This window comes from Sorex fumeus, unplaced genomic scaffold (genome assembly GCF_029834395.1).
Source record: "Sorex fumeus unplaced genomic scaffold, SorFum_2.1 ptg000098l, whole genome shotgun sequence".
NCBI classification, from domain to species: domain Eukaryota; kingdom Metazoa; phylum Chordata; class Mammalia; order Eulipotyphla; family Soricidae; genus Sorex; species Sorex fumeus.
This window is the reverse complement of record NW_026606155.1, coordinates 58,654,475-58,798,653: the sequence shown is the minus strand read 5'-3', so window position 1 is coordinate 58,798,653 and position 144,179 is coordinate 58,654,475.

The following is a 144,179-nucleotide window of genomic DNA, read 5'->3' as shown; positions in this document are numbered from 1 at the left end:
GGTCTTAGATATGCCTGATACTCCATAAGCGACAGAGCTGGTTGTTCTTTGTATGATCATACCCAGAGTGTTCCTGGCGCACAGTAGATTCTCAGTAAACACTGAAATTAATGTATGTTTTGATGAAAAGGTCAGTCTAGTCTCTAGAGACTGGGAAGATACTATAAGTAGAAGAGGGGGAGAGTAAGAAAGCATGCAATAGACATTGTGACCCTAGATATTTATTTTTAGTGGATAAAAATTATCTTTTCTCCAAAGTCAGAAAGTTTTATTTTTATTTTCAAGACTAAATTTCTCGTACCATACCTTTATGCTACTTCTGTGAGGTTGATGCGACTTGCTCAGAGAACAGATTCGCTATAGCCCAGCATACTTTCCCCTCTAAGACCATCATCGACAACACCTAAAATTTTATTGGATTCTGCTGATTATAAACATCCTATTTTTATAATTCCCTTTTATAAGTAGTTTGCAACTACTAGAAAATATTTGGGTAGGAGGAGGAGTTGGGCAATGCTTTGGGGCAACTATTAACTTAATGCCCAGGGATTCTTCCTTGGTACGTGGGGGACTCTATGTTGTCTTAGGTATGAAACTAGGGTTGGCCATATGCAAAGTAGGAGCCTTGACCCTTGTCTCTAGCTCCATTTTTACTTTGTAAAGACATTTCCATACCATTTTCCATAGAATTGAACCAAGTTATATTCTCACCAACAGTGCGCCAGGATTCCTTTTTTTCTTTAACATCATCAACACTTGTTTCCAATCTTTTTAAATATAGGTCATTCTCAGCAGTGTGAGGTGATGATGCATTATGGTTTTGTCCTCCATTTCCCCACAAAAAGGTGATTTTGAGCATCCTTTTCAAATGTCTGTGTGCCATCTGTGTATCTTCTTTGGAGAAGAATCAGTTTGGACCTTTTGTCCCTTGTAAAAGATTGAGTTGTTTTTACGCTGTGAAGTTGTGTGTGTGCCTCACACCTGTTGGTTATCAGCCCCTTGTCAGACATATTATGTGCAAATGTCTTCTTTCAATTGCTGGAGTGACTTTTTGTTTTTTTGTATCAGTTTCTTTTGCTATATGGAAGTGTTTTAATTTGATGTAATCCCATTTGTATATTTTTGCTTTTGTTTCCTTTACCAAAGAAGTTGAGTCTCCAAGTACATCTCTAATATTGAAGTACTAAAGTATATTCCTATACTTTCTTCTATGCTTTCTATAACCTTTTATTTCCATACCATGCCATGGGTTTAATTTTCCTAATATACAGAGACTTAAATAAATATGCGTGGAATGAGCAGTGATAAAATGAATATTTTTAAATTGGATTGCAAGAGAATAGTGGTCTTTGTTTTGTTTTGTTTGGGGACCACACCTAGTGGTGTTTAGTGGTTATTCCTGGCTCTGTAGTCAGGAATTACTCCTTGTGGCGCTTGGAGGACCTATATGGGATGCCGGGGATAGGACCTGACCACATGCAAGGCAAGTGCCTTACCCTGTGTACTATCACCCCAGCCCAAGAACAATGCTTTTTTTAAATTTTTCTTTACAAAATATACCAACAATTACTTTAATAAACCTAACTGTATTTTCCATTCATGCCTTGCCACTTGAATGAAGTTTTTATATGAAACAGTTGGGGCCATACCCAGTTATACTCAGGGGTCCACATGTAAAGCGTACATCGTAACCCTTTTGCTATCTCTGGGTCCAGTGAAATCTTTGGCTATTTCACCAGTTTCAGTATTTAGCTAGTAGTATATCAGCAGGGCAGTTATATACTCTGCTTCTTCCATCTGATATAGAATTCTTAATATCATAAACTAGAGTCTTTATTTTACTGGTAAAGTTTCCAGGGAATTGCAAGTCCCCTCTGAAAGAATATTTCAGAACCAATGCTGATGGATTAAGACTACAGAAGAGGATTTCTGGTTTGCTTTCAAATAGTTCTAATAGTATTTATTTTTTCATAATGTTCTTTTGGTGCGAGTTATCACCTTATCAACAAATAGTATCCCCTTTTCAACTGAGTATGAAGAGTTCCAGGATAAAAATCAGGTACAGTAATGAAGTCATGGTTATTTCTTAGAATTTGTTAAAATGAAATGCTACATCAACATAAGTGCAGCATCTTAGCCATATAAGATCATTATCATAAAGTAATCATCATGATTTTAAAAACTCTAATTGAATCATTATTCTTTCCAAAAGATCAGAATTCTGAGAATACTTCTCAGAAGCTCTCAAACTTAATATGGTGCAGAAAATATTGCAATGAGTTCTCAAGAGTGAGAAATAAAAAACAGTTGTGCCATTCTTTCATTATGCTTTTTAATCACTTCATTATTCATCATCATATAGTACTTGTGGGTGGTGTAGAATATAGTCATAGGGGAATGTATCTGTTAGCATAATGGCAGATTAAAAAAAATAAAAGGAAAAACAAAGAAGCATACTCAGACAATTCTCATATTTTGTATTTGAAACTTTATATTTTTTCCTTTCTTGAAACAAATACAATAAAATAAGAAATTAAATTTTAAATGTATATTTACGCCACAACTAGATAAAAACAACTCATAAGTAGATTAATAAAGTCAGATCTATAATTTCTTAGTTTTTTAATTTTTTTTAAATTTGGATTTGGGCAACAGTCCACAATGCTCATGGCTTGCTTCTGGCTCTATGTTCAGGGAACTATATGTTGTGTAGAAGATTGAAATAGGGTCATGGCTAAAGCAGCTGCATGCAAAGCAAATGACTTACTGACTATACTATCTCTCTAGCCCCTGTAATTTCTTCTTTTGACTTCCTGGACAATACCAAAATAATGCCCCAAATGCATATCACTTTGTAGATGCATGTACAGGGATACACATATTATTTTGAGATTTAATCAGGAAAAAGTGCATTTTGGAAATCTACTACTAAACTTTGTGATGATTACAAAGTGGTGTCTATAATCGTTACAAATTTCAAAGTTTCAAAATAATGTGCTGAGTTTGAAGATATGATGGATAGCAAAGAGAAATAAAATGTAAACAACTCAACAGGAAGATGTTTGAAGATCTATTGAGCTTGATTCACAAGTTTAAGAAGTAAAATGCCTAATGCTATATATTTTGAATTATATTTGAAAATTCTTTAATTTAGTTTTTTTTTTTGGTTTCTGTCTTCTTATATCTTGACATTCTGAGTCCCATCCTGACCACAGTAAGCTATTATAGCAGGCAGCGTAGAGCAGCTTACCTGCAATAATCAATCTTAGTGGCTTAAATCAAAGTAGTTTTGTTTTCTTGCTTCTATTGCATATGTCCATCATGAGTTGGTTGGGCTTCTGCTGTAAGGTATTCTCAGTTATCCTGGCTGGGAAAGAGGTTCCTCCTCCAATATCCACATTATTGCAGCAAGGAAAAAAAAACAACAACAAACAGTACAAAACTCCCTAGGAGTCTTATTTGTCACTTCTTATCAAATTAGTTTATTTTTATTTTCAGCAAGAAAGCTCTGCACTTATTGCAAAGCAAAAGTACATGAGAAACACTCTTTGGAGGGGGAGGGACAATGTGAGGTGGGCAAGGGCGGCAACCACCGACCACAGTAATTGACTAAAACAAACCACATGGACATATTAGTTTCAAATGGGGACAAGAATTACTTTGCCCAGGAGGCAAGTCAGAAATTAGTGCGCTCATGATATTTATAGTCACTTGGAAAAGGTTAGGGATGGCACCTCTTCTAACTCAGATCTGAGTTGAATGTAGATTTCATTCTTTTCTAATTGTAGAACCAGAAAAATACCAATGGGTGATAACTATCCTCAAGGACTAAATGTGAAATAACATTATATGAAACTTTAAGATAAACTTCTTTCTTTTTATTTATTTGACTATAGATTTTTAGGAGGCTATAATTTAGTGTAAAACTTAAGTCTACTCTCCATGAAATAACTGGAAGGTGAGGTGTACTACTATACCATTCCAACATAGGTACAGGCTCCATAATAAAATAATTAGAGTAGAATAAACTAACAGAAAGATCAGAGCTGAGTTAAGAAAATTTTCTTGTAGATGGTATCCCATTAGATGAACTTTAAGCTTAGCTTAATGGGGAAAAGTAAGAAGCAGAGCAATTGAAGAGGCCAGAAATGGGAATGAACAAGAGAGAAGCAATGATGAGATTTGCTCAGCTGGAGTTAAAGATAAAATTAGAACCTCAAGTGGTACATTAGGATCAGTCTTCCATGAACTTGAATATAACTAAAGAAGAAAATCCTAAGAGGTTAATATCTTGTCATTTTTTTTAGAAACCTTATAAAAGCTGAAGGCAGGTTTTCTCTTAGGCTTTATTCATTTCAATTTGGTTGGGGAGGAAGGAATGGTATTTGAGTTATAAAGTTTTAAGTGTCAATTTGGCCATGGATGGAAATCATAACCTGAAGCAGTTACAAAAAATAGAATTATAATTCAGCTATCCAAAAAAGTTTTGGTTATCTTGTTGGAGACAAAAAGTTGATTAATTTACATATATTATAGTGGAAATAAACCGACTCCATACATCACAAAATATACATATGCTAAGTGTATGTATAGAATATTATGTAATACACTATCAACAGAAAGCAGACTGTGTTTTCAAATAATAAATAAAAATTAACTTTGTTCTATAATTAACACAATATTTACAGAAAGGCAGTGTCTTTAGCAGGGACATATCTAGGTTCAGATCCAAGTTCTGAAGTGTGATATAGAAGAGAAGGTTAAGAAAAGATTACTTTCTCTGGCCTTGTTTCCTCACCTATAAAACAGATGACAACAGTAGTATCTATAACAGAGGCTTGTTATGAAGATTAAGTGATAAGACGTTTATAAGGGACGAAGCACATAGTCGACATGGGAACAATAACACTGATAATAAAAGCAATTGTAAATATAATTAAACTTGATTGAATTTAAGAAAAGTTTCCTCCTTTACATTTGTCAGAATTACAAAATTAATAAATTCTATATTAATTAAAATCAAGCTCATCATTATACTTTTATTATAGAAATAAAGAAAATAAATTGAAGGTCAGAGAATGTATTGTTGTTTCTAAAGTGCTTATGATCCTTCATTGGTTTTGCACTATCTAGCACACTTTCTTTCCATCTCAAGGGCAGAAAGTTTCAACAGGGACTGCCCCAAAATGTATGGTGAACACAGCTCTCTTGACAGATGAGGAAGCCATACAAAATAAGCAGAACCTACAAAGTTAGTTGAAAATGCAATTCTTTAGCTCATGGCATTTAAGTGTGTTGATTTCATTGTTCCCTAGTAATTTTATTGTGCCTTTTAGAGGAAAAGTTGTGAATATTAATATTCTATTGGCCATGTTCATACCCTCTAAGCTCCCTAAGGATGTAATAACTTCCTCAAATTGTGTTTCTCATACTTGCTGCTTTCCTCATATATGCTTCATACTTTGAATATAGGAGACCTGAGATTATAGTCATCAGTAAAAAAGAAAATGAAGAAATAAAATAGAATTTCACATTTAACACCCTAAGGTAATAATCATAGCATTTTAACTTAAAAATGTCCTATATATATGCTAATTGGGGCTATCAGTTTAATGGAGTATTGACGTATGACGCATCCCTTCACTCTGTAGGTCAGTGCTTGTTGGAATGAATATTCTTAGTCTTGAGCAGTTATAAAGAAATGAACAGCGGTGATCAGTCTGTCTCTTCAGTTACTTATTTTGTAACTACATCTTAAGGCATGATTCTATTTCTGCTTTATTGGAGAGTTTTTCACCCTATATTACATTGGCATTCTTGATGACAAATTTGAAATGGAGTGGGGTGTGTGTGTGTGTGTGTGTGTGTGTGTGTGTGTGTGTGTGTACAAAAGATCTCTTAGGGTAGCAAAGTAAATTATTTGTACTTAGTTACATCAGGTAAGTATTTCAACCTTAACATGTAAATTTCATAAATTTCATTGGACAAGCCACTGGGGGGAAAGAACCTTTGTTATTTAGACAGTGATGCAAGGCACACAACATACAAACAAAAATCTGTTCCTCTGAGGGAAAAAAAAGAAAGAAAAGGATGGAAAAACTTCATTGTGGTATGTGATATGTCACAGTTTTGTGGGTGCTCTGCTGCTTTATAATTTTTTGGCTGAAACCACCGTTTCCTTTTTCCTCTTTCTACTTTTATACACACGGCCCAGAAGATGGACATTTCATAAGCCATAATAGACTGCTCCTTTCCCAGGTATCTCCTGCTCATTTCCTTTATCCGTGAATAGGAAATGGCTTAAAGGCACCTGTGTGATGAAGGTCCCAGGGGCAGCTGCCTGACTAGTGAATGCCTGATTATGTGTTAACATGCTTTGTCAGATATTGGCAGAATCTGTTCTCTTCTTTTGCCTTTTCAGCAAGGGTACCATTGACAGCCTGGCTACCCATTTATAGAAATGTTGTCCATCAAACTGTGAGGAAGGACAATAGTGTTTTTCTGTGGCCAGTGACTGTGGGAAACTTTCCTTTAGCTATTCAGGCAATTTTTGTAGCTTGCTCTGAAGAGGAGAGACTGATGAGTGCAAAAAGTACAATTAAGCAAAGCCAGACTTCAATTGAAGGCTCTAGTGTAGTCTGCTGTTCTCATTTTTTTTTAGGGGGGGAAACCCTATGGGTTTTCACGTTGCTGTGTGGCATTCAGCAGGGGGCTATTACAATCCTAAATTTTTTTTCGAGACCACCTAATTCTAAGTTAAAATTAAATGTAATGAGAGCCACTTGGAGTTCTGAATATTTTAAAGCATAATTCCCACAGAAGGGATTCGACCTAAACTGCAGTGAGCATCAGTTGGCTAATTATAGCTGCATTTTATATTACAGCAGGTGTCAGATGCAGTCATCTCAATAAAGTCCACATAATACTGTGGGAAATAACAAAGACTTTTCTTTGAATGTGGGTACTAATTTCTGCTAGGTGTCATATGAGCCTTGATACTTCTTATTGGCATTAACAAGAGCACTGCAGCACTCAGAAATGCTTTTTGCTTGGGATGAATTGATACTGTAAAGCACTTACCAGTCAGACATGGCAGATGTCAGTAGTTAATACTAATGTTGCAGGGGTCGGAATATAATGCAGAGTCTTATGTAAATACTCTTAGATGATGGGCTGGTTTTGAGAAGGCGCCTGAGCACTGCACCAACTCACTTAAAGAAGTTAAATAGATAGCAGTGGGGTATCTGCTTTTACTCTGGTTCCTGCTTTATTGCAAGTCCTCCAGAAGTGAAGGGCAGATGGTAAGGCAGAAAACGAGGTGAACACCATACACTAAATTTAGATAATTCATTATACTCATGGTACTTGCCTTGAACATGGGTAGTGGGTCATTTGAATTTTTTAAGTGATAGAGAATGTGAAAGCATGCCTGAAGTAAGGAATTCTGTGCATTTTTCAACAGATAAAAAAATTAATTTAGAAAATGTGATGGTGGTCCAAGTACAACAGGACAATGGGCTAGACAAAGGTATTTCACTTTAAAATCCTGAAAATTGTTCTGCACTGCTCCATTCTTCTAGAAGGGCTGCAGTCTCTTCAACTTATTGTAGGCGTGCCAGATCCTAATAAACGAGTTCAAAATGGAGGGCTTATTAGACAGTGTTTTTTATAAAATACCAACTGAGATTATGATACATATGAACTCTGCACACTTTCTACTTGGAATTAGCACTATTTAAAATCAATTCAGAGCTAACAAAGCAAAGGCACCTTGTCTTTAGTTATAATCCCTAAATCAGCTTTGGGTTCTTGTTTTGGCAGGTACATTTTATTAACATCTTATTATACACCCTAAAGAGTGCTGTTAGCAATTTGGCGCACTTCAATGAGTCATTCATTCATTCATTCACTCATTCATTCCATTTTGATTGAACCCAGTTAAGTCCAGTGATGGAAATCTGAGCTAAGAATAAGGATACAGTACCTGTCTCCAACGCTGACCATCCACAGGAAAAAAAAATGTTCGTTGCAGCTCTTTTAAAGATTTCTGTTAATTTTCAGCTAGATCAGATATTTCCACGAATCTTCATGAAAAACAGGCCAAAATTGTGAAATAACACGAAAAGTCACTGAGAAATCACTGAGAAGGAGCATATATTAAATCTGCTAATGGCAACTGTTTCTTTACAACTTTTGCTTGGGGCGAATTGGCTATGTAAAAGCACTTACCACCCAGAGTTGGAAGATGTCAGTAGTTAATATTAAAGCTGCCGAGGTCAATAATGTTGACTAGTTTTTATGCCTAAAACTCAACTTATGGATAATTCTAAAAATTTTTCTACTTATCTTACATACATATAATATTTCTTGATCATAAAAATGTAGTAAACACATATAAGTTACAAAAGAAAAATGGTTCAAAACACTACTATTTAGACCCAAACATTGCTGGAAGAGGACGTGCCTAACAGTGGTGCTGGGATCATTTTTGGTGGCGCTTGGAAGACCATGCAGGCCAGGCATCATAACTGGGACTCTCACTTGCAAAGTATCCATTTTAACTCTTTAAGCTATCTCCCAGGCTCTCTTATTTGCTCCTTCCCCATTATTTCCTCATTTATACAACTATAAAATATTTTCAATAATTAGATTATTTTATTTTGTAACCACACCACATTTGATGGGGTTCAGACAGTAGGCAACAAATCATAGAGGGAAATATATATATATATATATACACATATATATATATATATATATATGAGCCCGGCAAGCTACCAAATATCCCGCCAGCGTGGCAGAGCCTGGCAAGCTACCCTTGGCGTATTTGATATGCTAAAAACAGTAGCAATAACGGATCTCATTCCCCTGACCCTGAAAGAGCCTCTAATATGGCAGCATTGGGAAAGACGAGTAAGGAAAGTCTGCTAAATCTCAGGGCTGGGATGAATGAAGATGTTACTGGCACTCGCTCAAGTAAAATCAATGAACGATGGGATGACAGTGACGGTGACAGTGAACCATCTTTTTATTTTATTTTGTCTTTATTTTGCTTTTTTGGGGTCACATCCAGCGATGCACAGGGCTTACTCCTGGCTCATACACTCAGGAATTACTTCTGGCGGTGCTTGGGGGACCTTATGGGATTCTGGGAATCGAACTCGAGTTGGCCGCATGCAAGGTAAATGATGTTTACCCTATCACTCCAGCCCCTGTAACCATCTTTTAAAATAAACCTCATATTATAACATGCTTAGAATATTTTTGTATTATTGTGTGTTTCCTCACAATATAACCTTTGGTGATTACACAATATTCTTATGTGTGAATAGGCCATTTTTTACATTAACTATAATTGTATATTTAGCTATTTCAATTTTTTGCTTCTATTAAAAATACTGGAATGTTTCTTTTTTTTTTTTTCAAAAAACAATAGCAATACAATTTCTGGGAGTATAACCCTGCGTTGCAAAAACACATGGCAGAAATGACTGCCTGCACTTGAATGATCATTGCAGCTCTGTTCACATTAGCCAGAATCTGGAAACAGCCTGAGTGCCTGAGAACAGATGTCTGGTTAAAGAAACCATGGTACAGGTACATCTACACAATGGAATACTATATAGCTGTTAGAAAAAATGAAGTCATGAAATTTGCTTATAAATGGATGAACATGGAAAGTATCATGCTGAGTGAAATGAGAGGGAAGTTGTATAAATAAGGGACCATTATTACAATGGTGGTTGGAAAGAATCACTCTGGATAGGATATGTGTGCTGAAAGTGGGTAAAGGACCAAAGATGATGGCTTCTCAGTATCTGTATTGCAAACCATAATGTCCAAAAGAGGAGAGAGAGAGAGAGAGAGAGAGAGAGAGAGAGAGAGAGAGAGAGAGAGAAAAGAAAAGTGCCTGTCATAGATGGAAGCAGGGTGGTGGTGGTGCCAGGAGGGATACTGGAGATATTGGTGATGGAAATGTACATTTGGTGGATGGATGGGTGGGTGTTGCAACATTGTATGACTGAAACTTGATCATGAAAGCTTTGTAACTGTGTCTTAAAGTGATTTAATTAAAACAAGAAAAAAGAAAAGAAAAAAAAATACTGGAATGAACACTCTCAAAGCTAGATGTGTATTTTAAATTATATATTCATGATAACATTCTAAATGGTATTAATTCATGATAACTTACTAATTATTGGTCATAGAAATGCTAGGTCAAATAATGGGCAATTTTAATTCAAGCTCCAGGAATTTTTTGTTTGTTTCTTGTACCACTCCTGGTCTCTGCACTCAGCGATCACTCCTGATGGGATCAGGGGACCATATGTGATGCTGAGGATTGAACTCCGGTCAGTCACAGGCAAGGCAAGATTCCTACGCATTCTAATATCACTCTGGCCCACAAACTGTTACTTTTTCTCTTTTTTGGTAAAGCTACAGGTATCGCTGGAGCAACAGCACAGCTGTAGGGCGTTTGCCTTGCACACAGCTGGCTGGCCAACCCGGGTTTGATTCCTCCACCCCTCTCGGAGCCCAGCCAGTTACGAAGAGTATCTCGCCCGCAGGGCAAAGCCTGGCAAGCTACTCGTGATGTATTCCATATGCCAAACACAGTAACAAGTCTCACAATGGAGACATTACAGGGACAGCTGAAGCAAATGATGAACAACAGGAGGACAGTGCTACAGTGCTACAATTTTAAGACACTTGTTCTCCATCCAGTGTAAGTTTTTTATTGAGAAACTTTGAAGTAAAATTTAAACTTAATTACAAATACTAAATTGTGAATCATTTCCTTCCATATAACTGGGAAATTAATTTGCTATCACTTGATAAATAAAATGATAGCACAGCGGGTAGGGCGTTCGCCTTACAGGCGGCCAACATGGCCGACCCGAGTTCGATTCCTCCGCCCCTCTCGGAGAGCCCGGCAAGCTACCGAGAGTATTGGATATGCCAGACACAGTAACAACAAAGTCTCCAATGGAGACGTTACTGGGCCCGCTCGAGCAAATCGACGATCAACGGGAGGGCCTTTACCTTTACCTATGTAAATCTGAAACGAGATTTTCAGTATAAACAGTTTCTACATGCTGAAATTTAGATACACAGGGTCTAGTAGCATTGTGTAAAAATTTAAGGTACTATGACCATTATTTGACCTTTATGAGGTAAAAATTCTGATATATAGCTGAATATCATATGTTTAAAGAATTCTAATACATATTGAGATATCATGTATATATGCTTTAAATAGTACTGTGTCTTGAATATCATATAAGAATGAAAAGAACGTTTATTGAGAGGGGGGATGGCTTAGAATCCAGGACCTCACACATGAGGGCATGTGTTACACCACTGAGTCATATCTCTAACCCTGTGAAAAGTCCATTTAAAGTCATCTGATTTCAATTGGACTTCTCTGCTTAGAAATTTGGGGGCATATAACTTTTTTTTTACTTTTTGGGTCACACCCAACATTGCACAGGGGTTACTTCTGGCTCATGCACTCAGGAATCACTCCTAGCGGTTCTCAGGGGACCCTATGGGATGCTGGGAATCAAACCCAGGTCAACCACGTGGAAGGCAAATGCCCTACCCACTGTGCTATCGCTCCAGCCCCTATAACTTCCTGTTATGCTTCATCTAATAATTAATTCAAGCTTTCTTTCTCCTATAGGCTAATTCAAGATTAATAAGAATAGGAGAGTGACACTAAAGTTACCAATTTCTATTTTTTGTGTTAATAAGAAAATACTATTTATTTTGCTTTAATAGAAAATTAGAATTGTAAATGATTTTGGAAACATTGTTGGGATTTATCTTTTCATTGAACTTAAAAAAGTAAACTTAAGAAACAGTGTTGGCAATAGCCAAAATCTGGAAAAAACCTGAGTGCCTGAGAATAGATGACTGGTTAAAGAAACTTTGGTACATCTACACAATGGAGTACTATGCAGCTGTTAGAAAAGATGAAGTCATGAAATTTACATACAAGTGGTACTACGTGGAAAATATCATGTTAAGTGAAATGAGTCAGAAAGAGAGGGACAGACATAGAAAGATTGCATTCATCTGGGGAATATAAAGTAACAAAATAGGAGACTAACACCCAAGAATAGCCAAGATAAGTACCAGGAGGTTAACTCCATGGCTTGAAGGCCAGCTGCACATGCTAGGAGAAAAGGCAGCTCAGATAGAGAAGGGAACACCAAGTAAAGGGTGTTGGGAGGATCCTCCCAGGATGGGAGATGCATGCTGAACGTAGACTCTAGACCAAACATGATTGCCACTCAATGCCTCTTTTGCAAACCACAGCACTCAAAAGGAGAGAGAGAAAGAACAAAAGGGGATACCCTGCCACAGAGGTGGGATGGGATGGGGGAGATGGGTTGCTGAGAGGCCATACTGGAATCATTGGTGGTGAAGAATGGGCACTGGTGGAGGGATGGGTACTCCATCATTGTATAACTGAAACCCAAGCACAAAAATTTGTAAGTCTACAACTGTATCGCATGGTGTTTCATTAATTAAAAAAAAACATTGTTGGTATTTACTTTTTCATTGAACTTAAGAAAGTACTGCCATATTCATAGCCATTGGTAATTTGTATTTTTCAGTTCATGATCTAATCTTATCTTTTTCAATTGTTTTTGGTTTGAGGCCATATCCAGTGATTCTTGGGAGTTATTCTTGTCTCTGCACTCAAGGATCACTCTGGGAAGCTCAAGCAAACATATGGGGTGCCAGATATTGAGCGCAAGTTGATCACTTGCAAAGCAAGTGACTTATCTTCTGTACTATATTTCTCCAGTCCCTAATCTTATCATTGTAATTTTTATTAAAGAGAACAGTACTAACAGAAGGTCCTGTTTCTCTATTTTACAATATAAAAATGTTGATTTTAATATAGCTTACAAAGTTTATGTTTCAATTTCTATATTAACGGATGCATTTTAGTATTAGTTTTTTTTTCATGATTTACATTGATAGTAATACCCACTGTATTAACATAACTTCTAGAAACTAAGTGTATGCTAGTTAGACATTTCATAGCTATTGTGCCTATACAAAGACATAACCATATCTTTCAAAAAGGGGAAGAAAATAGAAGACTACCAATACAAGTAAAAACAGAGAATTTATTGTTAGCAGACCACCCTTGGGAAACAACTTACTAAAAATAAGTGACTCTGGACAATGATTTGGATTCATGTAAATGAAGAACACCAGAAAAGCATTCTTTGATAGTCAGGGCTAATTTCAGCATTGTATCAAAAAAAGTGTATGAGTCTGAATATCTTTGTGTGCCAGAAAGTAAAAAGGTACTTCAAGAGTGATATATATATATATATATATTATAAGAATTATTAAGAAAAACTTATTAAAATAAGACAGAAGTCAACTTGTAGAAACTCCTTCCACTGGATAAATCTGGGACAAATTGAACATTAATTATTTTTTAAAAATTTTTATTAGCGAAATAGCTAAGAGGACGAAGAACCTCCGTCTCCGGGTACATCTCTTTGATTCCACAGTTCTTCCTGCATTAACATATGCCTCAGAGACCTGGGTCCTACAAAAACAGGATGAGAATGCTAATCAGGTCTCCCAAAGAGGAATCAAAAGAGCTATGCTTGGAGTATCACATTTCACTCAAATGAGAGAAAGAATCCAGAGTTCCGACCTCATCAACAGTCAAGAATTGAGGACACTGTGTCATTTGCCAAGGCATCAAAAATCAGATAGGCTGGACACTTAATGAGATTTGGAGATGACCACTAGACTAGAGCCGTTACCTACTGGATTCCACGGGATGTCAAAAGACCGTTGGCTGCCCACCTACAAGATGGTCAAACTTCTTCGTCAAGACCCTGAACGATCAGTTTGAGGCTCTTCATGTTCCTAGAACGAACAGATGCCATTGGGCTACACTAGCATGCGACAGGGACGAATGAAGATGTTACTGGCGCCCGCTTGACCAAATCCATGAGTAATGGGAAGTCAAGTGATCAAGTGATTAGTGAAACACCATGAGGTACAGTTGTAGACTTACAAATTTTTGTGCGTGAGTTTCAGTTATACAATGATCGAGTACCCATCCCTCCACCAGTGCCCATTCTCCACCACCAATGATCCCAGTATCCTTCTCACCCCACCATTTCATCCTGCCTCTGTGGCATGGCATTCCCTTTTGTTCTCTCTCTCCTTTTGGGTGCTGTAGTTTGCAAAAAGGTATTGAGTGGCAATCATGTCCGGTCTAGAGTCTACGTTCAGCATGCATCTCCCATCCTGGGAGGATCCTCCCAACACCCTTTACTGGTGTTCCCTTCTCTATCTGAGCTGCCTTTTCTCCTAGCATGTGTAGCTGGCCTTTAAGCCATGGAGTAAACCTCCTGGTACTTATTTCGGCTATTCTTGGGTGTTAGTCTTCTATTTTGTTACTTTATATTCCCCAGATGAATGCAATCTTTCTATGTCTGTCCCTCTCTTTCTGACTCATTTCACTTAACATGATATTTTCCACGTAGTACCACTTGTATGTAAATTTCATGACTTCATCTTTTCTAACAGCTGCATAGTACTCCATTGTGTAGATGTACCAAAGTTTCTTTAACCAGTCATCTGTTCTCGGGCACTCAGTTTTTTTCCAGATTTTGGCTATTGTGAACAGTGTAGCAATGAACATAGAAGTGAAGATGTCATTTTGACTATACTTTTTTGCCTCTCTGGGATATATTCCCAGTACTGGTATTGCTGGGTTAAATGGGAGCTCAATTTCTAACTTTTTGGGAATCATCCATACTGTTTTCCGAAAGGGCTGAACCAGTCAGCAATCCCACCAGCAGTGAAGGATATTCCCTTTCTCTCAACATCACGCCAACACCGGTTGCTTTTCTTCTTTTGGAAGTAGGCCAGTCTGTGGTGTGAGATGATATCTCATTGTTGTTTTGATCTGAATCTCCCTGATGATTAGTGATGTGGAGCATTTTCTCATGTGCCTTTTAGCCATTCGAATTTCTTCTTTAAGAAAGTTTCTGTTCATTTCATCATCCCATTTTTTGATGGGATGCATCTAACATTTTTAGATGTTTTCTTCTTGTGGAGTTCAACCAGTGCTTTGTATCCTTGATATCAACCCATTATCAGCTGGGTATTGGGTGAATATCCTTTACCATTCTGTAGATTGTCTTTGTATTCTGGTCACCATGTCTTTTGAGGTGCAGAAGCTTCTTAATTTAAGACCATCCCATTTGTTTTATCTCTGTTTCCACCTGGGTGGTCAGTGGAGTGTTGTCTTTGAAGATACTGTTAGCCTCAATATTGTGGAGGGTTTTGCCGACCTTGTCTTCAATGTCACTTATGGATTTGGCCTGATGTTGAGATCTTTAATCCATTTTTATCTGACTTTTGTGCATGGTGTTAGGTCGAGGTCTAAGCCCATTTTTTTGCATGTGGTTGTCCAGTTATGCCAGCACCATTTGTTGAAGAGGTTTTCTTGCTCCAATTCACATTTCTTGCTCCTTTATGAAAGATTAGATGTTTATACATTTGGGGTTGTGTATACGGATATTCCACCCTGTTCCATTGGTCTGTGTACCTGCCTTTGTTCCAGTACCATGCTGTTTTAATTATTACCACTTTGTAGTAGAGTTTGAGGGTAGGGAGGGTAATGCCTCCCCATGTCTTTTTCCCAAGAATTGCTTTAGCTATTTGTGGGGCATTTGTTGTTCCATATGAATTTCAGGAGTGCTTGATCTATTTCTTGGAAGAATTTCATGGGTATCCTTATAGGGATCTCATTGAATCTGTATAATGCTTTGGGGAGTACTGCCATTTTGACAATGTTATTCTTCCTATCCATGAGCAGGGGATATGTTTCCATTTCCTCCTGTCCTCTTTTATTTCATGGAGTAGCGTTTTGTATTTTTTATTGTAGAGGTCTTCTTTAGTTAGGCTGATTCCGAGATATTTGATTTTCTGGGGCACGATTATGAACAGGATTGTTTTTTTATGTCACTTTCCTCTGTCTCATTATTTGTGTATTCCTAGGCAATGGATTTTTGGGCATTAATTTTAGAGCCTGCGCCTTTACTGTACAAGTCTATTGTTTCTAGACTTGCACAATAATTTGTACAGTAGGAGTGTCTTGGTAGAGGATTTAGGATTCTCAAGATATAGTATCATATCATCTGCTAATAGTGAGAGCTTGATTTCTTCCTTTCCTATTTGGATGCCTTTAATGTCTTTTTCTTGCCTAATTGCTATTGCAAGGACTTCCAGTTCTATAATGTACAGAAGTGGTGATAGTGGGCATCCTTGTCTTGTCCCTGATCTTAGAGGAAAGGCCCTTAGTTTTTCCCCATTAAGGATAATGCTTACCATGGGTTTGTCATAGATGGCTTTGACTTAAGGAAAGTTCCTTCAAAACCCATTTTGGTGACAGTTTTCATCATAAACGAGTGCTGGATCTTGTCAAAAGCTTTCTCTGTGTCTATTGATATGATCATATGGTTTATGTCTTTACTTTTGTTGATATGATGGATTATGTTGATTGATTTTGAATGTTAAAACATCCTTGCATCCCCGGGATGAATCCCACTTGGCCGTGGTGTATGATCTTTTTGATGAGTTGTTGGATTCTATTTGCTAATATTTTGTTGAGGAGCTCTGCATCTGTGTTCATCAGGGATATTGGCCTATATTTTTCTTTTTTGGTGGTGTCTTTGTTTGTTTTTAGTATTAGGGAGCTATGTGCCTCATAGAAGCTGTTTGGGAGAGTTCCTGTTTTTTCAATTTCCTGGAAAAACTTGAGGAGAACTTACAACAGTTCTTCTTTAAATGTTTGGAAGAGTTCACTAGTGAATCCATTTAAGCCTGGACTTTTGTTTTTGGGAAGACTTTTGATTACAGTTTCAATTTCCTTGATATCAATGGGTCTATTCAGATATCCTAAGTCTTCTTGGTTCAATCTTGGGAGAATTTAGGAATCCAGGAATTTATCCATTTCTTCTAAATTCTCTTTTTTCGTGGCATACAGACTCTTAAAGTAGTCTTTGATGATCTTTTGAATTTCATTAGTTTCTGTTGTGATGTTCCCTTTTTCATTTTTGATTCAGTTTATTAGGGTTCTCTCTGTCTCTTTCTTTGTGAGTTTTGCAAGTGGTTTATCAATCTTGTTTATTTTCTCAAACAACCAGCTCTTGGTTTCATTGATTGTTTTTTGGGTTTCCATGTCATTAATTTCTGCTCTAAGTTTTATTATTTTTTTCCTTTGCCTGGGTTTGGGTTCCTTATGTAGGTCTTTTTCTAAGATGTTGAGGTGTGAAGTCAGGTTTTCTATGTAGACCTTTCTTCATTCCTTAGGAATGCGTGCAAAGCTATAAATTTTCTTCTTAATATGGCTTTAGCTGTGTCCCAGAGGTTCTGGTAGTTCATGTCTTCATTCTCATTTGTTTACAGGTATCTTTTGATTTTGTTCTTGACTTCCTGACTCACTCATTGTTCAACATTGGGTTGTTTAATTTCTAGGTATTTGATTTGTTTCTTGGTGTCTCTGTGTGATTCACTTCTATCTTCATCACATCGTGGTCTGAAAAGATTGTTGATACTATTTCTATCTTCCTGATCCTACTGAGGTATGTTTTGTGGCCTAGCACGTGGTCTATTTTGGAAAATGTGTATTCTTTCTTTTGGGGGATGTAAAGTCCTGTATAGGTCTATTAGCTCTCTCTCTCCTATTTCTTTCTTTAAAGTCAATGTTTCCTCGCTGAGTTTTGTTCTTGTGGATCTATCCAGAGGTGATAAGGCGATGTTGAAGTCTCCGACTACTATTATGTTGCTAGTAATGTCCTCCTTAAAATCTGTTAGCAGTTGTTTTAAGTATTTAGCTGGTCCCTCATTAGGTGTGTATACATTTAAGAGTGTGAATTATTCCTGTTGTACGTATCCCTTGATAAATAGAAAATGACCTTCTCTATCTCTTCTAATCTTTTTCAACCTGAAATATATGTTGTCGGATACTAGTATGGCCTCTCCATCTTTTTAGACGAAACTGTTTGCTTGCAGGACTTTTATTTATCCTTTATCTTTGAGTCTGTGTTTGCTCTGACTGTTCAGATGAGTTTCTTGTAGACAGCAGAATGTTGGTTTCAGTTTCTGGATTCATTTTGCCACTCTGTGTCTCTTGATTGGTGCATTTAGACCATTGACATTGAGAGAGATTATTGTCATGGAGTTTTGTGCCATCTTTCTGTAGGGGTTGGTTGTGCTTATAAGTGTTTTCCTTCTTATCTTACAGACGCCTCTTTAATCCTTCTTTTAGATTAGGTTTTGAGTCTACCAATTTCCTGAGCTGTTGTTTATCTACAAAATTGTGTATAGTTCCATCGAGTTTGAGTGAGAGTTTAGCTGGATAAAGTATTCTTGGTGAGGAGTTCAGTTCATTGAGTTTTTTCACTATATCCCACCACTGTCTTCGGGCTTGGAGGGTTTCCTCTCATAGGTCTGCTGTAAATCTAAGGGGTGCTCCTTTGTATGTGATTTCCTTTTTTGACCTTGCTGCTTGCAGCATAGTGTCTCTATCCACGGCATTCATCATTCTGACTATGATATGCCTTGGAGTGCTTTTATTTGGGTCTCTTTTAGCTGGCATCCTTCTGGCTCCTTGGATCTGGATGTCTGCATTCTTTATTTAACTCAGGGAACTTTTCAGCAATGATTTCTTTGACTGTGACCTGTCCTTCTGGTACTCCGATGATTCTAATGTTGTTCCTCATGGCGTCATCCCCTAGGTCTCTGATTCTCCTTAGAGCTATTTTGAGGTCTTTTCCCATTGTTTGTTGTTCCCTATGCGATTTCTGTTGCTCATCTTCAAGCTCACTGATCCTGTCTTCAGCTGTAGTCATTCTACTGCTGAGGGCAACCATTGAATTTTTTATTTCATCTACCGAATCCTTTATTTGCGACACTTCTTTCTGTAGCTTTTTTATTTCTTCTCTCATTTCTTCCTGTATTTTCTCGACTATCCATTCCACTGTTTCTTTCATTTCTTCCTTTAGTTTTCTGGATGTCTCCTCCATTGATTCTTTGAGTAGTTCCTTGAACATCCTCAGCATTTCATCTCAGAATTCTTTATCGGAGAGAGCATATTTGTGGGAAACCCCTGTTGAGGATTCGGGACTCTTTTCTTCATCCTCTCCTCGTAGTGGAGATTTATGCTGTTTCTTCATGCTGTTGTGGTTGTCTAGAGGTTAAATCTTGGAATTCACTAGCACTGCTCCCTCTTATTGTGGGAAAGGATTCTGAATAAGGTTGGTCGATGGTGGTCACCCTTCTCCCTTTCTAGAATCTGTCCTTCCTCTCAGGCATTATTCTGTGGCTTATGATAGGCATCTACTGAAGCTTTCGAGGAGGTGCTCTTTCATATTGGGCTTGTACAGCTTCTTGAATACTGGTCTTTTGTTGGAATTGGAGTAGGTCTGTAGATTATTGTTGTATTGTAGTTGAGGCAGCCAGGACTTTTTCCACAGAATTAGGTGATAAAGGCTGGGATGTGAGTCGAGAGTGCTGGGAGTGGGAAATAAAACTGCGGCCACCTAGCTGCTCACTCTAGGGGTAAAGGCAGCTCAGAAAGAGAAGGGAGTACCAAGTAAAGGGTGCTGGGAAGATCCGCCCAGGTTTGGAGATGCATGCTGAAAGTGTCTATAGACCGAACATGATTGCCACCCAATGTCTCTTCTGCAGATCACAGCACCCAAAAGGAGAGATAGAACAAAAGGGAGTTCCCTGCCACAGAGGCACGGTGGGATGGGGGGGGGGTGGAGGGATACTGGGATTGGTGGGGGTGTAAAATGGTCACTGGTGGTGGGATGGGTACTCAATCATTGTATAACTGAAACCCAAGCACAACAACTTGTAAGTCTACAACTGTACTTCATGGTGATTCACTAATAAAACAAAAAACAAAAACAAACAAAAAAAACCTGCGGCCACCTCAGAGAAGGCCACTCCCACTTTTGAGGAGGCCACGCCCACTACCTGGAGGCTTTGCCCCCAGGGATGTGCTGTCCTAGGAACTGTCAGAGAAGGGTGGCGCTGCAGCGAGGTGGGTGGGTGGTCCACATTAATTAGTTTTTTTTATTCATTTATAAAACATTTTAAATTAAATAGCAAATCATGAGCTCATATCCATGATCACGATCATCCTGTTTTCATCGATTGCCTCGAGCAAGCACCAGTAACGTCTCCTTCCTAGCTCTGACATTTTAAAAGAGCCATATTCAATGCTTTTTCAGGGCTAGGAGAATGAGACCTATCATTGTTACTGGTATTTGGCATATTGAGTATGACAGGGAAAGTTTGCCAGACTCTGCCATGCAGGGAGGATACTTTCTGCCAGGTTCTCCAAAGTAAAAACGAGAAAATAAGATGTCTCACGGCCGCAATGTGGCCGCGCGCTTCCAGGAGCTGGGTTTTATAGTCTCTGGGTCTTGGCTGTTGATGGGACCACCTGGCGCCAGCAGCAGCTGGTAGGTGTAACGCCTACCTACTGGAAGATGGGGAATCTGGGTGGAGAAGGCCCAGTCCCGGTCAGAGCAGGCTTGGAGATCTCAGCCCCAGGACCTGCATGCCTGGGTTCCTCTGCCAGTTCCTTCATGCATGAGGCTTGTCCGGATGTGTGGAGAGTGGTCTCAGCATGGCTGTGGCTGGTTCTGGAGGTCTTTGGCTGCCAGGGCTCTACTCGGGGCGGGGAAGGAAACTCAACCCACCCCCCTCCAAGGGGCCCCGGTGCGAGGTGTGAGGGCAGGACACTCTGTGCTGTTCTCTTCTGGGAGCTTGGTTTTATAGTCTCTGGGTCTTGGCCATTGATGGAACCACCTGGTGCCGGCAGCAGCTGTAAGTGTAACCCATGCCTGGGTTCCTCTGCTGGTTCCTTCATGCATGAGGATTGTCCGGATATGTGGAAAGTGGTCTCAGCATGGCTGTGGCTGGTTCTGGAGGTCTTTGGCTGCCGGGGCTCTGATCGGGGTACAGAGGGAAACTCAACCTGCACCCTTCCGAGGGGCCCTGGTGAGGACAGCCAGGTGCGAGGGCAGGAGACTCTGCTCATATTAGTGAAGTAAATAAAATCAATAATTAACTACATTGACTAAAATTGAGATGAAGGGCAGGAGAGGTGGTACAGTGGTTAAGGCACTTGCATTGCACTGGGCCAACCTGGAACTGCCTAGAGGGATTCTTAAGCACAAAATTAGGACTAAACCCTGAACATTACTGGGGCAGAACAAATCAAAAACGGAAGATGGGAGATGGTGGCTTGAAAATTTCTCACCACATGACCCTTTATCATAACAAGTAAATAGAGTGACTTTACCGCAGCAAAGACCTGTCAGCACTTATTTCAAACGGACACCGTGAACAACAACAGCAGGGAAAATGGAAATTATAAGATACATGCAAAGTCCCTGTCTTGCTGTCACTGTGGGCCCATCCAATGAGAGACATGGTGTTGGGGCAAGAAAGAAATCTGATGGCAACAGCCAGGCAGATTAGAAAATGGCAACTTGTATCCTCAGGCAACTAATGTTCTTGACCGCATGGTCACAGGAATATACTTTTATTAGAAAGGTACAGGGAAGAAGGTGAGGCAGGCAGGTATTTACGGAGTCACTGGCAAAGAGTTTTGTGAAGTAATAAACAAAGATTTAATATAAAAGCAGTTACTCAGTCACCAATTAATGCATGGAGAATGGACCCCCGTTAGAGATGTGGGAACTGAGGCACCAGCCTAGAGGAGCCTAAGAGAAACTTGAGCAGGTACAAAAGGCCATAATAAGAACATGAAAGAAGACCACTAAAAGTTCAAAGGCCTTATCCCTTAAGGACACATCAGCAACAGGCTTTTATCTAAATATAAATTCCCATGGGGGAGGCAGTTGCAGGAGAAACCCCTACAAAACCAACTTTGCCAAAGTAAGTAATGCTCCTTCCCACCTGGGTTCTTCTGCGTTCTAATTTAGGATGAACAATGCCTTTCTTTCACATAATAGTCTCTCTCCTTTCCTTGCCCTCCCCTTCTAAACAAAACCATTATACTTCAATATTCCTGAAATTCTTTTCCAGGGAGTAGGTGGCAATCCTGGGACACCTGGGTGGAAATCTCTTCATCCTGAGAAGTACTCTTTATCTTGTAATTCCTTGTTCTCCTTATCCTGTCAAGTCCAGTCCCTTGCTCCAGCCTAAGGCCACAATCCCCAAAGCTTAAATGGTGGGCACAGCTCCCATGCCATGCAAATAAAAGGGCCTCAAATTCAGGCCCTTGAAGGCTGCCTTTGTGGGGCTGGTGGAATCCTTGTGTGTTGTACAGGAGCTTCTGACAGACTGGACTGGTCTCAATCACCCACATGCTTTGCTGCGAAAACCAAGGTTGCTCCAACAGGTGGGCAGTAGCACTCTCTATGGGTCCTACTACCTCTCTGGCTCCCCACATCTCCCACCAACATCAAAAAGTGTTTTGCAGACTACTAGGTTCCAGAGTAAACAAGAAAATCCCCTCCTGGTTTTGTTCCCCAAGGTATACTCTGCGTATCTAAACAAAGTAAGGTTAAGCTTAGGGTTGAAAGGGCGAATTGAGGATAACTGTACTTATTTTAGAAAAGACTCTCCTTGTCTAATATTGATCTTTGGCATACTTTCAAAAGTTTATTATCTGATTGTAATATTAGGAGAGAAGATTTATTACCCACTCATGAAGAGATCATGGGGAAACAATAGACTAATAGACTGATTCAAACTGAAGAACACCTAATAAAAATCCCAAAAGAAGAATATTCTATGAAGTGATTTTCCAGTGTGTCAAGGTCACTGTCATGGACAGAATGAACCTATACTGACATCCACAATGACTATGTCCCCCAGTACTCACACCTTCCTGTCAGTTGAGGAAGAAATCATGACTTGCTTTTAATCATTAGGGTGTGGAAAGGTGATGGAATGTCACTCCATAGTTACATATGATGTATATGACTCCATTTAATTAGCAGAGGTGCCAGAGAGACTCCCTCTGACTGTCTTGCTTGAAGCACTTAAAATAAACTGCCATGAAGTGGCCATGTTGGACAAACTCAAGTGGCTTCTGTAGACAGGCTCTGTGGGCAGCTAAGTGGGGCAGCTAAGTGTGGTTTTCAGAAAGAAACCAAAGTCTCAGCCTGAAGCAGCAAGGAAATGAATTCTGTTAACAACCTGAAGGGACTTGAAACTGGGTATTTTCCCAGTCTAATCTCTGATGTGACCACGGCATTGATGGAGCCAGAATTCAGCTTCATGAGACTCCAAAAAATGAAACAGTTGAGCTAGACCTCCACTCTTGGTTGACAGAAACTTGGAAATGTAAATATGTATTGTTTACAGTGATGCATTTGTGTTAAGTTTTTTTGCATATAGAAGACTAATAATGTTATGAAAGTCAGTGAAATCTTCGGATAGATTAAAGTAGAAAGATGTAATGTAACAACAAATGCCTTTCATGGTTATGAATCAAATTCTCCAGATCATTGGGAAAACTGTAGTTGGATTTGAGAACTATGCAGTGGCAGAATATTAGTGTTATTTCTCTGATCATGATAGTCTTAGGAAGAATAGATGTTAAAGTATTCAAGGATGAAAAACACCATAAAGATATTATTATTATTATTTTCTTCTACTGCCTAACAAGACTGCCTAATAATTTTTCTATTTTCTCTAAAAAAATATTTTTGCTAGGGGTGACATCTAGCTGTGCCAGAGATCGGGTCCTGGTACTATTTTGGGAACCATATATAGTGTCAGGGATCCAACCAAGATCAGCAGCATGAAAGGCAAGTACCTTACTCCCTGTACTATCTCTCCAGACATAAAAAATATTTTATGTCAGGTAGACTCAACCAATCAAGCACTGCTTCCTTTTGCTATCTTTCTCCTAATGTTTAGGAAAAGAATAATATAAACAGAATTTATGTTTGGTGATTAATTGCTATCTGTTACAACCCTAATAGCCTCTTCACATAGGTTGTCTAATTTATTTCATATAACACATGCTAAAGTAATTGTCACTATCCCTACTTTATAGATACCTGTAATTCACTGCCTCCCCTCTGCCATGTAACTTCTCAACATGTCCTGGAAGAATAGATAAAGTCTCTTTCATTATTCTGCTGAGATTTGTGGTGTAACTTACTTTGACCAAAGGTAGGGAGGCAAAAATTACATGAATCATGGGCTAAGTGTGCTGTGTGAATTGTTTGGTTTCTTTCCTGTGCTAGGGCTGGAGCGATAGCACAGCGGGTAGGGCGTTCTCCTTACAAGCAGCCAACATGGCCGACCCGAGTTCGATTCCTCCGCCCCTCTCGGAGAGCCCGGCAAGCTACCGAGAGTATTCGATATGCCAGACACAGTAACAACAAAGTCTCCAATGGAGACGTTACTGGGCCCGCTCGAGCAAATCGACGATCAACGGGAGGGCCTTTCCTGTGCTACTGGTATTTACCACGGGAAAAAAAACCTGCCTATTTAGCTAGTATTCTGAAGAGAATAAGGAGAAACAACATAGACCTGAATTGAACTCAAAGCCTCCATCCAAACCAATTCTGAATAAACTCATGAAAATCATCATCTTCCCAAGATTTGGGGAACAAGAAGGAACAAGAAGGGTATAAGCCCTTGCAGTATTATCTGTCATACACATCACTGCAGTAATAGTTGATTGATACAAATATAAAATCATACATTCTCAGTTAATGAGTTTGTCTAATTCTAAAAATATCATATTACATGATAGCTCAATTTTATTACTATAAATTCAAACTATATTTATGAAAAAACAAATACCAGTTGTAATGTTCACAAAGTGCCTTGGTAAACTTTTGCTTCCTGAATTATGTATGTGTATGTATGGTTTGGTTTTGGTTTGCCACAGTTGGCAGTACTCAAGATTCACCATTCCTGGCTCAGTGTGTGGGATTTGCTCCTAGTGGTACTTAGAATACCAAATGGTGCTAGAGATCAAACCTTGAGTTCCTGCATGCAAAGCATTTGTGGTGTAACTTACTTTGACCAAAGGTAGGGAGGCAAAAATTACATGAATCATGGGCTAAGTGTGCTGTGTGAATTGTTTGGTTTCTTTCCTGTGCTACTAGAAAGTTCTTTGAACTTTCTCCTTGGCTAACAACTGTATGTGTATACCATCTTATATTTCCCCCCTCCCTTCCCTCTGATCATGTTGCTGCTGTGATGGCAGGGGAGCACACAAAAGGTTGGGATGCCTACGGCTGGCTTCAGTTACATCCTTTTTAGTTGCAATGTTTTCACAGTGCTCTCTTCCAGTTACTGTGCTTGCACATGTTTTAGCTTTAGTGCTCTCTGAGGTGCATTTTGTTGTGCTCACACACGTGCTACTGGGGATCACACTCCTGACCATAAGGATCACATGGCATTTTAGTTGTGTGCCTGCCCCGATAGCAGGCCCTAAATAATTTATTTTGTACTGCACGTTATGAATAATCCACTAAAAATGAAGCCAAAAATGTTTCCTTAGAAGAAACTGTGAAAATTGTTATATCTCACCCTGGAGCCATTAAGCCCTTGTATAACAGATTACTAACATGCTGTTACAGGTTGAGGCTTGTGTGCTGATATATATATCATATATATCACAGCAATATATACATATATTGCTTACATACATATATATTATTGTTATTGGTTGTCTTTTGCTTTACTCCCCATCCAATGTGGTGTGCTACTTCTGGTACATAATTGTTGTAGAGTATGAGTTTTGCTCCAGGAATTCTAAAATTTTAAATAGGATGATACAGCTGGAGTTAAATTTCTAAGAGGATGTTGACTTTGGGGTTCGGAAGCATCACTGCAACTTGTTGATCTCTTTCAAGATTTATTTTGAGTCTCTGGATAGTGGCCATTAATGAGCTTATATGGTACCAAAGGCAGTTTGTGGGCATGACTGCTGGCTCCTGGAAGAACAAGGAGATGTGGGGAGGTCACCGATTCCTGACTCTGTTAGAAGAGAAGTACTTTAGTCACTAAATATCTCCCAAATCTTAATCATCATCTGATGGGGGTGGGCAGAATTTGCCACACCCCACTGGTGGAGGGATGGGTATTTGATCATTGTATAATTGAAACCCAAGCACAAAAATTTGTAAGTCTACAACTGTACCTCATGGTGTCTCACTAATAAAAATTTAAAATTTTTAAAAATAAATAAATATCACCACACTGCATTAAAAAAAGAATTTGCCACACCTAGCTGTGCTCAAGGCTTTCTCCTAACTCTGTGTTCAGGGATCACTGCTGCTGATACACGGGAGACTATATGGGGTACAGGAGATCAAAACAAGATTGGCCATGTTCAAGACAGGGACCTTACAGGCTGGACTCTCTATGGCCCACCCATTATCTTTTAATAGTATTCTTAGGCATTTATTATAGATCTATTAAATTTGATTCATCCATGCTGGTAAACTTTATGACTGAACTATGTTGGTATTGGTTATAATTTTAACTTATGCATTTATTTTTTAACTGCATTAAAAACATTTCCCCTATCTTTCCCTTTATTGTTGAAGTGCCCCAGGGGGCCACATACTTGGGTGTGATGATTGCACATTGGGCACAGTGCTCACTCACTGTGTTGCAGTGCCAGGAAATGCCATAGAGGGTGGTACAGGGCACTGCTGGGAACTGGACTCTTGACCTCATGCATGCAAGGCAAGCACTATGCCACTGCACCAATTCCCCAAGCCTTGGTCAGTTTGTAAATAGGGAGGAGTATATATCAGCACTCTAGGAGCATGAATTAGAAATACCCCAGGAGTTTGATTGCAACAATTATGATTATTTAAGATATGCTATGATTAGCATTTATGATATTGAAGGCATATTTTGTGATTAAGATATTATGATTTTTAAAGGATTTTTAGGATATAGTTAAAGAATTTTTACCTAAAGAATTAAATGCCCAAGTTGCCTTTGATAACTGGGACATTTAGCAAGTGATTTTCAGAAGGTCTAAAAGAAGCCTCTGGTGTCTTGCCTTTTAGCCTCTTGGCATCCTTCTGATTACACATAGGACTGTGGTGGAGAATTCATGGGACTTTACACTCAGTCTGATATTGTCATGATTTAAGTATGAGCTCTGTGTGCATCATCTTTCTGTCCCAGCATCTTCTTCACAAAAGCAGGGACTTGCTGACCCTACTTGCAAAGACGGTTTAGAAGTGGGGGATTGCTAATGCCTTTGGGGGTACTTTCGAGAAACAAGGTCAGTGGATAAAGGTTTTATTTCTGCTGTTGGGATGAACATTATGGAAGGAATTTTTCTATATATCTTAATAATAATCCAATGTGATGGAACCTTCTTTGTCCAGCAACCTTCTTTGTAACACAGCTTTTACTTTGATATCTTCCTGCTCTGTCTCATTCTCAAAACTTCTTTGCTCCAGTTTCTTAGAATCATTTCCCAAGTAAACTTAAGAACTCTAAATACTTTTCTTAACGAGGGAGACCTCAAACTAAGAAGAATTTTCTAGAAAATAAGAAGCAAGTACTCCTTCTCCGACCAGTATGAATCTGAATGTGGCATAAAAAGATTAGAAGGTCAAAACTGGAACTCAAGTGGTACCTCCCCAAGTTTGGTACTTGTGTTCATTACCAGATGGCAAGTTTGTACCAGGAATGCCCCATGTCACACACTAACTTTGGAAAACACCCATTCACAAACATTCACTTATTGATACCTTTTTACCCATTTTTTTTTATCAGGGAGACAGTGGGGATATATTACCGTGACTACTTCTAGCATCAAGGAAGAATGACCTCTTCTTCATAGGAATGACCTCACAGAGCACAGTTACTTTGTAACTCACTGGATAATATCAAGTGGGAGAGGATCTTAAAAAATTAGTGAGGACAACATACAGCCCAAGAGAAGGACCACATGGAGGGCGGGAACCACAGATCCCGGAGGAAAAAAAAAAAACAGGTTCCAAAAAGAGCCGAGATCACCGGGAAGTCCCAGATGGGGTAGGCACTGCATCCCGCCACCCCCAGATGGAACCCCGGTGACCAGAAGCCTCTACAAGCACAGCTTGAGTATGCGGGAACTGGGACTTTTTCTCAAATCTGCCGGGACTACAGCTCCCAGGTAACCTCTGATTCCAGAAGTCACGCCCACAGCCCGCCCCCCAGCGCCATCTTTACAACATACAGCCCAAGAGAAGGACCACATGGAGGGCGGGAACCACAGATCCCAGAGGGGAAAAAAAAAAACAGATTCCAAAAAGAGCCGAGATCACCGGGAAGTCCCTGATGGGGTAGGCACTGCATCCCGCCACCCCCAGATGGAACCCCGGTGACCAGAAGCCTCTACAAGCACAGCTCGAGTATGCGGGAACTAGGACTTTTCTCAAAACCGCGCTGCCACTTACGCGGCCGCGCAACATATCTCTATGTATAAAGTGATCAATGGGAAGTAAACCACCCAACCTTTCTCCCTGAAAATCAGAGTTAAGTTTGGAGCACGGCCACAGCCCCAGAAACACAAGGACTTAATGCAGAACCCAGCAGCTTGGAGCAGAAAAGTGAACGGACTATGCGTTAATCCAGGCCATCATGTCTGCCCGGAGGGAAAAGGGTGTTGCCCCATTCGCCCTCTCTTCTCTGGAAAGAAGGATGGCGGCCGCATGGGAGCCTTGTGGACAGCAAGTATGAGCCAGGGGTGTGGGGGCGACTAAAACCTCATGGGAAGGGGAGCGTTCTGGTCCGTCCTTCACGCCCTACCGAGATCACCAGTTGCCCCACACGAGTGGCTCTCCAGCACGGCCACAGCCCCAGAAGCACAAGGACTTAATGCAGAACCCAGCAGCTTGGAGCAGAAAAGTGAATGGACTATATGTTAATCCAGGCCATCATGTCTGCCCAGAGGGGAAAGGGTGTTGCCCCATTCGCCCTCTCTTCTCTGGAAAGAAAGATGGCGGCCGCATGGGAGCCTTGTGGACAGCAGGTATGAGCTGGGGGTGTGGGGGTGACTAAAACCTCATGGGAAGGGGGACGTTCCGGTCCGTCCTTCACGCCCTACCGAGGCCACCTGTTGCCCCCCACGAGCAGCTCTCCAGCACGGCCACAGCCCCAGAAGCACAAGGACTTAATGCAGAACCCAGCAGCTTGGAGCAGAAAAGTGAATGGACTATGCGTTAATCCAGGCCATCATGTCTGTCTGGAGGGGAAAGGGTGTTGCTCCCTTCCACCCTCCTCCCTCTGGAAAGAAAGATGGCGGCCACATGGGAGCCTTGTGGACAGAAGGTATGAGCCGGGGGTGTGGGGGCGACTAAAACCTCATGGGAAGGGGAGCGTTCCGGTCCGTCCTTCATGCCCTACCGAGGCCACCAGTTGCCCCCCACGAGCGGCTCTCCAGCACGGCCACAGCCCCAGAAACACAAGGACTTAATGCAGAACCCAGCAGCTTGGAGCAGAAAAGCAAACGGACTATGCGTTAATCCAGGCCATCAAGTCTGCCGGAGGGGAAAGGGTGTTGCCCCATTTGCCCTCTCCTCTCTGGAAAGAAAGATGGCGGCTGCATGGGAGCCTTGTGGACAGCAAGTATAAGCCGGGGGTGTGGGGGCGACTAAAACCTCATGGGAAGGGGGGCGTTTCGGTCCGCCCTTCGCGCCCTACCGAGGCCACCAGTTGCCCCCCACGAGCGGCTCTCCAGCACGGCCACGACTCCAGAACACAGAAACCAATTTCTTAACTATCTGACTTTCAGTAGAAATACTTCCAGGGTCAATAGGTAAAATAGCAGAAATCCAAAACCAACATTTAATTCTTGAACCCAGCTGTAGAAAGCAAATCACTTCACAATACTTTTTCAGCATGTCTGATTTGGGGGGGATAAACTCTAAATAATAGTGGTGAATCTTTTATTGAAACAGTGAATCTAATCAAAGCAGATAGAGTGTTAACTAGAATTCATCTGCCTCACAGGGACTGGGAGGGGTGGGGGGTGGGGTTTCATTGGGGTTCTTCATGGTAAAAAATAAGTATTGGTAAAGGGAAATGTGTTTGATATTTGCATGACTGAGACCTAAACCTGAAAGCTTTGTAACCTTTCCCACAGTGAATCAATAAATAAATAAATAAAAATTAGTGAGGACAGCTTAAGAGCTTGGAGAAGGACCAACAAAAGGAGCACAACCCCAACAGGAGGAAGGAAATAATAAATATCAGAGCAGAGATTAACGAGATAGAAACCCAAAAAACAATTAGAAAGATCAATGAAACCAAGAGCTGGTTCTTCAAGAAAATTAACAAGATCGACAAACCTCTAGCAAAACTCACAAAGAAAGGGAGAGAGAAAACGCTAATAAACTGAATCAGAAATGAAAAGGGGGTCACTACAACAGAAACTACAGAAATTCAAAGGATCCTCACGGAGTACTTTGAGAAGCTTTATGCCACGGAACATCAAAACCTTGAGGAAATGGATAAATTCCTAGACTCCTACAGACTCCCAAGGCTGAACCAAGAAGAACTGGAATACCTGAACAGACCTATCATCATCAAGGAAATTGAAATGGTAATAAAAAGTCTCCCCAAGCACAAAAGTCCCGGCCCGGATGGATTCACTAGTGAATTCTTCCAAATCTTTAAAGAGGATTTACTCCCAATCCTCTTTAAGCTTTTCTACGAAATTGAAATATCAAAAACACTTCCGAACAGTTTCTACGAAGCAAATATTACCCTGATACCAAAAGCAAACAAAGATACCACAAAGAAAGAGAATTACAAGCTGATATCCCTGATGAACACAGATGCAAAGATCCTCAATAAACTACTAGCAAATAGAATCAAATGACTCATAAAAAAGATCATACACCATGACCAAGTAGGATTCATCCCAGGGATGCAAGGATGGTTTAACATTCGGAAATCAATCAACATAATCCATCATATCAACAAAAGAAAAGATAAAAAGCATATGATCATATCAATAGATGCAGAGAAAGCATTTGAAAAGATCCAGCACCCATTTATGATGAAAACCCTAGCCAAAATGGGTATAGAGGGGACTTTCCTCAACATAGTTAAAGCCATCTACCACAAGCCTACAGCAAGCATCATCCTCAATGGGGAAAAACTGAGAGCCTTCCCTCAAAGATCAGGGATGAGACAATAATGCCCACTCTCTCCACTGCTGTTCAATATAGTACTGGAAGTACTTGCAATAGCGATTAGGCAAGAAAAAGATATTAAGGGCATTCAGGTAGGAAAGGAGGAAATCAAGCTCTCACTATTCGCAGATGATATGATACTGTACTTAGAGAACCCAATAACCTCCACCAAAAAACTACTAGAAACAATAGACTTGTACAGTAAAGTTTCAGGCTATAAAATCAATACCCAAAAGTCCATGGCTTTCCTATACGCAAACAGTGAGAGAGAAGAAAGTGATATGAAAAAACAATTCCGTTCACAATTGTGCCCCAGAAAATCAAGTACCTAGGAATCAGCTTAACTAAGGAAATAAAGGACCTGTACAAAGAAAACTACAAAATGCTACTTCAGGAAATAAAAGAGGACATGAGGAAATGGAAAGATATCCCCTGTTCATGGGTTGGGAGACTTAACATTGTCAAAATGGCAATACTACCGAAAGCATTGTATAAATTCAATGCAATCCCTATAAGGATACCCATGACATTCTTCAAAGAAATGGAGCAAACATTCCTGAAATTTATATGGAACAATAAGCCCCCACGAATAGCTAAAGCAATTCTTGGGGAAAAAATGGAGGAATCAACCTCCCTAACTTCAAACTGTACTACAAAGCAGTAATAATTAAAACAGCATGGTACTGGAACAAAGGCAGCGCTGCAGACCAATGGAACAGGGTTGAATACAGTGACATCTCCCCTCAATCATATGATCATTTAATCTTTGATAAAGGTGCAATAAATGTGAAGTGGAGTAAGGAAAGACTCTTTAACAAATTGTGCTGGCAAAACTGGATGGCTACATGCAAAAAAATGGGCTCAGAAATTTGCCTAACGCCATGCACAAAAGTATGGATTAAAGACCTCAACATCAGACCGGAAACCATTAGGTATATTGAAGACAAAGTTGGCAAGACTCTCCTTGACATTGAAGCTAATGGCATCTTCAAAGATGTCACACCACTGGCCAAGCAAGTGAAAACAGAGATAGATAAATGGGACTATCTTAAACTAAGAAGCTTCTGCACCTCCAAAGAAACAGTGACCAAAATACAAAGACAATCTACAGAATGGGAAAGGATATTCACCAAATACACATCTGACAAGGGGTTGATATCAAGGATATATAAAGTACTGGTTGAACTCCACAAGAAGAAAACACCCAACCCCATCAAAAAAATGGGGCAACGAAATGCACAGAAACTTTTGCAAAGAAAAAATCCGAATGGCAAAAAAGCACATGAGAAAATGCTCTACATCATTAATCATCAGGGAGATGCACATCAAAACCACAATGAGATACCATCTCACACCTCATAGACTGGCCCACATCCAAAAGAACAAAAGCAACTGGTGCTTGCGCGGATGTGGCGAGAAAGGGACACTCCTTCACTGTTGGTGGGAATGCCGACTGGTTCAGCCCTTTTGGAAAACAGTGTGGATGATTCTCAAAAAATTAGAAATTGAGCTCCCATTTGACCCAGCAATACCACTCCTGGGAATATATCCCAGAGAGGCAAAAATGTATAGTCGAAGTGACATCTGCACTTGTTTGTTCATTGCAGCACTCTTTACAATAGTCAGAAACTGGAAGAAACCTGAATGCCCAAGAACAGATGACTGGTTAAAGAAACTTTGGTACATCCACACAATGGAGTACTATGTAGCTGTTAGAAAAGATGAAGTCGTGAAATTTACATACAAGTGGTACTACATGGAAAGTATCATGCTAAGCGAAATGAGTCAGAAAGAGAGGGATAGACATAAAAAGATTGCATTCATCTGGAGAACATAAAGTAACAAAATAGGAGATTAATACCCAAGAATATAAGGAGGATTGCTCCATGGCCTAGAGGCCAGCCAGGCATTCTAGGGAAAAGGGCAGCTCAGATAGAGAAGGGAGCACCAAGTGGAGGGTGTTGGGAGTATCCTCCCAGGATGGGAGATGCATGTTGAAAGTAGACTATGGACCAAACATGATTGACACTCAATGCCTCTTTTGCAGACCACAACACCCAAAAGGAGAGAAAACAAAAGGGAATGCCCTGACACAGAGGCACGGTGGGATGGGGGGGGGGGGGATGGGTGTGAGAGGGATACTGGGATCCATTGTGGTGGTGGAAGATGGACACTGGTGGAGGGGTGGGTACTTGATCATTGTATAATCGAAACCCAAGCACAAAAATTTGTAAGTCTACAACTGTATCTCATGGTGTTTCACTAATAAAAATATAAAAAAAAATTAGTGAGGAGACAGACACTTGTGGTGGGTATGGGATTGGAATACTGTATTCCTGGTACTCTGTTATTAACAGTTTTGTAAATCATAATGCCTAAATTAAGTGATAAATGAGCTAAATACACACAATTGGAAAAAATGTACTGATAATTTCACCAACTCTTTAAAATTCTGGTGCATTTAAATAAATGTATAATCTTTTTAGAGTTTTTGTACCAAGAAATTAGATTGAATAATATATAATACAGTCATTGTTCATTCCCCAAAGAGGCCTACATATCTAAATATTCAGTGACGAAAAATACCAAAGAGAAAAATAATTGGAGTTCAAAGTATTAACCAATTTCATTCTCCTGAAAATTAAACATTTAAAATTTTTTTCTGTTCTATTTCCTATTCCTACGTCCCCCTCCCATTTTGAAAGAATTGTGGTTCTATTTTTCTTATTGTTTTGACTTCATATAATATATATACATATGTGCATATATACATATATACATATATATATATATATATTGCTGGATGCTGGTTCTCTGGTTTATCAAGAGGACCAGTATTAAGCCCAAGGAATTTGCTCTAGAGTTACAGCCAAGAAGGTGAGTTTTCCTTGCAGGCAAGTGTGAGTTGTTCCTGGATGCTCCTTCTGGGGGGTTCTGAACTCATGGGCTTCTTTTAGACTGGACAATCCATAACCTTCTATCACACAGCTCTTTAGCTACCCACATTACCTAGGCTCTAGGGTACAGCAAAAATGGTTTCTTAGGAAGTTTTATATTATCGGGCACTGTTTCTCCAACAACTCTTATCGTAAGGCAACTTTTAGACTTACATCTCACCCTAAAATTTAAAACTTCATGGGGAAGGGCCTGGAATATCCATGGGATTTTTGTTGTTGCCCTTGCTGTTCACCAAATACATCAGGTCACATTTTATGATCTAGGAAATTGAAACCTTTGTATTGTAGAATAAAGGGCTGGAGCAATAGCACAGTGGGTAGGGTGTTTGCCTTGCATGCGGCTGACCCAGGTTCGATTCCCAGCATCCCATATGGTCCCCTGAGCACCACCAGGAGTAATTCCTGAGTACAGAGCCAGGAGTAAGCCCTGTGCATTGCCGGGTGTGACCCAAAAAGCCAATATATATATATATATATATATATATATATATATATATATATATATATACACTAGAATAAAATAACTGGCTGTAATTGCTTTCATTTACTACCTCTATGACTCTTTTGCTCTCTAATTTAGCTTCCTTAACTGAAAAATAGAGGAAATAATAACAATTATCTAATACTATGATTTTTAGAAAGGATTAAATAAATTACAATGCATATGAAATACTTGGCATAGTACCTAAGGATAGTAAACTTTCAACAAATGCCTGTTAGAGGGTGAACTCTTTCCTACCTTTGTCATATCAGCAGTTTTTCTCTCTAGAAGGACTTGTATAACCTCTTAGGTCATTTTATCCAGCAAATCTATTTTGTCTAATGAGAAAAGACTCTTTGAGATCCCATCTTAACTAAACCTGAGGAATGTCTTAGGAGATTACAGGAGTTTCGAATTGTAAGAGACTTAAAAGTCTATCATTCAGCATATGTTTTATCATTAAATAAATTCTGGTCTGTTCCCTGTACATTTTCAATAACTGCCCCTACCTTCAGCCCATTCATGTGTAGCTGCAGATTATCTGTCAAGGGCCCTTTCTGTCCTACCTTCCACTTAGAAGGCAACCTGATGACCTCCCAAAATGTTACAGGGTCCCTATTACCCCAAGAAAATACCCTGGTCTGCTTGTTCCTTCAATGGGGGTAGGTTTGTCCCTCCACCAAACAAATTCTATAGCAACTTTGTTTCTCCTGCCCAAAGACAAATTATATGAGTTTGTCCTGAATTTTTCAAACCAGTGTATCTTCTTCACACAGTCAACCTTATTAATCTGTTTGTTAGTTTTCATTCTACTTCAACATGTCTGAATCAACGTTGTCCTTTTATTCCTGAAAGTCACAGGTTTTTATTTTCTTATGAACAAATTTTGTATAACTCCACAATAAATACACACAAAAATATGATGTTAATGGTGGTGGTAATACAATGGACTTGATTTAGACATTTTTCCCCCTGGCTTAGTAAAATTCTTTTGGTCCTGACGTACATTTCCCTTTTTACTTTAAAAGAAATTTAATGTACTATCAATCTTTGTGTATGCACTTTCTGATTTTTAAGAACCCATTCTTTGTGTGTGCTGATTTGCCCAGCAAAACTTTACAAACATCTTCTGAAAAATTTAGGATACAGAATTTTTGAGGCATTCATTTGCTTTTCTTGGCATTTACTTCCTTAAAGAAGTCAAAAAATTATCCAGGCATGACTTTTTCATTCCAGAGACTGCATTGGCTATCCTTAATCAAGCTGTGCTTTTCTCAGTGTTCCCCATTTAATCTCCTAAAATACTTCCTAAGACTTTGCCCCCCACAATGGAATCAAAACTAAATGGTCTGTAATTTCCTCAAGTGTTCCCAGATCCTGTTGTAAATAATGACATTGTGCTGGCCACTTTCCAGTCTGAATGAAGTGACCTTGTAAAAATGTCCGCTCAGTCTTCTAGAATGTCTTTTTCTACTTTCTGTAGGGCTCTTGGATACAGCTTGGCAAACAATACCTATTCCCACAAACACCATTCTTCACCTCCATCATGCTATTTCCTTCATATAGGCACAGATGAAAGGATTTGTCTTTAAAAGTTAATTAATATTTTAAAATGAGAATTAGAGGTGCACTGTGGCAGAGCAGACTGGATGACCTATGAGTATCTGAACTGACAGAAAGAGAAGCCATTGTGGTTTTGTAAACTGTCTAAGAAAATGTTGTGCTCCCATTCAATTATTAGATGGCTTTTATTATAGTCATGTTCAATACCTTTTTTAGTTTTTAAAGAAAAGAAACCATTCCCTACTTTAAATTGAAATTAGTTATTCAGGCTGGCACTTAGAAAAGAACTTTTTACTTTATTGGTAAAGATAGATATTCTTTCTGCTCATTATGTTACATTCTAATGAAAAATATGCTATGTTCTAGTTGACCTAATGCTTATCCCCCAAACTTCCCCGCCCCACCCCCCAAAAATAATCAGGACATCTGGCAAGTCCTATGGAAGGAAAAGCAGTGAACCTCACTGAAGGCATTAGGTACTTCTTACATGAAGACAGGCTGAAAATACAAAAACCTATTAGTGTGAAATAACAAAAGCTGAAAAGGGAGAAGGAATGGGGACCTCTGAATCCACAGCTATTTGGGACCACCAGCTAGACAAGCTAATTAAAATTAGTGACTCCATTTTTGTTTATGGCCTACATGTGCATACAAGTTTTACAAATTAAATACTACATGCAAATAGAGATGTTGGTAGTTTTTAACTAGATGGCAGTGCTTTTGTTGCCTTTAAGGAAATACACTTGTAAGAGTATTTTGAGATTCAGGAATCAAGACTTACAGACATTCTGGGGAATTGTAATATTAGCAAATAAACTGGTGAAAAAATCCTCTTAAAAATGAAGCAAAATAATGATTATTTAAAGCTTGGCTGATTTTGCTTTTGAGTGCAGCAAATGCTTATGCTTATGCTTGTGCTCTCATAACTCTAAACATTGCATGCATTAGCAGGGGTCAGCCTCTATTTATTCACCTTCCCCCCAGCATTGTTCCACTCGATCAAACACCTACAACACCATATGCTCCATTGTAGGAAACTGGCAGCAAGGTCCTTTTTAATTAACTAATTAGATGACTCATCCCACACCTAAATTAGCATTATTAGGTCTTTTCTAATGATTGTTGAAGCATTGTAAATTAATTTTCTTACTGGCTATGACCATCATTTGCTGCTATCACAGTATTAAGAGATAATGCCATGCACAGTAGGAAATCTCTATCAGCAGAAAATGAACATGGACATCCTTGGATCACCAATTAGGAAACCTATTGTGTGGCAAAAACATCATTTCTGTGCTGTAATATGATCAAATAACCATTAATTACCTTCACTAGTGAGAATTACCTTCTTTGTTGGAGAAGTACTGCATTCCATATTATAGTTCAAAAATGTCAGGAGAAACCAGCAACAAAAACATCAATTTCTAAAAATGATACGTGTAATCCAAATCATATTAACCTAACATGCTACGTGTCAGGTTAAATTAGCATAAGCTTTGTTCTCGAGCCAGGATAATATAGCTTACCTCTTAGCCTTTAGATATATTGATTAAATAGGTCACCCTCACCTGCCTACAAGTACAAATATAATCAAACTGCACTGTTCTCCGGGGAGCTGACTGGCTGCAACACCTGATAAATATCCAATTCAGATTCACAACACCGAGAGCCTGTTTCTATGCCTAATGGGGAGATGACAGAAGAGAGATAAGTCCCAATTGCTAGAACATAGCCAGTGCGTAGCTGTGTGTAGCAAACCCACAAGTGAACATGTATGTTTGTGCCTATGTGTAGGAATATGCATGCTTACTATATAGTCAGAATCCAGTCACTTTCATGAGATTTGTATGGAAGTGTGTGACAGGCCCACTCCCATCAGTCCCCAAAGTGCAGCCCCTTAGAGGCTTCTGTGCCAGCAGCTCCTGTGGAGCCCCAGCACTATTGCAGAGGGCAGCTGCTTTACAGGAACCAGCCATGAAGTCACACCCTTGCCTGTGTTGCTGCAGTCTGACTGCCTGGAGGACAGCAAGAGTCTGGGGCTAGCTTGGCAGTTTTGTCCCAGCTCCTAACTTTACAAGCTTTGTCACCTTAGACTATGTGCCACACTGCTACGTGGGTCTATCTTCCTTATCTTTAAGAATATTACCTCAAAAGTTTATTATGACCATACGTATTCGCGGGGAGTTTCTGGTGATCTAAACATCAGAAACCATAAAATTAAAGAGTAATAAATTTGACTCTACAGAAATAAAAGTTACTATAATCAGCAGACAGAAATGACATTATTTAAAAATTATTTAAAAATAAACCAGTAGGCCAGAATGAGAGAACTAATGCAGAAGGAGAGACAATAAATAAATTGTTTCTATCATGATTATACTGGGTATTTAGTTTACAACAACATTTTACTTTATTTTATAATTGATTTTGTTGGTTTTTTTTTTTCATTTGTTTGGTGCAACACCCAGAAGTGCTCAGGGCTTACTCCTTGCTCTGTGCAGAGGGGTCGTTTCTGAGGGGTTTGGGGGACCATATATGGTGCTGAGGATCAAACTGTGGTTGACTACTTACAGGCCAAGTGCTTTACCCCCATACTATTTCTTTAACCCCTATGTTATGTTTTATATATGTTTGACATTTTCTGAACTAAAACCATAAAATACCTTCAACAGGACCCAAATATAGCTATACAGCTAGTGTGTTTTTATGTACGTGAGGCCCTAAGACCCCCTCCTCTCTCTCTCTCTCTCTCTGTGTCTCTGTCTCTCTCTCTCTCTGTCTCTATTTCTCTCTCCATAAACACACACACACAAATACTGCAGATAATAGCAAAAGAATAATGACAAGTTAAAGAACAATATTGCAAAAATGGTAATACTAAGAAACTAACTCCCTTAACGTCTTAAAAAAAATACAAACCAATTTATGAAAGACTAACAAAGCACTGTTTAAAAAACAGAAAGTAGACAGTTTATCATAAAATAAAAATATGAAAAGTAGACAAATATGAAAATATGAATATGAAAAGTAAACTTATTAATATTTTGTTATAATTATTAAATAAAAACATGTTAAATAATGTTAATTTTATAAGATAAATATAAATTACACCAGCAACAGGATTCTATTTTTGACTTTTTTTAACTGATCAAATAGTCAAATATGAGAAAGTTTGATAATACATTGTGAGCAAGAGTAGAAAGTAAGATAATCTTTCCAAAACAATGTTATAATGTCTGTGAAAAGTCAAAATGGTATTTTTAAAACAGTACATCTACTTCTAGGAAATATATATATGTATATTTGTATGTATGTATACTCACACATGAGTTCAGAGCAAAATACATATGAAATTTCAATGTAGTTGTCTATAAAGTGGAAGATTGTAATACCCTAAATGAATATTAGAAGGAACTGTTTAAATGGATTATAATACATCCAAACAATGGAATGCTAGAGGTATTTGATTATTAATATTATTATTATTATTATTATTATTATTATTTTGTGTCATACCTGGCAATGCACAGGGATTACTCCTGCATCTGCACTCAGGAATTACTCCTGGCCATGCTCAGGGGACCATATAGGATCGCTCCAGCCCCAGGATAATTTATTTTTGTTAAAGTTATTTAAAAAGAATAAGGTAGTTCAATATTATTAATGTGAATTCAATTCACCTCAAATTCACTGAAAAAGATAAAACTCACTGGGCTGGAGCAATAGCACAGTGGGTAGGGCGTCTGCTTTGCATGTGGCTGACCCGGGTTCAATTCTAGGCATCCATATGGTCCCCTGAGCACCACTAGGAGTAATGAGTAATTCCTTAGAGCAGAGGCAGGAGTAACCCCTGTGCATCACCAGGAGTTGTGACCCAAAAAGAAAAAAAAATCCACATAAAACTTAGGTCCAGAGAGATAGTACAGCGACTAAATCTTACATGTGATCATCCTGGGTTTGATCCTTGGCAACATCAAATATGGTCCCCTGAGCCCCACAGGAGTGATTTCTGAATAGCACAGTGCCAGGAGTAAGCCCAAACACTGACTGGTGTGACCCCAAACTGAGAACAAAATAAAAGCAACAAAAGTGGTAAACTCAGTACATGAGCATTAGCTTAAGAAATAATACATTTTGGTTCCCTGTGCATAGAATGGGATCTCCAAAAGAATATGCAGGACCCAGTAGTGGTGGTTGCCTAAGGAAATGATATAGAGGAAGATGTAGGCGCAGTAAAGAGCCTTACTCTTCATTTTATGTCCTTATCTTTCTCTAAACTTGGGCATGTATAAATATTTTTTACATTAAACACAGAATCATTTTGGCATATGTTAAATACTATACCTTACCTCTTATTTCTGTTACTTCACTGTTATTCCAATTCCAATTCTTAGTTTTCACTACGCTGTATACCATTTTTATTTGCGTGGGGAGGTGAGAGAAACCTGGATCATGATAATTAGGGGCTACTTCTGACTCTGTGCCTAGGGGATGCTTCCAATAATGTTGGAGACCATGTGGTAGAAAAGTATGCCACGTGCAAGGAAAGCACCTGCACCTATACCTTGCCTTACCTTTAACAGTGCTATCTCCCCAGCCATTCACCATATGTGATTTTATAGTACCAAAATGAAGAATAATCAAATCCCAAATATGCATTATGCTTTGCTATTTTCATACTTACCTTCATGTGTTTACCTCCTCTTTCAAGTTTCATTTTCCATCTTTACCAGTTGAAATTCTACATATCCTTCAAGGTCTATTTCAAATACCATCTTCTTCTGAATTATAATACTAACCATATATACTTGAAAGGCCCTTATATTACTATTTAAGCCTTTTTGTTAAGTGGGAGGTAATAATAGAAATCCTAAGGATTAAATATGATAAGTCAAGTAAAACAACCAAGCATTGATTGATCCAACATCTATGTCTTGATCACATATTGCTTTTTGGTTTTTTGTTTTTGGGTTTGGGGGGCATATCCAGTGGTGCTCAAGGCTTATTCCTGGTGCTATGCTCAGGGATCACTCTTGGAGGTGTTCAGGGAACTATCTGAGGTGCCAGAGATCAAACCAGAGTTGACCACGTGAAAAAACAGTACCTTAAGCACTATACTGTCTCTTTGACCCTTGATCATATGTTTTGTATGGGCACCATGATATGTACTGGGTCTAGAACCATAGGAAAACTGATAACATGCACTGATGAAGCTCAGTCAAGAAGAAACTTTTTATACTATTGGTAAATCCCAGTGTGAGCACAGGTAAAAAATTCAAAGAGGTTGGGACTGGAGAGATAGCTCAATGCTTTGCATGCAGAAGGCCTGGGTTCATTGTACCACTAGGTGCAAGCTAGAACATGGATCTAAAACTAGCCCATGAGCCCTTCTGGATGTGATCTAAACAAGGAGACAGAGTGATAGTATTGCAGGCAAGGCACTTGCCTTGCATGCATCTGACCTGGGTTCAATCACCAGCATTCCATCTGATTTCCCCCAATCTCCTCTAGGAGTGATCTCTTAGCATAGAGCCAGGAGTAAGCCTGAGCACCACCAATTGTGGCCTCAAAACCAAAACAAACAAACAAGTACAAAATTGTTTGCCATAGAGGAAGGGGATGGGTGGGATAGGTAGGGGGCGATACTGGGGACACTGGTGGTGGAAAATGTACACTGGTGGAGGACGGGTGTTCAATCATTGTATGACTGAAAATCAAAATGAAAGTTTTCTAACTGTTTTCTAAAGTTTTCTAACTTCTCATGGTGATTCAATAAAAATAAAAAATAAAAGACAAAAGGCAAACCATCAGGGAAGAAAAGTTAAATTGGATGGAAAGTCAGAAACAAAAATTTGATTTTCTCTTTGAGACTAAAGCAAGGAACAGAGAAGACTCAGAAGAATTGGTTTTGATGCCTTGTGCTTCTGGTAGCCAAAAGCAGTTCACAGAAGACACACTCTTAGCTCTAAAAACTCTCAGGAAGTAGACCTCTTGTTGTCCGAAATCTATTGGTCTTTATGTAACCAAGCTTTCTAGATCATAATTTCAAAAACCAAAACCTCTAAGAATCAAGCAATTCTGCCAATGGTATTGAAGGTGAAATAAATGCTTCATGTAGATTTTTCCTTGTTCCAGTCAAAAGATAGAATCTGGAAAAAACCTGAGTGCCCGAGAACAGATGACTGGTTAAAGAAGCTTTGGTACATTTACACAATGCAGTACTATGTAGCTGTTAGAAAAGATGAAGTTATGAAATTTACATACAAGTGGTACTACATGGAAAGTATCATGTTAAGCGAAATGAGTCAGAAAGAGCGGGATAGACACAGAAAGATTGCATTCATCTGGGGAACATAAAGCAACAAAACGGGAGACTAACACCCAGGAAGGGCTCAGATTAGTACCAGGAATTTAGCTCCATGACTTGAAGGCCAGCCACATGTGCTAGGTGAGAAGGAAGCTCAGATAGAGAAGAGAGCACCAAATAAAGGGTGTTGTGAAGACCCTCCCAGGGTGGGAGAGACATGCTAAAAGTGGTCTATAGACCAAACATGACTGCCACTCAATGCCTCTCTGGCAAAACACAGTACCCAAAAGAAGAGAGAGAGAACAGGGAGGAATGCCCTGCCACAGCGGCAGGGTGGGACGGGGGGGGGGGGGGGGGGGGGAGGATGGGGGGTGGGAGGGATGCTAGGACCCGTGGTGGGGGAGGATGGGCACTGGTGGAGGGATGGGTACTTGATCATTGTATAACTGAAACCCAAGCACAAAAATTTATTAGTCTATAAGTGTACTTCATGGTGTTTCACTAATAAAAAAAAAGATAAAAAAAAAAAGATAGAATCTTCTGGAATAAGGAGGCAGCAAAGCAATGTCTCCTCAGTCTTCCAAATCTCGCACTTCAGCCAGAGGTGTGTGACCACCTGCCTCTGGTTCCCCACTCAAAACTTGCTTTCACCTTCCAATTAAGTGAACCCCACTGCTGTCCTGTCCACCCTCCGTCCTTCCTCAGCAGACAGCGTCTGGCTCCTGCCAGAACTTGCAGACCACAGCAAAGCCTCTCTCTGGTTTCACTCAGAAGCAAGTTGACCTTCTTTCTTCAGTCCTTAGAGTGCTGAGATACATTTTACTTCTCTGAAGAAAACTCCACAAGAGTTCAGTGTCTCCACTGGTAAGAGTGCCCCAACTCAGTAAGTGTGACTTTTTTATAAAGACCATTCAGTCCATCCATTTGCCATCAAGGAAGAACTATTTCTTCCAGATGTCTGGCTTAGGCTTTTGACTATTAGGGACCCTCACTTCCTATTAACCTTCACTGTCATTACATCAAGGAACATACAATGGAGGCCTGACGCCTTTACAAAAGCAACCACCGGAGCTAGCTGCAAGAATGGAGCTAGTGCCAACAAATCCAATAATATGCCTTGAACTAGACATCTCTCTGATGGAGGTCAAGAGAAAGGTTTGCCAGTTCACACAGCCACAAATGGATTCATCTCTCACAAATTCGAGTTTGGTTTGCTTTTGGGGGGGGGGAGGAATAAAACATAACCACCCCAATCCTTTACCCCCACCCACCACAAACCAAACCCCTAAAAGAAAAAAATTGCCTCACCTCTGAGCCAAAACTGAAACTGTGATTGCAGAGTAGTAATTCCTGAGTAAGCTTTGGCATATTCCTTGACACCTACAACCACACCCAGATGAACAGTGAAACCTTAGGCTAGAGAAGCCTTTGTTTGTGTCCATCAAGCAGTCATAAGCGAAGTTATGATCGGATCCAGCATCTTGCAGAATCACGTGCTATCCCACGGGCACTTGGTAGAGCCCCCTAGTTCCCAGGCTACCTTCAGAGCCGGGTGCAACCCCTCTGAGCACGTGCACGGCAACAGATGTATGCTGCCCTCTGCTGGTGAGCAGTTTCACGGCGGAATTGTTACAAGGAGACAAGACCTGAATACTTGGGCAACAACCTCACTTCCTGGTTGCCTCAAAGAAAAAGGACCCACTGGAGGTTGTCAGAGTGGAAGTGAGAGGGAAGCAAAGGAGTATATTGGCCAGAAGAAGCAGAAAGAGCACAAACCGGGGCAACAGCGCTACTAAAATTCATTGTAATAGAGGGTTCAGCTCTGCTTTGTCAAGAGAAATTTTTATTCAGACCCTTGTGACATTTGAGTTGCTACAGTGCTGAAGACTTTCTGTGATAGTCAGAAAATGCATTTCACTAATGCTTCCCTAATTCATGGGGGCTGCTGTTTTACCAGGCAGCATGATCCTTAATCAGTGGAGTTGTGTAGCATGTAGATAGTCTGTAAAAGTGCTTAATAAAAATCATTTAATTCTAAATTACATGAGTGCACTTAACCCTAAAGATATTAAAACTGATTGTTTGATGCATTGCCATGAGTAGGTAGAAATTCAAAAATAAAAGCTTCCTGCACTTAAATCAAAGCACCAAGCTCATAGCCACTTGGTACAAGCACATGCATTGGTGTCATGGAGCCAGGCTAGGATAAACTCACTCATTTTAGGCATTTAAACTGTAAATATGAAGCACTTGAATTTGATCAGTGGTGAGATACATGAGTGAGTTTTTCCAAGCAGAGTACTGTGTGTGACCTGATAGCCTGGATAGCCTGGGGATCACCTGTTGCTTCACTGCAGCTTTCCTGAGAGTGAGTGGGACAAGCTGATGTTTGGAAGTGCTGACCAAAACCCTAACGTAGACGCAGATCTCATGTGAGACCATAGGGGAAAAAAGGGATTTTCATTAGCTTAACCAATTTTCCTCTTGGTTTTTCATCCTCACTACAGTCACATTACTTAACATCTCTGAACTTAAGTTCATAACTTAACTCACTTAGTAAATCCCTAAACACAGTATTGTGTCTATGAGGAAACTTAAATCCATCTCGATTACAGGGAAAAATCATTTGACGGCCCAAGATATAGTGCAGAGGTTAAGGCGCTTGCTTTGCATGTGGCCAACTCCTATTCCATCCCCAACATCACATATGGTCTCCTGAGCACTGCCAGAAGTGATCCCTAATCACAGAGCCAGGAGTAAATTCAAAGCATTTTCAGGTATGACCCTAACCTCTCCCTTTCCTAAGTAAATTTAGATATATTTTGGGGAATTCTAAGTCATTTCCATAGTTTAATAAATGCAGAAAGAAAAAATATAAAATGTTATTTTCTCTCTGATTCACATAATAAATATGCTTATCTTTCCCTTCAAAGTTGTTTCTTCAGGGCCAGAGCAATAGTACAGCAGATAGGGCAATTTGCCTTGCATGCCAACAATTGGGGGTCAATCTCCAGCATCACATATTATTTCCTGAGTCCTGTCAGGAGTGATCTTTGAGCTCAGAGCCAAGAGTAAGTTCTGAGCACTAATGGGTGTTGCTCAAAACAAACAAATAAACAAACAAAAAAGGTTGTTTTTTTGGTTCTAAGTCTGACTCTACGGTTTTAAGTCTTCTAAAGTGGTTAAACTGGCTTAAGAGAAGAAAGGAGTTTCTAATCCTCTTTTCCTCGCTCCAAGATAGCAGAGCGTTTTGTTTCCTTTATAAAGTCTTCCCTGAAGCTGAAACTTTTTGAGACATCGAAGGAAAAAAATGGAGATTTTTAGAAATATCTGGGGCAATGTCTGGTTATACACATCCTACTAAGAAGTAAGCACAAGTTACCTCTCGTGGTGATCAGTTCACTGTGACTCCTTTAGATCAGTGGTCAAAGACCTCTTCTCTATACTGAGTGAGGTAGGCTTCAGTTTACCTCACTTCCAGGTAAGATTAACGCTGCTCTTTACAGGGTAGAAAAGACTCGGTGTTATCTATGCAGGGGTTGGGAGCCCAGGCTGTTAGTCTCCATTTGTATTACCATATCTACTACTTATGAGCATATTATACCAGCATTGAGAAGGCTAATCCCAGTCACTATGCCATGACCACTTTTTGTTTGTTTGTTTCTAAAGGTTTTTTTTTAATTTTATTGAATCACCATGAGATAGTTACAAGCTTTCATATTTGAGTTACAGTCACACAATGATCAAACACCCACCCCTCCACCAGTGCACATTCCCCACCACCAATATCCCCAGTATACACCCCCTTTCCCACCCTCCCCCTGACTCCATGGCAGATAATATTCCCCATACTCTCTCTCTACTTTGGGGCATGATTTACAATACAGATACTGAGAGGTCATACTGAGGAAATTACTAGGTAGACACAATTTACTCTGTAAGTTTAGTTTAGTTACCATCTTCCTAAATCTTCCTAATAACTTTTCCATATTGTAAAATATGCTTTTAAGTGATAGGCAAGGAGAAACCATGAAATGTTTATATAAGACTCAGCTGCGTAGCTTGCAGTCTATGAACAACTGACACTTCATATGAGAAACAAATACTTGCTCCTGAAATAAGAGAGCTCTCATCATATCAATTAAATCACCAAATCTGTGTAGCTTGACTGTTCTCTCAGCAATCTGAGATGCCTTCTCTTCTCCGGAATCTACTTTGTACTTGCAATATTGAGATACTTCTTATGTCACTTTCTTCAATTTTCAGAGTTTCAAATGGAAGATTTTTTTTAAAATTTTATTGAATCACTATGAGATAGTTAACAAGCTTTCATGTTTGGGTTACAATCACTCAATGATCAAACACCCATCCCTCCACCAGTGCACAGTTCCCACCACCAATATTCCCAGTATACTCCCCCTTTCCCACCCTCCCCCTGACTCCTGGGCAGACAATATTCCCCAAACTCTCTTCTTTGGGGCATTATGATTTGCAATATAGACAATGAGAGGTTATCATTTTTGGTCCTTTTACTTTCAGCACACATCTCCCATTCCAAGCGGTTCCTCCAGCCATCATTTTCTTAGTGATTCCTTCTCTATTCCAGCTGCCTTCTCCCCTTTGCTCATGAGGCAAACAACAATGAAATATCATCTCACACCAAAGACTGGCAAACATTCAAAAGAACTAAAGCAACCAGTGCTGGCATGGATGTGGGGGAAACGGGATGCTCTTTCACTGTTGGTGGGAATGCCCACTAATCCAGCCTTTCTGGAAAACTATATGGACAGTCCTTCAAAAACTAGAAATTGAGCTTCCATATGACCCTGCAATATCACCTCTTGGAATATATCCCAAGGATGCAAAAAAGCACAGTAGAAATGACATCTGAGGGTGTTTGGAGTATCCTCCCATGATTGGAGATGCATGTTGAAAGTAGACTATGGACTGAACATGTTTGCCACTCAATGCCTCTTTTGCAGACCACAACACCCAAAAGGAGAGAGAGAGAACAAAAGGGTTTCCCTGCCACAGAGGCAGGGTGGGATGGGGGGATGGGTGTGGGAGGGATACTGGAATCCATGGTGGTGGAAAATGGGCACTGGTGGAGGGATGGGTATTTGATCATTGTATAATCAAAACCCAAGCACAAAAATTTGTAAATCTACAACTGTACCTCATGATGTTTCACTAATAAAAATTAATAAAAAAAGGAAATGACATTTGTACCTATATGTTAATTGCAGCACTGTTCACAATAGCCAAAATCTAGAAACAACCAAAGTGCCATAGAACAGATGACCGGTTAAAGAAACTTTGGTGCGTCTACACAATGTAATACTATGCAGCTGTTAGGAGAGATGAAGTCATGAAATTTACTTATAAATGGATAGATATGGAGAATATAATGCTAAGTGAATTGAGTCAGAAAGAGAGGGACAGATATAGAAGGACTGTACTCATTTATGGAGTATAAAACAATATAACATGAGGCTGACTCCTAAGGATAGTAGATACATGGGACAGGAAGATTGCTCCATAGCTGGAAGCCTGCCTCAAATGGAAGATTTTTATAAATTAAAGCCTAAACATCTTTTGTGAATAAATGTAGGTTTTCTTGTTGGCATCACAGAGATGAAGAGATTCCATTATCAAATCATTGAGTTGGTCATGCATCTTCAGTTAATGATGTTCTGTCCTTTATGTTAGCATGAGATACAAATACCTTCCTATCTGTGCTAGTGCTATTGAGTGAATGTCTGTTTCACACATTCTCTCTCTCTCTATCTCTCTCTCTATCTTTCTCTCTCTCTCTCTCTCTCTCTCTCTCACACACACACACACACACACACGTAGCCTTAATTTAAGATTAAATTAAGATTAGATGAGGTTCTAAGTTCTGGGACTTGGTCTGGTGGAAATAGTGTTCTTTTTATTAAATGACTATTTTAAATTATAATTTAGGTAACCGTTCAATAGTATTAAAGCTTTGGGTATTGATGTACAAATTGCCCCTTCACCATCAAAGTGCTCAACCCTCCCAATGCCTCCAATACATACATTATTGGTGTTTAGGAGGTTTTGTTTTGGGGTGTTGTTTTGGGGATTTTGGTTTTTTGGCAGGGGGCACACTTAGTGATGCTCAACTTTTATTCCTGGATCTGCATTCAAGGATCCCCACTTGCAAAGCACTCTAAACCCAAAGAGCACTAACAAATGTTGTGCTTCCTTTTCAGTGGTAGACTGTGTAATATGCTATAATCTGCCTATATTTTAGAAGGACACTGAACCCCTAAGAGACATCACTAGGGAGGCCTCTGAATTATAATGAGTTGTTTCTTTTTTTCCTGTCTTTTGGGTTACTCCTGGCTCATGCACTCAGGAATTACTCCTGGCCATGCTTGGAGGACTATATGGAATGCTGGGAATTGAACCCAGGTCGGCCGCGTGCAAGGCAAACATCCTACCCACTGTGCTATCACTCCAGCCTCTAGGAGTTATTTCTTACCCCGTGGGTGGCTGTTGTTTTAAATAAGCCTCAAATCCATTTGCTACTTTTATCAAATAATCTTGTTAAAATAATGCCATCAATGCAGTGAATTAATGTGAAGTCCTGTGGGATAAGCCCCATTTTCCAGATATTTCAAATAATATTCTGAGACAGGCTTAGAGAATTAACACAACCATGGAGTGGTAATGTGAATGCACAGTATTATTTGTCATATGTGAATGTATATCACTTTGATCCCACTTGTCAGATCATTGGCATCATACCATGTTCCCAAAACTGTATTCATCTCTACTATCGAAGATGCTACACTTGGAATCTCAGCCGCAGTTGAGATAGCTAGCTCATTTTCTAGAATTCACCTACATTTTTAGAGTAAGACTTGAAAATTAAGTGATGAAATGATCAAAATCTCTGTATTTTAATTATTTCTGTATCCTTTGATGGCACTCATCTATAGCAAGTCTTCCCAAGATGTAACAATAATCAGTAATAGTTTGGCCAGTTGGGTACAGGTTCTGAATCTTCTACTTGACAATCCCAACTAAGACAGATTTTCACTCTAAAGAAGAATAAACTGAAGTTAGGTTTTTCCAACTCCCAGATGTATTCATTAAAAATAAATATTTAACATCAGGCAAAATGACCACAGACTGGCACTGACTTCACTGGTCCTAGAGTGAGTTGACTGGTCCCAAGATATGGAAAGACAAAGAGGTTTATTCAAACATTCCAAGTCTCCAAATATCAGAATCAATTTGAATACTGTGTCTGTCACCACAATGTCTAGATATTGCCCTTCATCCACTTTAGTAAATGGCCAAAGGTCTCACTGGGGAAGGAGGTGTCTCATAATTCTGTGCAGCAGTTCTTCCACTGTTGGGTGATAGCGTTTCATTCAGCACTTGGATTCGAGGTCTGAGAACTGGCTCCAGTCCAACAACTAGGCAGAGGATCATGTGTTTTTATTGAATCAGCTGTCTTCAGCACCTCCATCATTCAGTCTTGATCTTTTGAGTGTATAAATACTCTTTTCAACTGCTTGTCTCTGCCATGTTCTATCACTGTCTCTACAGCTCTCTCTGTGTCAGACCCTTCTAGCTGCCAGTCCAGAAGGATTTCTCATTACAAGACCTATGTTCACCTTGCGTTAGACAGTTAAGTGCCACCCCTAAGCCTGTATATCCAGGATATTTTCATCTCATTCTACGGTTACTAGTTTTGTGCTAAGTTTCTTACTAGAACCGTAGCCCAAAGATTACTGATATTCTCCACCACGTTGCTGGCTCCCGACCAGTATATTACTTTGCACGATGGTAAACAGTGTCCTCCAGGTATTCACGGATCACGGATCTCCCGTTGTTCATCGATTTGCTCGAGCGGGCCCAGTAACATCTCCATCGTGAGACTTGTTGTTACTGTGTTTGGCATATCGAATACTTCACGGGTAGCTTGCCAGGCTCTTCCGTGTGGGCGAGATACTCTCGGTAGCTTGCTGGGCTCTCTGAGAGGGGCGGAGGAATCGAACTTGGGTCAGCCATATTGGCCGCTTGCAAGGCAAACACCTTACCCGCTGTGCTATCGCTCCAGCCACCTCCAGGTATTACCTACAAATAATTATTTCCAATACCTTATACATTTCTTCTCTGACATACTATTTTTCTGTGCCTTTTGACACCCCCCCCCCTTGCTATGGACTTCTCATTTAATACAAGCTATAATTTTCCCAAGTCCTGTGGAACATTAGCCCAGTCTCCTGAGGTCCCAGCCAAAACTTAAATCCTGAATCCCAGACAAATGTTCTTAGGTAAACAAAATCTCCTTTACCTAACTTTTCATTCCACTTCACTTTATCCAAAATCTTTAGGATCCAGTCTCACAAAACTGTGCTGGCTTCTGCAAAAATATTTTGACTCAGCCAAAAGACCCCTCAGCATATCTCCTCCTTAACAGGCTACCACTGTCCCAACTGGGTTATATTTTGACTTGATTCTTGTTGTTGATCTGGTGGTAAGATGAGAAGTGGGAAATAGCTTCTCAGGTGTTTCTCAACATATCCAATAACATATCCAACAGAGCCAGCAGAGGCCAGAGAGAAGATGTGAACCACCTCTGAAACTCTACTATTATTAAAATTAAATCTTTATCTTCCTCTTCAGAAGTTCTTTTTTCTCCAGCTGTAGAAAAATTAAAACTGCACACAGCCAAGGAGGCTCTCTGTCTTTGTAACTTTGCCTTACTTTGGTTTATTAATTATTCCTCTGTCTTTGATTAGTTTTCTCAAATATTTTGATGATGGAAGCAACAATCAACTAATTTCATCATCCTTCTCAGGAGTGCTTTTCCTGCTTCTCTGGAAACACCTGAGATTTTTTACATTCCCTTCTCTGGGCACCTCATTCAGTCAGCTGTCGGTAGAAGTTCTTTCTGATAATGGATGGATTTAGCATGCCAAGCCCTCTCACTTCCTCACTAATCATCCCTTAAGAGACCTGATTATTCTTTGGGCAGTGCATATACCACTCTCAAAATCCCATTTTATGCTTTCCAAGAAGCGTTCTTGCTGCCAATTGTCTTAGCTTAGGTTCTTGAGAAATAGACTCAGAGACAGTTTTGCTTTCAGAATGTATACTGGGGAAATTTAGTAAATAATACTTCTAAGAAAGTGAAGGAAGTGGGACTGGGCAGAGGGAGAAACTGGATGGCAACGTAGCTTCTATACAGTCCTCAGTCAATCCCCAAAGGGCTGATATTGAGATGTGGGGTTGTGGCTGAGTGTTAGAGCACATGCCCCAGCACTGTGCATCACTGGAAGTGGTCCCCATAAATGACAGAAGGAGAAGGGAGAGCAGAAGGAGGAGAACATACAATGGTGTGGGATAGTTTTTAAGTTATGCTGAATTGAAATCAAAGGCCAGCAGATTTTTGTGTCACTGTACAGCACTGACCCTAGGCAGAAATGATGTTCTTTGGCTAAATCATGATTTCTCCATCATGGCACTACTGACATGTGAGCTGGATAATGTCTTGTTGGGAGAAGAAAGTTATTCTCTACCTTAAAGGATGTTTTACAGCATCCTAGGCCTTTACCTACTAATTCCAGTAGCTTTCACCTCCCCCTACCCAAACTCTCTCCTGATACTCCCAGTGATACTGACTCCCAAGAGTGTCCAGTGTCTCCTGGAGAGATAATTGCCTTCAGCAAAGAGCCACTGAGCTGAGAGCCTGTCACAAAAAGGGATGCAGCTGTGAACCATTAGCAGTTAGCACCCCTGGAAGGCAGGGTGGGGGTGTGGAGGTGGAATAAGGGACTCAGAACAAATTCCCTAAGGAGGAATCTAGGCCATGTCTTGTGCTCAGGGCATTAATTAATCAATGAGGAGGAAAGGGGAAAGGATATCTGTATCTACAGTTACATCTATATATTTCAAACAGTGTGAATTCAAACTCCACTTTTGGAATTGATTTGAATGGGATAATGAGATAGGATTCAATTTCATTTTTTTTTCAAAGAGACAAATTTTTTGTTATTTTGGGGATGGGGGACTGGGACCACCCCCAGTGGTCCTCAGATCTGAAGTGCCAGGAATTTGAACCAGAGTCTGTTGCATGCAGGGGAAGTGCCTTACCTACCTCCTGTACTATCGTTCCAACCTCCCAAATGCAATTGTCAACTATTTTTAATGGAATTGTCCATTATTTGCTTACTAGTTTGAAGTGTCTGTCATAACACTGGAATTTCCAACAATTACACAGATCTGTTTTGGGACTTTCATTTTGTTCCAAAGATCCATGTATCTATTTTGCTCTGAAATTATGAAGTTATTTTTAATTTCCAATGTAAGTATTGTGTTTCTACAGAAGTTATTTACTATTATCACTCCTTTGTTCATCCAGATAATATGTAAAGTCACTTATGAATTACCTAATCTTCAAAAGCAATGATATGGATGTTTGTTAAAATTGCATCAAATGTGTAGGCTAGTTTAGAGAACATTGATATCATTACAATAAAAAGTTTTTCACTTTCAATCTAGTATTTCTGATCCTTAATTTTTATTTTGCATACTTCAGTAAAGTCCTATAGCTTTTCTTAGAGATTATGTTGTATCTTAGTGAATGTGGGAAGAGGCTATTGTGCCTGAGTTTTACCTCATTTTTTTTTTTTTTTTGCTTTTTGGGTCACAATCGGCAATGCTCAGTGGTTACTCCTGGCTCTGCACTCAGGAGTTACTCCTGGTGGCGCTCAGGGGACCATAAGGGATACTGGGAGTTGTATCCCGGGTCGGTCGCATGCAAGACAAACGCCCTACCCACTGTGCTATCTCTCCAGCCCCCTAAACATCAATCAATCAATCAATCAACCACGGTCTTCCCGTTCTTCATCGATTTGCTCGAGCCGGCCCAGTAACATCTCCATCATGAGACTTGTTGTTACTGTGTTTGGCATATCGAATACGTCACGGGGAGCTTGCCAGGATCTGCCCTGTGGGCGAGATACTCTCGGAAGCTTACCAGGCTCTCTGAGAGGGGCGAAAAAATCGAACTCGGGTCGGCCATGTAGGCCGCTTGTAAAGCAAATGCCCTACCGCTGTGTTATCACTCCAGCCTCATATTTTTTTTAATTAGTGAAACACCATGAGGTACAGTTACAGACTTAGAAATTTTTGTGCTTGGGTTTCAGTTATACAATGATCAAGTACCCATCCCTCCACCAGCGCCCATCTTCCACCACCACGGGTCCCAGCATCATTCCCGCCCCCCAAACCCCCCATCCCACCCTACCTCTGTGGCAGGGCATTCCCTTTTGTTATCTCTCTCTCTCCTTTTGGGTCCTGTGGTTTGCAAGAGAGGCATTGAGTGGCAATCATGTTTGGTCTATAGTCTACTTTCAGCATGCTTATCCCACCTTGGGAGCATCCTCCCAACACCCTTTATTTGGTGTCCTCTTCTCTATCTGAGCTTCCTTTTCCCCTAGCACGTGTGACTGGCTTCCAAGTCATGGAGCAAAATTTCTGGTACTAATCTCAGTCACTCCTGGGTGTTAGTCTCCCATTTTGTTACTTTATGTTCCCCAGATGAATGCAATCTTTCTGTGTCTATCCCTCTCTTTCTCACTCATTTCGATTAACATACTTTCCATGTAGTACTACTTGTATGTAAATTTCATGACTTCATCTTTTCTAACAGCTACATAGTACTCCATTGTGTAAATGTACCAAAGTTTCTTTAACCAGTCATCTGTTCTCGGGCACTCAGGTTTTTTCCAGATTCTGGCTATTGTAAAGAGTGCTGCAATGAACAAACAAGTGCAGATGTCACTTCGACTATACTTTTTTGCCTCTTTGGATATATTCTCAGGAGTGGTATTGCTGGGTCAAATGGGAGCTCAATTTATAATTTTTTGAGAATAGTCCATACTGTTTTCCAAAAGGGTTAGACCAGTCCGTATTCCCACCAGCAGTGAAGGAAGGTCCCTTTCTCGCCATATCCGCACCAGCATAGGCTGCTTTTGTTCTTTTGGATGTGGGTCAGTCTCTGTGGTGTGAAATGATATATCATTGTTGTTTTGATCTGCATCTCCCTGATGATTAGTGATGTAGAGCATTTTCTCATGTGCCTTTTAGCCATTCGGATTTCTTCTTTGCAAAATTTTCTGTTCATTTCCTCGCCCCATTTTTTGATGGGGTCGGATGTTTTCTTCTTGTGGAGTTCAACCAGTATCTTGTATATCCTTGATATCAACCGCTTGTCAGATGTGTATTTAGTGAATATCCTTTCCCATTCTGTAGACTGTGTTTGTATTTTGGTCACTGTTTCTTTGGAGGTGCAGAAACTTCTTAGTTTAAGATAGTACCATTTGTCTATCTCTGTTTTCACTTGCTTAGCCAGTGGCATGACATCTTTGAAGATACCATTAGCTTCAATGTCATGGAGGGGTTTGCCAACTTTGTCTTCAATGAACTTTATGGATTCTGGTCTGATGTTGAGGTCATAAATCCATTTTGATCTTACTTTTGTGCATGGCATTCGGCAGAGATCTGAGCCCGCTTTTTTGCATGTAGCCATCCAGTTTTGTCAGCATAATTTATTAAAGAGGCTTTTTCTGCTCCATTTCACTTTTCTTGCCCCCTTATCGAAGATTAGATGATCATATGCTTGGGAGGAGATGTCAGTACATTCAACTCTGTTCCATTGGTCTGCAGCTCTCCCTTTGTTCCAGTACCATGCTATTTTAATTATTACTGCTTTGTAGTAGAGCTTGAAGTTGGGGAAGTTGATTCCTCCATTTTCTTTTTCCAAGAATTGCTTTAGCTATTCGTGGGGGCTTATTACTCCATATAAATTTCAGGAGTGTTTGCTCCATTTCTTTGAAGAATGTCATGGGTATCCTTATAGGGATCACATTGAATTTGTCAGTGCTTTGGGAAGTATTGCCATTTTGACAATGTTAATTCTCCCCATCATGAGCAGTGGATATTTTTCCATTTCTTCGTGTCCTTTTTTATTTCCTGAACTAGCGTTTTCTAGTTTTCTTTGTACAGGTCCTTTACTCCCTTAATTAAGCTGATTCCCAGGTACTTGATTTTCTGGGGCATAATTATGAATGGGATTGTTTTCTTCATGTCACTTTCTTCTCTTTCACTATTTGCATATAGGAAAGCCATGGCCTTTGGGGTATTGATTTTATAGTCTGCAACTTTACTGTACAAGTCTATTGTTCCTAGGAGTTTCTTGGTGGAAGTTATAGCGTTCTCCAAGTATAGTATCATATCATCTGCGAATAGTGATTGCTTGATTTCTTCCTTCCCTACCTGGATGCCCTTAATATCTTTTTCTTGCCTAATCACTATTGCAAGTACTTCCAGTATTATATTGAACAGTAGTGGAAAGAGTGGGCATCTTTGTCTTGTCCCTGATCTTAGAGGGAAGGCTCTCAGTTTTTCCCCATTGAGGATGATGTTTGCTGTAAGTTTCTGGTAGATGGCTTTAACTATATTGAGGAAAGTTCCCTCTATCCCCATTTTGGCGAGAGTTTTCAGCATAAATGGGTGCTGGATCTTGTCAAATGCTTTCTCTGCATCTATTGATATGATCATATGATTTTTATCTTTTCTCCTATTGATATGATGGATTATGTTAATTGATTTCCAAATGTTGAACCACCCTTGCATCCCAGGGATGAATCCCATTTGGTCATGGTGTATGATCTTTTTGATGAGTTGTTGAATTCTATTTGCTAGTATTTTGTTGAGAATCTTTGCATCCGTGTTCATCAGGGATATAGGCCTGTAGTTTTCTTTTCTTGTGGTGTCTTTGTTTCCTTTTGGTATTAGAGATATAGGCTTCATAGAAACTGTTTGGGAGAGTTTCTGTTTTTTCAATTTCCTGGAAAAGCTTGAGAAGAACTGACAATAAGTCCTCTTTAAATGTTTGGAAAGATTCGCTAGTGAATCCATCTGTACCTGGGCTTTTGTTTTTGGGAAGACTTTTGATTACAGTCTCAATTTCCTTGATGTGAATAGGTCTATTCTGGTACTCTATATCTTCTTGATTCAACTTTGGGAGATGATAGGAATCCAGGAATTTATCCATTTCTTCTAGGTTCTCTTGTTTCGTGGCATACAAACTTTCAAAGTAGTCTCTGATGATCTTTTGAATTTCTTTGGTTTCTGTTGTGATATCCACATTCTTATTTCTGTTTCAATTTATTAGGGTTCTCTCTTTCTGTTTCTTTGTGAGTGTTGCTAGTGGTATATCTATCTTATTTATTTTCTCGAAGAACCAGCTCTTGGTTTCATTGATCTTTCAGATTGTTTCTTTGGTTTCCATGTCGTTGATTTCTGCTCTAAGTTTTATGATCTCTTTCCTTCTGCCCAATTTGGGCTCTTTCTGTTGATCCTTTTCTAAGATCTTGAGCTGTGAAGTCAAGTTGTTTATGTACATCCTTTCTTCTGTCCTGAGATATGCTTGCAGAGCTATAAATTTTCCCTTTAAAACAGCTTTCACTGCATCCCATAAGGTCTGGTAGCTCGTGTCTTCATTCTCATTTGTTTCCAAGTATCTTTTGATTTCATCCTTGACTTCCTTCCTGATCCACTCGTTGTTAAGCATTGAGTTGTCTAATTTCTAAGTGTTTGATTTGGTTCTCCGTGTCTGTGTTTGATTCACTACTATTCTCAGTGCATCGTGGTCTGAAAAGATTGTAGATACTATTTCTATCTTCCTGATTCTATTTAGGTGTGTTTTGTGGCCTAGGACATGGTCTATTTTGAAAATGTTCTGTGCGCACTGGAGAAGAATGTGTATTCTTTCTTTTTGGAGTCTTACCTCATTTTTTGACATTTTTTAAGGTTTATCTGTTCCTCGTCCCTCTCAGAGAGCCCCGCAAGCTACCGAGTGTATCCCGCCCTCATGGCAGAGTCTGGCAAGCTCCCTGTGGCATATTCGATATGCCAAAAACAGTAACAAGTTTCACAATGGAGACGTTACTGGTGCAAATTGATGAACAACGGGAGGACAGTGCTACAGTGCTACAGTGCTTACTGAATTTTCTTGGTCTAATTGCTTTTAGGTGATTGTTTTACTACATAATAACAGACTGGTACAACGTCACTTGAAGAAATATATTGAGCTTTACTTCAGGAAAGTAGTTACTTCTTTGTCTTTCTTGAATGCTTACCCAATAGTACTTGTGAAAGTTCATGTACCCCAGCCAGCACAACAACCAGAATACACTTTTGGGAAGGATAAAGAAAATCTACTGTGTGACCACAGCCCTGTCTGAAGGTGAAGGAATCTCAAGAACGATAGACAACGGCAACAGCCAGATTGAAGGGAAAGGGCTGGTGGACAGGATGTTCTGTGCGGGTACACTGGTGCCCCAGTGTGAGGAGAGGTTCCCATGCCACCTCAAGCAAGAACTCATGCCTCTATCGGCATTAACTGGCACATTGCTCACAGCAGCTACATAGATAAAGCTTAAAGGCCTGAATGGTTAGGCTTCAGTTTTCCTCCTCAATCTTAGCGCCCCCTTCTTGAAGAAAATGAATTATCTTATTTTATTTTTTGTGGGGAGGAGGTTCCTGGGCCACACTGGCATTGCTCAAGGCTTACTCCTGGATATGTGCTTCGAGGGAATACTCATGGCAGAGCTCGAGGGACTATATGGGGTGTCAGGAATCGAGTCTAAATTGGCATGTGCAAGGCAAGTGCCCTGCCTGCTGTACAGTACCCCTTCCCCCATTTTAAGTAAAGAGGTTTATTTTACATAAGAAGAAAGGGAGGGAGAGAAGAGAGATGCTCAAAAGAGAGCACAGGCTTCTCGAGGGGAAAATAATTAAATATCCCAAGTGGATCTGCTGTGGGATGGGGGCCTTGTCCAAGAAAATTTGGGGAAATACACCCTAAAGTAAGAAAATCACTTCTTAGGGAGAGATGAAGACAAACATGCACCCTATTTTTTGCAGCCAGTTTATATAGTTTCCCCACTCCGCCCCTCAAAGTCTGTTGTTAGAGTAGCTGCTGTTGATGGTTTTCTTTTGATATTCAGAGTAAGCAATTCTCTTTCTTTGACTAGTTTATGTACTCAGTTTCCGTCCAAGGGAAAATACATTGTAGAGGAAGAAAATACCCTTATTTTGTCTTTTATTTTTTAAAAAATGTGTAAACTACCCTGGCCTTTGCACTTAGTGGGAAATGGAGGCAGCCAAGAAGATCTGGGAGGACCAGGATAACTCACTCCAATTCTGTCCACTTTGGGCAACTGTGATCAAGAATATAAGAGGGAACACAGAAAAATATTCAGAGGAAGATTTACCGTCTATCCTCCCCAAATACCTTGGTAATAGAAAGGAATGTCTAGGATTGAACTCTATTAATTTTGATTTAAAGAGTGTCACAAAGAAGTCTTTTATGTTCAAAATGAAGGAAAATAAATATACAACAAAACAAGTGCCCAGGAGTGATACTGGGAGAAGGAACAAGGGTACAAGAACACGTGATAAGTCAGTCAACGCAAGTGAACAATACAGCTCCCCTTCCTAGATGAGTTTCAATAGTTCTATCTCAAACCCTTCTCATTTTCACCTTCACTCATCATTGAAGCAGTCAGCACTCCATAGTTTCCTTGCATCCACCTACAAGAAGCCTCACAATATCGTCCCAGTGTTGTCATGCCATTGCCTGAATAAACCCCTGTTCTGTGACAGCATTTTCCAACATGGGATCTACAATAGAACTGTCTGGGGTGCTGATTTTAAAATGCTGATTCCAAGGCTTAACTTATCAGCATCAAAGTCTCTGGGTGTGTGGCATTTCAAACAGCTCTCCAAGGGATTCTGTGGTATAATGCAGTTAGAAAAGCCCTGATCCACAGTCTAAGTGCAAACTCCTCCTCAGGGCACAAGAGACTCTTCAGAATCTGGAAGCTTGGCTTGTCTTCCTAGCCTCATCTCTGCCACTCACATCCCATTTGTATGGAAAGCTGCACCCACGAAACAGCTTGTCTTTTGTTGAAACAAGCCAGACACGTCCTACATCTGTGCTTTCTCTGTGCCTTCTTTTCCTCTGACTGCTAAAAACCTTTGTCACCCTAAAATTTACCTCCTCCTTGAAGCTTTCCTTGATAATGTGTTCCACCAGTGTCTTTCTCTCCTTGGGGTTCCCATAGCACTCTGCACATTATTCTGTTCCTGCACCAAGCCCATATATTTCTCCACAAGTATCCATCTGTCTCCTGGACCAGGAATTCCTGAGAGCAGGGTCTGCATCTCACTGATTTCATCACACTAGGTGATTGGTAAATGTTAGCTGAAGGGCTGAAGGAATAAATATTACAATACTGTAGACCAGTAACACACACACACACACACACACACACATATAGTGAGCATTTTAAATGTTTTGATAGCCTTAGTAGAAAGACTAAAAAGAAACAAGTGAAATTAACGTCTAATAACATATTTCAACCTCATGTACTTAAAATATTATCATACCATATTGATAGTACAATAATTAAGGCACTTGTTTTACAAGCAGTCAACTCCAGTTTGATCCCTTACACCTTATATGGTGACAAGAACTGTCAGGAGTGATAACCCCCGAGGACTGGCCAAGTATGACCTAAAAACCAAAAGAAAAAGATTCATATCAACATGCCATCCCTGGCACCGTGTAATCCCATCAACAGCCAAGACTCAGAGACTATAAAAACCAGCTCCCAGAAGAGAACAGTGCAGTCTCCTGCCCCCGTGCCTGGCTGTCCTCACCGGGGCCCCTTAGAGGGGAGCGGGTTGAGCTTTCCTCCCCGCCCCGACCAGGGCTCCAGGAGCCAAAGACCTCCAGGACCAGCCACCACCATGCTGAGACCACTCTCCACACACCTGAAGGTACCGGCAGAGGAACAAAGGCAAGCGGGTCCCGGGGCTGAGATCTCCAAGCCTATTCCTGGAACCGTGCGGCTGCAAATGCGGCCACGCGACATCTTATTATGTCGTCTTATTATCTCATTCCTACTTTGGACAAACTGGCAGGCTACTGAATGTAACCTGCCCACACAGCAGAGTCTGACAAACTCCCTGTGGCATACCCAATATGCCAAATACCAGTAACAATGATGGGTCTCATTCTCCTAAAGAGCCTTGAATATAGCACTTTCTTAAAAATCTCAGGGCTAGGATGAAGGAGACGTTACTGGGGCCTGCTCGAGGCCATCCCTGTAAAAGAAAAAAACAAACAAAACCTTGAGTTGTGTTTTACTTTTCCCATACTATAAAATTCTCACAAATCTTTACTTGTCCCATCATTTCACAAACCAGACCCACCAAGTTTCAAGTATTGTATAGGTATATGTACCAAAGGGTCAGTGTTTGGAAAGTGGGGTCTATAGACCATACCATGGAGGTCTGTGTAAAAACCTTTTCCCTTGAAGACAGCCACAGTGGAGTCTGGGCCTTACCTCTTTAAGGGCTCTATTATGGTTCTTATTGAGGCTGCTCTAACTTGGGTCTACTGACACAGACTGTGCAGAGCCATCAGGTCTCCGTGATCAGATCGTACTGCAAGAGTCTTACATATGGGATTGCTGGCAACAAACCCAACTCCTCTGCCAGGCGTTTTCATGTGGATGACACATTCCTGCTGCCTCTCTAAGAAGCCTGAAGGCCTTCTTAGAGAAAGCTGCACTCCTTGGACTGCAAAATCACACCCTCCAATGTCATCATCAGGGAAGTTATAGTTAGCAAAAGAAAAAACCACAGAAATGTAAATACAGTTCATTTGTAAATGCCTAGGTTGAGGTGAGCTCTGGGGACCCACACCCTCTAGCGACATCATTCCATCCAAGGGAGGAGGAAAAAAAATACCTTAAGCAGGAAATTTAGAACACTTCCAAGACATGAGCTATTTGTCTTGCTCAGGCCTGTCTGCTGGCTCCATCTAAATCAGACCACAGTGAGTGTTTGCTGGGCCCAACCTCTTCTCTCTTGGGGTCAGGACTAAGAAAAGAAAATGAGTCTCCATCTCACAGCTCCCTAGTCTGGCGACCTCAATTGAGCAGCCTGGTGCCAACTGGCACAAAGTGGAGGGTGAAGCCAAGAGTCGTCTTGGCACTCCCAGCCTGGCACCCTCTGAGTGGCAGTAACCCAAGGCTGCCTTTCCTTCAGCTTCCCACCCTAGGCAATTAAGAGTCAGGTACACAAATTAGCATCAGAAGCAAAATGGTTTCCTGGGAAACTAATGACAAAAATTCCAGTTTTCAAACATGTTCTTTGCATCTTAGAGAGTAAAACCATGCCTTTCACAGGGACAAAAGCCCTGAGTCCAAGAACTCCATCTCAGATAAAAGTATCTGAGTTGACCAAAGACTCCAGAATAGATGACAAGTGCTATTTAAGGCTTTGAGAACATGCTTTATTCATTTTCCTATACCTTACTCTTTTTATGAAGTGAAACATTTTCTTGTTAATTTATTTTAATAGCACTCCTTCTTTCCTGCAAGAACTTGGATCCTCTTTTATAAAAATTAATTAGTTCATTTATTTTGGTTTTTGGCCACACTCTGTGGTGCTCAGGCTTACTGGCTCTGCACATAGGGACCACCCCTGGAGGGCTTCAGGGACCTGATAGGGCTCATGGGATGCCACGGATTGAACCCTGGTCTGCCTAGTACAAGGCAAGCCCCTTATCCACTATTCTCTCTCTCCAGCTCCACCCACCACAAGAAGTTGAATTCTTTAGAATGTAAGCAAAAGGGGATGGGTTCTAATTTTCAGTTTTGTCAGGCCAAATAGTACCATAGGTAGAGTGTGGTCTTGCACACGGACAATCTTGATTCAATCCTTGGCATCCCATATGGTCCCCTGAGCCTACCAGGGATAATTCTTGGTGCAAAGTCAGGAGTAAGGAAGACCTGAGCATCACCAGACAAACAAACAAAAAATTTATTATTTTCAAGGTAAAGACTGAATACATAATCATTGTCTATCAAAATCTACCTCTTATCTGAGAAAATTATTTTGTATTCCATCAATAATATTAATACATATTCATAGAGCAATTTATAGTTTTCAAAATGTCTTTACATATATTCTCTCAATTCAATGTCACAACAGTCATAGCAGAAACAAGAAGTGTCATCTTTCTGTGATGTAACTCTTAGGCACACTCATTCAATTCACAAATACAGACTGAGAGAGGCTGGAACAATAGCACAGTGGGTAGGGCGTTTGCCTTGCACATGGCCAACCCGGATTCGATTCCCAGCACCCCATATAGTCCCCCAAGCACCGCCAGGAGTAATTCCTAAGTGCAAATCCAGGAGTAACCCCTGTGCATCGCCAGGTGTGACCCAAACAGCAAAAAAAAAAAAATACAGACAGAGAGCTTTCTGTGTGCCTGGCCTTTTGGGTGGCATAGGGGACAACTCTATAAGGCAGGGTTTCTTGTAAAAGGTCTTAGTCTTGTGGGATAAACAGAAAATGGATCAATAAAATTCACATGAACCCTCTGACAGAGGTATGTAGCATGCTATGTAGCTAGGTATGTAGCTATGTATGTAGCACACAGAAGAGAGGCAGAATTTTAATCATACAAACCCATACTCTGAAGAAATTAAACTTTTTAACAATGGATTTTTTTTATATTTTATCAAGCAGTAAGGTCTTCCCATGGGATCTTAAATCACACAATACTGACTGTGTTACCTGGACTGTGTGTATAATATGTATTCTTTTTGTAGTTATAGTATGAAACAAGTGATCACAATAGCTTTAGGTATGACGCTGATTCTTTCATAATATACCCATACACTCTCCAAATGAGCATTAAAATCCCAGTACTTTTGAATATAGCCATTGTTTAAGCCACTTTATAGGATCAGAGAAATAGCTCATCAGACTGTTGCGTGTTTTGTATTTAGATAACCCAGATTTCATCTCCTGTACCACATGGCCCATTGTGTGTGGCCAAATAGCAAAAAACAATTTTTTAGTAATTGCTTTTTTATTGGGTAATATTTCCCTTCTCTGTTTTTGTTGTTGTTGTCTAAAAACAAAAGTAAAATATGTAAACAATTTAGTATTTCACTTTCAATATGTAAAATGAAAATTTTCCAACACAATCCTTCTTCCCTGCATCAAATGCTGTTAACAACTTGGGATATATTGTCCAGGATTTTAAAAATGTGCATATTCACACACTTTTTTTTAATGGAAAAGGTATCATGTAATCATATCATATGTAGTATTTAACAATTTGATTGAGAAACATCTCGCTTTTATAAACTTAGTATTCTTTTAAATGGATACATAGCCCCTCGCTATATATATATATAATTTATTTAAGCATTTTGTGCTAATGAACACCGGGTTGTTTGTGTAACTTTTCAGTGTAATAAACAATTATGTAATTCATATCCTTATACATATTCAGTCGCATATTAGTTTGAGTATTTCTAGTATATAAATTTCTAGAAGTTGAATTGAGAGAATATTTCCTCTTTGTTTTTGGTTTGTTTGGGGACCAAACTCAGCAGTATTCAGGGCTTACTCCTGGCTCCACTCTCGGATCACTCCTGCCTGTGCTCAGGAACCACATGGGATGTCTGGGTCAAATCAGGGTGTACAAGGCAAGCATCCCACCTGTTATACTATCTCTCTGACCATGGTAGCATATATATAGTACAGAAATTTAAAAATATTTTTTGTCAAAATGAAATTTGACAATAAGTGGGGAAAATTTACTGAGCAGTAATTACATGTGAATCACAGTGCCAGAAGCTTGCATTAACTCATTATCCCAGTAATTCTGAAGATTTTTTAAATAATTTCTCCTAATTTAGAGTGAAGAAAATGTAATAGACAATAAACTTTTCAAAGTCTGTACAGTTAGGATTGCAATAGTAAAGGCAGAGTTAGGATTAAAACTTGAATCTTTCTGATTCCTTCTGTTATATCACCTGCCACTCAGTAGTATAAAATTATGTTGCAGGTTTCTTGGCTTACACTCAAACTGACTCTAAAGGAAATCTCAGAAACATTTTGATCAATTTCAGAAATGCCGAAGTAAATATATCTTCTCAAACCCACATATCAAAGACACCACTCACCGGAAATACAAAATGTTGCTTTGTTAATTATAAAATGCCTCATTAATCACCTCCTCTCTCTATTCTTACTGAAGAACAGTGGTGTATATTAAACAATATATCCAAATTCATACATTTCTTTGTTCTGAAATCATTCTACTCTGGGTTTATGCAAATTCTATTATTTAAGATAATAATAAAGAAGCAAGCTCATTATGAAGTCAATTTGACAGCACGTTTCATTGTACTTGGATAGAATTACTCTGCCATCTAAAGAGTCTATTTTGTGCTTATTAATTAACCACATCTTTCCTGCTTTTGAAAAATCCATCGGTGCTATAGTAGTTTTCAGGGTTTCTTCTGAGGTAGGCTTCTGTGAGCAGAAAATAAAGAAATCCTGCAATGAGATGGTGGGGAGGGGTGGATAAAAGAACAACCAGGAGTCAAAACAAAAAATAATGGCTTGTGTTAGTCACCCCTTCTTAGGGTTTTTTCCTGCTTGGCGCCAAGATCCATCACTTCTTGGTACTTCATGCTTCCATACCCTCAAAGAAGAAAGTATCCTCACTTTGAGGTCTACACACAAGCTAAGGCAGAAGCCTTCTTCACCAAATGACTGGTATTCCCCTCTCTGTGTCTCTAAGAAATCCTTTCCCTTATCAATCTGAATAATTATGATGCAATTGCAAATTTATCTATCACATTTAGCCATTACCAATTTTAATCTGCAATCTATAAATGAAGTTGATTATTATTCCCATTTCATAGGTAAGAAAATTTGGATCAAGGAAAATGAAATTACTTGCCTGAAGGTGATTAGCTCACACAGGATTGAATGCCACTCCCTTTTCAAAGTCTGTGCATTTGCTTTGACCATGTTATTTCTAAGATAAATGTATCATGGCCTCATGACAGGGGCAATATGAACATTCCTGACCCCTCTGGTGTCTTGGTTTGATCTAGGATGTTCTGATCATAACCTTGTCCTTACTCTACAGGCCATCTATAACTATTCAATTAAATAACTGAATAGCTCTTAACCTGTGCTCTTTGTTTTTCCCCTAAGCAGTAGAACAGTAAACCCTGGAAACTTCTTTCCATCTGTTTCTTTTTCAAGTGATTTTGGTTTGTCTAATTTGCTTCTGTAATTTCTCCCTTCATCTTCAGTATTCTACATGTCTCTACTGAGAAATAAATGTAGTTCTATCTACAGTCATCACACACCCAAAAAATTACTTAATTTTTTACTATGTCATCTTTGAACATTCCCAGTTAGCCTTAAAGGTCCCCATGTACATAATCCTGTTCTTGAAGAGAAATTTTATTGACAATTAAGTATCTAATAAAAGACCTCTGAATTATATTCACTGTCACTGTCATCACTGTCATCCCGTTGTTCATCAATTTGCTCGAGCAGGCGCCAGTAACGTCTCCATTTGTCCCTGTTACATGCTAGTGTAGCCTGATGGTGTATTGGGGGCTCTTTTAGGGTCAGGGGAATGAGGACCGTCATTGTTACTGTTTTTGGCATATCAAATACGTCACAGGTAGCTTGCCAGGCTCTGCTGAATGGGCAGGATATTCTCGGTAGCTTGCCAGGCTCTCCGAGAGGGAAATAACCTCTATATAAGCAAAATAATATCTGTTTTTCAGTTTTGTGATTTACAGAAAAATTCCTAAATCTTTCCTCCAAAATTTATAAACCTCTATATAAACAGAATATATATTATTACTTTTTTTCAAAACTACTTAGTCAAACTAAAGTATATCACGAATATAAAACAAAAATACATGAAAGATCAGACCTCTTTCCCTCCAAAAGAGAACCCTGATTTTTACAAACATTATCTCAACAAAAATATCCTTATGATTTTGCTCAAATTTCAACTGAAATAACCTTAAGTAAATTCAGGTGTACCATTATTATTCCTCACTTGGTACAGCAATCCTTCACATTGAGGTCTTGGACAAGATGCCTAGAATCAGCTGTGTTTCATTTTCTGCCTCAAGCAACGTACGGTCCCTCCTATCTAGTTCTTCCTCACAGTGCTCCTATTTTCAAAATGCAAAAATGTCTACTACTAAGCAAATGCAAAGGAAAGCTTCTAAAACACCAAAAAGGCAAAATTTAAAATTTAGTCTATTTATTATAAGATGGGGCTGGAGTGATAGCACAGGGGAATGAGGTAGGATGTTTACTTTGCACACAGCCAACATGGCCGACCCAAGTTCGATTCCTCCGCCCCTCTCGGAGAGCCCAGCAAGCTACCGAGAGTATCTCGCCCGCACGGCAGAGCCTGGCAAGCTACCTGTGACGTATTCGATATGCCAAACACAGTAACAATAAAGTCTCCAATGGAGACGTTACTGGGCACGCTCAAGCAAATCGATGAACAACCGGAGGATATTATAAGATGGGGCTGGAGCAATAGCACAGTGGGTAGGGTGTTTGCCTTGCACACAGCCAAGATGGCTGACCCAAGTTTGATTCCTCTGCCCCTCTCGGAGAGCCCGGCAAACTACCGAAAGATCTCGCCCACATGGCAAAGCCTGGCAAGCTACCCATGACATATTCAATATGCCAAACACAATAACAAGTCTCACAATGTTACTGGACCTGCTCGAGCAAATCGATGAACAACGGGAGGACAGTGACAGTGATTTTAAGATGAAAAATGCAAAGTTCAGAAAAACACATGTGCTATATTACCATGTATAAAATTTAGAAAACGATATGATTTTGTTAGTTTTGGAATGAAATGAAGATTTTTACTAAACCCAGAGAAACAGGGTCAGGAGGATATTTCATTATATACCAATTTTATATATATACATATATTGTGTACATATATATGATTTTTATATTTGGGATATATTAACATGCTATTTAAAAATAGATAAATTTCTTGGCCCTAAGGAAAGACAAAATTATGCAATTTGCTGCTATGTGGATGACCTGTAGAGTATCATGCGGAGAAAAGTTAGTCAGAAAAAGAGAAGTTGACCAAAGGCAGCAGAAATTGAGAACTCTTCAGTAGGAAGCTTGCCATAGGAGGGGAGTGGGGGCTTGGGAGAGATGCTAAACAATAGTGGAGGGAAATGGGCACTCTTGTAGAGGGTGTGGTGGTAGGAACCCTACTATTAACTATTAAATTTTATTTGAACTATGATGCCTAAAATAAATTTTTTCTTTTTTTTAACAATTTTGTTTTGGGGTCACCCCAGATGGTGCTTCACAGATTACTCCTGGCTCTGCATTCAGGGATTGCTCCTGGTGGGTTCGGAGACCATATTGGGTGCCAGGGATCAAACCTAGGTGCAAATGCTCTGCCTGCTATGCCATCTCTTTAGCCCCATTTCAAAAATAATATGGACTAGTAATTTTTAATAGAAATTAAGGTAGCGTTCCTGATGGGCAGGAGAGGGCATTTTGCTATGGTGATCAATAAGTAAAAATAATAAATGAATGAAAGTTTTGAGAAAAAAGTTAAAGACAAAGAATGCATCCCAAAAAGATGTGTTCAGGTCAGTGAGAGTGCTATATAAATTTGGTAATCCCAAAGATCCTATGTTATGGACAACTTGGACAATGATTTGGAAAAAAATAAAAAGCAGTTGTTAACAGAAAGTACTGACTGAGACAGCTGCATGTGTCCTGTTTCTTACACTGCACTTGTCTTAGAGGTCAGAGTCTTTCTTTCAACTAGAACTCAAAACATGCTTAGTAGTAATAGGAAAGGATTGCCACATAGAATCCCTTTAACTCTAAGAGGAGCAAGAAGCCATTTCAGTGTGATTTGTTAAGTCCTAAAAAGACAACAGGACCTTCCGGGGGCACAGTTGAATTGACATCAACTCCATCTATTTTATACTCAACAACATATAACAGAGGGCAGTAAAGAAAGCAACTGCACCCTCATTCACATTTCCAATCCGTGTCTTGGAGAATGAGAAACTTTCTCTAGCCCAGTTCTAAATAGTTTCCAATACAAGTGGCTTGAGGAAGCAAAGATCCATTTGGGAACTTGGTTGGCTTTAATTTATTACATCCCAAATACTCTCGAGCATAACGTTGTAGAGAATAAAACTGCAATTCAAACCCTAAAAGTAACAGGCTCCCATTTTCTTTGACTTAAAAATGACCAAGAGTTGACATGTGCCCACTCCCCTGCCACAGAAATTAGAATGGATTAGACATGAATGTGGGTTTTCTACATGTGCATAGCCATCTTCCTCGCATTGTTGAAACAAGAGAAATGGCATCCCCAGTTCTATATTGTCATTCATATGGCAGATGGGATTTCATCCAGAGAGTAATTTAATCCTACTTTTAGAAATCTTAACGTGACTACAAATAATGGGAACAATTAGGACAGAAAGCTGACTTTCAGCTTTTTTGATCCAAAGGATTGTCAACAAAGTCCGTTAGATTCATCTAGTACCAAGTGATCCCAGACTAAGATAACATGGGAACTAGCAGTGGATATCTGAGTCTTTCCATCTCAGGAACCTATATCTGAGAGAGTCATTGAAATAACTATTATACATAATAGTTACATATAATGCAATATATAACTATTATGTGATATATGTAATATTATATAGCTATATATCAACACACATTTCAAGTATTAATTTCTAAACCAGTAAGATTGCCCTCAAGTAACTTATTTAGAGAATTTTATCACAGATATTGAGAGGGAGCTCATAAGAGAGACAAGATGAGGAAGATTGGAGAACTGTACTAAACTTATTCTCAGTATAGACTTCCACTGGTCCCTTGGGGAGCTCTGAATCTGGGGCAGCTTTTCAGATTCTTCCAGAATTGAAATTAGGAGGTGTGTCTTATATCCCAGCATAAACCAATCATTGAGCATGTGCTATCACAGGAAATGGTGTAAACCTCATGAGGAAGTACCCATAGGTTGAAAGCAATTCCTGTGGGACTCAACTATGCATTTCAGTCAGCAATATTCCTGGTAACTGAGAAAACAAGCACATTGGTTCTCAAAGGGGATCTGAGAAGCTCACAACAGCATCTGCTACATTATCAAACACAGAAATGATTATCAAACAAATGCAGCGTAGCTCTGAAAGTAGCTGGCAGTTAGTCCAGAGAATAGGTGAACATGACATTTAATGGAGCTGTGCCCTGACTGAATATGTTAGGAAAGTTCTTGAAGGCATAATTGTCTGTGTATGATTACCTTCTGACTCAGAAATTGCCAGTTCAGTAAGCAAAAGGAGACTGATTGAAAGTCATATCTATTCTAAAACCTTCAGAGGACAGACCTCTCAGGGCCAATTCAAAAGGAGCATTCTTGTTACAGATTCTTCCACATCTTTTTTCTTTTCTGTTTCTGTGTATTTCGTGAGCAGGTGGCTACTACCTGCAGCTGATAATTATAGGCTTTATGTATGCTGCACTATAAAAGGAACTTGTCAGTGGTGCCAGGGCTGACAGGGAAGTATGCAGCATAAGTTTGACCCTGTAAAAGGGGGAAAATATCCTTTTGTTATGGGCCATAGGGTTTTCAAGGCTGCTATGCATGGCAAATGTTCGCCAAGCTCAAAGGCTAAGGGCCAAGCACACAACCTATTAAGAGCTTGTCAGCAAAAGTCCATTCACTGAAAGCCTTGGCTGTCCCATGCAGTCGGCGGGTAATCAGAGCTATATTGTGCTCTTCTCTTTGTAAAAAAAAAAAGGTAAATGTTCTACAGCTTCTCCACTGAAAACATTTAATATTGCACTTTAATTTTCACTGGTGATGATAACAGCAATAATAATAAATGCCTTCATGAACATTGTAGATAAAAAATGGCTGTTTTGATTCCTGGTAAAACATTTTCTCTGCTTGGATGGAACAAGGCAGCCATACTGACAATACCTGAGAAAACAGCAGTGCAGTTCCAGGTGGGAAAATTGCAAAAGCCCCATTGAACTACAAGAACAATTGAAATAAGGAATCAGCCCCAACCTGAGTAATTATGCCCTCCCTTCTCACACTATTCCAAATTCAAATCCAAAGAGAGCTGCCAAACAGATGTTTGTTTGATTACTGTCATATTCAACAATATGACATCATTGTATTACAATTATAGAATTTTATTCAATATTAATAGTCACTTAGATAATTTATAATAAGCTACTCATAATTTAAAGTAGGTCACAAATGGATAATAGGAAAAGAGGAGCCTGTATTTTGCATTGTGACAGCAATCGTGTTCTTTTTTAATTTCTGAGATAACCACTTGCAAAATATGCTTTTCAAAGTGCATATTATTAATTCAATCACATGAATATTGTGAGATTAGAAACAAATTGTGAAATTTAGAATTAGAGGTTACCTTTGAGGTTGTTGGGTATAAATTTAACTTTCACAAATGGAAGACAGAGTTTCAGAGAGATGAACTTGCTCAGACCCTACGTTATAAACTGGGATCCAATTCTCCTGATGTCCAGAAGTCTTCTTTCCATGAGAAGAAACAAATACATGTTTTGGTTAGTGGAGATTTTAATAAAACATTAACTTTAATAATAGGGGGGAGGACTACCTACACACACTTAGTCTGGCTAGGTTTAGTCTGGCTATGTTCCAGGTAGAAATGAGACTTTTAACCCGAATTTGATTTGAGTTCCAGTCCCTGTTGATTATTTAACTGGGTCCCGTTGATAACTTAACTTGACTCTGTTGAAGCTTGTTGACATATGACCACACAGGCTGGGAGTTTTTGCATTTCTGACTTTTACATCATTATACCTAGAATCCTCATGTAGCTTAGTGGGTAAATATGACAATGATAATGATGTTCAGTATGGGTTTCAATAGATAGAAAACAATAGACTTGTAGATTCCAAACTCCTAATGGTTCAGGATGGAGTGAAGCTTTTTTCTGACTACTGACGCCTTGGATCTGTTACCCAACTCTAGATTTGGATTTTAATATTCGGTTATCCACATCTGCCTGGGTTTTTTATCCTAATAGATAATTAGGCTCCAGCCTAATGGGCTGGAGCGATAGCACAGCGGGTAGGGCATTCGCCTTACAAGCGGCCAACATGGCCGACCCGAGTTCGATTCCTCCGCCCCTCTCGGAGAGCCCGGCAAGCTACCGAGAGTATTTGATATGCCAGACACAGTAACAACAAAGTCTCCAATGGAGACGTTACTGGGCCCGCTCGAGCAAATCGACTTGGACTTTTTTATCTAAATGTTTAGATGGGGCATTTGACTAAGAACTAAGAACCGATACCCTGGGGCCTGGGGAGGTAGCTCAAATGGCTAGTGTTCATGCTTTATATGCAGACGGCCCAAGTAAGATTACTGGCAACGCATGGTCTCCTTAGCACCACTGGGAGTGACCCCCAAGCAGTGCACCAGGAGTAGTGAGCACAATTGAGTATGACAAACAGAATACATACAAACAAAAGGTACATAGACTCTGAAGCTATGCCTCTGAAACATCACAGTCTTATAAATAACCTAGGCAGGTGTTTTAAATTGTCCTTGCATATTATCTAATGCATAAATCCATCAAGTAAGATATAAAAATTATATAATTCATGTAAGACAGCTAAAAAAGTTAACTGACACAATTCCTAGTCATGTAAAACTAACTGAAGTTAGTTGGCATGTACTCCAAGGGATAATATAGGGGTTAGAACATTTGCCTGCACCCTGCCAACCCCATTCAAATTCCCAACACCATATGTGGTCCTCTGAGCAGTTCTAAGAGTCATTTCTAAGCATAGAACCAGGAATAGCCCCTCATCACCACTGGGTCTGGCAAAACAAAAACAAAACAAAAAGCTTTGAGGCATGATTATCAGTTTATCCCTAATCCAATAAGTCCTGATTCTTGGAGAGGTAGGCAGTGCAAGTACGATGAATGAAGAGACTGGGTGGAGAAAAGGCCCTAAATTTGAGTGGGAGGAAACAAGTTCCTGTGGGCAAGTATTCGCAGTGATGATTAAGAGGAATCCAAGATTCAACAATGAAGAAGCAGAGGGGAGGACAGCAAAGAATCAGACCTTTAGAAACAAACAAGCTAAGAATCCAGAAAACAATCCAGGTCTTATTAACTGCACAGTACCAAGAAGTAGAATAATCTCATAATGTGAGCAAATTTAAGTCTCAGCAGGCATACATAGAGGTAGACCAATAACACAGGTGTGTGTGTGTGTGTGTGTGTGTGTGTGTGTGTGTGTGTGTGTGTGTGTGTGGTGTCTGCACTGGCCAAGACCATGTCTGCCATGTGTCGGCCTAGTGCTGAGAATGACTTCTCTGCTGGTTCCTTATGCACCTCCACTAGCTGGGTAAGACCAAATACAGTGCCATCCACAAGACCCCTGACAAGTTGCAGCAGACCATCCTGTCCCTGCTGTCTGATGAGTGCAGAAAGTTCTTAGGCAGCAAGAGCACCTATGTGATAGTGTATATCTTTTATACTTAGAGTCTAAGGAGGCTCAAGGGATCATCCTCACCCTTCAAGCCTTTCCTTTGTTCTCCAGTGTCAAGCCCTTGCCTTTCATCCAGAACAGCTGTCACCCTGGACTGCTGCTGCCAGCAGAGGTGCTCTGCTTGCAAAATTCTCTGTTTGGTTGTCACTATTTGGCTATTACCCCACTGCAAAGGAACAACTCAACAAATGAGTTTAAACTATTCACTTTTCAAATATTAGGTTAAGGCTATCTGAAGTTTGATCAAGATATGGTGGATAAGAAATCACTGCCCCTCCTAAAAATTTAGGTTATGATTCAAGTGCTCTTTTAAGAAGCATTTCAGAATGTTGACTGTATGCATTATCCCAGTGCCCAGCAACCGTGGCATAGCTACATTTCGTCAGTCTTTTGTGATGAGAGATGTATATGGGTGAGACATTTGGCCATTCAAAGAAAGCACCAACCTTCTCCTGACCCTCAAAGTACCACCCTACATTTTGCGTTCCCTCTAGTCCCCAAATTGTCAAAAAACTAGTCCATACTTGTTTCCACTGCCTCACCTCACAACCACATTTATAATCCTTAACTCTTTGCTTCCTTACCACCCAGCTAGCACTCCTCTTTGGAGATTATCATTAACTGTACCATCACCAAATCCGTGACATGACAATCTTGAATCCTTCTAATGCCTCTCTTGTAAGCACTGAACACATTGAAATTACACCCTGCCGCTGCTGACAGAACTCTAAACCACTCTGGCCTCTCCTACTTCTATGACAAAAATTCCTCTGGATTCTTCTTTATTCTTCCTATAAATATAGATATTTCCAAAGTATGTGTTCCCTTGCTCTTTCCCTCCCTCTTTGCATCCTCTCCTCTAGCTTATTGACTAGAGGGATCCCATGAAAGAGGCAGCGTAGGGGAGAAGATGAGCACAAACATGCTTGACCCTAGAATAAAAGAGGGATTCGAGGCAGTTTCTGGGTCAGCATGCATGAAGAAGCTTATTTCTAAGGATTGTGCATAACAGCTTTAGCTGTATTCCCTGATTTCTCCACAGGCTAATATATCCATCCCTCTTACTTTCTCATCAAATTCTTTTTGCCTTCAACATGGGCTATTGCATATGTTTTAATCTATATTTCCCTTTAGATTATAAGATTTGGACAACAGATGCATGAATATAAATTCATTGTATTTTAAACCCAACCCCTAGCCACTGCTTGCCCCATAGGAGTGATCCCTTAGCACATAGCCAGGAGTAATCCCTGAACATCACTAGGTGTGGCCCCCAAAACAAAAACAAAAACAAATTTAAGATTAAACTATCTCTGGACTGACTTCGGAGAAATATCTACATGAAATCTCATAGCAAGTTACTGGTTGAGCTGTAAACAATACATTCTTGAATAGTCCTATAATAGATATGGTATTAAATGCTGTACTGTGATATATTTACAGTGTTCTTTAGTATAGTATCATCATATACCTTAAATTTAAAGTAATTCTATAACAGGGAGATGAGAGTAATATAACAAAATGCCCGGAATTCTGATGAATGGCTTGATCCAAAGATTATAAAAGTTAAAATAGCTAGAATCCAAATGGCCAAATGTTATTCCTTCTGGCAAGAACTTCAAGTGCAGATATTTTGGTCTGTCAATTACACGTGGTCTCATTCCTTTGACATTTGACTGAATGGCAGGTCATCTAAGGAAAGTTCAAGTTCATAATCAACTTCTGTGCCCACACCGTTCTCACGGAGGACACAGAAGCAGGCCAAATATTGTCTTAGGAAACAATCTTGACTTCACTCTATTTAAACTAAGTAAAATAATCTGAATTAACTCAGTGGAAAACAATCTGAAAAGCTGAGTTTATTTGCAGTGCAATGGTGGGGTTCATCCCAAGAACTTCTAGATGGTTCCAGAAGTGGTGGGGAAAACATCATTATTATTATTGAAAATAGCATCTATCAATTGACTTAATTAATGACTCTATGCTGTCAGTTAATATGCTACTAATGTAGTCTTCTTGATTTTCTCCACAGAAATTTAGTATTTAAGCCAATCAGAAAAAAATATCATGCATTGCATCATCTCTTTTATTTCAGCAGACAGGCTTTAGACTAATAGCAGGAGGCTAATAATCCTTTTGGCAAATGGAGGGAAAATGAAGTTTGTGTCCTGATACATTTCTTACTTTTAACCAACCAAATATTTTCCTTTATAGTATGTCATTAAATATCATTTATGATGGTAGAACTGATAATATTCTGACATGCTACAAAGAGGATCAGATAGTCAACACATAAACTTCATAAACAAAACACCTTGAGATCAAATCTGGCACTGTTTTATTCCTGCCATCCCTCCACCCCCAGAACCTCTGAGTGTATCCCACATGGCACCCAACATTGCTGGTCCTGATCAGTGCCACATCACCAAGCCCTAGAATTGAATCTTCTAAAGTAGCTGAATATTGCCAAGTATGACTACTAGGCCCACCGAACCCTGCTTGGTAGGTCCACCCCAAATGAGAAATCAGAGCCATTCAGAGTCCCAATTATTCAAGCAAGCAACATGGTAATGAGCCCTAGGAAGTAAAATAAAGATCTAATTTTGTTTCACTTTTTTCCTGTTACTAATCTCCTCTAATATCTATAATATTTCCTACCTTAACTATATAGGTCAGAAAGATTATAATAGGTTTTATAAAACCAATAATGATGAATAATCATATAAATATATCAGATACATGAGTTAAAATCAATTTCACATTTCATTCTGGAGTTTATTATATTTTTGGCAGCAAAGTTATCTTCCTAATTATGTTTTACTTAGCTTGAAATTAATTTTAATTGGTATTTCCTGTGCACACACTGAATAGGAAGGAAAGAAAAATCTCAGGAAAAAATTCCTAAGATTGAAAATTGACCTTGAATAATCTGATATTCATAAATACTATGAATGACCTCCCCACGCCCATGATTTTCACCCATCCTTGTTACTCTGAAGATTTCCAAATTAATGACTTTCCTCTAGCATCTCTCCTGAGTTATGTAGCACATACCAACTAACTTGGGAAACTTTATAGATATGTGACATGTACAAGATTAGTTTGTTATTTTTCTTACCATCTTTCACCTCTGCTCCCCCTGCCCCATAATACTAACATCAGTAACTGGAACCATCTCTCACCTAACCACTCAATTCCACACATGGAAGCAACCTGAAAATTCTTTGCCACCATATTTCTTGAGATTAAAATCCAAATTACAGAATTGGAGAGATAGTACAGAATTAAAGGAAGTGCTTGTCTTATACATGGTTGACGCTGGTTTGGTCCCTGGCCCACGTATGGTCTCTTGAACACCACTGGGTATGACCCAAACTGCCCCAGGCCCAACTCGAGGTTTCTTGACACCACTTTGAAGAACTCTTCATGATCTAAATGTTTCTAATAAAGGTACAATTGGGACCCATCATTTTCTTCTTTGTGCAGATTTATTCTTTATATTCATAATCTCATCCAATAAAAGTCAATAAAAACCAAAGCAAACAAAAAAGATCCTTCACATTTCCTAATGCCATATGGAGTACTATTTTCTCTATCCAAGAATCACCAGTCCAGCCTGTGTCCTTTCCAGTCTCATGTCCCTCCACCATCCTCCACAGAACCCACACACCAGCCCTACAGAATGAGGTATTCTCACATGTGTGCTGTTATCTCTCAGGCCAAGCCTCTTTGTACATTCTGTTCCTCTGTCTAATAACACCCTTCTTTTAGCCCTACCCTTATTATGCAATCCACATGTTTATACCTCAAGTTCTAATTCAAACTTCTTTGTCCTGTGAAGTGAGGCAGATCCAGACACACCTCCCCCCAACACAGACCCAATCACAGTGACCCCTTATCCCTGTAAACTAATGGTAATTACTCTAAGTATATCCCCTATTGCTCTAAGTATATCCCCTATTGCTCCCCTATTGACAGAGGAAGCCTCAAATAACTGTGATGCCCATATCATACATTAAGGGAAACTATCTTCCCCATAGACCCTTTCCCATAGACCAATCCTATATTGATGAATCCTTTGTAGATCCTATTATCACCTCCTTCCCAATGGACTAGTAGCCTCTCTCTCTTTCCTTTCTCTCCTCTCTCTTTCTCTCTTTCTCTTTCTGTCTCTCTTTCTTCACCCCATGCTCTTCCCTATATTCATCCTTTCTCTTCTTTTTGTGAGCACAGGAGGATCAGGGAAAGGCCACACCCAACAGTGCTCAGGAGTAACTACTGACTCTGCACACATGAATCATTCCTGGCCAGCTTGGGAGACCATATAGGATGCTGGGGATCAAACCCAGGTCTACAACATGCAAGGTATTTTATTCACTGTACTATCTCTCCAGCTTCTCCTTTATTCACCCTTTCTCTTTCGCTCTCCTCTCCTTTCTCCCCTCATCTGTGTAATAAAATGTATAGATAGAATGAGTCCTTTATTAGGAGAAGTCACAATGAAGGAGAGAGATGTCATGAAGGAAAGTCCTGAGTCAGCATCCCTGTGGATCATGAGAGAGATGGGAGACCTCCAGAGTCACAGGTTATATGTGGCCTGGCTTCATCACCCTTCCTCTAAGGCACCAACAGTAGGTATAATATTAGGGGATTCCTTAGAGAGGCACAGTGAGAAAGCAGGACAGCAGGGGTATTTAGGAAAAGAGACTGATCCCTGATATGACTGATCTGCATCCAGAGTCTCTCAGACACTAATGTGACCACTTTTTCTTTCTTTTTCCACTTTCTTTTTATCGTGGTAGTATTGGTTTGGTCTTTCCCTTTTTTTGCATTGCATTGACCAAAAAGGGAAGGGAAGGCTTAAGGGAAAAGGTTCTTAGTCTGACTTGTACCAAGCACAATCCCTATGGTCTCACACTAGTGTTTCTGAAGCATTCTTTTTCACCTGTCGAGTAAAATTATCAGTATTTGTCTTTCCTGAGACTCCAAGCCATGATTATTTAACTATATGACCTTTAGTCCGAGTCATTTTTCTTCTGTAAACCCAGTCTCTCCAATTTTTAAACAAGGTGAATAAAATCCATCTTGCAAAAAAAAAATGCAGTTATCAAAAAGACCTTGCTAGCTGATTGTCATAGATATTTCTAAAAGTTTTACTCCCATTTTCAAGGTTTGCAAACATTACAGAAGGTAATTTGGTTATTATTTACAGTTATTCATATGGATCCAGCCTATTCCTGGTGTTATAAAATATTCTCAGTTCTACTGATTTAATGTTACTTAAATTTTAAACCTATTTTTATACTTTTTCATAACTGAGAATTTTTATATATGTTCATCAAGCTCAGGCAATAAGGGATCACTGTATTTCTAAAATGCACTATCACTTTTTCAAAAATAACATTTTAAAATCCTTTTGCAAACTATAAATCAATAGTTTTCTTATGCCCGTTATTTTGTTTTAATGACTAATAATAGCTTTAGAACACTGACATAGCTATACAAAATTTTCTCTGAGACTATTTTATATATGATTTCCATTAATAAACATTGATTTTTTTTCAATTTTTTTCAAAATCTATTGACGTACAGAACTCTGAGAATCTCTAAACCCAGACATCACTTTGGCCTTCTGCTTTCTACCATCGAATCAATTCTTATATGTGTTGACCATTTCATAAACATGACTGGATTTATTCCACTGCTGTTGTCCTCATCCTGACAAGGCCCCCTCCCTTGCTGCCTGCAGAGCTTTCCCTAACTGCCCCTGCCCTCGCTGTGCTCAGTTCCCCATGCAGCTGCTGTGGAGACACCAGTGCTCTGGCAGGATATATATTTCCAGAGTCATGGAGCTTTATTTTAATGATAATAAGTTAAAGACCAAAAAATGTCCTCAATAAAACCTCAATTTTTATTTATTTATTTTTCTTTCAGTTTATTAAATCACCATGAGATAGTTACAAGCTTTCATGTTTGGGTTACAGTCACACAATGATCAAACACCCAATCTCCACCAGTGCACATTCCCCACCACCAATCTCCCCAGTATATACCCCCTTTCCCTCCCTCCCCCTGACTCCATGGCAGACAATATTCCCCATGCTCTCTCTCTACTTTTGGGCATTATGGTTTGCAATATAGACTCTGAGAGGTTATCATGTTTGGTCCTTTATCGACTTTCAGCACACATCTCCCATCCCGACTGGTTCCTCAAGCCAACATTTTCTTAGTGATCCCTTCTCTATTCCAACTGCCTTCTCCCCTTTGCTCATGACGCAAGCTTCCAGCTATGGAGCAATCTTCCTGTCCTGTGTATCTACTATTCTTAGGTGTGACCCATAAACAGCCTCATATTATGTTGGAAAACCTCAATTTTTAAATTGTGCTGATTCCTCCTAAGGAATGGAGAGTATCAAGAGGAGGCATTATAATTATAAGAGGTAGTAGGGAGGACTTCCCCATTTTCTGTAAAGGTTGTAAGCATAAAATGAGTTAGCCAAGGGCTGAAGCAATAGTACAGAGGGTAGTGCATTTGCCTTACACGGGTCGACCTGGGTTTGATCCCCGGAACCCCCACATTGGAGAAAGTCTGTAGCCATGTCAGTTTTGTGTCTTCGGGCAAGGTCTGTACCCCTCTAACCTCCAACACACACAAATGTGTGGGGATGAGAATGAGGCACACCGTGTAGGTGGACGAATGAATATAAATGTGGTTAAGTCACATTAAATGCTTCGTGATTTCCCATTATCCTTAAAAGTTCGAGCACCTTAGTTTGTACAAGATTTACAAGACCCTTCATAGAAAGGTTCTTTTTTCTTTTAATTGAATCACCGTGAGGTACACAGTTACAAGGTTGTTCATGATTGGGTTTTCACTTAATCACACTTAATCCCTTAACTTCCCATTAATCGTCGATTTGCTCAAGCGGGTGCCAGTAACGTCTCCATTTGTCCCTGTCGCGTGCTAGTGTAGCCCAATGGCGTCTGTTCACTCTAGGAACATGAAGAGCTTCAAACCGATCATTCATGATCTTGATGAAGAAGTCTGACCATCTGGTAGGTGGGCAGCCACGCGGTCTTTTGACATCCCGTGGAATCCAGTCGGTAACAGCTCTAGTCCAGCAGTCGTCTTTAAATCTCATTACGTGACCAGCCCATCTGATTTTTGACATCTTGGCAAATGAGACAGCATCCCTGATTCTTGATCGTAGACGGATGTCGGAACTCCGGATTCTTTCTCTCATTTGAGTGAACCGTCATATTCCAAGCATAGCTCTTTCAATTCTTCTTTGGGAGACCTGAATAATGTTCTCATCCTGTTTGCGTAGGGCCCAGGTCTCTGAGGCCTATGTTAATGCAGGAAGAACAGTGGAATCAAAGAGATGTGCCCAGAGCCGGAGGTTCTTCGTCCTCTTAGCTATTGGGTTTTAGTCATATAATATTCCAAAACCCATCCCATCCCCAATATACATTTCCCACCACCAATGTCCCCAGTTTTCCTCATGCCACCCTCCCCACCTGACTCTTCCACCACCTCCCCTCCCTGCCCCAGTCTGCCATCTTCCTCTGCCTCTATGACAGGCATTCTCTCTCTCTCTCTCTCTCTCTCTCTCTCTCTCTCTCTCTCTTTCTGTCTCCCTCTCCCTCTTTCACTCTCTCCTTCTGAACATTATGGTTTGCAAAATAGGTACTGGGAGGTTATCATCTATACCCCTTTTCTTTTCTTTTTGTTGTTTATGGGTCCCACCTGACAATGCTCAGAGGTTACTTCTGGCTCAGCACTCAGGAATCATTCCTGCTGGGCTGGAGGACCAAATATGGTGCCAGGGATCAAACCTGGGTCAGCTGTATTCAAGGCAAGTTCTTACCTACTTTACTATTGCTCTGGCTCCTGTATATTCCTTTGCTACAAGAAGTTTCTTTGCCTGCTTTCCCACACTGCACCTCTTCCTACTTTCCTCCCCCTCCTCTAACTTTGCAGATACTTAAAAACACCCAAGCTTTTCTGTACCCAAAATTTTCTTCTCTGTCCTGAACACGGGAGCAACCATCCCCTCCCCTCTTCTGACCAATCATTCCTTACTTATGAAACCTCAGCTTACATAGCACCTCCTCTGAAATATTGTCAAAGCACAGATATGGGTGTTCCTCTATCATTCCCACATACGTCTGTGATACACATCCCTAATTCCAGTTCCCACCTTGAATTCAGACCTGTAGGATGCCAGCTCTTAGTGCCTTTTATAAATCCCCTGGTATGAGTGGACATTGCACTCATCAACTTCTCTCTGAGGATCTGTAATTGTCTTATAATTGACTACTTGTCTTTTACAACTCTTCTCAAGTGCAGGGATGGAGTACTCTGTTTTGTGCTCTTCCAATTCAGAATGGAGACTCTGTCTAGGTGCAAAGATTACCAGTCCCTCCTCCTTAAGTAGGCCCCATGATCAGTAGAATGAAAAAGAACATTAGCAAAATCTATCTGAAAGGTGGAAGGAAGAAATTCGAGTTTCTAGGTACACACTCCCTAATTAAGTACAAACAAAAGGATGATCCTTTAACAACAACCTTCTAGATAGAATCCAAAGATGAGAAAATAGTGCTTAAAAACCTGCTATAGTGAAATAATGCCTGATGTCACCTTACTTTCACTAAAATTTATGTGCAGCCATTCCCCCCTCAGAAAATCACCACTTTTTAGGAACATAACAAAATACATGGGAAACATAATTGTATATCCACATCTTCCCCCCACCATATACATATTTTTTAAGTCACAGGACTCTATATTGTTTGAGACTAAATGTTAGCAGATGCTTATGGTTTTAAATAGAATTGCCATGAAGCGATGCAAATGCAAGTTAATTATGTATGTTTTTAGGTTGCACCAAGCCGTGCCAGCCCCTAGTTAATTATGTATTAATCAAAAAGTACCCAATACCTCACATTTTGCTAATTTGTATATGCAGATAAGACAAATTGGTTTATTCACGTGATTTGAGAATCTTGCTTCCCTCACTCTAGTATGGCACCATTTCAGGTTAAATTCTAGAGGAGAACTTAATGGGATATTTCTACTAAAATGTCAAGCTTTTACTTTTTTATTCATAAGTTCTAAAGTATAAGTATAAAGAATGAGCACTTTTTTATCTTATGCCTTACTTGATGTGATCTATGATATAGCTTGAGGTGATATATGTGCATCTGGACAAAAGGAAAAAGAAAAAACTAAAACAAAGAAATAACAAAAGACAGGGAAGATGGGAATGAGAGTGAAAAAATACATTGTACTGTGCTACATGTCATTATTGCTTGACAGGCTGTAATTTTTGTATGTGTTAGATTTAGTTTCCCCACTGTGGACACTTCTGTTATTAAAAAATTTTAATATACCTAGAATTTATTCATATTTTCCCTATTTTTTCTGCAAGTTTCTTATGGTAGACCCTGATCATGCTGCTATAGTATTTCACTCTTTAGAGGTAAATATGTTCTAAATAGTCTACATTTAATAAATATGGTATATGAATTTACCATCGGCAGTATCCTCAATCATGTGAATAACATTCCCTTGTAAGGTGAAGTAGCTGAACACCATTAGGCAAAGAGTTTAATTCTCTCAATAGAACTCCCAATTTCTGACAAGTGAGCATCTATCTGTCCTCTGTAGAATGAATTCATATGTAAGTTTCTGGGGATACAGTTCCCCACCACCCAACATTGTAGTCACCATCATGGCAATATTACAGGAAGACACTAAGTGAAAGTGATTTTTTTTCTTATTTCACCAGACCTTTGTTCTTTCAATGGAAGCCAGCCCCTTCAGGTATTCTGAATTAGGTGTGTATTCACAGTCACTGTATCTTTTATTGGGGAGGAGGGGCACACCTAGTGGTACTCCAGGGTTATTTCCGCCGCTGCAGAATTATGGTTTAAGGGACCATGTGATGCAAGGACTGAAATCTGGCCTCTCTAAAACCCTCCATGACATTGAAGCTAATGGTATCTTCAAAGATGTCATGCCACTGGCTAAGCAAGTGAAAACAGAATTAGACGAATGGGACTATCTTAAACTAAGAAACTTCTGCACCTCAAAAGAAACAGTGACCAAAATACAAAGACAGTCTACAGAATGGAAAAGGATATTCACCAAATACACAAGAGATTGATATCAAGGATATATAAAGTAATGGTTGAACTCCACAAGAAGAAAACATTCAACCCCATAAAAATAATGGGGCAATGAAATGAACAGAAACTTTCTGAAAGAAGAAATCCAAATGGCAAAAAGGCACACGAGAAAGTGCTCTACATCATTAATCATCAGGGAGATGCAGATCAAAACAACGATGAGATATCATCTCACACCACAGAGACTGGCCCACATCCAAAAGAATAAAAGCAACTGGTGCTGGCAGGGATGTGGCGAGAAAGGGACCTTCCTTCACTGCTGGTGGGAATGGCAACTGGTCCAGCCCTTTTGGAAAACAGTATTGATGATTCTCCAAAAATTAGAAATTGAGCTCCCATTTGACCCAGCAATACCACTCCTGGGAATATATCCCAGAGAGGCAAAAGAGTATAGTCAAAGTGACATCTGCACTTGTTTGTTCATTGCAGCACTCTTTACAATAGCCAGAATCTGGAAAAAACCTGAGAAAAACCCGAGAACAGATGACTGGTTAAAGAAACTTTGGTACATCTACACAATGGAGTACTATGTAACTGTTAGAAAAGATGGAGTCATGAAATTTACATACAAGTGGTACTACATGGAAAGTAGCATGCTAAGCAAAATGAGTCAGAAAGAGAGGGACAGACATAGAAAGATTGCATTCATCTGGGCAACATAAAATAACAAAATAGGAGACTAACACCCAAGAATAGCCAAGATAAGTACCAAGAGGTTCACTCCATGGCTTGGAGGCCAGCCACACATGCTAGGGAAAAAGGCAGCTCAGATAGAGAAGGGAGCACCAGATAAAGGGTGTTGGGAGGATCCTCCCAGAATGGGAGATGCACTATAGACCAAACATGATTTCCACTCAATGCCTCTTTTGCAAACCACAGTACCCAAAAGGAGAGAGAGAACAAAAGGGAATGCCCTGCCACAGAGGCAGAGTGGGATGGGGGGAATGGGGGATGGGAGGGATACTGCCTGTGAGGCAGATGATTTCTACTTAACTTTTCTCTACATTGATTACATTCATTATTTTGACAAAAGATGCTCCATTATTGTTTAGAATCCCCGCCCCCCCCCAAGAATCAGAATTGCTGAAAAAGCATTGTGAAATACTCTGTTTTCTATAGCTGGTTATGAGAATCATATAATGATTTTAGATTTCTGCAAAGAGCCAGATAATTACGAGATTGGTTTCTGTGCATCTGGTGTTATGGCAGTGCTGTAGAGACATTCGTGGGGGGCAACTCATGACCTCGGTAGGGCGTGAAGGACGAGCCAGTACTGCCCCCACTTCCCATGAGGCTGCAGTTTCCCCATCACCACCGGCTCATACCTGGCTTTCCTATAAGTACTGAGGTGGTGGCCACATTGCTGCTGTGGGGGAAAAAGGCAGAAGGGAGCAACACCCTTTCCCTCCCGGGGAGGCATGGCACCGTAGTTTAACACATGGTCCATTCGCTTTTCTGCCGCAAGCTGCTGGGCTCTGGACTAAGTCCTTTTGCCTCTGAAACCATGGCCGTGCCAGAGAGCTGCTCATGAGGGGCAACTCGTGGTCCTGGAAATTTTTAAGAAAGAATGTATTTTTAAGAAAGAATGTAACATAGGCTGGGACCAGACCCATAGTACTGTGAGTGTTTCCCTTGCACACAGCCTACCTGGGTTTAATTCCCAGCATCCCATACAGTTCCCCAAACACTGCCAGGAATAATTCCTGAGCACAGAGCCAGGAGTGATCCCTGAGCACTTCCAGGTATGCCCCCCAAAAAAAGAGAGAAAGAGAAAGAAAGAAAGAAAGAAAGAAAGAAAGAAAGAAAGAAAGAAAGAAAGAGAAAGAAAGAAAGGAGAGAAAGAGAAAGAAAGAAAGAAAGAAAAAGAAAGAAAGAAAGGAAGGAAGGAAGGAAGGAAGGAAGGAAGGAAGAAAGAAAGAAAGAAAGAAAGAAAGAAAGAAAGAAAGAAAGAAAGAAAGAAAGGAGTGAGGAAAGGAAGGAGAGAGGAAGGGAGGAAGGGAAGGAGAGAGGGGGGAGGGAAGGAGAGAGGGAGGGAGGGAAGAAAATTTACATAGGCAAAAGTGTTTAAAGTGAATTCTTTAGAGGGGTGGTTAGTGAAGCAGGGGTGAATCTTGGGTTCAGAGGCACTCCAAGTTTTGGACCATGGTGCTGCTCAAGCCCCTGAATTCCTGTACTGGAGTGCTGAATCTTTAGCACTCAAGTCCATATCCAATGAGTTGAAGGGGAGACATTTTGTGTGGCATGAGGTGGGAAGCAGCAATTGTGGGGTTGGATCTGTGGCCTGGGAGCACTGCTGTCCACACTAAATCAAGTTTGCTGATTTGGAATTCAACCACCGGATTAGGTTTCTGGTCTATTACAATAGGCATGAGCTTTTAATTAAAAAAAAATTGATGCTGGGCTGGAGAGATAGCACAGCGGGTGGGGCATTTGCCTTGCACACGGCCGACCCGGGTTCAATTCCCAGCATCCCATATGGTCCCCTGAGCAGCGCCAGGAGTAACTCCTGAGTGCAGAGCCAGGAGTAACCCCTGTGCATCGCCAGGTGTGACCCCCCCAAAAAAATGATGCTATTATTTCCCTCAAGAAATAGTTCATAGCAAAATTTAAAAAAGACCATAAAAGAGTGACTTCTTGTGCTATCTATTCTGTCAAATTAAATATTTATAAAGACCAAAGCTAGCTAAAGATGAAAGCTGGTACTCTATAGTCCAACTAAAGGAGGATGCTTATTCAGATGGGGATAAATGACCTCAAAATAGATCAGTTACACTAATTGAGACAGAACTCTGCCTTTGCTAGAGCTAGCAGTGTTTTGGTCAAAAGCAGCATTTATTTTAGGGGGAAAAGCCACAAGTAGTGAATTGACAGGTTCAAGAAATTGAAGACACTATTCTGTATCTGCAATCAAACCTGTCGAGCGCCTGGTCACTGCAGCATGGGGCTGATCGCCACTCAGCATGCCACAAAAGCAGAGCCCATGGTGTTATGATGAGGCCCTCCGGGCTCATCTCTGCTAAGATCCCTGATTCCAACCTTGGTGGGGTGCTTTGCAGAGAGAGGGGTACAGAAGCCTTTACTGCATTATGAAGGAGAAAGATGAGCCTGAATTGATCTTCCAGCTATCTTCTTTTAAATTTTTTTTTAGATTCCCCAGATGCACTAGCATTCGCTTCGAGCTGCGAGTCATGAGCTTGGATGGTAAAGCTGAAATGGTCTTACTTAGAGCAGCGCTTGCACACACACACATGCACAAGCATGCATACACACAGCTGTGTAAGCCAGTCAAGCATACCACATCTCTGTTCCTTAGAGAGATATTCTGAAAATATTGGGCTCTCAGAATCTCCAAATTCTTCCATCCAGAGTAAGGTCTGTCCCCAAGGCACTTATTTATTTTTTATTTTGGTTTATTTTGGGGACACACCCAACATGCTCAAGGCTTACTCCTGGCTCTGTATTCTAGGGTCATTACTGGCAGTGCTCAGGGAACCATATGTAGTGACAGAGATTGAACAAGGGTCTGCAGCATGAAAAGCCAACCTGTTCAAGTTCTCTACTATCTCTCCAGTTCCCCAGGGTTTTCTTACAATTGAGTACCATTGTCTCTACTTTTTTAAAATACTATGTGTTTTATTTCTCAAATACTGTTTTTTCTTAAATACTGTGTGGCATTCTTTTAAATAAAATAGTTACCATTTTACTATGGGGCCAGAGCTATAGCACAGCATGTAAATACTTTCCTTGAATACAGTCAACCCAAGTTTGATCCCTGATATCACAAGCGGTCAAACCCCACCAGGAATGATCCTGAACATTGCCTAGATGTGCCCCCCCCAAAAAAAAAACAAATAGCTTCCTCTCTGAAGATATGTTCTCCTGCACAATTTGTAGGACAATTGTACTCGTAGGATAACTGGCTTTAAACTCTTCATTTTGCAGAAAGTCTTTCATTTGCATTCTGTCCTCTCCTCAGCAGTACTCTCTGAAACCCACATTCCTCCTTGATGCCTCTTTCAAGAAATAAAAGGGAGGGGAAGAGGAGTTTCTGGAGCTCTTGGGTGAAGAATTAGCTTCCCAGGAATAAAGTCACAGAGTAGCTGCTGTATTCCAGGAGGTAATCTCCATTGAATCAAAACACAAAAGGGAGGTTAATTCAATTAGCAAGTGATGCCTTCTCCTAGAATAAACTTTTTGGACTAGTTAGGGCGGGAATCTCCAAAGACTGGTGCCCAGACTGCAAACAGAAAATATTGTCTATACCTGCAGTCTGCCACCCAAAAGGCAGTGGCTGTTCACTTCGGGATTATTTATTGAAAAAATTAGCAAAGTGTGAGGCTCTTTAGAACACAGAGCTGTGTTCTCAAGATAAAGTACACAGATAAAACTTGGACGAAGGGAAGGGACAAAAATATCCTTCAGGGAAAAGGGGGTCTAAAGTACAAAGGTTAAGAGCATTAGGGGAACATTTCACATTCTGGCTTTTAAGTGAATTGAAAACACAGTTCCTGAAAAAACTGCATCTTGAGAGCATGCTCAGCAAAGAGTGGGGAGTTCTTATAAGCCAATTTGGGGGGGGGGGGGGAACAGGGAGATTGCTTATTCAACAGCTAACATGCTGCCTTGCACATAATAGAACCTGAGAAATGTCTATTGACTGGAGCACTATTTCAGTAGAGATTGGAGTTGTATTTTCACTCTGTCATTTGAAAGAGATATTTGGAATCTTGGAGCTGTGAGAGATCATGATACTGTCTGACGTCTTATCCCCCAAGTCCCAGTGCTCTCTCTAATAACAAAAGATAGGCACCTTGTGGAGGGCCTGGGTTCTGTTTGCAGGTTTCCCCACCATTATAGCCCTGCGTCACCTTGAAGAAATTCACAGGCTTCGAGGAGACGTGGTTTAGAAGCCTGCAGCATAGCTATGCTGTGTTTATAGCTGAGAAAACTGAAATTCAAGGTGCATGGCAGTTATTGCCAAATGCTGTTTCTACTGGAGCAAGGTGAAGTTCTAGTCTAGATGCTCTCATCCTTTTCTTCTCTGTGACCATTTTTGTTTCATCTGGGACTTCTGAGTACACTGAGAAGAGCTTCAGGGATCAGGCAAACATGGATCTGAACTGTGGGGATCAGGTGAACATGGATCTGAATGCTGGATCTGTACTCATTTTCCTTGTATTTCTAAAAAATTACTTCATCACACAGAACCTTTCCTTTATTTACTTAGTGGCACTTTTACACATTTTAGATCTATGCATGTCTTAGATCTTAACAATTTATGGAAAGTGCCTTGCATGTGTTAGTGTCCTCTTCCAGTCAGACTATTGGATATATGTACATGCACACAAGAGAACAGAACGCTTTATTAAAGTTACATAGCACTTACTAGGCACCTTGTTCTGGGAACTCATTTAATGTTCAGAGTGGCCTCATGCAAGGGCACCGTGTTTATCCTTTTATCAGTGGAAGAATCATAGATTGATCAAATAGTTTGTCCAAGGTCTCAGGGCTAACAAGTAGGGAAGTTAGATGTAAATTCTAATGATAATTAGAATCACACTCTTACTCAACATACCGTTTCTACAGAGCTATAGAGTAGGAGATGAGAGAGGGACCAAGGCGGAAGGACGAGAAGGGAATAGCAGTTGGTTTGGTTGAGAGGAATGTGTAGACCTGAACTTACAGAATGCATGTCTTAACATGGATAGACATCTGGAGAGAATGTAGCTCAAGGCTCTAGACCAGGAAAATTTGAGCTCTCAATCTCCCTGTGCCAGTTTTCCTTCCTTCCTGCTTGCTCTCTTTACCTATGCCTCTAATTATCCATATGCCTATACAATAATTCTCTCTAGTCTATAACCTATTTCAAGACCCCAAACCCTTGCTATTTTAATTCATTATTTTCCTTAATCTTTAGAACAGAATTCTTTGAAAGGGCATTGTTGCCATTAGAAGATGGAATAAGTTGCTTACAGTTACACTTAGTAAAGAGAAGTGCTAATATTAAGACAGCTGGTAGCCTTTTCTGCTGCCTGGATTCCCATGTACTTTTTCTATATTAGTTATAAAAGTATTTTTAAAAACCTTTCTTGGCCTCCCAAAGGCTTGTAACTATCAGCACTGACGTCATCAATCCATGTCTGTGGTTATATAATTCTTCACTTGTGGCCATGTAGGCCTGTTTTCTAAGCTCACAGACCATGTTGGAATATTCCCCTTTGCTGGACTGCGGCTCTCCTAATGTGCCACAGCTACATAGCTCTTTAAACATGTGACCTTTGTCCTATCGTCAATCTTTCTTATGGCACCACTGTGGTTCAAATCATCTCCCCTGTCCATAAACAACTGCACTTGTGAAGGAGAAATGACTGTTAAAAAGAGTGGTGGGGGCCCCCTGTTGGGAGCTCTAATAGGCTCGGCCAGAGACTGAGGACCATTACTATCATATCCATATGTGTTCTCTTACGGGGTCAGCCTCATGGAAACAGGCACAATAATAGCTTCACACAAAAGGGGGGATATCCAACTCACTTTCCCAGGAAAAACCTTTTCCCAAAGGCCACCACATTCTTGATTGCTTGCAGTGAGCTCAAGGGGAAGAGTGTATTCAAGGTTTATTTTTTATTTTCAAAGCTTGTGAAATTAATATGGTTAATTAATGTGGTTCCACCCAGGCCCTTTCATCATTCATTCTTTCTTTCTTTCTTTCTTTCTTTCTTTCTTTCTTTCTTTCTTTCTTTCTTCCTTCCTTCCTTTCTTTCCTTCCTTCCTTTCTCTCTCTCTCTCCTCTCTCTATCTCTCCTCTCTCTCTCTCTCTGTGTCTCTCTCCCTGACTCCCTCCCCCCTCCCTCCCTTTCTTTTCTATTTTTTGAGACATTTTGGAGCCTTTCCTTTGAATACTGGGAGTGAGAGACTCATCATTACTCATACAAAACTTGTTCTTTTCACCCTGCAATGTAGCAGGAAGTACTTGCTTGCTCTCTGGACAGAAGGCTGGCCAGCTAAGCCTTCAGCCAAAGCCATATCCTCCATTTTCACTCATTATCCATTCATAGTTGGTACCCATTCACATTACCCCACCCCACTTTCATTTTCTGGAGACCAGGCTTTCAAAAAGTTTTTCAAGATAAGGCAAGTTTCTTGCACCTGGGTTTTCTTTCTTCCTCTTCTTTTTAAAATGACCTTTAGTTTTAAGGTTGGGACGTTAATGAGGTGAAAAATAGAAAGCCTGGTGGCATCTTCCTGTCCATGGGCCATGCACTGCAATTTTGCAAGGACATTTTCTATGTGGATCATTTTTCTTTTCTGTTGCAAGGAATGTAATTTTAGTGTCTGTGTAAAAGTTTATAGTTCCACTTTAAAGCATCTCTTCAACTTTAACAACGTAAGTGAAATCACCCGAGTGTATGGCCTCACTGATAATATGGCTTTTAAAATATAAGCCATTCTCCTTTATACCCCTTGTCATTAACTGGTAAATTACTAATTTATTTCCTATTAGAATTTATATAGTTTGCAGCAATTAAGAAGAAAGGCATAATTGCTGACAAACCCAGGGCACTATTTAAATCACTTCCTTGTTGACAACATATTTCTCTTTCCTCAAACTGAATGTCACTGAAATCTGATTTGTGCAGAACCCTTGTGGACGAGCCTGCTGCACCTGTCACCTGGGCGCTAGCATTCTGCTAAGGATCAATTTACATAACCTCATTTAATGGTTCATAAATCATACCCATTAAGCCCAGCTAACAGGAACCAAGGGTTCTAATTTATGCTGCCTTTCATAGCAGAAAATTGGGAGGCTGGAGCCTGTGGATAAAGAACCCAGGTCTTGCCTTTGATTGTTGATTGTGATGGTAAATGTATGGATGATGAGAACAGATTTTCACTTTATTGATTTCCTGCCAAAGCTCAGCATGCTTTATTGTGGAAGGGCGCCTTTTGGCAGCAGTGCTAAAAGTGGCAGTTGTTTAGGAGCCCTTTGCCAAGATGAGGTCTAAGACAATACCGAGTGGTAAATACTAAAATAATATCAAACTGAAACGTTATTCTTTAAAAGAGAGAAAGAATCTCTAACCTTTCAGAAATCAGTGACCTTTTCTCCTTGGCAGCACTTACATCCCACCCCCTTCCCCAAAAGCAAGGAAGCCACGAGTCAGAGACAGGATGGTTTTAAGAAATGGAAATAAAAGAAACAAAAAACAATGCTTTCCATCCGTTGCCAGAGTTACTTGCTGAAGGAAGCTCATGCAAAATAATGCAGATGTCTAGGATGCTTCAGATAATGACTTTTCAGCCAGTGGCTCAACTGGGCCAAGTTTACATCGTCCCTGCTCTCCCCTTCTGCTGCATGCTCCTTGTTTGGTTGAAAACCCAGAAATGGCATTTTTCTCTCTATTTCATTTTTCCCCTTTAGGTCAAGAAATCGTATCCAAGCACATATAGTTCCTTTCAAAATGCAATATATGAAAGGTCATCTTCCTCCAAGTGCTTGGGCTGGATTTCAAAATAACAAAAGTGGTCCTAAGATCATTTTACAGATGAAAAACATCTCTTAAGTATTGCTGAGGCATATTGATTCCCTTCTCTCATCTCAGATCTGCCCTATAATGGACATTGTATATTCTCATTTTAGCTTGTTCTCAAAATCTTTGTTAAACATGGTGATTTTTCCCGAGTGCCTCCCAGCCCGGTATCTTTCTTCAAGGCAGGGTTTTCTGAGACACTTCACTTTTATTCCAGGTTGTAGATATTGCTCTGGAGGTTTAGTTGATGGAGATTACAAACACTTATTCCTCCCAACCACCTTCTTTAGATTCTAAACTTGCCATAAAGAAACGCAGTTGGAAACATGCAAGAGACTCTCACAAGCTTGACAATCACTTCTTCTTTTCCATCAGTGAAATATATCTTGCTCTCTCACTACTCCTTCTTCCTAAAGGAAGCTCAATGGTATCTGTATCTCCTCTATTATTTGGCTTGTCTTCTTACAATTGGTTGCACAGAGCTATTAACAGTTTGAATGAAGTTGGTAGAGTTTCAGCACATCAAGAACTCCTTTATTCCCACTTTCCTGGGTAAAGAATCCCAAGAGACTCTTTTCTTTTCTTTTTTTTTTTACTTCACCTTATATTTATTTATTATTTATTTTTATTAGTGACACACCTGAGGTACAGTTGTAGACTTACAAATTTTGGTGCTTGAGTTTCAATTATACAATGATCAAATACCCATCCCTCCACCAGTGCCCATTTCCCACCACCACGGATCCCAGTATCCCTCCCACCCCCCATCCCCCCCATCCCACCCTGCCACTGTGGCAGGGCATTCCCTTTTGTTCTCTCTCTCCTGTTGGGTGTTGTGGTTTGTAAAAGAGGCAATGGGTGGCAATCATGTTTGGTCTATGATCTACTTTCAGCATGCTTCTCCCATCCTGGGAGGATCATCCCAAACACCCTTTATTTGGTGGTCCCTTCTCTATCTGAACTCCCTTTTCCCCTAGCATGTGTGACTGGCCTCCAAGTCATGGAGTAAAATTCCTGGTACTAATCTTGGCCATTCTTGGGTGTTAGTCTCCTATTTTATTACTTTATGTTCCTCAGATGAATGCAATCTTTCTATGTCTATCCCTTTCTTTCTGAGTCATTTCGCTCAACATGATACTTTCCATGTAGTACCACTTGTATGAAAATTTCATGACTTCATCTTTTCTAACAGCTACATAGTACTCCATTGTGTAAATGTACAGAGAGACTCTTTTTTATATGATGATTAGGTTTACTCTACTTCCCAATTCCATCCAAAGGATTAGACCCATGCTCCTGGCCTGGCCATTTAGAGAATAGTTCTTATCCCTATCCAGTTCTTACCCCAGGAATAATCACCAGACAGTGTCCTAACAGTTGTCTGAAACTGCTGTCAGAAAGAACTCCCTAATTCTCTGGAGATATTAACTCAGTAGCAGATAAATTTTGTCCAACAAAGGGAGAATGACAGAACTTAAAAGATGACATTTGGGGCAGGAGTGATAGTACAGCGGGTAGGGCGTTTGCCTTGCATGCAACAGGCCCGGGTTCAATTCCCAGCATCCCATCCATATAGTTCCCTCAGCACAGCCAGGAGTAATTCCTGAGTGCATGAGCTAGGAGTAACCCCTGCACATCGCCAGGTGTGGCCCAAAAAAGAAAAAAAAAGATTACATTTGAGCCCATGTATCCAATCATGAATGAAAGAGAATGCACTTCTGAGTTTACTAGTTTGATAAGTTCATATATATCTCCCATTTTAGATACAGAAGTTAACAAAACACATGCACACACACACTCACACACACACAAATGCCTGTTATCATCTAGCTTGCATTCTACTTTTTAGATGCAAACAACTCATTTAAAAGTATTGGTATGGTATCTTCAAAGATGTCACGCCACTGGCCGAGCAAGTGAAAACAGAGATAGACAAATGGGACTATCTTAAACTAAGAAGCTTCTGCACCTCAAAAGAAACAGTGACCAAAATATAAAGACAACCTACAGAATGGGAAAGGATATTCACCAAATACACATCCGACAAGGAGTTGATATCCAAGATATACAAGGTACTGGTTGAACTCCACAAGAAGAAATCACCCAACCCCATCAAAAAATGGGGCGAGGAAATGAACAGAAACTTTCGCAAAGAAGAAATCCGAATGGCAAAAAGGCACATGAGAAAATGCTCTACATCACTAATCATCAGAGAGATGCAGATCAAAACAACAATGAGATATCATTTCACACCACAGAGACTGGCCCACATCCACAAGAACAAAAGCAACCAGTGCTGGCACGAATGTGGCGAGAAAGGGACCCTCCTTCACTGCTGGTAGGCATGCCGGCTGGTCCAACCCTTTTGGAAAACAGTATAGACGATTCTCAAAAAATTACAATTTGATCTCCCATTTGACTCAGCTATAGCACTCTTGGGAATATATCCCAGAGAGGCAAACAGGTATAGTCGAAGTGACATCTGCAATTGTTTGTTCATTGCAGCACTCTTTACAATAGCCAGAATCTGGAAAAAAACCTGAGTGCCCGAGACCAGATGACTGGTTAAAGAAACTTTGGTACATTTACACAATGGAATACTATGTAGCTGTTAGAAAAGATGAAGTTATGAAATTTACATAAAAGTGGTACTACATGGAAAGTATCATGTTAAGCGAAATGAGTCAGAAAGAGTGGGATAGACACAGAACGATTGCATTCATCTGGGGAACATAAAGCAACAAAAAGGGAGACTAACACCCAGGAATGGCTGAGATTAGTACCAGGAATTTTGCTCCATGACTTGAAGACCAGCCACACGTGCTAGGTGAAAAGGAAGCTCAGATAGAGAAGAGAGCACCAAATAAAGGGTGTTGTGAGGACCCACCCACGGTGGGAGAAGCACGCTAAAAGTAGTCGATAGACCAAACATGATTGCCACTCAATGCTTTTCTTGCAAAACACAGTACCCAAAAGAAGAGAGAGAGAACAAGGGGGAATGCCCTGCCACAGAGGCAACGTGGGACGGGGGGGGGGGGGGGGGAAGGGGGATGCTGGGACCCGTGGTGGTGGAGGATGGGCACTGATGGAGGAATGGGTACTTGATCATTGTATAACCGAAACCCAAGCACAAAAATTCATAAGTCTATAACTGTACCTCATGGTGTTTCACTAACAAAAAAATTAAAAAATAGGCAGAAATGAGGCTCCTCAAAAAAATAATAAATTTTTAAAAATAAAATAAATATAAAAAATTTTTAAAGTATTGGTATTACTACTATACTATTCAATGCTATTAATTAATATTTTTATTAATTAGTAGCATTACTAATACTATTAATACTATTCTATTCAATACTATTTGTATTGAAATTACTACCATATTACAAACCTCTCCAAACTTAGTAGCTAGATCAGACTTTTTATTTTTATTTTATTACTTTTCAGACTTTGTGGGTCAATAATCAGGACTGAACTTAGTTAGGAGGTTGTTCTGCTTATCCTCCCTGGAGACATTCATCTGGTAGCTTGACTGAAACAGGCTCATTGGTGTGATTCAGAGACAGGGACTTTGATGTGGGCCATTCTCCAGACTCTCCCTTGATGTGGACTCTCATCCTTCAGCTTCTAGCCCAGACATCCCCAAAAAATACAGGCTACAGAATTTTTAGTATATTAGATTCTGAAAACTGACAAACATCGTTTCTACCACATTTGGTTGAGCTTGAGCAGGGCTTCTTAAATTATTTCTACTTAGCAAGCCATTTTCCTCTGAGATGTTTATGCAACCCTGAGTATATTAGTATATAACATTGGTATGCAAAACAAACATTTGCTGATAAGAAAACAAAAAGAAATTTAACTTAAAACACAATCGCTTTGTTTGTTTGGGGTGGTATGCCTGCTTAGAGGCTACTCCTGGCTCCGTGCTGGGGGTGTGATTCCCTGCAACGTTCAGGGGCTAATATATATAGTGCTAGTCATCAAATCCAGCCCTCTTGCATGCAGAGGAGCCTACTGAGTTATCTTTCCAGACCTAGAAGAAACTGGGAGAGGGAGGCAGGCAGAGAACCACAATTGTTCATGCTCAGGGGTGATCCCTGGCTCTGCTCTCAGGAATCACTCCTGGCAGTTCTCTGGGGACCATATAATATACCAGGGATCAAACCAAGGTTGGCCATGTGCAAAGCAAGCACTTCACCTGCTGTACTATCTCTCAAGCTCCCTAAATTTTTTTAAGTTACATGTGTGGTCAAGAGCCACAGTTTAAGAAGCTAGGATCTAGACTAGCTAGTTCAAAAGACAAACTCAGGGTCTGGGGAGATAATACAGCAGGTAGGGCATTTGCCTTTTACCGGGCAGACCAGAGTTTGATCCCCAGCATCCCATATGGTTCCCTAAGCATCATAAGGAATAAGTCCTGAGTGCAGAGCCAGGAGTTACCCCTGAGCATCACCTGGTGTGACCCAAACAAAACAAAACAAAACAAAAAAGACAAACTCAAAATCAAGGAACAGGAAATAGATTAAATAGATTCCACCTATTGGTGAAAGATGTTCCAAAATAATATGGTTATATTTTTAAACCTGTCATAGATAAGGTGACAAGAGAAGGCCTTATTGAAAAAATTATATTTGTGTAAAGGCTTGAGAAACATGGGGGGGAAAAGGAATAATAAGTGAAAAGACCGTCAATTAGATGGAAGGAGAAAATTCTGGAAACAGCAGGAAGGAAGTAAATATAGCTGAACAATAAAATCAGTGCAGTACAGCAGTATAGCATCAAAGTGAGAAGGAGCACGGCTTGCAGGGGGTTTCAAGGCCTTCAGCCTTTGTATGTATCAAAGAAAGGGTTTTGAGCAGAAGAACTAATAATTGAACTTACACACTGGATCAGAAGCACTGTTAACTGGGGGGCTTTGATTAGACTAAAGGTGTCAAGAGCAGAAGGGAGAAGGGGAAGAAACCAAGCTCACAGAGTAGTTTAATTTATGTGGAATGCCAAGCAGTGTTTTGGTATATAGTGGATTCCTCCAAAACAGCCGCTGGTATTTTTTATTGTCCACAAAGATAGTAAAAGGCAGTAAATGAGGACTAGTTTTCGTGTTCTAGCTATAATCACTGTTTCGAGCTTTAATAACATATTATGTTTGTTTGCTTTTGGTTGGAATTATACGTCACCTATTACATCTCTAGTTAGAGCATATTGATATGCAGCTGACCTATCACTGGCATCTAAAGCATTTTTATTCAATTTTTAAATTTTTTATTGAATCACTATGGGATACAGTTACAAAGCTTTCATGATTGAGTTTTAGTCATACAATGATCGAACACCCATCCCTGCACCAGTGCATATTTTCCACCATCAATGTTCCCAGTATCCCTCCCGCCACCCCCATCCCATCCCACCTTTTGCCTCTCTGACAGGCACTTTCTTTCTTACTCTCTCTCTCTCTTCTTTAGGGTATTATTGTTTGCAATACAGATACTGAGAGGTCATCATGTTTAGTTCTTAGTCTACTTTCAGCACACATCTCCCATCCCGAGCGATCCCTCCAACCATCATTAACTTAGAGGTTCCTTTTTCATCGCAACTGCCTTTCCCCCCAGCGTACGAGGCAGGCTTCCAAACCATGGAGAAATCCTCCCTTGTCTCTACTGTCCATAGGTGTTAGTCTCACTGTATGCTATTTTATATTTCACAGATGAGTGCAGTCATTCTATATCTGTCCCTCTCTTTCTGACTCATTTCACTTAGCATGATACTCTCCATGTCCATCCGCTTATAAGCAAATTTCATGACTTATTTTCTAACAGCTGCATAGTTTTCCATTGTGTAGATGACCAAATTTTCATCATCAAACTCAGGTAGTTTCCAGATTCTGGCTATTGTGAGCAGTGCTGCAGTAAACATACAAGTGCAGATGTCATTTCTACTGTGTCAAAGGCAGTTCTGACACCTAATTAGGATACCTTACTCTGTGATTGGACCTCCAAATGGGCAGTCACTGCAGAGAGATTTTCACTGGACCTGTGATTGTGTGACACACACAATTAGGAAAGAACTAATGACAAATATTGCTGGCTATACTTTCTTAACTGTACGCTTCTTTTCACATTATAGATCATTGATTTTATAATTCTATTAAATATCCTGAGGATCATTGGTTATTGATGTAAACTGGACTCAGTATTGAAGTCGAAATTGTGCCAACACTTAACAAAAACGCTAGTTTTTTTGTACATAGTAGCTGTCAAAACCTGATATCCATAGGCAATGTGTATGCTGATTGCACTTTCAGTTTAACCATAATTATGGAAGATATAGGTTGCTCACTGTAATACTTTTTAGACTTGTATGGAACAGGACAAAACCACTTTCCTGTTTGTAATCTTGAATTTTCTTAAAACCTATTTCTTAGGGGTTAATAAACCTAATAAATTTTTCCCAAGTTATGTAATAAACTTTCAAGAGTTATGAATTCAATAATTATAGATTTATATATTACGGGTCATCTATAATCAGAATACTGAAAAATCTATTAAAGTTTAAAGTGTTTATTGCATGGAAAAACTTATATTGTAAAACCATGTATATGACATGATTAGATTCTTAAAAACTATGTGTACATGCATATGTTCTTAGGAAAAGACCAGAAGAAAATAAACAAAAATTGTAATGTAAGTATATCTAGGTGATAAAATATAAGAGCTTTATTCTAGAAAGACTCTATATTCTGTTTGTATAAATTATGTTGTGTTTGAATAATTTTTATTGCTTGACACAAGAAATTAAGCCAGAAACAGTGCAAGACTCTATTTGTATCATTTTTATTGCTTGACACAAGAAATTAAGCCAGAAACAGTGCAAGACTCTGTTTGTATAATTTTTATTGCTTGACACAAGAAATTAAGCCAGAAACAGTGCAAGACTCTTTTTAATAATTTCTTTAACCACTGTGTCTGTTAAGAACTTCAAGAAGGCCTACTGGCCATCGTGGGTATTACAATGAATGGTTTTTCATGGGACACTGATTAAATCACTGAGAACTGGAGGTGAGGGGGTTTCCAAATAAATTATTTGTGAAATGTAAATGGAAATTTTAAAATTGAAAGACACAGCCACAAACAATTCTTCTAGAAAAAAATTCCTGTAATAACTTATTAAATATATTGAAATGGTCAAGGAAAAACTGACAGATGTAGGAAGAACTCTTAATGAGTTAAAATCAAGTAACTTGGGAAATGGAAGCTCTTTCTTTCTTTCTCTCATTCTTTCTCTTTTTGATACTGAACTTGGTAAACCACTATAGCAGCATGAGAGTAACAAAATTTAGCTTTAGCTGGTAGACTGAACTAAAAAACTTTCATATCAGAGAATTTTTTTATTTAGATTTTTATTAGTGAAACACCATGAAGATTTTTTATAAGCAGAATCTCTCTTTCTCTTCCTTGATTACCCTTGCTCTCTCTCCTCTCCCCCTTCAGTAGAAACACTTTTTTAGGTTCATATTTACTATGGCGTTTTTATCGCTGGAGCGATAGCACAGCGGGTAGGGCATTCGCCTTACAAGCGGCCAACATGGCCAACCCGAGTTCGATTCCTCCGCCCCTCTCGGAGAGCCCGGCAAGCTACCGAGAGTATTCGATATGCCAGACACAGTAACAACAAAGTCTCCAATGGAGACGTTACTGGGCCCGCTCGAGCAAATCGACGATCAACGGGAGGGCCTTTACCTTTACCTTTACCTTTTTATCCATTACTATATTCTCTTGCTGTCTGCACATCTGAAGCGAGGAGTTCAGGTTGCTCTGAATCAAGAGATCTTTCAGTCTAAGGAGGTAAGTCATATTTCAGAAACAATAAAAGAATAAAATTTTGCCTATTTATCTAGGGACTTTCATTTAGATCATTAGCATTGTGCCTGATATTAACAGATAAATAACATTCCATATCAGTACAGATATTATTTCATTGATGTTGATTTGCCTTGATCAGGAAAATGTATTCTTTCTCTTTAGGGAAGGATTTTTGGACCCATGGTTTTGTGAAAATGGAGAAGTTTAAGAAAGTGACATGTCTGTGTTTCTTCTTTCACATTGCAGGGGCCCTACTATTGTTTAGCAATTGGATTATATGAAAAATCCCAGCACAGCATAGCTCTTCTATTGAAATTGGGTTGATTTCTTTAGAGACCATCTGATATCACAGCAGTCTATAAAAGAAATCCTCTGGACCTTATCATAAAGTGAAATTAATGGATTTTTTAAATCCCCCAATATTTATGAGCAAGCAAAGATCCTTTCTCATAGTAATTTGCATCTAAAAACAAAAGTGGAAGTGTGCATGCCTGTACATATGGAAATACCTAATACTTAAGTCTTGTGCTCAACTTTTTGATTTGTCTATTTACTAAAGAAAATTTCCATGTTTTCAGACACTCTAATTATTTCTTGAAATGACTTATCAACCTATAAACCCAAACAAACCACATACATTTTTTAAAAGTTCATAATTCTTCAAAAAAACTTTGGGACAGATAGTACAGGAGTCAGGTGCTTGCCTTGCAGACCCCATGTTAAATCCTGACACCAACTTGGTGATATGATTGATATAATATTTTTGCAATATGATGTGTTATGTTTGTGATATGTGATTTGATATAATCTGAAAAGCCTTAAAACAAATTATACTACTAAGACTTTATTCTATGAAATTGAGATTTGGACAAAGATTAATTCGTAAGGCTGCTGATTACAGTGCTGTTTATTACAGTAAAAATGTGGAAGCAATCAAATTTTAGGAGATTGATTAGTGTTTAAATGTGTGTGTTGGAATATTATGAAAAGATTAGGCAAATCTTTTAGGGTAGTTTCATACCCCATGGGTGCTCAGGGGTTACTCCCAGATTGGAGCTCAGGGGTGCTAGGCATCAAACACAGACCTCCTATAGCCTATTACGCTATCTTTCAATACTTATGACAATTTTTGCAAAAACAAGGTAAGGAATTTGCAAAAACTTTGCTTTAAACCTAAGGTTACTCTAAAACATAAAAACTAGTGGGTAGGAAGATGGCTCAGTGATTAGGGGCACATGTTTTGTATACACTGGGACTTGAGTTCAAACTCATGACCCCCCATCAGTAATGCCTGGTGATCCCTAAGCATCCTCAGGCTTAGCATTCAACTGCCAGTTGATCCTCTTAAACACTGCTTGGAGGTCCAAAATCATAAAGTAAAATAATAATACATCAATAAATATGCTACCACTATGTGAACAAAAGATTAAGTAAATAAGTGTTATATAGCAACATATTTTGTACATCCCTATTTGTAGATTCATAAGCCATGATACAAAAATATTAATAGTGGCATTATCTTCTGATATTATGAGTGACATTGTTTCATTTATACATTTCTATGTTCTCCAATTTCCAAATGATAAATATATGGCAATTTAAAAATCAGAAGAATAAAATCAAATGAGAAACAAGTATTACTGTTTTCTTGTTTTGCTTTGTACCAGGGAGTTCCATGCTATGACAGTAGTGCTCGGGCACCTTCAAGACTACACCCAGAGGAGCTCAGGGACATCTGGTGTCAGGGATCAGACTCTCCCTGCATTGTCTCCTAAACATGGTGGGTACTGTTTAAAAAAATAAGTATAGGGGCCAGAGAGATAGTATAACAACTTCCTTGCACACGACCATTTCCAGTTCAATCCCTGGTACTAGATATGGTTCCCCAAACAATGTCAGAGTGATCCATTAATCATAGAAACTGAAGTAAGCCCTGAGCACTACCATGTGTAGCCCTCAAAACCAAAAGAATATGTAAATTAAAATAAATAAGTGGAGGAGATAGAGGGATAGTTTAACAGACTGAGTGCATGCTTTACATGTTTGAGGCCCCTAGGTTTGATCTTCGGCACTGCCTGTTCCCCAAAATTCTGCCATATATCACAAGAAAGAGGAAGCAGTGCTCAGGTACCTTCAGAGCCACATCTAGAGGTACTCAGGGAATATTTGGTGCCAGAGATTGACGTGAGGCCAGACTCAAGCCAATTTTAATACACATTTTAAAAACCCTAAAAAGTAGAATGAGATAAGTTTGGAGAATCAAAAACTCTGAGTAACTCAGAAACTTGTCCTGATTCTATAATAATCTGATGGGGGAAATCTCAGAACTGGGTAAGCTGCACCCCAAAAATTAGTGAAAAATATTTAAATTTTCTTTGGGGTGTGGGCTATGCTTGGTGGTTCACAGTGGTTACACCTGATTTGTGCTCAGGGCCAACTCCTCACTTTGTACTCAGGAATCAAACCTGGGTTGACAGTATGCAAGCCATGCACTTTAACCTGTCTACTATATCATTGACTTCATTGGTGAACATCTTTAAAGGATAAAAAGTAAAAATATCCCAAGGACAGTTTTTGTCTTTCCTAGAGTAATTCCTCAGAATAACCTTACTTTAGAGAACTAGGGCTGCTTATTTGAAAAATATTGGAAGCAGTAGAGCTAGTAGGAATGTGGAGAGAAAGGAACTTTTTATTCACTGCTGCTGACACTATTGCACGGTTCAGCCTTTCTGGAAAACAGTTTGGAGGCTCCTTCATACATTAACAGTAGAACTTCCACATGACTCTGAAATTATACTCCTGGAAATCTACCTCTAAGAACACAAAAACATTAACCTCAAAAGATATGTCTACATCTATGTTCTTCACAGTGACATTTATAATAGACAAAAATTGAAAACAGCCTAAGTCCCCAACAAAAAAATTAGTGGATAAGGAAATTCTGGTACAGGTACATACATATACACATACACATACACACACGCACATATATATATATATATGTGTGTGTGTATATATACATATATATATATAATGGAATAGTATTCCTGGAATAGTATAATGGAATAGTATTCAGCTAGGAGATGGTACAAAAGGCTGGAGCACATGTTTTGTAGACATGAAACTAGGTTTTACTCTGAATCCACAAGTTTCTCCAAGCACTTTCAGGAGTCCTACCATGAGTATCAATAGGGATGGCCCAAAACTTTAAAGAGAGAGAGAGAGAGAGAGAGAGAGAGAGAGAATTTTAAAAAGACCTCATCATTGGCAGTAGCTTCATCTTTCTATTTCTGTGGTAGTGGTCTTTCAGAAGTTCTATGGTCATTTCAGAGAGGCTGTAGGAGGCCTATGAGCAGGCTGGAAGCAGAATTAGGGGAGGGTTTCCTAAGAACCTGTTCTGTGCTCCAGAGATAGTCCAGTTTCTATCCACTGTATTACATACAGCCTTTCTCCAGACAAGGAAGAGTCAGAAATAAAGGTCTCTTTAACAAAGAAGCCTATGAATAAATTTGGAAATAGTTACACTGTACGTTGTTAAAGAAGTAATCAAAGAATCAGAACAACATACAGAATGCTTCTTTTTACTTAAAAGGGGGAAATGAAAATATTGTCTTTGTTCCTTAAAGAAATATTGGAAATAAACAAGAAATTTACCAGAAGGGATATGAAGTGGACAAAGATGGAGCTATGAGCAAGACTTCTTAGTATTGTTTAATATCATTTTTGGCTTTTGAACAGTTACTATGTTGTACTCCATATAAATAAAATATGGAGAAATATTAAGGGAATTTTCTTTTTAAAAATTAAGATATAGAGGCCTGCGAGAAAGTACAGGAGGTAGGGCATTTGCATGCCACTGACTATTCAATTCCCAGCACCACATTTGGTTCCCCAAATTCCCTAGGAGTGATCCCTGAGGCAGAGCCAGAAGTAAGCCTTGAGTACTTCCAGGTGTGACCCAAAAACAAAATAAAAATAAATAAATAAAAATTAATGTATAATTTACCTGCAAACATTATATTTGTTTTAGGAGAATAATATCCTGATTTGGTAGTTAGACATAAAAAGTCTAGTTAACATTTACTGAAAAGACTATCTCTTTGAGGGGAGAGAGGGCAGGAGGCAGTGTCATTTTCATCACTATTAGATAAGGGAATTGTCAGATCACTCTTTGGATGAGCAGCGTACAGTCAGGAAAGGTCTGGATTAGACAATTCCCTGAGAATCCATTCAGTCTTTTATCAGATTCTGACCCTTGTTCCCAGCCCAGTCAGTAGATGAATCCAGAGTTTCTTTCCCATTAGTACAACAGGAGGACACTTAGTATCTGATAGACACAGGTTACCGGCCTAAAATTCTGGATAGGTCTGGGACCTCTCTAACACAGACAACCTATGGGCCCCTAGGTGCAGGCAAGATCTAGACTGAGTAGACTCAACCTATAGCTTCCTTGAATAACTCCACAGCTTCTGGTAATGTCCTTATATGCTAATATATCTGCAATTAAAACAGGATTGGAAGATGTGGCTCATACCTTTGTTGTACGTGTGTTGTGATTATGTGTGTCCATTCACCTCTTGGTTGGTCACAGTGGAATTGCCAGCTGGCAAGGATGGAGTCAATTATAAAGGGATTGCACTGTTTCGGAAGTCTGGATAAGTGCATATAAAGAATAAAAACATGCATGAAAAGAGAAAGAACGAGAGACTGAAAGGCATTTGACTGCATGCCAAACCAATAGAAAGAGTTCTAGTTCTCTTTTCACTGGATATGGAGAGGCCAGAGGAGAGAGGCCATGGAATTCTAGGGACCAGAAGAACATTAGAATTAAATAAGTGGAGCTGCTTCACCTGGCAACCTGAGGAACTGAATAGAAAATGTTTAGGTGAGGGCTGTTCCATATATGCACACAAGCAGAACACAGATGTTTTGTCTACTCATACAAAGATACACCTGGGAATGCATTTTTACATCTCAGGCACTTTGATTTACATTAATTCTCTCTTAAAAAGTGTTATTACTTCATTCTTATTGCTAAAATGGGTCATGACTGTTAGGCTTCTATATCCATTTATTATTTTGAATCAACTGCCAAATACTGTAGAAATGGTGTCATTTACCTCCAGATATTGCCAAAAAAATTCAATGACTGGTACCAGTAATGACTATTTTCTATTTTCTTTTCCTTAAGTAATTGACCATTAATTATAATATCAATAGGCAATGGGTAAGGAAAGCAGACCCATGTGAGGGCTACATTTCATTTGTAACTGTTTTGTCTATATCATAAATCTCTAATATTGGGCTATTGTCACCCATGATGAATTATTGTAAGCTTGTCAGCACATGGTGGAAGTCAAGTACATTCAAATACTACTCAGTCAGAATTGAATTTGGCATGATAGTCTCATAAAAGGGGGCTCAATTGAGAGTTTCCACTTGCCTGCTCTAAACTTGTCACTTGTAGGTGCTAAAGAGCTTGTTGTGTTGGTTTAATTAGTCAACAAATCGGTCCTTACTTGATTGCGTGGTCGTATCACATATGTTAACACTTCAGTGTTTGATGGAGATATTAACAAGTGACAAGAGTCTCTTGGTCTGTGGACTTTAAAGAAGAGAAGCTCTTCTATATTATTTCATTTGGCCCTGCCAATATTTATTAGATCATGCAGACTGCTGGCTGCCAGTTAAAGAAAGACAACACAAACATTTTCAGGGTTATGCTCATCTGTATCCGAAAGAAGGGTCACTGAACAATCGATGGGAGAAGAGCATAAGTAAGATAAGTGTTTTCTTCCACTGCTTACAAATTCATTATTTGATACAGTTTGCTACAGACCCTCCTTTGAGCTTTTTCACTTAAAGATAATTTATGACAAGAACAGAGAGGTTCTTGAAAATGCTATAGCAACTGAAGCTGAATGACACTATACTGGTGCAAGATGCCGAGTCACTAGAGGCTAGTAAAGAGGAAGTTTGCATTTGTATGGAGAACTGTATTAGTTAACGCTCATCCATGGTGAATAAATTTCTCATATTAAGAGTCAATAAGAGATTCAAGGGAAAAAATTCAATAACCACAATGATCATTCCCAGGGGTGGGGGTAGTGGATAAAAAGTAGTTGGTACCCTGGAAGTTTGAAAAAGACCCTTCTATTCACTTTTTCTATAGCAGAACAAACAAAAGGGCCGTGCTTACTTTGAAGGACAGGCTTCATTTGTTCTGTCACTATTCCGTTATGCTTTTATCTGTGCATTAGCAGGAATCAGATCTCTACACCATGTGCAGGAAGGACAGAAAGTATGTGAATCAAAGCCCTCAGATGGTTCACTGGGGCAGAACTTCCTTTGCAAAATAACATTTGAATGACTGCTGACAAGTTGGAAAATGCCAGCATTTTCATAACGAATGGATATGGGCAGTACTTAAAATTATGAGTGAAGGATTTTCTGTCAAAAGTTTCTAGTGGAAACTTTTAGAATTCAGATATTTTTATTTTTATTAGCAAAACTACCTGAGATGCCAAGAAATCTATGTCTCCTTGCCTTATGGAAGATTAAATGTGCCCCAGACCTTTAAATGTGTTCCTTTCTACTCCAGAAGAGCTCATAATGATAGATTCTCAACATTTCCTTGTGTGGAGATCAAATGCCTTTGATCAAGAACCATCTCCCTTTCACTACTTCTAGGCCCAGCCCTTGGGTCCTCAAAGGGACCAGCTGACAATTTTCTTGGAGATAGAGCAAAGTACTGGGAGGAGAGACACACAATGCTTAGGTCATTCTTTACATAAACATCCTCCATACTCAAAAATTTGGAGCACATAAATAGCCAAGGGTTAAGGAAAATGTTATCAAAATAATAATTAAAAAAATATGTTCTTCAGTTAGATGCAGTGACTTTTACAAGGCTACACAGTATTAGCCAAAGTCTGGGATGGTAGTGGCTTCTGTGTCTATGAGGAAGACTTTTTCTCTCTTTGGTTAACACAGAGATTTTAAGGAATGCACTCTTTCTCACAAACTTTTACCAAAGCCTTACTTAGTTGAAGAATGGAGCTAAATCACCTTTAGAAGGTGATTAAACTTAAAGTCTCTCATCCCATCTCCTGCCATGGCAAATGTCTTTGATGAGAGGTACAAATCAGCTCCCATAACAGGCAAACAGGTTTTACTGAGAAGCACACTTTTCAATGACTGTTCCTGGACAAGTTGATTGATTAGGGTAAATGGTGAGCATTAGCTTAACCAACAGAAGCAAAAATAATTTGTTGAGCATCAATATTTGTAATGATAAGTTGAAAGGATTCTATTGGTTCACACAAGTGTACAATGAAAATAGGACTGGTTTGCCAGAATATATTTTATAAGAAATGGGAGATGGAAAATGGGTTGATTGACCTGCATAAGATATGGATACCCTCAGTGCAAGAATTTTCCTTCACTGAGCTCTAAAGAAAAAAAGAATAAAGGCAAAGGATACAGAGAATGAAAAGCCATTTGATGTGAGGTGAAGAGGGAGGATTAGGGGGAGGGGAAGGGGAGTAAAAGCTGTTATAAGGAAGGCAAAGGAAGAAGGAAAGCAGGAACGTGTGCAACTTAATTTAAGGCTCAAACTCCTAGAGCTTCCAATTTTTTTGTTATTACTGCTAGAAAGAACACCATATAAACAGAGCTCTGTGAACTTCTGAAAATTGTTAGGAGCAATAGGAGTATAGGAGCCTTTCTTCCTACTTTTTTGTAATTATGTGACTAGAATTTCATATAATCAAAATACATTGCTTTTATAATCAGAAAAAATAATTCAAGAATATTACATTTTTATAAATTCTTGTGCCTTGACAGTTCTCAAAGAAGAAAAGAGAAGTATTAGCCTACAGAGTTTAACGATTTACTGGCACAATTGCAACTATTAAAACATGTTTTCAGCTTATTTAGAATATTCACTTTTGTTTCCACAAATCATTTTATTTCTCTAAGCAACTCTACCTTCCGAAAAGTTTAGAACCTCCTTTAGTGCTAACAGAGTGTGACTTATCACCTCAACCAAGGACAAAACCGTTTTCCTCCAACTGGTAGGAAATGCTTCTTTTAGTTATTTTTCCAGTTCCTTTACAGAATGGGTGACTGTTCTTGAAAGGGAAATCGGACCACAGGAGCCAGGGCTGCACTGCCTGGTGTTGGCTTCACGGGTACATGGATAGTATGCAGGGATAAATGGGGTCTTCCATGACTGAATCCACATGTCAAAGTCTATCAAATGTACTCTTAACATGGGTAATTGTATGCAAATCATAGCTTAATGATTTATAAATAAACCAGTACCTCTCTTCCTCCTCCTTCTCTCTCTCTCTCTTTCTCTCTCTCTCTCTCTCTCTGTCTCTCTCTCCGTAATCTGTTACAAGAGTATTTCAAGTTCTGTAAAACTGGAGGATTCTCCTGTTCATAGTCTTAAAACTAATACCAAGAGATATGTTTCTGAAAAGCTAAAAAGACAGTGTATTCAGAATGCCATATTTTTCTATTTGAAGCTACCTCACACCCAAAAAATATTTTTAAAGATTTTTAATTACAGAATTTTATTTAGTAATCTCTGTAATTCTTTTCCTTGTTTAATGTTCCTTGGTGGAGCTGGTCTCCTCCTTCTGGTGTCGCTATCTTGATTAATACAACTATCTCGCCATTCATTAAAAGTTTCTCTCATATAAAGGAATTCAATTTTCAAATTTTTTGATTGGTGCTAGACTCACAGACAGACAGAAATAAGCTGCCATTCTTCCATTGATAGCCAGACTCTGCCAGTTGTAGCCAGGGCAGTCATGCTGTTAAATTAGGTCTAATGAAGGAGTAATTGCTTTAGATATAGTGAACCATTTCAAAGAAAACAAGGATTCTAATTGATTTGCAATTTGTTTGGCACATTGCATTGTCTGCGACTATTGATTAGTCTTCTGGATTTCACACTGCATGTGTTTCCCTTTATTAAGGGAATAACAGGTTACTGATTACTTTCTTTCTGGGTTTAATGTAGCGGTTAATGTCTACTTTGTTCTTGTGTCATGTCACAGGCGAGGAAGGAATAATAGGCAAGTGGGTGGCCCTTTGCTAAGCAACTTCCCTGCTGCTCTGAGCTGTGTGCTCCAAGACAGGCTGAAAAGCAGATCAAGAGAAAGGGTTAGAATAGCAGGACTCACAAGTTATGGCCTGAGTCAGGCTAGACTCAGCTCAAAACTTGGCTTTCCCCTCTCAGTCAAAGCAGAGCATAAGACGGAGCAGCTGGTGGTAGATTTGTTCTTGTATCATTCGATTATTTGCAGACAGGATATGAATCTATGCCCATTGTTTTGTTTATTAGTATGCATACTAAATGGGCCCAGGAAAAGAATATTTGAGGTTGAGACCTTTTGGTTCATTTAACCCTTTGGAAAGTGACATTTTGTTGGCACCTGGGAAGCACTTGTTGCGGAGGTATCTATATGATCATCAAAATGGCTCTTATGTTTATACCAACTGCAGGCGAAGAAGGAAAAGTTCTCAGGGTTGCAGTCATTTCATTGCCCTCAAAGCACAGCAGGAATTATTAGCTTACCCTGGTGTGCCCCTTTGTTTTCCTAGGGCTTTGCTCCTCCAGCAGATACTCATTGAAGGCGAATCCACTGCTTTCTGAAATGTGTTTTGCAATGGTGCACAGAACAGGCACTCGCTTAGCTGATCTAATCCTTTCACGGCTCAGCTTGTTAATGTAGCAAACTGCTGAAAATGGGAAATGGATTCTTTAATGAGATGAGTCCCTTCAAGGCTTTATTCTTTCAGTCCAATCCGGCTTTCATTCAAAAAAAACCCCACATCCTTGGCCCCACCCCACACACATATCCATAAGCAGGGTCAGGATCTGGTAGTCCCACACCCTATCCAACAAACCACCCATGTTCCATCATGTGGTCCCCTCTCTCTAGGCCCCTTGCCTTCTCACGACTTTCCTGGAATCCTACAGCGCTCACAAATAACAAAAGGGTGGGAGCTGCAAAGAGTCCCTTTTCTCTGCGTAAATTACCTTCTTCCTAATCCAAAGGCTTTCTTTACCTTGAGTCCTCCAAGATTGTAGAGGAGTTACATGCGAAGTAACAAATACCTAGGAATTGCATCTAAACCTATCAACTAAAAGTTTTGCTATAATATCAAGCACATACATGAATTTAATATTTTTGTGTTTTACAGTTTGGGGGTTATTAGGTTCAATAATGATTCAGATTGTAAAGAGTTTGAAAAATGGAACCAAATTGTGAAAGCAAACTTGGACTCTGGTTTTAAGTGTTTTAACTATTTTTTATGCCCAGGGCTCTTTCTAACGTTTGTGTGATTCTGCTCCCTAAAATCACACATCCTCAGAAAATTCTAATGATGTCAATTCAGGTTAAGAGGAATATTAAAGGTCACTTGGAAGTCATGACAGGGGAATCTACAGTTCACAGTGTGCACTTGAAAGAGAATTTAAGAAGAGTTCTGCTCTACTTTGCTTTGAAGATAAGTGATTTGGAAAAGTAATTATACACACAGGGCTCAGGTCTTTCTTTTGTCCAAATTCTTAACTTTTTCTTATGTATGTCATGTAGTCCTTTAACAAATCATATGGTTCACTTATCAGAATCATGTTTTAAAATACATAAAACAAAATACCCAATATTACAAGGAAAACCAATAACAGTGAAAAATATAAGTATTTTTAAAAAATAGATATTCATTTCCTGGGGCTGGAGCAATAGCACAGTGGGTAGGGCATTTGCTTTGCATGCGGCCAACCCGGGTTTGATTCCCAGCATCCTATATGGTCCCCCAAGCACCGCCAAGAGTGATTCCTGAGTTCATGAGCCAGGAGTAACCCCTATGCAACACCAGGTGTGACCCAAAAAAGCAAAAAAAAATAGATATTCATTTCCTTATTATTACTTGGTATTGCTTTAAATAACTCTCATGCCATAGTAAGTAGTTACATTTTGAATATCTATAATAACTAACTTACTGGTACAGAGTATGTAATTTCACTTGATGAAAAGTCATGGATATCAATAATTATTGGGTTTCGTTGGATGCACTCATAACTGGAATGACTTATGATAATAAATGTGTATTCTTTCATCTCTAAACTCCTGGACTCTCTAAATTAACCACACACCCATAGGACTCAAGTCTCTGGCCATAGTGACCTTATCCATTTCTCTATCAGGTGCCAGTCCGTCTATCATTGTGGCTTTTAAGAAAGGGTAAAATAGATGAAATGAACATCTAAGGTGATCGGTGGGTGGTGCCTCTGACCCTACCACCCAATACTGAATTTCAATGAGCATAAATGCCCTCCTGGTGCTCCTAGATTTTTGTTCCTTCCAGTGATTCCTCTATCACGTCTATGACCAAAGTTCATGTCTCTGTAGGACAAGGTCATACACAAGGAGAAAGGAGATTTTGGAAAAAAAAAGAGAATGAATGCATACATTATGCCTCCTTGCTTTATATAAATCTAATAAAATGATACACAATTTAATAAAAATATTTCTGAGGATTGGTAGAACTGAAAGTAACAAAGTAGAAATTTTAGCAAGGCAAACAAAGCTCGATTTTTAAAGTAAGGTTACCAGATTTAGCTTATAAAATATATATATTGCATAAAACATAGTTATACTAATAAATTATTTCCTGTTTATCTGAAATTCAGGTTTAACTGGTCTGAATTCTACCTGAAAATCTCAAATTAACATATTTTATAAGACAAATCCAAAACTAGAGACATAAAGAGGTGACATAAGAGAACAGTCTTATAGCTCAAATAATTTAAACTTTTAAATAACAAGCTTTTTGTCTTTTGCTTTAGAATAAAAAACAATTTTCAAGACTGATAGCTGGAACCAAAGAGAAAGAACAGAAGATAAGGCTCTTATCTTGCATGATGCTATGGTGGCCACAACCCTAGTTCAAATCTCTGGCATCACATATACATCCCTCAGAGCACCATCCCCAGTGTCACTCCTGAGCACAGAGTCAGAAATAGCCTTTGACCACTACTTGATATGCAGCCCCAAATAATAACAATAAATAAATGTCATTGATAAGGGAATAAAGAGATAAAAGGGAATTAAGAGTCAGGAGAGAAAAGGATGAATCAGAAGATGGCAAGCATAAAATATCATCCTGGTTGAAAATCGAGGGCCTGCTGGCTTCCAGATGTTTCCTTTCTGTGTACCAGCACTCTGCCTGAACTCTGGAAATTTGTGGAACCAATGTTGCTTACATTTCTGCTTAATCCTCACCAAAAAAAGAAGAAGAACTGTTAGGAAAGTTAAGTAATTCCTGGCTAGATAACTTCACAGGGATTGCTGAGTTGGTTTTCAAAACTGGATCACCCATAACTCCTTGCTTATTTGCTAGTACACCTCACTGTCCTGTCTGCCTAGCAAGGAGCCCCCAGATCTCTACCCTGCACCATTTTTTTCTCCCTGCTGTTGTGTACTATGGAAGATGAAAACTGTCATGACTGGTGAATATATATGAAAAAGTGTGAAAGCCTTCCCCACCCCCCCACCCCCCGCCCGGCTCCAGTGGCCTTTTGACTATACATTGAAGAGCAATTAAATCAATCAACTGGAAAAACTCATTGAAAAGGAAGAAACAGCTCAATCAGGTATTTTGTTAACAACAACCACAATGGCAATAACAATACCAAAAACAAAGCCTCATCCTGACAGCATATCTCAGTCCTTCCTTTACCTCTGGGTCATGAAAATTTAATTTGGAACTTTGCAAGTATGGGTTCAGATGCCATGGCTAGTTGAGGTCCAATGTGCTCTGAAATGACCTCTCTTGCCCATGCAAACTGGCTCTACATCCCATAAATGTCTAAAAGTCATGTCTGGGAGACCCCACAATGAATAAGGCTAGGATTGGAGAAACATTTTTCTGCCCAAATTCATTTAAATATTTATAACATCATTCACAAGCTGTATTATACAGGCAGTTGGCCATGAGCAATCCACAAGAATCACACCTGTCTGTCCCTTTATGCACTATATGACTTCCCAGGCCTTGTATATCCAGACTTTTCCCACCCATAATGCCAAGGGAAAGTGTTATTTATTAATTCTTTTATGTCCCAGAGCACAAGGGAAAAGGGAACCACAAACAAAAGGTAGACACTCTCCTGGGAAAACCTGATTCCCCATAAATCAACTTGGGTTGGTGATGTGGTGACAAGCCAGCCAGGGCCCAGCCGTCCTCTCTGGGGAGCAAGCCTGTATTTGAAGTTGCTCAAGGCAAAGCTTCCCTGAGTACATTTCAACCACCAGCTCTCCTTGAAACCCAGGGGATCCCATGTTGATATTCAGATATTTCCTCCACCAAGCCCCCCACCTCCTTTTTAGAGGCCTTTTCTCTTTATCACAAGTGGTATCAATAGGTTATTTATATTTTGAACTCTATTGAAAAGAGGATTACAACAGGACATTAAATTTTAGTTAAGAAAATATAGAAATTACTCCCAAGTATGAAAAGCAGTGCTTTAAAATGAAAGAAAATAGTTCACTTCTCACTGTCACAGCAGTAGCACTGTAAGTACTTCTAAATTGCTCCACTTTGCTATTGTCTGAGGTCCTTGATAAGCATTCTGCATTTTAAGCTTTATCTGTTTCTCACCATTAAAAAGCTCATTAGTTAGTCAACGTACTGGTACTTTCTTTACAGTTCATAAATTCAGATTATAACCTTGTGTCCTATAAATGGTGCCACTCATTAAATCATCCAAAACACTAGTGTGAAGATATTTAATGCTAAGAATTTAAGTTAGATTTGCACATTTGCAAGTCTCAATAATGTACTCTATTTAAATTTTTAAAAGAAAGACAAAACAAATAAGATTTTAATGTGTCATAAGACTCTGCTTTTCAATGAGCTATTGCAATAATGAGGGTCAATGACTGTGGTCTACGCTGCTCAAATAATGTTTGAATAAAGACAAATGGAGCTAGTGTATCCAAGCCTCAATTTATGAAGCCAGAATCATCTTTTCTTTGACTCATATATGCAGTATTTCTGATTTTCACAATAACCAAATTTTGTAGTCAGGTCCTCCTAATGTGGTTTTATTGCAAAGTAAGTGTATCATTATTCGAACCCGAGATTCTAGGATGCTTTTTTTGGGTGATCTATATACTAGAAAATTACATCTTTCACAGACACAAAAACCATCAGATAGGAAGATGCAGAGAACCTTCTTAAAGATACAGCACAATGTTGCCTGCCCTTCTCTAATGGGATAAAGAGAGAAAAGTGGCAAAGAATGCCTTGGGAAAATGGAATCTATAGATAAGACATTGTTCTGTCATCTGGACTTAAATCAGAGGACGTGTGCCACCTTATCATGCTATGTTCTAAATGGAAGCAGAGGAGACTGAGTTCTAATAAAGACTAAAATTGGCATCATACAAAAAAGAATCAAAAAAGAATTTCAAAATCTCTCTCTCTCTCTCTCTCTCTCTCACACACACACACACACACACACAGAGCTCTGAACGGTCCCATGCTACATTTGTACTGACATCTTTACTTCAAGTGGTCCGCCCAACTTTTAATACCACTCAGCATGTTCTAACGGTGAACACAATCTCTCAGTTCTAGCAACAGTTTTCATACAAGAGAACTTGACAAGGAGGCAAGTAAGCTTAGTATGAATAATTTTTTTATACTTTCAAAGTATTAAAAAAGTATTTTCTAGTGAAAAGTATGATCCCTTTCCCTCCCATTTTCTTTATAATGACTTCTCTTTCCTTGCCCCACCTTGGCCCCAAGGTGGCATTTGGCTTAGTATTTTTATCCACGAAAGCAAAGCTTTGGAATTTTGTCTTGATAACCCAAAATCTGCATGCATAGATGTTTCTGGCCCTGTAAGCAGCATCTGTTCCCCATGGGCCACTCTCCCTCTCCATGCCACTCCACCACTTCTATGTCCACCCCCTATAACCTCCTCACTTCACCCCACCTCCATTGAAAGAATATTCAAACACACACACACACACACACACACACACACACACACACACACACACACACCAGACCTACATCCCATAGTCAGTGTCATATAAACTCATCCATTGGCCAAGCTTTACAGATTTACAACTAAATCTCAGTAGAGATGCAAGTCAAGCCACTAAAATGTATGGAGCCCATGTCCCTGCTGAAAACTCTGGGGCAACCTCGGCAGTGGGGCAAGCCAAGCCCTCACCTGCTGAAAACCCTAACATCAACACCACACCCCACAGCTGCTACCATGCCAGCAACCCAACTCCACAGTTTCTGGACTAATCTCGTTAGAAACACCAAACTGACAAAAATTCTAGGTACAACAGTTTTCAAGCTGAGAACTCTGGGGTCTTAGAGGAAGTGCAGATATCTTCCCCCTAAACCTCTGTATTTCCTGAAGCCCCAGAAACCACACCCATGTTCCATGGCAGCCATCATGTAAACTCATCTGCCCAGTTCTTTTTTTTTTTTTTTTTGGCTTTTTGGGTCACATCTAGCATTGCACAGTAGTTACTCCTGGTTCTGCACTCAGGAATTACTCCTGGCGGTGCTCAGGGAACCATATGGGATGCTGGGAATTGAATTCGGGTCAGCCGCATGCAAGATAAATGCCCTACCCACTGTGATATTGCTCCAGCCTTCATCTGCCCTGTTCTACAGGTTCTGGATCTCTTGGAGTGACATCTCCAAATTCTGTAATACTGACACCCCAGTAGGAGCACACAAAATTAGATGGAAAGTAACACAGAAGCTAACTAAATTCAATAAACAAAAATAATTAAGCAGAAGGCTCAACTAAGAACAAACAGCTTAGTAAACCCTCAGACAAGAATTTAATGATCCCATGATGAGATACAAGATTTTCACAAATTCTCTTTTACTGCAGTATTTTTTGATAATTCCATTAGACATTTAGTTTAACAAGCAATATAAAATAAACTATCTGTGTCTGCTAAGGGGAAGGCATGGGGGGTGGGAAAATAGGGACGTGGTAGAGGGAAGGTTACTCTGGTTGTAGGATTGGGGTTGGAACATTATATACCCCCAAGCAACTGTATTATGAAAATCTTTGTAAACCATGGTGTTTAAATTTTAATAAATAATAATAAAATAGAAGAGACCAATGTCAGTATACAGTTCTCAAATTTTGGATTGTCTTCTTACTCCACCATGCCTATATCCAGGAAGTCAAAATTTCCAAATTACTCTGCTTTTGGTATCTGTATATCAGTAATAAAGGTAAAGGTAAAGGTAAAGGCCCTCCCGTTGATTGTCGATTTGCTCGAGCGGACCCAGTAACGTCTCCATTGGAGACTTTGTTGTTACTGTGTTTGGCATATCGAATACTCTCGATAGCTTGCCGGGCTCTCCGAGAGGGGCGGAGGAATCGAACTCGGGTTGGCCATGTTGGCCGCTTGTAAGGCGAACGCCCTACCACTGTGCTATCGCTCCAGCGATCAGTACTAAAAATTATTATTGTTACGGTGGTCCAGAGCAAGGAGGTAGCCCAAGTGTTAGAGCAAATGCCAAATATGCTTAATCCATGATAATGCATGTCCTGCCAAGCACTGATACTCCCCAGAGTATTACCTACCACACATGCCAAGCTCTGCTCAGTGTGACCCTAAATACTGCCAGAGATAACCCCTCTAAAAATTGTATTGGCCCAGAGAGATAGTACAGTAGGCAGGGAGCTTATCTTACACACACCCAACTTGGGTTCCATTCCCAGAGCTATATATGATCATCAGGAGTGATTCCCTATTCCAGGAGTAAGTCTTCAGCATTTCAGGTGTAGCCTAAGTCCTCTCCCTTCCCCAAACAATAATGATCTGAAATACTGGTGCAAAGCTGATGAGACACCATCAGTGAAAAAATTGTGCCGGATCATGGAGACTTTACAAGGCATAGGTAACTCTAGGTCTCTGTAGCTACCGTATCGACACAGTTTGTCTCCTGCAAGGTATCTTCTTGAACACCCCTTTTCTTAGTATATTGCTCAGCTTGATTGCTGTCATTTTAATGACTGACTTCACCAAAAAAAAGAGAGGGTTTTGCCTTTCCCAGATTTCATCTCTGTATCTTGACCTGCCTCTTGAAGCAAACACTTTGGAATTTTAGCAAATCACCTTTAAGCTTTGGAATACGCTTCTCCAAAGTTCTCTTCACCCATTGTTTCTCAAGAGCACCAGCTTAAATGGGTGGCTCACTGTGGGCAATAGCTATGCTATGGCGTAGACAGTACATTTTTGTGTGAATAGAATGCTGCTTTTGAAGTGCAAAAGAGTAGCTCGCTATATTATCCACTTACTTGGAAGCAAAGACTCCAGAACATTTGTCTTTGGAAGAGAGCAGGTTGCCAGCTGTTCTTAGGACTTGACTAAAAACATCTGAGATACTATCGGGCTCACCTCAGGTAAACTCGGTAGTGATTTGTTCTCTGAGTGTTTGACTCCTGCTTACCTTTGCTTTCTGGTAAGAATCTGCTCATTGCCATTTTCTTCCTTTTAAATAGAGTGTATTTTTTAGCATCACAGTCTGCCATAACACACTTCCAGACCTTTCCTGCCAGTTAGCCTCCTTAGTCTCTGCAGTCTACAATGGGGCCCAAGTTCAGTTCTCCATGATAATCCTGATGTTTATTGAAGCCCTCCTGCGTCCTGACAATTGCTATGCACCAATACTGGAACTGGGTCTCAGCACTTTGCAGCACTTCAAAAAGTTGCAGCCCCCATCCCTGCATTTTAGAAGTCAGGGCTACAGTGGGCGGAATTTCTTCGAGCAGTTCAGGGTTTGTGTGGACAGCCCTCCAGGCCACTCATTTGCACAGTAAGTCAGTGTGCTGCAGCCTAACCCTGTAATAAAGCACAGTACACATGATGATAGCTCTTAGTCAGGCCAAGCCCGTGCTCTCAAAGGTAGCACTCTCATCAAGAGGGTGAAAAAGCCCTCCAGCTCAGGAGCCTGGCAGCAACAGGACAAAGCATGGCCTGCACAGCTCCACAAGTGAGTTAAGAAAGCTGACCTGGAGGGCTATCAAGAGTTATTATCTATGGAAACCATAAAAATCCAATGCTACCCAGCCCGGCCCCCTCCGCCTAAATGATCTAATTCCCTGGCATTAGAGGTGCAGTGGCTTACAACTGCAGAGAAGTCCATGCTTACTGTGTAGGTACTTGTCTTTGGTTTGTGTTGTGGGTGAAATGATAGCTCTCCAAAGACACCCACATCCTAATCACTGGAGCCTGTGATTATGTTACTTTATTAAGCCAAAGAGACGCTACAGATGTGATTAGACTAAATTTGAGACTAAATAAAATGAGAAGAAGATCCTGGACTCTCAAGGTGGGCCCAATATAATCAAACTAGGGGATTTTTCCTGGCCGGGGTCAGAGGGAGAAGGCGAGAGGGAGGGAGTGCTGCTTCTTGGAAGAGGCCATGAGCCAAGGAGTGTGGGCAATGTCTGGCAGAGCACCACTAGGAACAAGCCACCCTCTACCCCCTGACATTTTCTTTCAGCCCAGAGAGACCATTTGGGACTTCTCACTTACAAAACTGCCAGGTAACAATTTCATATTGTTTCTGCTACTGTGTTTATGGTCACCTTTTATCCACAACAGGAAGTAGAACACTGTATGGAATACAGTTTGCAAATTTTTCACAATGGGCTATCACGAATTGTGTCTTTTACTTGAATGTTAGGGCTCTCATCATAGCTCTCTCTCCCAGAGGTTTTTTGGAAACAAACTACTCCCTTTCCTTTTAATTTTTTTCTTCCACATGTAGGCTGAGCCTTGTTCAGGCTTTTTGCACGGAAGCAATATTATCTCAGCATATAATCCCGGGTAAGAACAATCTATACAGGACGCTATATTTTCTCCATCAGCATGGTTCCCCCTGCACTAGGTAGCAAATGCATTAACCAAAGACACACACCAGGGAAGAAGAATGAAATAAAGATGTTTGACCAGCTTGACTGGAGAACTGCATATCCCTGGAGTTGTTCCCTCCAGTCTAAATGACCACTGACTGGGCAGTTATTCCTCTAAAAGCTTCAGGGAACAGTGTACACTGCCTTAGGGGACAGCCCTAGAGAAGACGACAATAGTTGTGAAAGAATCCTAGATCTCACCCCTATCACTCTTCTCCCCAACACGGAAAAGTTCAGAAAACAACCCAATGTGTGTCTCAGAAAAATGCCTAGTCAAGCAGTTGTTTGCCCCTGCCTGTTGAACATTTGGGTTGCCCGATGCAAATGTTAAAGCTGTGTTCAAACCAGAAAAAATAAAAATAATAAGCTGTCAGAGTAATTACTAAGAACATGCAAGGATTATACAAAGTAAACTGCAGCCTGCAAAAAAGAGAATTGCATGTTAGCTAATTGTTAATTTTAGCAATCGCAGTGGCTAATTACCACAGCACACATTGACTATTAGCTTGATGCCCCAGCACCTGCTTTCTCCAATGAACAGATTTCTTCATCGCTAGCACAGGAGCAAAATGTGTAATTATTGGCCATCATTGGGGCGATTTTTCAGTGATTCTTTTGTGCGGTGTGAATAAAGCATAATGACATATTTTATTAGAGGGCAAATAGCTGTTTGTTAATGGAAATCATTTGAAATCCAAAAAAACTAGAAGCTAGGAGCATGTTTTCAGTATCAGCGTGAATTCAAATGTATTTTCTTTTAACTCTTTATAAAAGGGGCATAGAAATCAAATCTAAACTGAGTATAATATATTTAATGATATGTACAAACACAGCATTGATTAATTACCTCAACTGCTTTCAGTGGTACACCATTTATTTTGTTTTAGTCATGTGTTAAATTTTAGCATTTCATATTGAAATTCTTATTTCTTGGTCCGAGAGTCTTGGTGAGGCTAGGCTGCGTCATACCTCATTTCCTGAAGAACTCTCTTTTCATTGGTATACATGGTGCTAACAGAGAGGGCTCTAAGAAGCTGGGCTTTGCCACCTTCAGAACTGGCACACCAGCCTCTCCCTAAAGGAACCAGCAGGAATCAGGTTATCAACATCCAATTGATACCAGTCACTGGGTAGTTGGTAAATTGTAAATTAGGTGCCCTGAGGATAAGACTGGAGCTTTTTCAGGGTTAGAAATTACACTTTTTTCCTTTTAATGACAAAATTGATAGATCTACTGCCGGAACTAGTCAAAGAATAAAAGCAATGTCTATCTTCAACTAGGGCATATAAATGACCCAACTAGCATACGTGTGTGTGTACATGCATGTGTGTGTGTACATGCATGTGTGTGTCTGTGTGTATATGTGTGCGTGCATATGTGTATACCGCAAAATGATACCTCTTTGGCAATGGTACAATGAAGAAATATGGTCTTTTCTTTCCTTGATGTCCCTAACCAGTTCTCAAACCTTCCTTTGCCTCCATTTTCTCCCTTAACCCTCATTCTGGTATTTTTATTTTACTCTTATTTTATGGCAGTGCTCAGAGGCTACTGCTGTTTCTGTGCTCAGGCGTCACTCCTGGTAGTGCTCAGAGGACCAAATGTGGAGCCGGGGGTTGAACCCAGGTTAGCTATATGCAAGGCAAGTATCTAAACCCCCATACTATATCTCTGGCCCTCCACATCTTGATATTTTAATAATTGGATAACAGTCTAAATATGGTTCTATGGAATTTGAGTCTAAAGTTCTCTGTAATTCACAAATGTGAAAAACTATCCAAGAATGTACTAATGAAGAATTAATACTAACATGATCAAACAGCTTTGCCATTTTGACCAAGCTGGGAAAGAGGGGGGCAGCTAACTTGAAGAGAATGTTGAATCCCACCACATATTTCTACCTTATTTGTATTTCTAACTCTGAACACTCTGTGCTGAATTCTTCCCAAATCATGACACAAGAAAATGTGCCTCTTGTTCTCGACAGGAAAGATTAAAGGGCTGCGCTTGAGATGTGTGTTTGCTGAGCTTTCGTCACTCCGTTCCACTCTTAGGTTCAGTTATGAAAGTTGTGTATTTTCAAAGGTCATTGAAAGGCAACCCACCTCCGTCCTGTGAGTGTGGAGAACTTGGTCCTCATCGCCAGGCTTATTGTTTTATTGCCACTGTTTACAAACAGGGAGCAACTCCCTTGAAAGGGCATTTCCCTTTCTTACCACAGGCTTCCCCACGATTTTAAGATGTAGATAACTTCAGCATTCAGGTTCACTGTTTGACCCATTAAACTGGTATTGAGGTATAATTTGTGTGTTTTCCCAGTACCATTGCACATAGAATGGGGTTCATTTCCACACGTTTGAATAAATTTATCCAGTTCAGTGAACCTGTTGTGAAGCTCAGCAAAACTCAGTAGGTGGCTTTAAAGTCCTGTAATTAGCCCATTACAGAAAATCTGTACTTTGGATTTTTGCACATTGGTTAATAAGCATAACATGCTTCATATATAAATAACATTACATTAAATGATGCAATATAAAGGAATTAAAGGCCATTGGTGTTTAACAGAATACTTGAATGAGACCACAAATTAGCATGTTTAATTCCAACTCACTGCACAGGAAAAGCCTCGTGCTCTTACTGTACAGTCCCACAGAAGCCTCACAATGCCACGGGCGGGCACAAGGTACTGGGCGCCCTGCTTGCGTCCTACTCATCTTGTCGACTCTGAGAAGCTTGGGAAAGGTGTAAGCTTACCTCATTTCCTTTCATTGCTCTCAGGGACTGGAGCTGCACTGAAAGGGTAGAAGGAGGAAAAGAGCGAGTCCTTCTGTGACTTCTGGGAATGAAGTTTTTGTGGACACATTCTCTAGCTTCACGGGGCTGAGCGGTCAGGGTCCAGTTCTTCCTTTTCTCTTCACTTGCTCCTCCCACTCAGGTCTGTTCCACCGTCACCTCAGAATGATGTGCCCAGTGAACATCACGTATACAAGGACTCACTTTTAAAATTTTAACCGTTTTATTAGAAATTTTATTGCCAAACAGCCTTGCATAATATTCTCGTCTCTCTGTCTCTGTCTCTGTCTCTGTCTCTCTCTCTCTTTCTCTCTCTCTCTTTCTCTCTCTCTCTTTCTCTCTCTCTCTTTCTCTCTTTCTCTCTCTCGGTTGGAAAGGTTTTTCCCACTCTGAGGAATGAAGTTGTAATTTCATTCAAGTGACTCCCAAAGACAGTTTAACAATAAACTGTGTTCCTATGAACCCAAGAACAAGTCTAACATAAGAATAAACAATCACCAGCTGTGAAACCTGTAACAGAAAATAACTGAACTAATGCTCCCTCTAGAATATAAGCTCCCTGAAGCTAGGAGCACCAATGGGCTGGCCTCCCTGTTATATTTTCTTCTTCCAATACAGTTCAGATATAAAAGATACAGTAAATTGAAGAAACAGTAAATTGAAGAAAACTAAAAGAGAATTGGCCAGTAGGCTGCAGATTCACCTAGCGATGAATTTTCTAAGTCATTAATTTGTCAAATTTATCCAAAGTAATTACGTGTGTAGTAGAAACATCTTCTTTTATTTTTTTCCTTTCCTTTTCTTTTCTTTTCATTTTATTTTTATTAGTGAAACACCATGAGGTACAGTTGTAGATTTACAAATTTTTGTGCTTGGGTTTCGATTATACAGTGACCAAATACCCATCCCTCCACCAGTGCCCATTTTCCACCACCACTGATCCCAGTATCCCTCCCTCACCCATCCCCCCCATCCCAACCTGCCTCTGTGACAGGGCATTCCCTTTTTGTTCTCTCTCTCTTGAAACATCTTCTTTTAATACTCACGTTTACAATAATTTGTACAGGATGGTTTTTAGTTAATAAGCTTTTATTTGCTCTCTCCAATTACATTTTAGTAATTTTTACTTGTGAAAAGCTAAAAGAAGTTAATATTTTTATGATAAATTTTGTATTCACTTAATCACTTAACTTCCTGTTAGTCGTCGATTTGCTCGAGCGGGCACCAGTAACATCTCCATTTGTCCCTGTCGCGTGCTAGTGTAGCCCAATGGCATCTGTTCGCTCCGGGAACATGAAGGGCCTCAAACCGATCGTTCATGATCTTGACGAAGAAGTCTGACCATCTGGAAGGTTGGCGGCCACGCGGTCTTTTGACATCCCATGGAATTCAGTCGGTAACAGCTTTAGTCCAGCGGTTGTCTTTAAATCTCATTACGTGACCAGCCCATCTGATTTTCGACACCTTGGCAAATGAGACAGCGTCCCTGATTCTTGATCGTCGACGGATGTCAGAACTCCGGATCCTTTCTCTCATTTGAGTGAAACGTGATATTCCAAGCATAGCTCTTTCTATTTTATGCTCAGGAATAACTCCTGGAGGTGTTCAAGGGGCCACGCAGAGTGTCAGGGATCAAACCCAGGTATGCCATATACAAGGCAAGGCAAAAACCTTACCCACTATACTATCTCTCCATCCCTTCATTTAAAAATTTTGATTCCTGGTGCTGAAGTGATAGCAAAGCGGGTAGGGTGTTTGCCTTGCACGTGGCCCGACCCAGGTTCGATTCCCAGCATCCCATATGGTCCCCCGAGCCCGGCCAGGAGAAATTCCTGAGTGCATGAACCAGGAGTAACCCCAGTGCATCGCTGGGTTTGACCCAAAAAACAAAAAAAAAAAGTTTTGATTCCTCCGCCCCTCTTGGAAAGCCCGGCAAGCTACTGAGAGTATCCTGCCTGCACGGCAAAGCCTGACAAGCTACCCGTGATGTATTTGATATGCCAAAAACAGTAACAAGTCGTCTCACAGTGGAGACATTACTGGTGCCCGCTCGAGCAAATCCATGAACAACGGGAGGACAGTGCTACAGTGCTACTAATATATACAAAGAGATAATAAAAATCTCACTTTCTCCTTGCTCAAAAATAAAACTTGTACATTTCATTTTCACTATCTCTGTCTGCAATTTTATGATTTCTTCAATTATTGGCATGGTTAATATTCTGTTTACAGTTGCTTGGTGGCATAGTGGGTTTACTTTTTGGCTTTAACAAGTAAAATTTCAGCATGATATAAGGGTTGAGATTGACTTACTGTTTTTCCTCATCTTTCTGAATGTCATTTAGAATTTCTCTTTAAGCATTTTTATATTCTTTCGTGGATGCCTCACATGGCATATCAGCCTTGATTTAAGACTAGCAATTAGTGTCTAAAATCTCTGCATTTCATGTTGATTTAGTTGCTCTAAATCCCTCTTTAGAAATTTCACACTTAAGGGAATGAATGTCAAAATTGGAGTACTAATCTTCAGTAAAGTTTGGTTACTGATTATTAAATATCCCTTTCTGAATATTTAGAGTATATTAAATATTCTCATAAAAGTTAAACTATCCTGTGACCAATCACTGTTAACAATAGAACATTTTCAAAATAGTCTCATGGGGGCTGGAGAGATAGTAGTGGACAAGACGCTTGCTTTGCATGTGGCTGACTCAGGTTTGATCTGGGCAGCCCATCTATTCCTCTGAGCATGCCTGAGTGCAAAACCAGGCGTAAGCCCTGAGCACTGTCAGGTGCTGCCCAAAAGCCAAAAAATAAAAAATAGAAAACTCTTATAGACTAAATCAAAATCAATGAACCAAGTCTTCCAGAAATATCAAAGGCTGTTAGTACATTCTATCCAGTACAGTTTGCTGTATAATTTATAAACAGAAAAATAATCCTCTTTATCAAACTGATACATTGTTAAATATGACAAAATGTCCTTTAGAAAACTGGATTTTAAAAAAACACTTTTATATGTAATTTAGTACCAAAACAACAAAACAAAGCAAACAATCCAACTCAGGGTCCCGGCCCTCACAGTGAGATAGACATGCATGGAGGGACAGAAATCCCACTTTACCGGTTAATTACTCATGGAGACATAATCTGAAGAACTGAGCTCATTGGGAAGCCAAGTCTACAAGGCTAACATTCTTTGGGTTAGCTGGGGAACAGCAATCTTCCAGGAAGAGAAGAAAGCAAGTGCAAGGTCAAGAGGATCCACAACAGGCATCTGCACCTGTCAAATGGGAGATGGTTTGTTGTAAGAGACTTGAGAGACTGAGGATTCCCCAGAAGCAGGTCTTCCTTGAAGCCAAGGGGCCTCTCTGCCTGCCTCCTACAGAGTGTGCTTAGAAGGCCTGTCCATCTAAGGCCAGCAGGCACACGTTGCTCTACCCTCTCACTTATCCACAGGGATGGTTCTCGCCCTTCACTCCACCCTCAATCCTGTTACAGTTTTCCAAGGTATTAGAACAGATATAGGAGAACAGGAAACTTTCTAACTAGAGCTGCTGACCTCACCAGTCATCCCCAGAATCTTCATTATGAGCACTCCTGGAGAATATTTTTAATAGCCTTCATCCCGCTGGAGCGATAGCACAGCAGGTAGGGTTTTTGCCTTGCACGAGGCCAATCCAACTGACCCAGGTTCTATTCCTCCACCCCTCTCAGAGAGACCGGCAAGCTACTGAGAGTATCTCACCTGCACGGATACATATTCGATATACCAAATACAGTAACAGGTGTCACAATGGAGACACTTGGGCCCACTGGGCCCACTCAAGCAAATCGATGAACAACGGGAGGACAGTGACAGTGACAGCCTTCATCCTAACATTGGAATCTTTTGAATGAATGTCAGCTCTGTGATTATTGCCCAACTACAAATCATTTTTATAGAGGCTTGAGCAATAGTACAGTGGGTAGGGTTCTTACCTTGTACATGGCCAACCAGAGTTTGAGCCCTAGCATCCCATATCATTCCCTAAGCACTGCCAGAAGTAACCCCTGAGCATCACCAGGTATGGCCCAAAAACAAAAACAAAAATTTTTTTTTGCAGAACTTATTTCCCTGATGAGGAATAGTTACCAAAAACTGCTTTTGGGTATGTTCTGAAGTGCAGAATCCAGCAACCCACTGTTAACCTTCTAAAACAGAATTTTAGGAGAGAATCCAGGTATGTGCATTTCAACATGCCAGTTCATTTCGTACCCTAACATTTGAGAACTGACAATTTAAACACCTAGTAATTTAAAGTTGACATGATTTTTTGGGATGGGGTTTTATCTTTTACTTTGAGCAAGTTGTTTATTTTCTCCCTCCCATTGGTCATTTGTGGGTCATTTGTGTGGGACTGAGGGGAATTAATTGTGCTCTCTCTCTCTCTCTCTCTCTCTCTCTCTCTCTCTCTCTCTCTGTGTGTGTTACTGTCTTTTGTTTCTCTCTGTGTGTCACTGTCTTTCTCTGTCTCTCTGTCTCTGTCTCTGTCTCTCCCTCTTTCTCTCTCTTTCCTTCTGTAAGAGATATATCCCAGGCTCCATGGGTGGACATAGCTTTGCTCTGCACACATTTTGGGATTTGAAGTATCCTAGGCTTCACCACCAGAGCCACAGCAGCCAGGTAGGCCAGGGTAATCTGTTTCACACCAGGCCCACCTCCCTGGCATAAACCCATTTCCTTTGTTAAGCTATGTGAATGCCTTCCCTCAGAAGTGAAAAAAAAAATTGTCTACACTTTCACTCTGAAATCAGTTCAGCACCCAGTATACTGATTTGTATGATTCTTTGTGCTAAATTCTTTGTTATGATTACTCCTGAAATCCTAGCCCAAGGACGAGGCCAGGAAAACCACAAGAGAAGCATCATTGTCCTCTTGGGAGAGGCAGCAAACCACACCCTTTCAAGACTCCAAAAGACTCTTGTGACATTTCGAAGATTCATAGCCCTTGTAGCCATAGTTGGATGCCTGATGGACATTTTTTTAAATGTTTTATTCACAATTACTTATACCCAGTATGAGAGGAGATTTATTTCCATTGATGACATACCTCTCAATACCCTTGGATTAAAACAATCCATTGCCTTTCCTGTGTATGAGAATGAGCACTCATTTCCATGTATACACATATGCATGTGATGTTTCTTTCTGAATCCATAGTTCACCCTGTCACCTGTTGGATGTTTGAGAAATTCCAGTGGCATTGTGGAGACATATGCTTAAGTGTTTATTCATATAATTATCCTTTATTGGACACTTACAATGTTCTAATTGCAAAACCGCAGTTACGTCCTAGAGAAACAGAAATCGGGGGATTTTGGTCCTTAAACTCATGTTGTACACAGTTATTTTGGGGATAAATGGCATCTTTGGATAATTATAATACAATAAGATCTCTGTGAACAAAAATAGCTTCACTCTTCAAAACTTTCTTAGGTTGCATGAATAGAAGCAGAACTGTCTTGGTTAAAAATAAGAATCAATTATCATGATCATAATTGTTATCATCAAGGTATTGGGTTCAATGCACAGTTGTAGAATTTTAAAAGGAGGCTTCAGGGCTGGAGAAATAGCACAGCAGGTAGCGTGTTTGCCTTGCATGCCACCAACCCTGGCTCAATTCCCAGCATCCCATATGATCCCCCAAGCACCACCAGGACTGATTCCTGAGTGCAGAGCCAGGAGTAACCCCTGAGCATCGCTGGGTGTGACCCAAAAAGCAAAAAAAAAAAAATAGAAGACCTCAGTAAGCATCAATCGCTTCATAGAAATCATTAATTTGTAAATTGGGAAGAAATTTTTCTGGCAGTTTATAGTTCCTTTCTAAATACAATGGCTATTATTTGGCTTTTGATAGCTCAGTTACTATCATACCATTTTCTATTAATTATATATTCTTTAAAGTATTCTTGTGGGGCTAGAGCGATAGCACAGCGGGTAGGGTGTTCACCTTGCACGCAGCCAACATGGCTGACACAGGTTCGATTCCCAGCACTCCATATGGTCCCCTAAGCACCGCCAGGAGCAATTCCTGAGTGCATGAGCCAGGAGTAACCCCTGAGCATCGCTGGGTGTGACCTCAAAAGCAAATAAGTAAATAAATAAATAAATAAAGTATTCTTGTAAGGCATTAGCACTGCACTGTCCTCCCGTTGTTCATAGATTTTGCTCTAGCGGGCACCAGTAACGTCTCTATTGTGAGACTTGTTACTGTTTTCGGCATATCGAATGCACCACGGGTAGCATGCGAGGCTCTGCTATGTGTGCTAGAAACTCTTGTAGCTTACCAGGCTCTCCGAGAGGGGCAGAGGAATCGAACCCTGGTCAGACTGTGCAAGGCAAACGCCCTACCTGCTGTGCTATTATTATCTCAATTTTAGAGATGGTAAAACTGAGGTGTATAAAGACTACATAGCTTGTTCATGATCACAAATGTCCATAAATATGATGCCCTAGATTGAGGGCTGGTTGAAAATAATTACTAATTCATATCCTGAATTGCTTTGCGTAGCAGCCTAGAGGTAGCAAACGTTCCCAACTGAGTTGTAAACTACATTGTCACTGAGTCAGACAAATTAAAGGTGCCAGAAATTGTCTGTTATCTGGAAGTTTATAAGAATATCTGAAAAGCTCAATGCTATTTTCTAAAGAATAGATTAGGTCATTCCTGGGTTGTTTGCATGAATTGCATGTTTCACCGAATGTTGGTCATGCATAATAATAGACCAGTGACTAGAGTGTGACTAGTAAACTTTATTCACTCAAGAAACATTTGTTGCTTGTTCCTGCTGTGAGAGGCACTGGAATTGGTTCAGACAGAGCTCTTGCTGCTAGGAAGCCTAGAGTCAGGTAGGGAGATGAACTGTGTATGAACAACCAAGAGGTGGATATGTAAATTACATCCATGGTTCAGAAGAGGTAGATTTTTCTTTCTAGAATAGTAGAGAAAGCTATGTGAAGGAGAAAGCATTTAACCTAGAATTGTAAGAGGAAAGGAATTGGACAACCAAAGGATGGAGTGAAAAGAGAATTCCCCAAGAGAAGGTCCAACCCTAAGGCAAACAGGATGCCGAAGAGCAAGAACGAATAGAAAATTTGGGAGCCATCCCATTTCACTGAAGCCCGCCTTGCTATGCTTCTCAAAGAAATCCACAGATTTTTCTTAGGAGTTTCCTTAGGAAACAGAAAAAAAAGTAGTTTCTTTCTTGATGTAGACACCCAAAACAGGAACATAACTGCTACAGGATCATTTCTTCTATAAAACAGGAACATGTCTGATATATAAACATTCTCAAGCTTTCAAAGAGAAAGTTTAAGGTAAAGGTAAAGGCCCTCCCGTTGATCGTCGATTTGCTCAAGCAGGCCCCGTAACGTCTCCATTGGAGACTTTGTTGTTACTGTGTCTGGCATATCGAATACTCTCGGTAGCTTGCCGGGCTCTCCGAGAGGGGCGGAGGAATCAAACTCGGGTTGGCCATGTTGGCCGCTTGTAAGGCGAACGCCCTACCCGCTGTGCTATCGCTATGCCCTGATAAATGTTCCTGGTGAAAAGAAGACTTTTAGATTATATGGCAGTGATATCATAAAACTTCCAGTGATACGGAGAGTAATAATTCTACATGTATCATTGTTAGGGTTCTGGGAGCCACACCTAGCAATTCTCCACCCAGATGTCTGCGCATGAAGATTCAATGATCCTGTCAGTTATTTGAAGTTACTTAGGCTCAGGAGTGCACCAGCCAGTCTTTTGAAAAATAAATAAATATTCTCAGAGAGCCTATAGAGTGCTTAAGGCACATGCCTTGCAAAAGGTTGACACTGGTTAGATCCCCAGCACCAGATGTAAGATGCCTGGCACCATATTTGAGCATTTCCAAGAGTCAGTTTTGAGCACAGAGCCAGTAGTAGCTCCCAAACTATTGACCCCAGATAAATAAATGGCCCCAAATAAATAAATAAAATACCAAATAAATAAATAGAACAACTAAAAAGACATTGCTTACCTCAGGACACAGTGGAGATTTATTAGATAATCACAGTGATATAATACCGTATGAAAAAAATGATCCAAGCAATCAGCATGACTAGAGCATTGTTCCTTAATGCCTACAGTATTAAACAGCTAACCTCTTCCTCTCCCTTTCTCTCTTTCTATATCAATACAATTATATTATATGGCAGTTGCATGTGCCTTACAAAGTTGAGGATAAAAGTTTATTCTTACTACAACACATTCTTATCTTTTGGAAAATTTGGGGTATTTTACATGCATTTGTTGAGTTTGTGGGCCACACCCAGAAGTCTCAGGTTCTTGGAGATGGCTTGTTGAAGTGCTTAGGAGACCACATGATACCAGGGAACAGCCCAGGCCTCCCACATGCAAAGCCTCTTTGAACTATCTGCCCTTTTGGGAACTTTTTTTTTCTTTTGGAAACTTTTAAGAGGAACAATTCAGAAAGAAATAACTATAAATAAAAATATTTTACAATTAATATTTTTATTTTACAATTTAAAAAGTAGTATATTTTAAAATTTAAAAAGTAGTATTTTTATTTTGCAATTTTAAAAAAGTAAACTTAATCTTGGAGTTAACTACCTGGGTCTGCCATAAATCATTTCAAATATTAAAACTGTGACTAAAACTTCTTATTTGCCCTTTGAGAAAAAAAATCATGAAGAGCTAAAATTAGACCATCAAATCTGTTTGCAGATGGCTATGCTATTAAAGATCTTGAGTATGGCCATCAAGTAAAGACAGTAATGACCCAACACCTTTTCTGAGGCTATTTGTAAAGAAGTAAAGCTAACTTTTCTTGTTTGTAGAGTAATACAGGAATGTTACTTGCTTGATAAATGAGAATGTCATTTTATGCAGATTATATTAACAATAAATAATGATGGTATTCCAATTTTGTACTATAATAGCTTGAATTTAATAAATTACCTATGTCAGCTGGTAATGGGTTGCTTTCATTATAATATTTGGCAGTAGAATTTTTGCATTACCAAATGGTAAGAAATTAGTTTGAGGGATAAGTTGATTCTTGAAAAAAGAAAAATTAGGATATACTGGATTTTCATTTAACTAAAAAATAACCCAAAGACACAATCTTAAATAGGAAAAAATATTTTTGAGATAGAAAAGTTGCCTAAGGAAAAATAATACAAAAATTCTGGAAACTTAAGGAATCATCTAAACTTACATAATTATAATATACAAATATGAGGACTGAAATAAAATGAAAGGACTTTAAAATGTAAGATGATCAAACAAGAAATAGGCTAAAGTTGTTACATGTGGTAGGAGGACTTGGGATTATGATCAGTGGGGACAAATAATTTTTCTATAGGCTAATTAGTTAATTTTTTTTCTTTTTGGGTTACACTCAGCTATGCACAGGAGTTACTCCTGGTTCATGCACTCAGGAATTACTCCTGGCGGTGCTTGGGGGACTATCTGGGATGCTGGGTATCAAACCTGGGTTGTTCGTGTGCAAGGCAAACGCCCTACCCGCTGTGCTATTGCTCCAGCCCCTAAGTAGTTAATTTTTGAATAGCAGTATGTTATTTTAAATTTTTTATTATAAATAACTTACAACATGTTTAGTCAAGTTCTTAGTATTAGGAGTGTTTTCTTTTTATTATTATTCACTATGTGTTTGCCTCAAATCAGTTTTCAGATTCCATTGGATTATAAATGGCAACTGAATAAATAAATACATAAAATCCTGTGAGAAAGCAGCTGGGGTAGGGTTGTCTGAGAGGGATTAAAACATACAATTTCATTGCTCTGACTTTTACTCACCCCCTTTTTTATATTCTACATTCTAAACATCATGAATCTCTGTAGATTTCATAATTTCAGCTTTACCCAACTCATCCACCTTATAATTATGAATATATGGACATAATTAACTGAATCACTTTGAGAGAGAGGAAAAAATACCCTACTTAAGGCTAATTAGATGAACCATGAATGCCTGAAAGAATGCATTTCAATAAGGTGAAAAACTTTGGATAAAAATTTAATGAAGTTTCCAGTTGCATTGGACTACAGAGAACACTGATAAACGTCCATTCCGTGCAGACTACTAAACTATTGATTGAGATCCCAAAATCTAAGCTCCATGGCTGCCTCTAGAGGAGACTTGATCACACTTCCATGTCACATTCATAAAACCATCATGTGCTAATTGGAAGTCTCCTGCCATCTGCACACTTGCTCCAGGCGCACGTGAAATGATCATTGGGAAAGCTGGGTCAATCCAGGCAGACTGTGAGTAAAATTAAAATAATAAAATGTCTAAACATTTAACAGCAAATAGGAAATCTTTATACCCACCCACACCCTATTCTGTAGCATAAAGCTAAGGCACAATTATTCATATACCTCAAGTAATTTGCAGGCTCCATACAAAATCTCATTTAAAATAAGAAATTGCTATTTCTGCACATTTATTCTACCAAATGCCAGCTAATTGCTGCAATGGCCATTATAAAGAATAATTTTCGCTTAGTGGAAAAAAAAAGGAATGAAGAGAACATTTTCTGGTTTTGTTCCTCTGCGAAGGCTCTATTCAGTGAATACTGAATGCGCAGCGTTTCACTGCTACATTTATTATGCTGAGAGGTCAAGTATTACACAGCATCTTGTATTACGCTTTGCATGCTAAGTATTTCACTTCACAAATTGACCCTCCGGTGTACTTACAACATAATGCTTTAAAAACCCAGCTAAAACGCAGGACAATTAGCAATACTTTCACTCCCAGTTAACAATGGGAACACCAATGTAGGTGATTGCATTTACAGTGTAGCTTTCTTCACAAAACATTTTTGACACATTAAGGTACTTTGGAATTGTGCAGTACCAGTCCTCTCTTATGAATGGCTTTCCAGCATTTGCAGAGAGAAACAGTTACTGTATGTTAGAGCTTAATTGAAAAGAATTCAGCCACGGCCTATGAAGCACCAATTAGGGTGATATTATATCATAAAAAGCTGTAATATCCATTTTCAGACTTGTGCATCAGCCAATACAAAGTAGGACACAATTAAAAAGGTATACAGTTTAAACTCTTGAAACTGTTAAATTTAATTAGGAGTTCAGTATGAGGAAGGGGGGGAGGGAGAAGTGTATGTGCCGGAGGGTGGAGAGAAGGCCGGAGAAAAAGGAAGCCCTCAGAAAGACTAGATATAGCAGGTACTAACTGCACAGGAGGACCACAGAAATCAGGGCCTTCCTGTTTCAACCATCTTCAGTTAATGTATGTGTGGGGTGTTTGCTTCACCCCCGTGACTAGTTTCTGAGACCATATGAATATTCATGCTAGTCAGAAAGTGCTGCTTTCCTGTAATTCTCGTGTCTGCTGATGTGTTGGAGGGAAAGAAAACAGAACGGCCCCGGACAGGGAAGAGGGAGCCTGTCTGGTATTGACGTGCTCTTGCCCGCACAGATCAAACACAATTAAAAGAGAGCTAACTGTATTGCTTTTCATGAAGAAAGACACAGATAATTGTGAAATATAATGGACATGGCCAGATTTGCCTAAGTGTCTTTGCAGGCTTGGCTCTGAATGTAATATTTAAATACTGGAACCTGCATGAAATCCCACTTTGAGGTGACAGCCGGCAGGTAATTATCAGTAAAACAACATTATCAAAGTTCTCTTGCATGGCGTGTTTGACTGACTGGAGTGCTTCTCCTTACAAATCCCGCTAATATCCATTTCAATCTGCTTTAATATGTTCACAAGTTGGGGCTTATTTTGAATTCCAGTGGGTAAATGAGGACAGCACACTTTGAATTTGCATACTATACACAATTCCTTTCATTTATAGATGGTGTTCCGGAGTATTTTTTTAAAGAAACTACAAACGTGTGGAATCCAAAAATATTCCTATGCTCTAAACTAGAATGCAAATACAAAGCAGCTCAGTCATCTCCTGTGTATATTTCATTGGAAGTTAGACAGCAGGTCCACAAAAAAGATCTTTATTATGTTGAAAGAAGAAAAAGTCATTTTAACAATCAGTGATAATACAATTATACAAGGTTTGAAATTGAAAGTTAATTTTTAAAAAGTCTGTATTTTTAAAATACAAGGAGGAAAAAAATCCTCATTTCTGATTTTGATGTCTCTCTTCATTCCATGAGGTTACTCTAGGTCTTTTTCTATTTCCACCTCTTTCCTGTCCAACAAATAAAGCAGAACTGAAGTGATACTTAATAGATGTGAGAAATTTGAGTCTGAGATGATCAAAGTCCAGATAGTCCATATTCTTTTCTTTCTCAACCAACTTCTCATGACCTTTAAAATAATTATCAAGGGACTGGAGCATTAGTACTGTGGGTAGGGCACTTGCCCCACATGAAAACAATCTGGGCTTGATCCCTGCACCCCTATGGTCCCCTGAACACACCAGGAGTGATTCCTGAGTATAGAGCGAGGAGTTGACCCTGAGCACCACCAAGTGTGGCCAAAAAAAAAACAATAAATAAGAAAATATTTTTTAAATTATCAAACAGAAAGTGGAAGCTAATTAAAGATCCAATGAGAAAACTCTTCTTGTCTACTTGCACCTCCCCCTCCCTCCCCACCCTTCCAGCCCCACCCCCACCCTGCCCTCAGCTCCAGAGCATTCAGAAGACACTGGTCTCTGAGCAGTAACTGATAGTCACCTTGCTTTCTAAGATCGACAGTTTAATGAGGGTGCCAGAGAGACAGTAAAGCTGGTAGGGCACTTGTCTTGTACGCTGCTGGGTTCAATCCCTAGAACCTCATGTGGTCCCTTGAACCCTCACCAGGAGTGATACCAAAGTATAGTGCCAAAAGTAAGCCCAGAAAACTACTGGGTGTGGCCCCCAAACGAAAAATTAATTAAATGAGGCCATCAATAAAAGAAAGAAATCTGCCTGTAGGTTGGTTAAATTGCATAGACTGCTATTGTTTTATTGGCTGTGCATGTATTTGATTATTTTTACTGAGATTTTCTGCCTTTGAAAACTGGGTCAGTTAGCGGACTGAGTTGTTACCATTATTGAAGATGTTTTCTCTTTTAATGCAAATAGAGCCGAATGATGAATGTGATTAACAGAAGAGGAATTTCAAGGGATATGAATGTGAAGGGGTTTCACTAACACTCAAGCAATTGTATAGGAATTATATACTAAACAATCCAGATTCTAGACCTTTCTATCCATTCCTTTTTCTGTTAGATCCTCCTTTCTAAATGAACATGAAGGGGAGGCTCAGTTTGCACTTTATAATGAAAATTCAGTACCTTGTTGTATTAAGATTCTTCTGTGATGACAAGAGGTTTTGCAAATACTTTCCTGTTTGTTTTATGATTAGTGGTATTTCTGAAATGCTCACCCTATGAGAGAATTAATTTTCCCAGGTGATCTGGCACATATTTGATGACTTTAAAAAATAACTTCCCTGGGGGTATTAGAAAACTATTTTTATTCTGCAGGAAATGTTTCTTTCTCCATTAATCAGTTAAAAAAATCAGTTCTATAAAAAAATATACTAAGTGGCTTAGATATCTGGACTTCATTTCTCCTTTTACCGTAGTATTTAATCTTCTTTGAGCCTAGAGCTCACTCTTACCTTGTGCTCAAGAATTAATGATTTATTATAAATACCAAGGAGTCAAATAGATCCTGGACCAACAGGAGCTGTGGATGGACTAAGTGAACTGGGTACAAGAAAACAGGTAGATGGAGACACTGGTGAACGAGACAATGCAGTGACGAGGCTCACATATTTGTGTCGTGCAGAAATATAATCTCACAGTGGCCTGGTCTTTCAAAAAAAGAAGTGGGGAAAGGTGAGAAGGGGGAGATCAGAAGAGGGGAATGAAGAGAGGGAGAGGGAAGCAGAGAGGGAGGGAAAAGTGGAATGGGAAACAGGAGGGAGAGGGAAAGACTAAAATGAAAACGCATCTATGACCCAGGCTTGGCGTAATAACCATCAGATTGCTAGTGCAGATGATTATATATATACATATATGTATGTATATATAATTATATATACATTATATATAATCATCTGCACCAGCAATCTCATGGCTAATACACAAAAATGTATATATCATCATTATCTACAATCTGATGGCGAATATGTCAAAAAATATATCACTTGTATTACTTGTCATCCTGTTGCTCATTGATTTGCTCGAGCAGGCACCAGTATATATAAACACAAAACAAACACTGTCCTCCCTTTGTTCATAGATTTGCTCAAGCGGGCCCAGTAACGTCTCCATTTTGAGACTTGTTGTTACTGTGTTTGGCATATTGAATACGTCACAGGTAGCTTGCCAGGCTTTGCCGTGTGGGCGAGATACTCTCCGTAGCTTGCCAATTATGGCTAATATGTCAAATAATATATATTATCATTTGCAATCTGAAGGCTATTATATATGGTTATATATATACACATCCATCTTCAAATGTATTGAGTTCTCTTTCTTATATTATCTTATTCATATAAAATCGTTTTTAAGTAAACTTTTAATTACTATGTTGAGCAGGCAGGGAATATTTTTCTGGTATATGCTTCTTAATTACCTGAAATTAAACCATATAACCAGAGAGCAGTGTCCTTGGATGCGAGAGTAACTTCATTATAGTTACCACTTGCCAGTAATTTAATTATTGGTTAATATTTATTGGTCTGTAACTTGGTTCCAAATTGCTTTGGAATAGTGTTTTTCTATGCATTATCTAATTTAAGGCTCACAAAATCCCCTCATCAGAATGAGTGAGGTGATACTGCATAATAACCCCATAATCTCTGTGATTTAACATAACTGAAGTTTATTTCTCACTTATTCTGCATGTCTGATGTGGAATATCAGAGTGTGTCTGCTCCTTGTTGTCACTTAGAATCCCCAGCTGAAAGAAGTTTTATTTTAATAAGTGCCTCTGCCCTCCAGAATAGGAAAAGAAAAGACAGCAGATTATTTTTTGTTCCTAAACTTCTTTCTGGGAGAGACTCATAACTTCTGCTTATTGACCTTAAAGTTTACAGAAAGAGGCAAATGCCTGAACATATAACCAAACAGAATTTTTAAATAGAACAAAAAGATAAGACATTAGGGGTCCTGAGACAAGGAGTACAGGGAGTAAGATGCTTGCCTAATAATAATAATCCTGGTTTGAGGCCCAGTATTGCATAGTCAGGAATGATTCCTAACTACAGAGCCAGGAGTGAACCCTGAGCACAGCCAGGTGTGACCCCCCAGAAACAAAGAAAAATAAGAATTACTATAATATTTGTGATAATCTGGTAACATTTCTTAAGACATAATAGCCACATATTTTTTATTCGGACTTCTGGATAATAACTATAAAAAATAAAATGCCCCAGTACACACAAATATGTATAAAGAGTTCAGTAACATTGTTCAATATAGCAGAAGACTGAAATAAAAATAAATCACTGAATACTTATACCATAGAAGTAGTAGACAATAAAGTTAGAGCTATGTCAATTGACTAGTGAATTGATACCAGGAGACATTCTCCTGATGTATTTCCTAATGAAAATGACAAATGTAGAAAAAATACAGAAATTGTAGTGCTGTTTTGTAAAAAGAAGGAATTAGAAGGCATGCTTGGCAATGTATGTATATATTTTTATGTGTGTATATATGTGTGCATAATATATGGGGTTATATGAGCTTAAATATAAATATGCAAAGACAAGATAGTTTGGTAACAAGGATGGCAGACAGTAGGAAAGGCAAGGAGGCTTGAATAAAGAAAAGAAATTGACCTGCATAAAAAAGACATGTGCTGTTATTATTCACTAAATCATAGATGTATATATGCTATACAAATATATGTACATGAAAGTTTTTAAATGTAATCATCGATATCAATTAATATTCCAAACTAAAATTATTTCAGTAGGTTTTGGGCCACAGGAAGTCAGTAACTTACCCCACAAGCACTAAAAATAGTTTAGGCATTACTCTTGGAATCCAGGAAGGGATTTCTAGAGGAAGACGTAATCACTAAAGTAGAAAAAGCTTCTCAATGTTCATGAACCACATTTTTGTTTTGTTTTGGAGCCACACATGTTGTGATCAAGGAAAACTCCTGGCTCTGAGCAAAGAGATTGCTCCTGGCAGGCTTGGGGGACCTGTCAGTGTTTGAACCCAGGTCTACTGCATGCACTACCCACTATACTATCACTCTGGCCCCTCATGAATTAATTATATTTGGCTGTTTGCTTGTTCAATTTCCAAAGTGTAAGCATCTGTAGTCAACCAAACAACCCCAGCCCAACCCTTTAGATTCTTTACAGAGAAAACAACTTCAAACTTCTATGTGGACTGCAGTCAACCCAACTGACTCGGTAGTATACACACGAGACTATAATGGCTTCATTATAGCTGATATTAGCTAATACTTTTAAAAAGAAGGGTTTAGCTCGGAATTTCTTCTAAAGTAAAAACCTATCAAATCTATCTGGGTTAAAGTTTGTAGCAGGGAGGCCGGAATGATAGCACAGAGGATAGGGTGTTTGCCTCGCACGCGGCTTACCTGGGTTCAATTCCCAGCATCCCATATGGTCCCCTGAGCACTGCAGGAGTAACTCCTGAGTGCAGAGCCAAGAGTAACCCCTGTGCATCGCCAGGTATGACCCAAAAAGCAAAATTAAATTAAATTTAAATTTTAAAAAAATAAAGTTTGTAGTAGAGGTTGGTAAATTTGGGGCTGGACCTACCTTAACAACAAAGCAGACTCAAAGGAAGGTGAACCTGGTTTCAACCTAAAAGTTTAAGTAATGTGTACACTTGCTGCAGCTACTACTTTAGTCATGAGCTTTGTTATCACTGCAAACCACTTCAGTCTCTAGTCAACCACATTGCAGAGAAATCTTAAGCAAAAAGAAAACAATTTAAAAAATCTGAAGCTGGGGACTGAGATAATGCATTTGGTAAGGCATTTGCCTTGCATATGACTGATTGCAGTTTGATCTCCAGCACCATATTTAGTTCCCTGAGCCCCAGCAGGAATGATACCTTGAGCAGAGAGTGAGGAGCAAGTCCTGGGTACAGCCAGGTGTGGCCCAAATTGCCCCTCTCCCCGAAAAAAAACCTGAATCTTCTGTTCTTTGTGCAGATGTCTAGTTATTTCTTGAGGCTGCCCAATATTTTAAGTAGTAGAGCTGTCAGAGAAGGAGCTTAAGATTTCTGATTTCCATCACTTAGAAAGTACTATTGACCCCCAAATCACACAGAGACCATGTGACAATGTTCAGTGCCATACTCTATGGCCTCCCTGGCCTTAGGCAAATCACCTTTTCTCTGTGGGCTATATTTACATGTGATTTCTTACAGAGATAATCTTCAAGAATCCTGATCTCTTACTTAACACAGCTTATAGAAACTGATGATTTTGTGCTTATGTATCTAATTACCTGCCATGTCCATAAAATATAACCTCTATAAAGATGGGTACATATAACTCCAACACCTAGCAGAGTTGACATATACTTAGAATCAATAAAAATATAATTATTTAGTAGATGAGTGAACATATAAAATTAGGGGGAATGGTATTAAAGAAATTGATTTTTTTGTTATTTCTTTGGTCTTATGAGAGCATATATGGCTGTTCTCAATACTTACTCCTAGCTCTGTTCTCAGGGATCACTCCTGGAATTGCTCAGGGGCAAAGATCAAACCTGGGTAAACATGTACTATCTCTCAGCTCGAGGTTTTGATGTTTTAAATTAGTCCATAATTCTGTCCCTCTGCCTAAATTTCATCTCATAGTTTGAGTGTCTTGGGGAGATAAGTGCTCTATTCCACTAAAAAAAAAATTGACCCACATCTTTGTAGGAGTCTGCATGATGTTGTTGGACCCATAATTTTCCTCTTAGCAGAACTGCAATTCCATCTCTTTTGCTTTGTTTGTGGATATTGGAATCCTAACAGAAATTAAAGAATTACTACAAGAATTCATAGAAGGATGAAGACTTAGAAATGTCTAGTCCAGTGATTCTCAAACTATATTTCAACAGTGTAATCCTTTTGTGGGTTTCCCAAGCAGTGCTGAAGAGGTAGGGGTACTGGGGGCCTCTCCTCAAGATACAAAAACCTGTTTGTCAAGACCTGATGGCTCAGTACTCAGGCCTGGTGATATGCTGCTGCTTAGGCCAAGCCATGATGGTGAGTCACCCTGGCAGTGCTCAGAAGGAGAGTGTGCAATAGGCTCGCATGCCAGGCCTAGCACCGGAAAGGCATGCACTCCGGTTCTTTGAGCTGTCTCCCTGGTCCTGGATTCCTGTTTTTTTTTTTTAAAGAAATCTTGATAAAACTCGGTATTTCTGTAGGTTGTTTTCCAGCTCTAGAAATACAGATTACATTTTGGGTAGAAGAAAACTAAAGACCAAGGGAAGGAGAGAAGAGATCTGCCTGGTGAGGTGAGAATGGGGACACTGGCTTCCTATGTTGGGTTCTTGCTCCATGTCCCTTCTTTACCCTCCACCGCCTCTGCCCAGTCCATAGTGCCCTCCGTTGTACCAGCCAGACCAGGTACCTGCAGACAGTTTGAAAGGACATCTTTTAGAAAATAAGACGACTAAGATTTAATAACTTAGTTTCATTCTTCCTTAGTATTCCAAGTATTTTCTTCCAAAAGTAATCCTAATCTTGGGGTGGGAGTGGCACTAAAGTGGGTAGGGTGCTTGTTTTGCACAGGGTTGTCCCAGGTTCAATCCCCCATACCCTACATGGTTCCCTGAACCCCTCTTTAAGTGATCCCTGAGCACAGAGCCAGGAGTAAGCCCTGACCACCACTGGATATGGCCCCGAAACAAAAAATGATAATAATCCTATTAGCTTTTCAGTGTTCAATAGTATAGTACTCTGTACTGTCTTCTCCAATATTATCTTACATGGATCTGGATCAGCATTGTTCAGTATAGTCTTCTTATTGGTGAACCACCATTATTTTATTTTACATAATTTTATTCCAAGAGGATAGGTTTTGAAAATAAAAATATTTCATAAGCTCTGTTTTCCTTTTACCAAAGAATATACAATGGGAGAAAAGTTAAAACAATATTGACCTTTTTAATCACACATCTAAAATATACTCATATGTATTAAAAGACACAGGTGAATTAGGAAGAGATAATATTGGAAAACATTTAATTGATATCATTTTAAAACAAAAACATCTTTATATCCAAGTGGAGAGGATTATGCTGTCATTACTTAATACAAAGCAAGAATGAACATCTACTAAAGAGCAGACGTGTGGTTATTGATCTGGAATTGGCACGATGACAAACTACTCTACAAATCTTCCTCTTCCCAATTAATGTGCCTCTCTTGAACTGATTGAAAGCTGTTTGATAAGTATACTTTTTTTCCAAGCTGGTATGCTCAGTTGGGGGTCTTTTTATTAAACTGAAATTCCATCATTAACTTTCACTAGCACCAGCTGCTGTATAAATTCGGTGTTGATGCAGACCTCCACTGGTGTTCCAAATATTGCAGGTGAGTCTCTGACTTCAGAATCCTCAATCACGCCATCTAAATAATTAACATCTGATAAATTTAGAACAAAATGAATTCTTATTAGAAGACATAGTATTAGGGTGATAATCCCATCTTGTTTCCTCAAAACCCCACTATAACATCTTAAAAAGCATTTCTGTATCTATTTTCTAAATATTCCTTACACTTGATCAAAAGTGGGAAAACCAGGACAGAGTATAAAATGTTTTAATCCTGTACCAAATTTAAGACAGCATCCAATAGCCAGCACTTACTGACACTTACTCAAGCTTCCTAATTCCTAATGAATGCCCTAGAATCTGGGTATCATACCAGTTATAATAGTGCCCTCTTCTAAATATTTCACACACTCCATCACTGCTTCAACACCAAAAAGAGTATTTTCTATTCACACATTGACTCTTATCTCTGAACTAATAGGGTAAAAACACATCACAAATAAAAGGTATAAAAAGGTTTCTCATAGTGCTTTTTGGTTAGTGGGTGAGCTCCATCCAGAAGTACTCAAGGCTTACTCCTGGCTCTGAGCTCAGGTATTACTCCTGTTGGGGCTCAGGGGATCATATTGGGTGCCAGAGATCAAACCCAAGTTGGCCGCATGTAAGGTAAAAGTCCTACCCACTGCACTATTGCTCCAGTCCCGTAATGTTGAATTTATGAAAAAGCAACTACTTCATGTACTGAATGTGCCTTACAGAACTTTTCCTAAGTATAGTTATGTTCGGAGGATTTATCTGAAATATTGATAATTAATAATTAAACATATTAGAACATTTCATGACAATATAATGGTTAATGGTAGTAAACTATTACTAAACTATTTTGTAGTTCAGTTTATGAACCTTAGTCTCTTCATCTATAAAATGGAAATAATATTAGTCACATCTCCTAGATTTGTTTTAAGCATTAAATGAAATAATGTGCAACAGAGCATAGCATATTTATTTTCCAATGCATAACAATAAATTACCCAAATGCAGTTGCTAAAATCCACACTCATTTATTATCTCAATTTCCATGGGCCAGGTTATGGTTTGGATGGTACCTTTATTTAGTTTATCATGGCTTTATAGGGCTGGAGCAATCGCACAGCAGGTAGAACATTTGCCTTGCATGTGGGCGACCCAGGTTCAATTCCTCCGTCCCTGTCAGAGAGCCTGGCAAGCTACCGAGAGTATCCCACCTGCAGGGAAGAGGCTGGCAAGCTACCCATGGTGTATTCGATATGCCAAAAACAATAAGAACAAGTCTCACTTTGTGCTCCTGGAGCGAGCAGACGCCATTGGGCTACACTACCATGTGACAGGGACAAATGGAGACATTACTGGTGTCTGCACGAGCAAATCTATGAACAATGGGATGACAGTGCTTTAGTGCTACAGTGGCTGAAAATCATGGTGTGAGCTGGAGTGTGTTCTCATCTGAGTGCTCAATTGCAGAAGAAACCCCTTCCAAGCTCCCTCATGTTCTTGATGGAGTTTATTTCCTTGTGGCTCTAAAACCAACAATCTTTCTCTTGCTGCACTGGCTGCAGATCCACCATTCCTTCCCAGGTGACCTTCCCCCCAAGTCAACATGGTAGCTGGAATCGTGGAAGAGAGAGTTAAATATAGATAGATGAAGCGAGAAAGAGAGAGAGTTGTATTTTATACAACACATCCACAGAAGGAATTACAACACTTTTACCATTTTCCTTTGATATGAAGTAATTCACAGGTCCTGACTAAACTCCAGGTGAACACCAATAAGCAGGTTCTCTTTAGGAGACATCTTAGTCTTCTTGCCACACATATAAATGAATGAATGAATGGCTGTGAGTGAATTCACTGATGAATGAATGAATGTGACCATCAACTTGAGTATAAATGGAATAAATCATAGACCCCTTAAATGTCAGGAGTCGTGGGAAGTCTAATTCCAGGGTGAATAGATGGCCAGTTAACCTCTTAGTTGAAGTCAAAACACAAATGTTTAACCACCATGAAAATAAAAGGTTAAAGAATTATGGGATATAGGCTCTGAAGCTCATAGAATGTCATTATAAGATGTCAAAAATGATGAGAAAACACCTAATCTTCTACCATCTTCCTGCTACATGACTGTCACAGTAGGCTGAGCACCTTGTCCGAACTTGGCACAAAAGCACTGAGGTATGGAGTTATTGGTATTTTCCTTCAGACCTATTTTCGGTGGACAAGGTGTTTTAGCTATGATGCTGGTGATAAAGTGCTAATATGTTTGTCCTTACCTTTCATCAAATCTCTTGGAATTACAGTATATCTTCTTATGCCCAGTAAGTGAAGGGTCAATGACGAAACAAAGAAAGCACTCACAGAACATTTATTGCTGTAATTACTATGAGTGTAATTGGAGCCACACCAATACCAAATTGGTATTGTGCTCAGTAGCTATTTCCAGCTCAGTGCTCAGAGGTTACTCTCAGCAGAGCTCAGGGGAATGTGAGGTCCTGGTGATCATGCCCAAGACTCCCACATGCAAAGCATGCACTCAGTTGTTTGAACCATCTCCCCAACCCTAGTTTTGATAGTTTTGATTTGTTTGGGTTTTTTCTCTTTGCAAAGGAAGGTGGCAGGCCAATGGGTCTTGAATCTAGATGAGCTTTCCTGTGGTGTCCTGGGACAGCTGTGTAGGCAGAGGGAGGGAGGAGGCAATGAACCAGCTAGCACAGTACCTGGAGATGATGATGACAGGCAGGCAGCAGGTGATGTCTGCGCAGTCTGATGGCCACAGTTGGGGGTCTGTGGTTTCCAAACACAGCTCCAGGCTGACAAGCTACAAGAAATTCATCAAAGTCTTCTAATTAGTGCACCTTCCACCCCTGAGGAGAGATAGAATTAGTTGAAGGTATAAAGCGAGCACTGAATAGAAAGGTAATATGGAAAAGGTAGGTTAAGAGGGAAGGGGAAGACAATAAAGCAGCAAGCAGGGGGTGGTGGCAGTGTCCAGTTCTGAGAGAGGCCACTGGTTATGCTACCATGAGAGAGAGGAAGTAGCCTAGACAGAGACTTTCACTGAGAATGAGCAGGCACACTCATGCTCATTTAGCCCAGGATGGCTGGAGGGCCCAGCTGGCCCCAGTTAGGTCCTTTCCCTCCTCCGTCTATGA